Raw genomic sequence first — 144,179 nt, forward strand, 5'->3', positions numbered from 1 at the left:
AGGAACATCAAGACAACATGAAAACTAACAACATTCACTTCATAGGAATATCAGGAGGAGAAGAAAAGGAATGGGTATAGAAAACATCTTTGGAAAAATAATGACAGAAAACTTCCCTAACTTGGTGAGGGTAAAACCATTTAAGTTCAGGAAGCACAGAGGGTCCTAATCAACATGCATCCAAGGAGGACTACTCCAAGACAATATAATTAAAATGCCAAATTTTAAAGACAAAAAGAGAATCTTAAAAGTAGGAATGCAGAAACAGGTAGTAATATACAAAGGAGCTCTGATAAGGCTAGCAGCTGATTTTTCAACAGAAACACTACAAGTCAGAAGGGAATGGAAAGAAATATTCCAAGTAATGAAAAGCAAAGGCCTGCAACTAAGACCACTCCACCCAGCAAAGTTGTCATTTAAAGTAGAAAGTGAGCCCAGGATGGTGTGGCTCAGTGGATAGAGTGCCTGTCTGCAAGCAAAAGGGTTTCCAGTTTGATTCCTAGTCAGGGCACATTACTGGGTTGTGGGTCAGTTCCCCAGCAGGATGCATGTGAGAGGAAACCACATATTGATGCTTATCTCCCTCTCTTTCTCTCTCATTTCCCCTATAAAAATAAATAAATAAAATCTTTAAAAAATAATAACCTTAAATGAAAATGGATTAAACACCCCAGGCAAAAGACATAGGTTAGCTGAATGTATAAGAAAACATGACCCACACATATGCTGCTTACAAGAGACCCACCTCAGAACAAAAGACTTACACACACTAAAAGTGAATGGTTGCAGAAAAATATTCCAAGCAAATGGACAGGAAAAGAAAGCCAGAATAGCAATACTCATATCAGACAAAACATATTTCAAATCATAGGCCACAAAAAGAGACAAAGAAGTTCATTTCATAAGTTTAAAAAGAAAAACACTCCAGGAAGGTACAAACACTGTAAACATTTATGCATCCAACATAAGAGCACCAAAGTATATAAGGAAAATCCTGTAGGACTTAAGAGCACCAAAGTATATAAGGAAAATCCTGTAGGACTTAAAGAAAGATATAGACAACAACACACTTATAGTAGGGAATTTTAACAACCCTCTTTCAAAACTGGACAGATCTTCTAAGCAAAGAATCATCAAGGACATTGTGGCACTGAACAACATACTAGATCAAATGGGCTAAACTGATATATACAGAACATTTCACCCTAAAGAAGCAAAATATACATTCTTTTGAAATGCCATGGAATATTTTAAAAGATAGACCACACAATAGGACATAAAACAAGCCTCAACAAATTCAAGAAAATTAATACCACATCAAAAATTTTCTTAGGCTACAATGGCTTGAAACTGGAAAACAGCATCAAGGAAAAAACTCAAAAACATTCAAATACATAGGGACTGAATAACATTTTATTAAACTATGAATGAGTAAACAATGAGATCAAGGAAGAATTTGAAAAGTTTCTGGAAAAAAATTAAAATGAATGCACAACAACCCCAAATCTATAGGATACTGTGAAGGCAGTCCTGAGAGGGATGTTCATAACAATATAGGCCTACCTATAAAAGATTGAAAAATTTCAAATATAGAGCATAACCTTACATCTTCAAAAGCTAGAGGAACAACAACAAAACCCCCCAGAATGAGTAGAATAATTAATATCAGAGCAGAATTAAATGACATAGAGCCTAAAAGAACAATCTAAAGGATCAATAAATCCAGGAGCTGATTCCCTGAAAATATAAAAAAAAAAAATATCAACAAGCCTTTACCATGACTCATGAAGAAAAAAGTGAGAAGACCCAAATAAATAAAAACAGAAATGAAACAGGAGAAATTACTATGAACTAATATGTACCATGAAATTTGAAAACCCAGGTGAAGTGAACAAATTTCTAGAAATCCTCAAAAATTGAGCCAAGAAGTAGAAAGCCTGAATAGACTGATATCAGCTAATAAAATTAAAGCACTAATAAAAAAACTCCAGGCACCAGAAAGTCCTGGGATGGATGGATTGAAAGAAGAATTTTACCAAATATTTAGTGAAGAGCTTACTCTGACTCTTTTCAAACTATTCCACAAAATTCCTCATGAAGACCCCCATATACTTTTTGTGAGGTCATTATTATACTAAATCCAAAACCAGATAAATATATCACAAAGAAAGAAAACCAAATGCCAATATCACTAATGAAAATAGATACTAAAATCCTCAACACAATATTGGCAAACCACATCCAGAAATACATTAAAAACATCATACAGCATGATCAAGTGGCATTCATCCCAAGGATGCAAGCAAAGTACAATATTTGTACATCAATAACTGTAATACATAAACAAAAGGAAAGACAAAAATCACATGATCATAGCAATAGATGCAGAAAATGCATTTGATAAGGTACAGTACCCATTTAGGATAAAAACACTCTGCAAAGTGGGAGTAGAGGGAGCATACCTCAACATAATAAAGGCCATATATGAAAAACCTAGAGCCAACATCTGAATCAACAGACAATAACTAAAAACTTTACTATTAAGATCAGGAAGGAACAAGTCAAGGATGTCTACTTTAACCACTTCTATTCAATATAGTATTGAAAGTCCTAGACACAGCGATCAAAGAGAATATTGATAGAATTATCTAAGTAGAGAATACCTTTACCAAGAATTAGAAGTATTATTGAAGGAAATGACAGCCAATCAGTACTAAGATTTTAAATAAGGGGGAATAATGTGGGGGGTTTATACATTACTGCAACAAGGATGGGCAGTGGGTAAAATAGTTTGGTAGCAAGAGAGTCAAATGTGAGGATTAACAAAGAGAAAGGAGAGACAATAATCTAAAAGAGACAGGTCTTTGGAAGCTGCAACATGGCATAAAGGAAAGGATGAGAGTACAGGGGAAGGGAATGTAGAGAAGGTAATGAGAGATGGTTATAAATTTCTGGACTTCATCGTAGCAATAACAGTGTCTTGTTTTCAAAATGTTCATTTCTTTGATAACATTTAATTAGTATTTTTTAATATGTAAGTAACAGGCTTACTAATTGTGGTCTTAATTTGCTCTCACTGAATTTCTTCTCAAGTTATAGAGTGTTCATTTCCTTGAACTTCCTGCACAAGAAATGAATGTTAAAAAGCTATGCAGGAAAGAAAATATCACAAATCATGGAGAAGACCACAGTGGATTTCATTTTGGTAGCCTCTAGTATTTACCACTGTTTTTTTGTTTTCTTTCTGGATCTGCCTCTGGTGATGTCAGATGTTTACCCTATCCAGCCTTAGGCAGCCTGCCCCAAGGCTTCCAGGGATCTACTATCTGTGGCTGTCTCCTTCAAATGTTAATCTAATCACTCAGAACTCAACAATGAAGCTTAATCTCCATAGGGCAGGTTAGAATCCCTCCTGGTGTTGGGACTGTTGTTTCACCTCAGGCTGCTGCTGCTCATAAGGGAGTGGTCTGCCTGAGCAGGACACATGCCACAGTATGGGGGTTGACTCAGCACCAGGATCCCAGAAGCTACTCTCACAGTTCTTTCTCCAAAAATTCCATCCCCAGTGACTCCTCAGGTGTCTCCAGCCCACTCTGTCCCCAGCATTTGGCAGAGCCCCTGGTACGTGGCTACAAATGAAAATGTGTGTGTTGGTTTTTCATTTATTTATTTGTATTTATTTTTTAATTATTTAAATGTTGTTCAATTAGAATTGTCCTCATTTACCCCCACAACTCCCTCCAAACCCTGCCAACCCTCCCAACCCCTCCCTTGCTTCCCACCCTTGGTTTTCTCCATGTGTCCTTTGTACTTGCTCCAGAAAACCCTTCCTCCACAGTATCCCCTCCCACCTCTCCTCTGGACAAGTTCAGATTGTTCTTAATTTCAATGTCTCTGGTTATATTTTCCTTGCTTTTTTCTTTTGTTGATTAGGTTACACTTAAAGGTGAGACCACATGGTATTTGTCCCTCACGGCTTGGCTTATTTCACTTAGCATAATGCTCTCCAGTTCCATGCATGCTCTCACAAAGGGTAGGGTCTCCTTTCTCTCTTCTGAGTAGTATTCCATTGTGTTAATGTACCATATTTTTGATCCACTCATTCGCTGATGGGAACTTAGGTTGCTTCCAGCACTTGGCTATTGTAAATTGTGCTGCTATGAACATTGGGGTGCTCAGGTTCTTTTGGTTTGGTGTTTTAGGATTATTAGGATATAATCTCAGCAGTAGAATTGCTGGGTCAAAATGCAGTTCCATTTTTAGTCTTCTGAGGACATTCCATACTGTTTTCCACAGTGGTTGCACCAGTCTGCATTCCCACCAACAGTGCCCTAGGGTTCCCTTTTCTCCACATCCCTTCCAACACTTGTTATTTGTTGCTTTGTTTATGATAGCCATTCTGACCTGTGTGAAGTGGTATCTCATTGTAGTTTTAATTTGCATCTCTCTGATGGCTAGTGATGCTGAGCATCTTTTCACGTGTCTTTGGGCCCTCTGTACGTCTTCCTTAGAAAAGTGTCTGTTCAAGACTTTTGTCCATTTTTTATTTGGGTTTTTGTCTTCCTGGAGGGGAGTCATGTGAGTTCTTTATATATTTTGGAAATCAAACTCTTCTTCAAGGTATCATTTGCAAATATGATCTCCCATATTGTTGTTATCTTTTATCTTCTATCATGTCATCTGCAAACAATGACTTTTTCTTCCTCCTTTCAAACTTGGATGCCTTTTATTTCTTTTTCTTTTCTTATCTCTGTGGCTAGGACTTCCAATACTATGTTGAATATGAAGGTGAAAGTGGGTGTCCTTGTCTTGTTCATGATCTTAGTGGGAAAACCCTAAGTTTTTGTTCATTGAGTATGATGTTGGCTGTAGGTCTCTCATATATGGTCTTTATTATATTGAGGAATGCTCCCCCTATTCCCACTTTGCTGAGTGTTTTTATTATAAATGGGTGCTGTACATTTTCAAATGGTTTTTCCATATCTATTAATATGATCCTGCGATTTTTCCCTTTCTTTTTTGTGTGTGTGATGCATTACATTTACTGATTTTTGAATATTGTACCATCTTTTCATCCCTGTGATGATTCCCACTTGATTATGGAGTTTGATCTTTTTAACATATTGCTGGATGTGGTTTGCCAATATTGTTGAAGATTTTAGCATCTTTGCTCATCAGAGATATTGCTCTGATGTTTTCTTTATTTATTATGTTTTTGTGTGGTTTGGGGATTAGTATTATGCTGGCTTCATAAAATGTTTTGGGATTAATCCACCTTCTGGGATTTTTTGGAATAATCTGTGAAGGATAGAGGTTAGCTCAGCCTTAAATATTTTGTAAAATTCTCCCTTAACACTGTCTGATCCAGGGCTTTTGTGTGTCAGGAGTTTTTTTATTACTGTTTCAATTAGATCAGGTGTTATTCATCTGTTCATTCTTTCTGCTTCTGCTTCATTCAGTTTTGGAAGATTATATTTTTTCTAGGAATTTGTCCATTTCACTTAGGTTTTAAAATTTATTGGCATATAGTTCTTCATGGTAATTTCATACAATCATTTGTATTTCTATGGTATCAGTTGTAATGTCTTCTCTTTTTATCTCTGATTGTGTACATTTGGTCCTCTCTTTTTCTTGATGAGTCTGCTTACAGGCTGTGGATTATGTTAATCTTTTCAAAGAACCAGCTCCTGGGTTATTTATCCTTGGAATTGTGCTTTTAGTCTGTATGTTATTTAATTATGCTCTGATCTTCTTTATTTCTATCTTCCTACTTGCTCTGGGCTGTCTTTGTTGTTGTTCCTTGAGTTCTTGTAGGTGTAAGACTAGGTCGTTTATTTGAAATGTTTCTGTCTTTTTTAGATAGGCCTATATTGTTATGAACTTTCCTCTCAGGTCTACCTTCTCTGTGTCCTGTAAAGTTTGGATAGTTGTAATTTTATTTTCATTTCCAGAAAGGTTTTGATTTCTTCCTTAATCTCATTCTTCAGCCATTCATTGTTTAATAGCATGGTATTCAATCTCCATGCATTTCAGTGTTTGTGGTTTTCTTCTTGAGGTTTGTTTCTAGTTTCACTCTCGTGCAGTCAGAGAAAGAGCTTGATATGATTTCAATTTTGTTGAGGCTTGTTTTGTGTCCTATTGTGTGGTCTATCTTTGAAAATGTTCCATGTGCATTTGAAAAGAATGTGTATGTAGCTCCTTTGGGATGAAGGGCTCCATATATATCAGTCAAGTCCATTTCATCTAGGGCATTGTTCAATGCCACAATATCTTTGTTGATATTTTGATTGGAAGATCTATCCATTTTTGACAGCAGGGTGTTGAAATCCCCTACTATAATTGTGCTGCTGTTAATAGCTTTCTTGAAGTCCTCCAAAATTTTCTCTATGTATTTGAGTGCTCCTATGTTGGGTGCCTATATATTTATAATGTTTATGTATTCTTGATGGATTCTTACCTTGAGTATTATGAAGTGACCTTCTAGGTCTCTTTATTGTGCCTATTTTTTGAAATCTATTTTGTCTGACATGAGTATTGCTACTCCAGCCTTTTTTCCTGTCCATTTGCTTGGAATATTTGTTTCCAGCCCTCCACTTTCAATCTGTGTAGGTCTTTTGTTCTGAGACAGATCTCTTGTAGGAAGCATATGTGTGGGTTATGATTTCTTATTCATTCAGTTATTCTATGTCTTTTGATTGGAACATTTAAGCCATATATGTTTGAGGTTATTATTGATAGGTACTCATTCATTGCCATTTTTTTCATACCTGTGTTTCTATCTCTGTGTTTTTCTTCCTATTCTTAAAGCAGACCCTTTAGCATCTCGGGCCAGGCTAGTTTGTAGGAAGTGTATTCTTTGAGGCTTCTTTAGTCTGGGAAACTCCTTACTTCATCTTCCATTGTAATTAAGAGACTTGCTGGATAGAGTAGTCTTGGTTGCAGGCCTTTGGTTTTCGTTCCTTGGAATATTTTTTTGTCATTCTCTTCTGGCTTGGAGCGTTTCCTTTGAGCAGTCAGCTGCTAGACTTATTTGTGCTTCCTTCTGGGTTACTTCCTGTTTTTCCCTTGCTGCCTTCAAGAATTCCCTCTTTATCTTCGAATTTTGCAATTTTAATTTTGAAGTGCCTTAAAGTGGGTCTCTTTCAGTTCCTCTTGATTGGGACTCCCTGTGTTTCCTGGATTTGTGACTTTTTCTTTCATCAAATTAGGGAAGTTTTCCATCATTACTTTTTCAAACAGGTTTTCTATTCATTGCTTTTCTTCTTCTTCTTCTTCTGGTATCCCTGTTATACAGATATCATTATGTTTCATGTTGTCCTCCAGTTTCCTTACCATTTCTGCCTTCTCTTTCAGTCTCTTTTCCTTTTCTTGCTATTTCTGAGTGTTTTTTTCTACCTTGTCCTCCAGCTCACTGAATCAATCCTCTGCTTCATCTAGCATGTTTTTGACTTCTTCTACTCTGTTCTTCAATTCAGAAATTGTACTCTTCATTTCTTCTTGGCCCTTGTTGATAGTTCCCATTCCCTTTTTCATGTTGGTATAGTTAACAGTGAGTCCATTGTAGTTTCCCTGAAGTTTTTGGTAATTCTCTGTGAGCTCAATGAGCTTCCTTATATCCATTGCTTTGAACTCAGTATCTGATAGTTGAGTTGCCTCTATTTCATTCAGCGTTCTTCCCGAGGCTTCTTCCTTTCATTTCTTTTGGGGATTGTTTCTTTGTTGTTGCATTGTTTGTGAGACTCTTTTTGTTAACCTTTGCTTCTTAAATTGATCTTTTCTGACTCCTTGTATTTATATTGTGAATTCTTGTGGTAGAAGACCTGTGAGATTAAGTAGTGCTGTCTCCTTGATCTCCTCAGCTCACTGGTCTTCAGCCGTCATTTATGCTTGCTCTCTGTATGTCTTTGGGTTTTGATTGTTATTGGATCTTTCTTTGATGGTTCCTTTCCTCCAGCTGGTTAACTGAGGGTCACTCTATCCACCATGTCTTATATTGTGTTGTGCCGGTGTGTACAGGTTTTGTTGAAGCTGGTTCTTCTGTCTATATGATATTTTGAGGCTTCTTTCTCACTCTTGTTCAGTTGTTTGCATTGGGTAATTTCTCCACCATTTAGTTGTATTTCCAGTTTGGTCCTGGGTGGAGGTTAGTATGGCTTCCAGTAACTCCTTCACCTTCTTCTGTATTATTTGTTGGTAGTTCCTTTTTTGGTGGGTTCTCTCTTCCAGCAGTTATGCTGGTGTTCACAGCTCTTACCTACTCTTTTATGTGATCAGTTGGAGGGGGAAAGCAAAATGTTTTAAAACTGTGGGAGTGTATTCTATGTTATTTAAGGACCAACCTGTAGAGAACATAGGAGATTCTTGAGATATGTATTGTGTTAACTGTGATATTTCATCCAACTAGCCATGTTTAGAAAGGGTTAAAAAAGGTAAAACTTTTGTAAAGGGGGGCAGATTGTCAGTTGAATCTAGAAAGCAGTGACCTTGCAGGAGGTCAAATTATGAGATGATGTGAGTGTAAAGGATAGAAAATAGGTGTAGTTTGCAAGAGAGTGGAGATGATCACATTAGTAATAAAGTTCAGGAAACAGTGAAGTGATCTAAGATTCTGGAGGCGTGCCGTACAGAATTTACAATTGTATGGAATAGCAATTATTTACAATAGTAGTGGAGCAACAATCATATGACAGACTCTATGTGATAAGAATAACAAGAACAGGAAGTACACGATCTAGAGTAGTGTGATGTTGGAACACAAGGGAAGTGAAAGAAGGAAAATTAGAAATACACTATGAAAGAGAGAACAAGGCAAACCAGTCAAACAATGAAATTTAACAAACCAAGCAAAGAAGACTAAATAGAAAAAAACAGAAATAAAGAACTATTAATAGAATAAAAGAAGTAATAATAATAATAATAATAATGCACAATGACTTGCAATTTCTCTGGAATAGCAAAGTGAAATTTGTCTCATTGTCTCCTTTGTTGGGATGTCCCTTCTTTAGGTCTAACTCTGGTCCTTTCACAGCTCCAGGTTTTATTGTCTCACTTGTGGAAGTTTAAAAAAAAAGGAAGGAAGAAGGAGAAAAAAAGCCTCTTGGTGGCTTTAAACTGGCTAAATCAGTTCTGCTGGTCTCCTTGGCTGCAGCAGACTTAGGGGAGATTGGTTTAGCTTTTTCCCTTTTCTGTGGTTTTGCAGGGATGGGGGCCAGGTCTGAGCAGCACTCTTTGCAGTTGCTCAGCTTTCAGCCCAGTTTCTCAGTTCACTGCCAGGCCCCCAGTGCCCTTCTGCACCTGGCCTATGTGTTCAGTCCACCAGTTGTGCTGTCCTTGAGGTGCACCAATTAAGGGCAACTCACACACCATCTTCTCGCTCTTTGCTGTCCTAGATGCTAGGGACTGTCAGAATCTCTTCAAGGTAGTTTGGCTCCCCCACTGAGTTCAGTCTTTCTGGGGATTGCTGACTCCCTGAGCTCTGCTGCTCTCCTCTGTGGGGAGGAGGCATCTCCACCTTCCTCTTAGTGAGGCACTTGGCCCCACAGGTGGGTGTGAGCTTCCTCTGCTGCTGTGGCCAGTGTGGTGTAGTTGGCGCTAGGTGCCTCTGGGGCTCAGAGTCAGGCACATGCTCACCCCTGAGCTTCCAGAGTGAGCAAGAGAACTCTGCTGCTCTGAAGGGATCACTGCTGTGGGGCTGAGGGTTCAGGCATGCCCTGTCCCCTAGGCTTTTTGACCTCTACCACTGCTGCCAGGGCCCTGGGATCAGGTGTGTGGTGCCTCTGGGTGGTGGGGTAAGGAGCAATTTTCCCTTGGGGATGTGGGCATGAGCACTCAACCTCCACTGCTGCAGTGGGGGCACAATTACCAGTCAGGGGTGTTGGCACACCAGCCTCCGCTGCTGCAGTGTCTACCACGGGGAGTGGTGGGGGAAGCTGGGTTGGTGGTGCACCGCTAGGATCATGGGCATGTTTGGGTGCCCCCTGCCACTGAGGCCAGGGGTCAGTTAAGGACACAGGCATGGTCTTGGCTGTAGAGTTGGGCCCACAGCCGAAGCTGCAGAGGCTGTGGTGGCTACATGGGTGCAACTGGGGGAGGCACAGCATCTGCTACTGGAGAATTCCCTAAACAGCCACTGAGTGCCTCTTTTTCTTCTTTTTGAAAAATTCCTCCTGTTCAAGCCTGCTGCTCCTAACAAGCGCGTGGCCTCTCACACAGCCCAAATCTCCATCCAGACCAGGGACTATCCAGGTCAGGGTTTGTCACGGCCCAATTCTTCCCAGCTAGCATCCACAGTCTCTGCTGGTGCACACCTGTCCTGTGAGTTTGCCACTTCATCCTTATTCCCCCCCAGCAACTGCAAGAATACAGGTCCATCTTGGTGCTGCTTGAACCTCCCTGTTTGGCAGGGGAGAGACCCATTGCCCTGGCTCTCTCCCAAGAATCCTGCGGCAGACCAGGTGTGTGCCAGGCCTGGGGCTGCAGCTGCCCTGGTCCCTGTGCTGTTCCCAGGGACCTTATTGTCCCAAAGCAATCTCCTTACCATCTGATTTTTCAATGTCCTCTACAGTTTTGGCCTCCAACCTTGTATATCCTGGAATACTGTTTGCTGTTCCCTCTGTTCCTCAGAAGATTGGCTAGGTGTTCCACCTGTGTGGAGAGGGAAGTGGACTCAGTTCCCACCTATGTTGCCACCATCTTTGAATTGTGCATTGGTCTTTTAAAAGGCTCTTTGCATCTCTAGCCATCTGTCTCTGGCAGAGAGCAGTCCTGCTGCTTTTCCCCACTGGTTGTTATTTGTGTACTTTTTGGGCTTTGATGCTCTGTTGAGGATTGCAGCTTAGGGTTTAGACCCCACACTTCTCAGTGGGATCCAATCAGTTGCTTAATCATCTGTCCAACAGTGTCACCTGTGAGCTCCCAGCCAGCCTCTAGAGTCTCCACTGCACTGCTTACCAGTCAGTTAGTGCTGAAGCTGATTCTTCTGTCTGTTCAAGGTTGTAAGGCTTCTCTCTCGCTATTGTTCAGTTGTTTGTTCTGGGTGATTTCTCCAAAACTTAGTTGTAATTCCAGATTTGTCCTAGGAGGAGCTTAGTGTGGCTTCCACTCACCCCTCCACCATCTTGCTTCCTCCACATTCAGGTTTATTGAGTAAAATTTATAAATGCTTTTTGCACTGTCAAGTAAAGAATCTGTTTCTCCAGCCTGACATATAATATTAATTTTACTTGTAGGGAGAAGATATTAATTTTTATGTAGTCCATTTTGTTCTGAACTTCATTATATTCATTTGACTCTCTCAACTTGTGAGATGCAAGTTAATGGTGTTGCATGCATGCTTTTACAGTTTTGGAAAGGTGGTCTCATTTGGCAAGCATTTTAATGGCTACCTATTCACCTGGAAGACAGAAACACTTTTTCATCTGCTACAAAGTACCTACAGGGAATACCTAGAACTAAATATATCTATTTATGGGAACATAATTTAAATTTTGGGATCAAAAAGTACATCTTCCTGGCTGGCGTAGCTCAGTGGATGGAGTGCGGGCTGGGAACCAAAGTGTCCCAGGTTCGATTCCCAGCCAGGGTACATTCCTAGGTTGCAGGCCATAACCCCCAGCAACCACACATTGATGTTTCTCTCTCTCTCTCTCTCTCCCTCTCTCCCTCTCTCTCTCTCTCTCTGTCTTTCTTTCTCTCCCTCCCTTCCCTCTCTAAAAAAAATAAATAAAATAAATAAATAAATTAAAAAGTACATCTTGATAATCTTTGATGACCATTAAATATGTTTCAGGATGTTATAAAATAGTCAATCTTGTGAAAAAGATCACATTTGAACCCAATGTTTGTACAAAACATCCAGTACACTGGCTTTTGTGCTGTCTTCAACTTATTAACAATGTTTGTCATTATTTATGATCTTTGAGTAATTTTTAAAGAGGTACAGTGGTCCTTTATGTGCTGTGGTTAAAGGTAAGAAAAAGCTTTAAAGTACATTATTTTAATTTTATTTTGACTTATCTTTATTTTTTTTCACATTTTTATTGTTATTCAAGTACAGTTGTCTCCATTCCCCCCCAAAATGTGTTAAAGGAATATTTTGACTTATCTTTAATTTCATATCTGTAGTATAAAATCATTTGAAATTACCCTAAGTAGGTCATTACCTTTTAGTCATCGGAACACACATGGTACCTTGATGGCTCTAATGGATTTTTGAATTTTAATTTCTAAGCTTCTGTTAATAAAATAGCAATGAGGATAATCAAAGTGAAAAAGACCTAATTCTCCCTTTCAACTCATGTATTTCTTGAGTCTTTGTTGTATATTAAGCAAGAAATGAGGCACTTCAACATACTGGGTAGCAAAGCTATAAAAACAAGTTAACCCTGAACCAGAACTTTTACTCATCTACAGGGTAGGCAATGGAATAGCTTCTGAAAAATATAAATCCATATAAAATCAATTTTACTCCCTCAGCAACTATTCTTATTTAATTAATTGTCATGATTGTGATCAATGTAAGACATGACAGAGAGCCTTGTTTACTGAAACATCTTTGGTCTTTAATTCATTAGCTGCCTCCATTCAATTTTTGTAATTAAAGAGCAGCTATGCTCAATAACTTTATTATCTACAGGAACCTGATAATCCTTAAGTAAGGGCTAAAGGTCCAATATTTTTTTTAAAAGGGCTATTATATTGTTAATCACAGTGTAGGAAAAAGATTCAGTAATAGGCTTGCAGTATTAGCATTTGTAAACCCACTAGTCCCTTTGAGAGTGATGAAGTTACTAATAGAGACTTTTATTAATGACCTACCCCATTCCCAAGTTTTGGTAAAGGATCCCTAGGATAATGTCCTCTCTCAACCTTGGAGCATCAACCTACCTATTCTAATATAAATCTGGGATGATATTTTTGCTCCTTGACTCATAACATTGTCCTTTAAAATAGTTAAAAGCCTGTGGACCTTATATATTAAGCAGATGAGTCCATTTGATTGTAATAAAGCACACTGAATTTATTCTCTCATTGCACTGACAATCCTGTCATGTCTGAGTAACCAAACTCCTGAATGCCTGGCCACACTTGAGAAACTGAGACCATACCCTGGTGGACCTGCCAGCAAAGCTTGATGAACACCTCTCCAGAATGTTCCAGGATAATAGATATTAGTGCTACAGTGCCTTGAATGTTTCTGTGACCTTGTAAGAGTAGTACTATTCTTCTCTGGTCCTAGTTTAAGGGCTCAACATCTTGGACAAACTGCCAGGATTTCTCCACTTCCTATTTCCCACCATCAGCCTTCATTAAACCCTTTCTTAAATGCTAAGAAACTATAAATCTATACTGCTCTCATCAGACAAGTCTTCCCTTTAGAGAAGGTCCCTCTTCACTGGAATTCAGAACACTGCAGTGGGATGGAAAGGGAGTCAGCACTAAAACATGCTTGGGTTTTACCCACACAGCAGGAGTGTGTGTGTTTGTGTATAGTTCCATGCATTTAGAGGAAAATTAACCAGTTTCTTTTTCTAATTTTTTAATTTTTTATTTTTAGAGAGGGAAGGGAGGGAGAAAGAGTGAGAGGGAGAGAAACATCAATGTGGGGTTGCTGGGGGTCATGGCCTGCAACCCAGGCATGTACCCTGACTGGGAATTGAACCTGCAACACTGGTTCGCAGCCCGTGCTCAATCCACTGAGCTATGCCAGCCAGGGCAAAATTAACCAGTTTCTAATTCCACCACTATACCCAGAAAGATTTTAGCAAGATAAATATCCCACTACTTGACCAAAATTTTTAATGGAACAATGGGCAGAACCCCTAAGATCTTCCACTCAGTGCATTATTATGCACTTTAAAAATATGATTATTCTTTGAATGAGTTTTAACTCTGAAGCATTAGATAAGTATATTTCAATAATGACATTAATCATGATTTAATATTTTTATTTTTAGAGGTTGAACAATGGTTCATTGAAGACTTTAATATGGAACTTATTCTCAAAGATGATTTCAATACATTTTAAAGTTAGAGTATAGATTGAATACAAATCAATTTAAATAAGCACATTTCTAAAAGAACTAAGGAATATCTATAAGATCCCATTGAATGCATATGGCATTATTCCTAGTTTTATGGATACTGTCTTAATTAAATAAGTCCTGGGAGAAAATAATTAGTGATTAATTTAACTATAAATTGGTACCATTGAAAATATTAAGATTTATGTATTCTAATGGTGTGTGTGTATGGTATGTGTGCGTGTGGGTGTGTGCATATGTGTGATTATTGGTACCATTGAAAATATTAAGATTTATGTATTCTAATGGTTTGTGTGTATGGTATTTGTGAGTGTGGGTGTGTGCATATGTATGATTACTGCTTTGTCTATTTTACTATCTAAATCATTATCCTTCTTATTGCTTCCTTTGAGAATCTTACCTTACTTCAACATACCTAATCACTCATAACTTCACTTTTCTAGTTTTCAAATATTTCCAATGCCTTTTATTTTGGTAAGGGTTTTGATAAAAAAACAAAAACTAAAGTACACTAAAAACAGTACTCTCTCCCAATACTGCTCAACCTACCACAACTTTTGTTCTTCAAATAATAGGGCTAGGGAACTGGCTTGCCAGGAATCCACTTCTGTGATGAGCCAGAGTTCACAAGTGTTTTTTCTATTACTGTCCACTGACTATGACATTTAATTGTCCTTGCACTTTCTTGTTTTAGCAGGCAAAGGATACAAAAAGTCCAAATAGATTAACATGTAAATTGAAAGTATTTATTACCTATTAACCTCTTTAAGTATTTTTAGTTCTATTTGGCTACCCAACATTTCAATGTTTCTTCTTAATATATGCCTGCCTTGCTTTCTTCACTAACACCTTATCTTTAAAGCTACATTACACATTATACAATCTCCCTGGCTTGTTTATTTTGGGACATCTCTGTATATGCAGCTCACCATTGCCTATGTTTATTAGAATAACAACCACAGAGCACAATGGGAGTTGACTTTCTAAAATAGTTTACTCTCTTACTGCCTTAAAATATGATTTTAAAATAAAAATTATTTTTGAAAATTAACTTTGAGTAAATATTATGAAGAAAAATGAATTCTTAAGACACCTTGTTCTACATGCAACTTAAATGAGAAAATTTTCTGAAATTCAAACATACCAAGCTCCTTTTGCTCAGTGATGAAGTACTTGCACAAAGTTTCTCATGGCTATTTTGGTGTACAAATGTATAATAATGAAGGGAATAAATTGACATTAAATTATTTTCTCTTTAAACTACTGCATTAAAAAGTCATAGACACTGATGAATAAGCCAGCTTTAGGATCACATTGTTGTATCACAGTAATAGAAATTTGAATCACATTTAATTTTTTAAAAATTTATGGATTCAGGTTCTCCTAAATTTTCATTATTGAGATACTGAACTTTTGATATAAGTTGTTTGGAAAATCCAAATCATCATTCCTGGCAATAAAGTGCCAACAAAATAATGTGCTATCATGAAATCACAAATAGTCAGCAGTTTATATATTTTGGTAAACAAGGTAATTTGAAAATTATGATCCCACTAGCACTGTCTTCAGACATTAGAAGTAGACTAGAGGAATTATACTGAGGTATACTTTGTGGTAGTTCTGTTGCCTCTCTATTGTCCCAGAGAACTAACTATGCTTTGAGGATTGGTATGCAGAAATTATGCTTTTCACCAAGTAGCAGCTACCATAGGTGACCAAAAACCACCTATGTATGGAGTGTATAACATATAGTGATGATAAACTAGCACGATTTTCAGTATTTTATATTTGTGGACTTAGGTATTTGATCAAAGTTGTATTTTTCTTTATTTTCATTTTTTACCTATAACATTAAATTTCTACATGTGGACTTATCACTATTAGATTAATTTTCAATTTTACAAAAATAGAAATATAAAAAAAAACAAAATTTAGTACTTAAAAATTTTGTTATTACACTTTTAATAACTGAAGGGAAAATTTTTATAGTTTAATCTGGGGTTGGGAAATTATTCAATGTTGTCTGATGGTCACACTGTTGGCCAGATAAGAATTTTGATAAATCAACCAACCTGTTCTTGGGGGTAGAATTTGGTGTCTACATTAAACTATTCAAACAACATCAGCAACAACAAACTAATTCTACAGTACATGTGCATAGGAATTCAGTCCTGTATTCAGGCTTGGAAGTGTATGATTTGGTGGATTTACAAGTGATTTCCCATCTTTAGGAGTCCTGGGGGAAATAAAGCATCTGAGGTTTTCTTCTCTTTTTTTTAAAGATTTTATTTATTTATTTTTAGAGAGGGACGGGAGGGAGAAAGAGAGAGAGAGAAACTATGTGCGGTTGCTGGGGGTCATGGCCTGCAACCCTGGCATGTACCCTGACTGGGAATCGAACCTGTGACACTTTGGTTCACAGCCTGTGCTCAATCCACTGAGCTATGCCAGCCAGGGCGGTTTTCTTTCTTCTTATAGGGAGAAAACCAGCTTAGCTTGTGGTGAAAAGAATCCATTCGGTTTCTAACTGTGGGCTTAACTGTCATGGAGCAATGAGAAAATTGGTGGCTTTTCCCCCTTTACCACTGTAGTTTTCTCCAGTCATGTAGCCTTTAGTCTGGTTTATATCATAGTCCTTATTATTTACATCTCATAATATAATCTTTAGTCCTTTATATGACTTTGAAAATTACTGTATGGCTTGTTGTTACATTTTTTTTTTTGAAAAACCTCATTCAGGGGCAATTCTTTTCAAAGTTGCCTGAAATCTAACTCAATACAGATTTTTTTACTCTGTGTTATAAAAATCTGAACACAGATACTGTCTAAACCATCCAAAGAAAAATGTTTGAACTCACAGTAACAAAAATTACAAAGTTTGTGCAAAAGACATTGTACACCACTGGAGTACATAGAGCTTGCTGTAGTTCATTTTATACATTAAGCTCCATTTCTCATTAGAACTATTCTGTGGTACATTAAAGGTGTCTATCTGATTTAATTTTCCCTAATAATACAATTGCATGCTCATTTAACCTCATAAATTTTAAGATGCAAATTGCATATTTATGATATTTGTAAATGTTGTAATAAATAATTGGAACCTTTTAAATACCATAATTGCTTTGTAGCTCTTCAAATTTTCCAAGGGTCATAAAGTAAACCCGGCTGTGGCAATTATGCAGGATAGAAGTAAAGAACAGCTTTAAAAAGAAAGAAAGATGCCATCAGTAAATGTTTAGTATATTGTAAACTGATAGTTTATATATACAACTGTAATTTAAATTTATCTGCATCAAACAATTAAAATATTTAGCCATACTGTTTTTCAGAGTAGGATTTTCTCAAATTAAAAATAAATTTTAAAATAATATATATTTAAATTATATATTAAAACAACCTTTTACCAAATTCTATATAATGACATTTCACATGATTTAAATAAAATTAGGTTATCATAGGTGGCATTTATCTGCTAAAGTTTTTGGTTAGTTTGGGTTAACAATTGTTCTTTGCTTAAAAAAAATCTACTTTTACTCAACTTAGTTTTCCTTTTTATAATATAAGGAAATAATTAAGTTGTTTTGATGTTGTCCACCATTGTTCTTGGTGTTTATGACATTTTCTACTTGGTGTAATTTTAATTTTCTCTATCAGTGCAACACAGTGACATAGTATATTGATATTATGAGCTAAACTGATTCATTTAGAGAGAAACATGTTGTGCAAATATGTTCTGTGCCATAAAGATAATTAGAACAGGACCTGAGGCTTTTTGTTAGTATTAAGTCCTTGACTATCCACAATGGATAATCTTAGAAGATTTTGTGACAACAATGATGTCAATGATCATAACACCAGCTAACTTTGACTTAACACATCTAATGTGCTAGGCAATCTATGAGATGCTCAATATGTATATATTATATATTATCACTAATTTTCAAAATTGTTCCAATACTAATTATTAATTTATCATTCTGAAGATGAACAAACTAAGGCTCCCCCAAATTAATCAAAATTCCAGATTCTTACATGTAGTCAGGAGGCAGAGCCAGGACTGTATCTTAGGTCTATTTGACTTCAAACACCGGTTCTTGCCATTATATCCCTTTATATTGCAAACTAGTACCTTTTCTTGATGCATAGTACTTTATCATTGTTTTTTTGCTATAAAGTAGAATCCTTTGCAATCTCTTCTAAATGTGATCATTCCCTAGTCTTATTGAGATTATTTTTTCTCATTATTTCTGATAATATGTAGGACAGTAATGATTTTATTCAATGCATTTTTCCATCTAAACTATTTTGAATTGGCTGTTGAAATCGATCACATTATACAAATAATTGCTGTATCTCGATTTTATTTTTCTTCCTGTAAAATGGACATAATTATATCCATGTGTAAAGATTAAATGTAGCTGTAAAAGTAGTTAGTACAAACTCTAGTACATAACTAGGTGTTCAGCAAACATAAGTACTTTTCCTTCTATTACTGGATTATGTTGAAAAATGTAAAAGGCAGATTTAATCAAGCATTCTGTTTCAAAATATGTTAATATGCACAAGAAAAGAATTATGTGTTAAAGACAATAAAGGATTTTGCACCAAACAAAATAATGACAAAACTTTACTTAGGACATACTTAGAATTTTTAACTTTTTTTGAAAATTGTTTCTTTTGGAAATCAAATCTCATCATTTACCAAGTCAGTGTTTCTAGTGCCAAATGCAAAATAGTTTTTTTTAATCAATAGTATGCCAATTTGGGAAATGTAGCATAAATATATTTACGGTCAGAAGGAAAAGGATATACATTTCTTCACTTAATTTTCATTGTTTGCTTTATTTTTTCTAACTGGAGGATGTGAGTTATACCTTGTCACCTCGAGTACATAGAAATCTCAGCTTCTTAATTGACCTGTGCTTCAATTCATTTTCCAGGAGCCTTGATTGCAAAGAGTGGACTTCAATGGCCTTTTGACCCCATCCTGTGGTTCTCTGTGTACATGCATAAGCTAAGTTAAAAAAATAAAAATCAGAAAAACACAACATATTTCTATCAGTGATAGAGAATTGTAACCACAGTCATCATTTTATTAGGAAGCTGACTTTTACAGTTCAAGAAAACACATATCTTTCCTTTTTCTATATTCAGTCATTTGGCCATTTTGCTGGTCAGCAGTGCTGTTAAAACCAGCTATTTGTTCTCAGCACTGTGATTAACACTAAATAACCAGATATCAATTAATTTTGGCATTCATATTCTCCAATACTACAGAAAAAGCTAAGGGTTAATTCTACCTTGTTGGTAGAAAGTCAAATTTACCCACAGTCATCCTTTATTTTACAGTCTAGTTGAGTTATAGCATTCCAAAAGGGTTTGTAATTGTGTTCAAGTAACATACATGGAAAACAGACTAACTTTTAAAAATTAAAACTGTTAAAAATGACTTGCTCAAATAATGACTTTAGCAACTCTAATGCAATTCAGTGAATTATTATGTTATAAAGGAATCTAGAGCTGATTTTTTGGTGTTAACACTTTCTCTTGCTCAGGAAATTTTTATAATTCTTCAATTTTCATACCCTGTTTTATATTACTTGGTGGCAGTAAAAATTATGACAATTGCTTTAAAGCAGAAAACCTCATTATATAAATATCCATATAGTTAGCTGGTTTTGTAAGGTATTTTTGACACAGGAGGCAGTATTATTGTTAAATGTTTAACTTCCAAATTGATATTCTTTATGTACTTTATAAGGAAGCAAACTTCCATAAATAAATACAATCCTGTACTTAAAATAACATCAAAATTTTGAGTCAAGTTAAAGTAGTCTAAAAATCACTAAAACAAGGCACCTTCATCCCCATGACATGACTAAAATTAGAATTCAATTCATTACTTTTTTTCTATTATGAAGGCAATAAACTCAGCATTGATATGATTACAATATCATTTAAACTTTTTTCTTGTCTTTCTCAAAGGTTCTAGGATATATGCATTTAAACCAAAATGTATCTGGCCTATATATGTGTACATTAAATATTCATTGAAAGACTCATGAAAAATTATTACACTTTTATGAAAGTTAATTTTCATAGGCAGTGTGAGCCATTTTGAATCCCTCAACTAAAGCTTGACAAGAATTTATTTATTGCTCCCTTCTATATTACAATTCAAAATATTCCTGCAAATGAAATCAATGTAAAATTATAATTCAATTACCATCATTTTATTGAGACAATTATCTCTTAAAAGAAGATTTTATAAGTCTAATTTAGGATTAGAATTAAAATCACTCCAATTATAAGGGAAATAAAATGAATCCATAGTCTGTGTGATGGGTACAATTATTAGATTTAGTCTCTCTGGATTTGAATTTTTCATCTATGTGAATATGTCATTAAAATCGAATTTTTGTCAAGAACCACAAAGAGCAAACATTTCTAAACTTAATGCACAGGTTACTTGTTGAGTCAAATACACAGTTCATATGGCATTACATAATTTCCAACTTAATTTTGAAACACACTAACCTGTAATTTAACCTAGCTACTGAGCTAGCCTTTTTATGAGGTGGAATCAAATGATTTGGGTGGGAATGCTTTGTGGTATTTGCTGTGATTGTTAAGCTTCTATATTTATTTTGAATATGTAGATAAATGATCTTTTTATTGAACACATTAATATATTTAAAGAAAATGTAAAAGATTGGGGAACTCTGGATCTAGGTTAGTTTTAATAACAAACAAGTTTTTTTTAGACAGGAAAAAAAGAGTAATAGATTTCCCTAATATCATTGTTATACTGTAGTCTTTAGTATACTCTCGAAACACCCTTAATACACAAAGCAAAATATCAAGTTCTCATAGTGCTATAATTTATTTTATATATAAAAAGATGGTTTTCAGATTCTAACAACTAAAGTATCTTTTCTGTGTTAAGTCAGAAGTTGTGCAGAGGCCTAAAGTCTGGAATGTCAGTTTGATTCCCAGTCAGGGCACATGCCTGGGTTGCAGGCCAGGTCCCCAGTTGGGGGCATGCGAGAGGCAGCCTATTGATGTTTCTGTCACACATCGATGTTTCTCTCCCTCTCTTTCTCCTTCCTCCCCTCTATAAAATAAATAAATAAATAGATGATAGATAGATAGATGATAGATAGATAGATAGATAGATAGATAGATAGATAGATAAGATGCACTGTCCAAAAGACAAGAGATATACCAGATGCCATTTTAAGATCTCTTGGATTCCTATGATAGTCTAGTGGCTTTGTTTTTCTAGGGGTGTGTTCAGTTTTGCATTTAAACTGAATTTTCTTATGATAATTTCTGATTAATAAATTGAGCTAAAGGTACCACTACAATGGTTAGATCTAGATTCATTATTTTCCATTTTTTTTGTCCCAGATCTATTACTTATATTGTAAGCATTTACCTTCAGTCACTTAAAATGGTTTCAAATCCTCTGTGAGCTCTTACTTGTTTGAGGTAAATTAGAGTAGGTTTTCAGTTCAATCCTTAACACTATGTATGTAAAATTAAAGGATTCTACAGTTGCAATGAAAAGTCCCATAATGAAAAAAAAAATGTCCACTTAAAAGCAGTTCTTTTAAACTTGTCCTTATATCCCCATGAGGATCATATTTAAGCCTTTAATAGAGGTTTCAGAAGCTTCTGGTTTCTCTATTGAAAAACTATCTTACTCTCCCTTTCTCTTTTCATTCTTTCTTTATTTGCTTTAATAAACCCCTTCTCCTTCCAGGAATATTTATCCTCCATAAAACCATTCTACTCTCTCTAATTTTTTACTGTTCGTATGCATTCTGTTCTTGATCTAGAATCACCTCTATAGTCACCAAACCTCAGAGATATATACAAGAATCTCAAGTTATTCAAATTTCCCAGATCTTCAGTCCTTCATTAGTAAGGAAGATGAGGATGAAAAGGCAATGTTCTTTATTTTGCTATGTGGGTGGTACCTAATAGGCATTGTAGTCAGTCATATTTATCACTTTTGTAAATGAAGGATGATAAAATCTTAGTGACAACCAAATATGTCATATATTAAGCTTGTAATTAATTTTTCACAAGACTACTACTCACTAAACAGAACTCTAATGGCTGTATGAAATAGAAACCTTTTTCTCTTATTTTATGACTGTCATTCTTCTAAGAAGAAGTTAAACTTCAAAATCAATGTGATGGAATGAAGCATTTTTAATATCTGTGTAAAATCTTCAAGCAAAGGGAGTTAAAATAAAATTATACAGTATTACAAAAAGGAATTCATTTCCTATTTTAATTATGAGATGATTGTAAATGAACAAGTAAGCCAAAATCAGTCTCTCTGTGGTGGCCACAAGGATTCATTAAGTATACAATAAACACATACCCCATAACTAGGCAAACAACTTTGCAGTATCACAAATTAACCCTATATGCTTTGAGAACATGTTATGTTTCAGGAAATGGAAGTTTTTATGGGATCATGTGAAAAAGGAAAATTTTTATACATACCTGATGAAGATGGTATGTCTTTCCACACTTCAAGGATGTTCTTGAAGAGGTGTTCATTTGCTTTCATAGAAAGGGCTTCAACATTGAAGGTGAGCATCATGCCAACTCCCAAGGAATGAGGTAAAATGATGATATTCTGTGGTATAATGATTTCCATAGGCTGGAATTATGTTTCATAAGGATTTATATGTTCAAAATTTAATCACTACTACTTTAATTGATGCAGATTGGTTGATCAATAAAAACCAAAAGGGGATTCAAAGTGCAGGGAATAACAAAACTTTTATCTCAATATTAAACAACATGCTATCCAACCGTTAAAAAGGAGGTTTCCTATGTCACAAAGTCAACACTACTTAATATTCTTTATATTTTGGAGAAATCTTTGAAAAGAGTAGAGATATATCTCCAACACACAGAAATTCACAAAAATTTCACAAACTATTATGTATAATGAGAGGAATCATTACTTGTTACAGAGTTGGATTTCAACATAATAATAAATACTTCAGTAATGAATATGTGAGTCAAGTAACAAATGTACAATCACTGATTATTTGCCAATTCATTCAATTCAGAAATAGAAAATTAACTTAAAAATAACTTGAGCTTAATATGTTTACAAGAGGAAACTGTAATATTCTTCAGTGCTTGAAATATAATCTTCCCTTCACAAAATGTAAGATTTTTAATCCAATTTATAAAATATTAAAATACCTTCACTATACAAATTCAGAGATATATTAGGAGTCATAATATCAAATACTAAGAAATATCTAAGAATTTCTAAATTGCATGATGCATGAAACTATGCAACAGAATTTGCTTAAACTACAGATATTGTCATGTTGCAGTATTTCCCTGAGAAATGAACAATTGCAATCTTCTATCATATCTCCAAATTAGCAAGTTACAGGGTGAAAGAGTAGAAACTATACTTGCCAAATCCAGCATACTCAGGCCAAGTGCTTGAGGCCATGTATCAACAACAACAATCCTTAAAACTAAAATGGGAATCCAGAGGCGAAAAGCAATTTTTATGCGTTCTCTGGGCACTTGCATGAGCAATTTAATCAGAAAAAAAAAAAAGATGAAGAGAGAAAAAGGAATTGCAGGAAAGAAGGTTGCCTCAAAAAATCTTTTAAAGATAAAGATGGACTACTATAAATCCAGACAGCCTGAGAGGTTAGCTCTCTTGCTTCTCATGTAGTTCCTGAAGTAACCAGATATTCTTTAGTACACATGATTCCTTGTAGCATTACAGCTTTTGTAATCTACCACTCTTGAAAAAGATATTTTTAGTACATGCTACTTCAGAAGAGACTGTCCCTTATATTAGATTCTTTTCTCACTTTGTAGGTCAAGACACTAGGGTATTTAACTGAAAATACTATTTTTGAACATACTTCAGGTCTGTTAACTAGGTTAGAAATTTTTAAAAATTCATCTTCTCTCCTTGCTTCCACAATAATTACTTTATTGCTGAAAAATTAAATGATTCTCCTTGCCTAATACTTCATTCAAAATGGGTTTTAATCTCCTTGAACACCTATTTCTTTTTCAAAGTTAGGTAATTTATTATGTTGTTTCATCAAAACAGAAAATGGAAAATGGAATGTGAAAAATATACTATTTAGCTTCATTACCATAATCATACTTCTGTTTTAAAACAAATGGTAGAAATTATAGTCAAGAAGGATTTGTTAAGCCCTGGCTGGCATAGCTCAGTGGATTGAGTGCAGGCTGCAAACCAAAGTGTTGCAGGTTCGATTCCCAGTCAGGGTACATGCCTGGGTTGCAGGCCATGACCCCCAGCAACTGCACATTGATGTTTCTCTCTCTCTCTCTATCTCCCTCCCTTCCCTCTCTAAAAATAAATAAATAAAATCTTTTAAAAAAGAAGGATTTGTTGCATGCATAAAGAATCACAAATCATAAAGAAATATGCATTACTGCAAGATTTTGAAAATTGAAATTAAAGATTTACAACTCTTGAGGCTTTCCTAGTAATACTGTATTGCAAACCTACTTTTAGCTAAATTAAGAGTTTCACAATAAATGGTAGGATTTTCTTTCTTTTTTATTGTTGCTGTTCAAGTACAGTTGTCTCCATTTTCCCCTCACATCTGCCTGAGCCCCACCCATCCCTACTTCCCACTCGATCCTACCCACTTTAACTTTGTCTGTGCGTCTTTTATACATGTTCCTTGACCACCCGTTCCCTGCTTTCTCCTGTTATACCCATCCCCTCTGGTTACTGTCACTTTGTTCTTTATTTAAAATTATTTTGTTGTTGTTCAATTACAGTTGATTGCACTTATCCCACACCACTCCTCCCACACCAGCCACCCCCACCTCCTTCCCTTGCTTCCACCTGCCATGGTTTTGCCCATGTGTCCTTTATTGTTGTTTCTAGAAACCTTTTCCCCGTTCCCCCATTATCCCCTCCCACCTACCCTCTGGTTACTGTCAGATTGTTCTAAATTTCAATGTCTCTGGTTATATTTTGCTTGCTTGTTTGTTTTGTTGATTAGGTTAAACTTAAAGGCGAGATCACATGCTTGGCTCACTGCTTGGCTTATTTCACTTAGCATAATGCTCTCCAGTTCCATCCATGCTGTCAGAAAGGGCAGGAGCTCATTCTTTCTTTCTGCTGCACAGTACTCCATTGTGTAAATGTACCATATTTTTTTATCCATTCATTTACTGATGGGCACCTAGGTTGCTTCCAACACTTGGCTATTGTAAACTGAGATGCTATGAACATTGGGGTGCACAGGTTATTTTGGATTGGTGTTTCAGGGTTTTTAGGATATAATCCCAGCAGTGGAATTGCCCAGTCAAAAGGCAGATCCACTTTTAGTTTTCTGAGGAAATTCCATAGTATTTTCCACAGTGGCTGTACCAGTATGCATTCCAACCAACAGTGCACTAGGGTTCCCTTTTCTCCACATCCTCTCCAACACTTGTTGATTTATGAAGGGCATTATGACCTGTGTGAAATAGTATATCAATGTGGTTTTAATGTGCATCTCAGATGGCAAGTGATGCTGAGCATATTTTCATGTCTCTTGGCCCTTTGCATGTCCTCCTTGGAGAAGGGTCTGTTCAAGTCTTTTGTCCATTTTTTAATTGGGTTGTTTGTCTTCCTGGAGAGGAGTCATATGATTTCTTTATATATTGTGGAGATAAAACCCCTTTCTAAGATATCATTGGAAAATTTGTTTTCCCATATAGTTGGTTCCATTTTCATTTTAGTGCTGTTTTCTTTAGCCATGCAGAAGCTTTTTAATTTGATGAGGTTCCATTTGTTTATTCTTTATATCACTTGCTCTAAGGACATATTGGTGAAAATATTGCTGAGTGGAATGTCTGATATTTTCTTGTCAATATTCTCCTCTAGGACTTTTATGTTGTCATGGTTTATATTTAAGTCTTTTATCCACCTTGAATTTATTATTGTGTATGGTGTAAGTTGGTAATTGAGTTTCATTTTTTTTTTTTTGTATGGAACCGTCCAGATCTCCCAACACCATTTATTGAAGAGGCTATTTTTACTCCATTTTATGTTGCTGCCTCCTTTGCCAAATATTAATTGAATGTAGAGACTGGGGTGTATCTCTGGGCTCTCTGTTCTGTTCCATTGGTCCATGTGCCTGTTTTTATGCCAGTACCAGGCTGTTGTGATTACAGTAACCTTGTAATAAAGTTGGTATCAGGTATTGTTATCCCTCCTACTTTACTCTCCTTTCTCAAAATTGCTGGAGCTATTTGGGTTCATTTATGGTTTCATATAAATTTCTGAAGTGTTTGTTCTATGTCTGTGAAATATGGCATTGGTACATTAATAGGGATTGTGTTATATCTATAAATTGCTCTGAGTAGTATGGGCATTTTGATGAAGTTAATTCTTCCAATCCATGAGCATGGTACCTGCTTCCATTGGTTTGTGTCTTCTTTAATTTCTTTCTTCAGTGATGTGTAGTTTTCTGAGTACAGGTCTTTACCTCCTTGATAAGTTTATTCCTAGGTACCTTATTTTTCTTGTTGCTATACCAAATGAGATTTTTTTTCTGATTTCTGTTTCTGATATTTCATTGTTGGTGTACAAAAATGTCTTTGATTTCTGAATATTGACTTTGGATCTCACTGTTTTGCCAAATTCACCTATTAGGTTTAGTAGTTTTTTGGTGCATTCCAGAGGATTTTCTATGTACACTGTCATGTCATCTGCAAAAAATGATAGTTTTGCTTCCTCCTTTCCAATTTGGATGTCTTTTATTTTTTTCTTGTCTGATTGGTGTGGCTAAGTCTTCCAATATTATGTTGAATAGCGGTGTTAAAAGCAGACATCCTTGTCTTGTTCCTGATCTTAGTGGGAAAGCTCTAAGTTTTTGCCTATTGAGTATGATGTTGGCTGTGGGTGTCTCGTACATGATCCTTATTATGTTGAAGAATGCTCCCTCTATTCCTACTTTGCTGAGTGTTTTCATCATAAATGGGTGCTGTACTATATCAAATAATTATTCTGCATCTATTGATATGATCATGTGATTTTTGTCTTTCTTTTTGTTTATGTGATCTATTATGTTTATTGATGTGTGAATATTGCACCATCCTTATATCCATGGGATGAATCCCACTGATCATGGTGTATGATTTTTTAATGTATTGCTGGGCATGATTTGTCAATATTTTATTGAGCATTTTAGCATCTTGGTTCATCAGTGATACTGGCCTGAAGTTTTCCTTCTTTGTTATGTTTTTTTCTGGTTTTGGAATTAGGATGATGCTGGACTCATACAAAGAATTTAGGAGTCTTCCCTCTTCTTGAATTTTTTTGAATAATCTCTGAAGGATGGGGGTTAGCTCTTCCTTAACTGCTTTGTAAAATTATCTTGTGAAACTGTCTGAACCAGGGCTTTGGTGTGTTGGAAGCTTTTTGGGTACTGCTTCAATTTCATCATCTGTTATGGTCTGTTTAGGCTTTCTCCTTCTGCTTCATTCAGTTTTGGAAGATTATATTTTTCTGGAAATTTGTCCATTTCACCTAGCTTTTAAAATTTCTTGTCATACAGTTCTTCATAGTAATTTCTTGCAATCCTTTGTATTTCTGTGGTATCAGTTGTAATCTCTCCTCTTTCATTTCTGATTATGTTTATTCAGGTCCTCCCCCTTTTTTTCTTTATGAGTCTGACAAGCTTAAAGCCTTATCAGTTTTGTTTGTCTCTTCAAAGAAACAGCTCCTGTATTTATTGATCCTTAGAATTGTACTTCTAATCTCTATGTCATTTAATTCTGCTCTGATCTTTGTTATTTCCTTGTTTCTACTTGCTCTGGGCTGTCTTTGTTGTTGTTCCTCAAGTTCTTGTGGGTGTAGGGTTAAATTGTTCATTTAAAATGTTTCTATCTTTTTCAGGTAGGCCTGTATCACTATGAATCTCAGGACTGCCTTCACTATTCCCCGTAAGCTTTGGAATATTGTGAGTTCATTTTCATTTGTTTCCAGAAACACTCTGATTCCTTCCTTGATCTCATTACTAACAAATTTATTGTTTAATAGCTTGCTATTCAATCTCCATTAATTTGAATATTTTTGAATTTTTTCCTTGATGTTAGTTTCTAGTTTCAAGCCCTTGTGCTCTGACAAAGTGCTTGACATGATTTAAATTTTCTTGAATTTATTGAGGCATGTCTTGTGGTCTATCTTTGAAAATATTCCATGTGCACTTGAAAAGAATGTGTAGTTTGCTTCTTTGGTATGAAAGGTTTTGCATATACCACTTAAGTCCATTTGATCTAGTGTGTTGTCCATTGCCACTATACCCTCATTGATATTTTGTTTGGAAGTTTCATCCATGTTTTACAGTGAGGTGTTAAAATCCCCTAGTATCAGTGTGTTGTTTCTATATCTTTATTGAAGTCCTGCAAGATTTTCCTTTTATATCTGGGTGCTCCTATATTGGGTGCCTATATGTTTACAATTTTTATGTCTTCTTGATTTTTATGAAGTGTCTGTGTCTCTTTTTATAACCTTTGATTTGAAGTCTATTTTGTCTTATATAAATATTGCTACCCGGGTCTTTTTTTTTTCTTTTGTCAATTTGCTTTTAATATTTTTTCCAGCCCTTTGCTTTCAGTCTGTGTAGGTCTTTTGTTCTGAGGTGGGTCTCTTGTAGGCAGCATATGTGCATGTCATATTTTCTTATCCATTCAACTACCCTATGTCTTTAGATTGGAGGTTTTAATCCATTTACAGCTAAGGTCATTATTGGTAGATAGTTATTTATTGCCATATTTTCTCCTTTGTGCCTCTGTTCTTCTCTCTCTCTCTCATTCTTTTTCTTGATCTTCATAAAGCAGTCCCTTTAGCACATGTTGCAATGCTGGTTTGGTGAAAGTGTATTCTTCTAGCTTTCTTTGGGAAACTCCTTATTTTGCCTTCATTTTTCAATGAGAGCTTTTCTGAATAGGGTAGTCTTGGCTGCAGGCCTTTGTTTTTCATTACTTGGACTATTTCTTGTCATTCCCTTCTTGCTTGTTGTGTTTCTATTTAGAAGTCAGTTGCTAGCCTTATCAGAGCTCCCTTTTATGTTACCTCCTGGTTCTGCCTTGCTGTCTTTAAGATTTTCTCTTTGTCTTTGAATTTGTGTGACTTTTTCTTTTGTAAAATCAGGGCAGTTTTCTATCATTTTTTTCACACACGTTTTCCATCTCTTGCTCCTCTTCTTCTCCTTCTGGTATACTTATTATGCAGATATTATTTAATTTCATGTTGTCTTGCATTACCCTTAACCACTTTCTGTTCTTTTTGAGTCTGTTTTCCTTTTCTATATATTACTGATAATTTCTGTCTTCCTTACCCTTCTTCAGCTCACTGACTTAATCCTGTTTCATGTAGCTTGCTTTTGATTCCTTCTGCTGTTCTTCATTCATAAATTGTATTCTTCATTTCCTCTTACTCTTTTTTATAGTTTCTATGTCATTTTCCATGCTGATGTAGTTCTCATTATGTTCCTTATAGCTTCATTGTACTTTTTGGTAATTCTCGCTGAGCTCATTGAGCTTCCTTATTATCATTGTTTTAAACTGAATATGTAAGACTTTACTTGCCTCTATTTTATTTAGCACAGCCCTTCCTTTTAAATATAATTTTCATTAGAACAAATATCATTGCCACCAACAATGTTGAGACACAGCAGAATTATATTTTGTATGTTGTGTGTGGGAGGGATATTATATTGTGTTCCAGAAATTTATAAAAAGAATGTGTACAGTATTTTTACAACTACCCATTTCTTACATGTTATATTTTCTTTATAATTATTTAAGTGTTGAGGTGAATTAACTTTTTAAATGCTAAATCTTTGATCTGCATATCTCACTATAATTGATACTATTATAGAACATTTTATGGTAATATTCTATATATCACATTTAAAGTACTACAATATGGGTAAAGAAGGGATATATATGTATGTGTGTGTTTGTGTGTATATATATACATATATGTATATATATGTATATATATATAATGCTGCAATACTGGTGCTGTATTTTTAAAGAATTTATTGATACATTAGGAGGTATAGAAAGACTAAAATAAAGGATGCAAACTCATATGCTTACAGTGCCAGTTTTTGTAAATATATGAAGATGAATGGATGAAGACTATATAGCACATACCACATCTAAAATGAAGCAGGCACAAATCAGTTCCAGTTGATAGTGGTTAGATAGTAATGTGGGCCTGATGCTGTCAGATCTTTTGTTTTATCAACATAAGTCATGATTTTTAAGTATAAAGTCTATTCATTTAAAAACAAACAAACAAACAAACAAAACATTGTACCAGATAAACACTATTTGTCTGCAGAATAGACTCAGTTGTCTGGAGTATGAAACCATCAGTAACTTTTGTTTTTCCATTAGTACTTTCTGGCACTCCACACTTACCTTTTAGGTCTCAGTTCCAAGATAGATATTGAAAAATATTTATTTTTAAAATACTTTATTTATTTATTTTTAGAGAAAGGAGAAGGGAGGGAGAAAGGGAGGGAAACATCAATGTGTGGTTGCCTGTTGTGTATCCCCAGCCAGGAACCTGGTTTGCAACACAGGTATGTGTCCTTGACTGGGAGTCAAACTGTTGACCCTTTGGTTCACAGGCTGGCACTCAATGCACTGAGCCACACTAGCCAGGGCAATAAATATATATTTTCAATGAACACTTTTGACTGTTGTGAAAACTCAAATTGTGATAAACAATAATTTCCAGGGATCTTACATTATTTGGCAGGATCATATCAGACATAACCTCAGCTTATGCATCAATGATGTGATATCCATCTGTTGAGCTGAAGAAAACCTTTAGTCTTTCTTCAGAACCAATAGCCAAGTCAACTGTCATTGGTTTATGATCAAGTGTTGGACATACTTGTAGGTATAAAACCAAATATGGCCAAAAGGCCAACAATGAAATTCTAAGGCAAAAATTTCCCTGCCCTTTGCTTAACAAGTTTATAAAACCCAGGTGATTGTCACAAATTACATAATGTATTTGGCAACCTATGTATTGCAACTTTTATTAGCTCTGGTACTACAATAAGAACATAATTATATTTAGGTCTTAAATATTGAGTTTCCCTTTAAAGGGCAAATATCTAATAATCATAAGAGCCTTATATGACTCTGCAGTCTGTTTGCTGTCTTTCAATTCCTTGCCTTGAGCTTCAGCAAGTGAAGGAGCTCATGTGGTCTCTTAAAATGGTTCTTTGGATCAGTTGCCTATATTTTTGCCAGTACTCATATATAGGCTTCATAGGACATGTAGTCTCCTCTGGAGTCTGCTGAGTGACCAATGCATAGTATGTATGGAATGAAAAAGTCCATACATGTTAACCTACCACAGACTGGATGCACTCTAGGTTCCTATGGCTTCTAGTTCAAGGAAACAAAGAGCCAAGCCTGTTCATTACCAAGTTCAGGTGACAGTGGAGGACTGGGCATCACAGGATTCACTATACTGTAGTCATAAGGTGGGATTCAAGAACTGGAGTGAAGGCTTGGACCAGGAATTGTGTATCAGACTACACAGACTGATGGTATTTACCTTCTTTGCTTTTCAGCTCCATATCAAGAAGCTCTGACCAATCAGCAGAAACTCAAAAACAAATCCACATCGAAATACTAACAGCTAACATAAGCTCCAGTTTAAGGAGATCAGATCAAAGATATGATTTTTGTTAGGGAAGGCCTGAATTGTTTCTATAGTATTCTATGTTATTGATAAAAGAATATATTTATTGTTCAAATAGACATTGAAGGCCAGTTTTAAAAATTAGCTTATCTTTATTGTGTATATGTGATGTTTTGGTCTACAAAAGATACCATGCAAAGAGATACTGACCTAAGATACAAAAGCATTTCATACATATCTTGCTGAAGTCTGTCATGATATGATTTTATCAGCATTATAAAAAAAATTGTAAATGGACCATCTTGTTCAAAATTACCTAGAACATTTGTTAAGTATACAGATTCCTTGGACACACTCTACACATAATAATTGTCATGGAATTGGGTCTGAGACCTAAAGATTTAACAAATGCTCCAGATGATTCTAATGTACACCCTAGATTAAGAATCTGTATAATGCTGTTAGTTCATTAATAAGTTCTCATTACTAAGGAATACATATAAAATAATCTGATTTATGTAGAATTCTAGAGCATTGGAAAAAGACAATACAGGTAAAAAGAGTCTCAAGTTTTAATGTAGATAAAAACTCATCAGCAACTTAACTGTTTGGGTCACCAAATACTTACCTTAAGATGCTAATCCACAGAAATTCAGTTAAACAATATGAAGATAGAAATAATACTGGTAATCCAAATGAGCCTAATCACCATTCCTTGAAATAGTTCTAGAGAGAAATGTACTTAGCATTTCAGCTTGGAAGGAATACAGACCCATCTACACACCCCCATCTATTGTAGCCCTGATAATTAAAGCCTTTCTGTTCCTTCATCCCTCTGCCATTGGATTCCATTCTATACCATTGCTCCACCTTTCTTTACCTTCTCTTTGCTCTACACCCCCCACTAAGATTGAACAGGGACTTTCTCAGCTTCAAATCACTGGGGTGGCACTCAAAGCCTATGTTAGGGCCCTAGAGAAAAAAATCTTCATGTGGACTACAGGAATTGGAAGTGAGGAGCTAGTGGGGAGGACCTCTATAAAAGGGTCAGGGATTTCCCTCACACTTTCCCTTGTTGTAGTGCTTGTTAATTGTCTAAAAATCATTAGATGATAATGATCGACATTGTATATTCAAATTAACTGTAGAAAATGGTATATATTTCTGCTACTATAATTTAAAACATTTTTCTACATACAATTTTTCAAAAAAATATTAAAAGGAAAAGTAGACCACTCACTTTAATAGCAATACTTTCACCAAAGGTCTTTGGTGCCCATGCATAAAGGTGAATTGATGATTTCAAAACAATCGTGATATATGTTGTTTCTGCATGTTGGGCTACAATGATAAAATATAAAGAAGTAACAATGCCACAGAGTTTACAAGAACACTCAAGTATTTGTATTTATTATTATTATTATTATTATTATTATTTTAACAATTTATTTATTTTTAGACAGAGGGGAAGGGAGGGAGGAGACAGGGAGAGAAACATCAATCTGTGGTTGCCTTTTGCTCACCCCTTACTGGGGACCTGGCCCACAACCCAGGCATGTGCCCTGATTTGGAATCAAACCAGTGACCCTTTGGTTCACAGGCTGGTGTTCAATCCACTGAGCCACACCAGCCAGGGCTTTATTTATTACTGAAAATGTCAAAACGACAATGTAAGAGCACAGATTATATGTTTTTAGAAAAGTTATTTTGATACTATTTGATGCATCCCCAAAAGTCAACAAAATTATTGTGTAATTTAATGGAGTGTAACAATTATCCTTCAAGAGCACTCTAAATTATACACTTCAAAGAACAGAATATTGGTCATGGATGGGTAGACTTAGCATTGTTAAAAGGGCAATGATATCCAAAGTGATCTACAGATTTAATGCAATCTCTCTTGAAATACCAATGACCTTTTATGCAGAAATGAGACACTAGTTCTAAAATTCAGAGAAAATTAGAAGAGGCCCCACATAACCAAAACAATGTTGTAAAAGAAAAACAAAGTTTGAGAACTCATCCTTCACAATTTCAAAACTTACTACAAACTACACTAATCAAAACAGTGTAGTACTGACATAAAAAATAGGTATATAGATTAATGGACCGTTATTGGGAATCTACAAATAAACCCAGACATCCAGGGTTAATAATGTCAAGACCATTCAATAAGAAAGGTATAGTCTTTTCAATAAATGGTACTGGGAAAACTGAATATTCACATACAAAATAATAAAGTTAGATCCTTTATCTTACACCATAGAAGGTGGGGAAAAAGTAGGTTTAGAGTTGTTTGTATGAAAAATAGTGCAATAACTAAGAAATAATAATAGAACAAAAAATTCTGTGTTTCACATACTCACAACTGTAAACCTACTTTTGCCCCATCCTGTATATAAAAATGAACTAATAAATCAATCAAAGACCTAACTGTAAGAGGTAAAATCATAAAGCTCTTAGAAGTAAATATAAGAAAAAAATCTTCATGGCAATGGGTTTGACACCCATGACATAAGCAACAAAAGAAAAAAAAATAAGTAAGTTGAATTTCATCAAAATTGAAACTTTTGTGCATTAAAGGACACCATCAAGAAAGTCAAGAAAAAGACAACCTATTCAATGGGAAGAAATCTTTGCAAGTCATATACCTGATAAAGGTCTAGTATACAGAATATAAAAAGATTGCTTACAACTCAACAACAAAAAGACAATCAACCCTAGGAAGATATAAAAATGACAAGAAAACTCTTAAAACACTTCAAATGATGCTCAATAAAATTGGTTATCAGGGAAACACAAATCGAAACTACAATGATGCAACATTATACACACATGAATAACAGAATCAAAAGACAGACTGCAAGTGTTTGCAACGATGAAAAGAAAATGCAACCTTCATACTTAATGGCAATATAAAATGGTACAGCCATTTTGAAAAACTGTCTGGAAGTATTATCCAAGAGAAAAGGAAAACATGCATTCCTATGTATAAAAACAAGTATAAAAATGTTTATACCAGAATTATTTGAAATAGCCAAAAAGTGGAAAGTGCAAATGTATAAACAATGGCTATATAAAAAATAGAAAAAAAGATGGCTATATGTCTATAATGTGCAATACTGTTTAAAAATATAAAAGGAAGTACTGATAGATGTTGCATAGGCTACAGAATAGATGAACTTTGAAAATATAAGTGATGGAAGTCTTTCACAAAAAGACCATGTAATATATGATTTCATTTAAATAAATTGTCCAGAAGAGACAAATTTGTAGGAAAAGAAAGTAGATCGGTGGTTAATGTATACCTGATAAATAGAGATACCTACCAAGAAAGGTTCCTGATGGCTAACTGGGTTCAAATTGAAAAGCAGAGCCTAGCAGCTATTTCTAAACAAAAGCCTCTCACACAAACTCACTTCACGGACAAGCCTACACTGAACTGCCTGCCTACCCTGTGTTCCTGACATCTGAACTAGTCCTTATAAAGGAGTCCCTGGAATTGTATTTCAACCAATAAGACTGAAGCTTTTCCTATCTACTTGGGGCCATGTAGCTATTTCCCTATCAGCATTTCCACTAATCAAATAGAATGGCTCCATTTGAGCACTCAGGAGAGTGTCTTTTGGACCACTCAAACTGCTAGGATTTTGAGTCTTAATTTGCATGAGTATGGACAAATCAGGAACAAGGTGTGGGAACTTCTGTCTATGTAAGTTAGCTTCCCTTTCCCTTGAAGAGTACACTTTCCCTTCTCATTAAAGACTAAAGACTGCATTTCCCCAGGTGGATCTAAAATACAAAAGACCAGACCAGAACAATTGGAGCAGACCACAGCAGAGCACATCTGTCTAGCTTGAAAGGAACCTAGCCCAAGGGCTACATTGACCCAGGGCTGCCTTGCCCCAGGGGTCTCCTTATAGCCATGTTGTTTCACAGCTGCATTGCTTCATAATCGAACTGTATCATTATTGATCTATACCAAAACTGTGCTAACCATGCTGTACCACAATTGAGCTGTTTGCATTGAATAAAGTTTCCTTCTTAACTGCATCCCAAGTTGGGGATTTCTGCTGGCATTGAATTGGTGCCAAAGGCCAGTAGTTGACATTATCCAGGACTGTGAGGAAAACAATGTAAATGCAAGAGGGATTGCATGTGGAATGATGATTAATGGCTATGAGATTTTTTTGGGGGGAGGTGATTAAAATGAAATCATCGTGATGGTTACATAACTCTATAAACATACTAAAAACAATGTAATATATACTTTTTAAAAAAGATTTTAATACCCAAAGGTATATTTGATTTTTTTAGAAAGAGGAAGGCAGTGAGGAAGGAAGGGACACACACACACACACACACACACACACACACACACATAGAAAGAGAGATGAGAGAGAAAGAGAGAGAGAGAGAGAGAGAGAGAGACATCAATATGAGAGAAAAACATTAATCAGTTTCCTCCTGCATGTGCCCCAACTGGAGACCAAACCTAAGTATGTGGTCTGAACTGGGATTGAACCTGCAACCTGTGGATGTATGGGATGATGGTCCAAACAACTGAGCCATCAAGCCAGGATGAACTGTAATCCTGAAAGTGGGTGCATTTTATGGTGTGTCAATTATTTCAATAGAGCTGTTTTTTTAAGTGACAGATAAAGAAAAATATATGCTTATCCTCAGCTAGACCTTTTGGCTCTTATGGGATATGTTGTCCTACCTGCTAGATTTATACTTTGGGCTAAAATTCCTCTTACTTGGCACTGACATTACTTTTGTCCTCTCTAGTCAGACACCATCTGAAACCAACATATAAAGTCAGTCTCTCTCTCCCCCTCCCCCAGCTTACCCATTCTTTTTCATTTGCACTGTGCCCAAGATGGTCAAAGAAGCATGATTAATAATCCATGAACAAGCAGAAGAATTCAACTGTTCCATCTCTCAGTAGGACAAATGTTTTAGTTTATTATGAGAGCAGGGGTGGGTTGCAATGGGTAAAACAACACTTACCTAGCCCTTCTACTTACCAAGAGCACAGATTTGCAAGATGGTTGGTTAACTTTTAAACTCTCTGTCACTAAACTAAAATATTTATAGGTTGGGAGGAAGCACTTCTGCTATATAAACTCTTGGGTTAACATCTGGAGATATCATTCACCTCCGGCTGCCAAATTTACATAATATGATTTGAATGAAAGTAGAGATACATAAAACTAGAAAAAAGCAATGTGTTTATTTTATACTTAATTTAGGTACTCATTTCTCTCTTCATGGTTGTATGTATACATATATACCCACATATGAAAATCTCTCCTGGGAGAACCTCTTTACATGCAGAACAGAAATGGTCAGTCAAGATAGAAATACCCTGATTCAACTCATACATTATGTGATTACAGCTATCTCTTAACTATGCCACTAATTCTGCCCGAAGGGTCAATTAGTGAAGAGGAAAAAGGAAAATCAAGGCTGAGAGTAGAGATTTGTTTCAGAAACAGGACAGAATGGGATAACATTGCTTCCAAATTAATGACAGATGAGAGCAGAATTCTAAGCACCTGGAGTTGTTACTCCATTTCACAGTGAATGGTTGTGAGGAGGCAGGGAATATGAAAACACTCTAATCAGACAGGAAATACTTGGCAATTATATTAACGAATTTCAACAGTGGGAGCAAGAGCCAGCAGACATAGGATAATTTTCATTTTGGTTCATTGTGAGGTTAACTGATCAGTATTAAGGGATATTTGCTAATTAAAAATAAAAGGAAGTATTATGGGATTTTATTTTATTGCTGTTTCAAGAAAAGTACATGTCATATAAATCCCCTTCCATGTTATTATATAGTTGAAGTTATATAGAGACAGGAAAATGATATCAGTTTATGTAAACTAATTAAAGTAACTGTGAATGGAAGAAAGATGAGAAAGAAAACCAAATTTAATTTCAATAGTTATTTCAGTCATTCAATATTTTCTCACTAACAGCAATAATTATGGCATAAAAGACCTGGAATGTGTCATGGTGAAATTCACTCAGTTTTTTATATGAAGTTGCAACATTTTTCCTTTCTCTGTATTTCATAACAATGTATTTTACCAAGTAAAGGGAAGCAAAGTTTGTATACCTATAGTAAATATGAAATGGAACTTAAAATCACTGAAGTGTTCACAGCCTGCTAACTTATCAATGGCTTTTCAGGCTCCCTCTGTCTTTAGTTTTTCCTCTTTTCTTTTACTTTCTGGATCATCATTCAAAATCTTATTCCTCAGCCAGGTCAAATGATATATCTGAAATGTGTTTTTATGGCCTGATAAATAGAAAAAAAGATACAGTGTTTCAATTCATTTTTTTTTTACATATTAGAAAAACAAAAAAATAAAGGCATCTTGATTTTGTAACTAAATGGTTTCATTAAAGAAAAAGCACTTTTAAAAAAACTACACTGCAGCCCTGGCTGGTGTAGCTCAGCGGATTGAGCGTGGGCTGTGGACCAAAGTGTTGCAGGTTCGATTCCCAGTCAGGGTACGTGCCTGGGTTGCAGGCCATGACCCCTAGCAACCGCACATTGATGTTTCTCTCTCTCTTTTTCTCCCTCCGGTCCCTCTCTAAAAATAAATAAATAAAATCTTTAAAAAGAGAGAACATTAAAAAAAAAAACTACACTGCAGCAGTCTTCCCTTCAGAGTTTGGAAATATTATAACAAAGTTTCTAATTTCCAAAAGATAGCCGAAGTGTCCATCAGCTACCTATGTTCCTATCTAAATTGAATATAAAATATTTCTTTGGGACAGGTTAAGACTTTCACTGTGTAGGCAAAAGAATTAACATCCATTCATTTGTACCTCGGCTCTTGTCTAATTCATGACCCTTCTAGGATTCAGAAACCAGAAGCTGTCCTTGGTATTGTATATATATGAGAGGGATTTCTAATGTATTTCCTGTAAGTCATTTAGGGACAGTGGGATGGATGTCTTTGTGTTCTTTCATTTCAGCATACTTATGAAATAGTTGAATGGTTTTATTATTTTTTTCTCAATCTAATTTACTTTCAATGTTAATTTTCTGATTGCAAATTCCATCAAATTTTTACACTTCCTTCAGGAAAATTCAGTCATTAAAATTACACATTTATTTTTATATATAGTGACTTTATTTTTATTTTAGGATTTATGAGTATAATATTTCTAGGCCCAATAACATGATTCTTACTTTTACAATAAACTTTAAATATATTTTTACATTATACTTTTAAAAGCAGTGCTAGAATTCAGACATCTATGCTTATTGCTATTCCATTCTTAAATGGTAAAATAAATGTGTGTTAAATTCACTTAAGCATTTTTGTACACTGATGTTCTCAGTACTGTTTGATAAAAAAATCATCCACATGTGAGAGAAACACGAGCATCAAAAATGGCACAATTGGGCTAGAAGATACTGCATAAAAAGTAAAGAATTCTGTTATCTAGCCACCCAGATATTTTCAAAACTAAACATTCTTTCTATGTACCTCAAGCAACTATAAATGGATGGCTGTAAAACATGATAAAAATTGTGAAGCTTTAGCATATCTATAGATTTACTTCTCTTACAAAAACTTAAGGTAAAGCCAGCCAATCATATTTAGGGATAGATATAATCACTAATTAATGTGCAATATGGTTATTACATATAGATGAGAGATATGTAAATATATATATATATATATATATATATATATATATATGTAGCTGTGATTAGCATCATAACATTCTACACCAAAACAATGTTAATTTTTTTTCTAACCTTTTGTCTGCTATCTTTGGCCTATAGTTAGCTTTAATGCTAGTACTTTCCTTAGTATTTAATAATCACAATCATTACTAATATCCATTTACTTACTCTCTCATATTCAAAGTTTCAGGCTCAGACTGACTAAAGCTAAGAAATTCAACTACTACATGGGAAGAGTGGAGAGGGCTTAGGAGATCCATTCTTGTTACTAACCCTATCCATAGGGCCTTATGATAACACAGTCTCATTTTTATCTATTTACTTAATTCTTTGTTGCTTTGAACACATCACTAGAAAGGTATACAGTGGATGTTAATGTGGTCATGTGTGCATGGGTGGATAAAATTGTGAGTTGTGAAGTAATAGGTGGTTACTCAGAAAAGACCTGAAAGATTGGTGAAAGACAAATATAATATGATCTCATCTATAAGAAGAATCTAATTAACAAATAAACCAATGAACAAAATAGAACCAGAGGCATGGAAACAGGGAACAGACTGACAGTGGACAGAGGGGAGGGGAGAGGGAGGATAATGGTTCAAAGGAAGGGGAGGGACTTAACAAAGAACATGTATCAATAGCCCACAGGCATGGACAACAGTGTGGAAATTGACTGAGAGAGCCAGGGGTGGAATCGGCAGAGGAGGGCAAGGAGGGTAAACTTGGGAGAACTGTAATAGAATAGCAATAAAAATAATTTAATAAAAAAGTGCAGATGACAGTTTTTTTCTTATCACTAACCTAAGTTAGATGTGTTACAATCAAATATCTAGATACCAAAGGAAAGTCAGAAATTAGTTTAAATTGTAAGTAGGTAAGAAAATACTAGTGTTGAGTCTGGTGTTCCAATTAAGTATGATATTTAAAGTGTTTTCTTATGACCACTTTCTCCTGAGAAAGTCTTTAGCCCAGTTTGCAACCTAATTAATCTCTATAATTACTCTGCTAATTTTAGTTATTAAACAAACCAGAGATGGTAATCAACAAATTGAGTGGTTCTACAACTTGAATCTGGTGGAATGGTCTTTGCTTTATAAGTTTTGTAATATCTGCCTTTCCCTTTCTGTCCATTAGATACAGATTAGATTGGGTTCCCAACAGCAAATTCACTCCTATTTGTATATATAAAAAAAAGTTCTATATTAGCTCAGACTGCATTTTAATATATTTATTTATTTATTTTTGGAGAGAGGAGAAAGGAGGTAGAAAGAGTGGGAGAGAAACATTGATGTGCAAGAGATACATCAGTTGGTTGCCTTTCTACACGCCCCCTACTGGGGACCTGGCCCACAACCTAGCCATGTTCCCTGACTGGGAATCAAACAGGCAACCTTTTGGTTTCTTAGTGACACCCAACCCACTAAGCTACACCATTCAGGTCCAGATTACATTTTTATAATCAACTTTATATTAGTATTTTTGTTCTGCCAGTGTTCTCATTTATGTAAAGGTGATTTTAGGTTCTTAGACTCATCCTGTGTAACAATAGCATCTCTAGCAAAAAAATAAATTGCATTGAAATACATAGAAATATAGAAGATAATACCTTCTGGCAACATTCTACTGGCTGGTATCTAGTGTGCCATCTTACATATTCAAATATATATATATATATATATATATATATATATATATATATATATAATATCACCCTTTAGTTGTATATCAAACTTTATAAAAATTTTTATAAAAATTAATCAACCCTTTTGAAAGTTACCATTAAACACTGAGGACATCTAGTACTTACAAATACTTCAATTTAGTTGATTTTTCATTCCTAACTGTAACTAAGGGTTTTAAAGTTTTTAAAATAGTTACATGTAAAGTGATTTAAAGTTGAATGATTCTGTATTCATGCATATATTTAAAAAACTTACATTTCTAAATGCCTTTGAAATTAATTCCTACCTTTATGTATTTATTTTCCTATACTCTGTTATTTGTCTGCTGGCTGTAGTCACTCATATAGATTATCTGATTTAAAAGACCAGAATGACAGGAATAAAACAGAAGATTGAACTAAAGTCAGAATATATTTCAAACCACTGTAGGAGTTTTCCCCCATATCTTAAGACACAGGAGAACATCAGCAAAATAATGTAAGAGAGAGATAGTACTTATGTCTTCCTTCTACTTGGAGAATATTTGTGCTCCAAAGGTATAAGAGTAAAGGCAAGGGCCTTTGCCTTAAAGTTTACACTCTGCCCTTTACCACTTTTCTAAGTAATGCCAAGGCCAGTGGCAGATTTAGAAACTGCATTTTCCTCCCACAAAGGAATCTGAGAGAGAGAAAGAAGTGTAGTCAATTTTGACTGTTCTCTTTTATTTTTCAAAATATTTTTTCACAAATTATAAAAATGAGTCACTAGACATAAATGGGGTGTTTCCCTGACTGAAATGATAATGAAGTAAACTTCGCTTTCTTGTAATCTGACACATTGCATTAGCAAAACTTCGAGGATGACATGTCTTTCCCTAAATTGTTCAGTCCATATAAATATAGTGTCTAGTATACTGCTTATACTGTCCTTTGTTCAATCAAATATTCTGTAAAATCTATGAAATTGCAAATTGGAGATTGACATTTACTTTGCATTTCTCCCCCTTTGTGCTCATTTATTCTGTTTCATTTATGATACAGACTGGCTTGATATAAAATATTGTCTCAGCACTACCAGTATGGTTATAATTCATTCTCCTGGAACAAAGGACTGAAAAAAAGTCTATCAAAGGCACAGAAGGAAATTTTTCAACAAATCCTCAAGGTTATTTTAAAACAAGAACCCACATAAATCTTTCTTATAATATCTTTAGATATGATATACTCCACAGCTCCTTAAATTAAAAAAAAAAAAAACTAAGCTCAAATTAAAAAGAAAAAACTCATAACCTAGTTCAGTTTTAGATTTTAGGCCAGTTAATTCAGGTTCAAAAGAAAATAGAATAAAGAGTGGAGTGGCACCAATTCAAATATGAAAGTACACTCAGTAAAAACATATTAGGGAAAAGCAAATTAACTACTATAAACATATTTTATGTGCTTGTTAATAATTTGGTAATAGCAAACAAAGATTTTATACCTATGACTTTTTATAGCTTTGTTGTATAAATAAAATATAATAGCCAAAGGAAGAACAGCTCAGTTTCAAGAAACCAAACTCACCCCACAAAGAATCACAGAATATCTCAGAAGTGAATTCCTTTTCATACATGTGGATTAGTGATTTTTTTACATGCAGGAGAGACGTATAGTGGCTTAACATGGACTTCAGATGGTTTCTTAGGTGATTTCTCAGATACTTCCACTAACCCAGCATATACTGTGAAGTAAAAGGAAGATATTGAGAGAAATTACGTGTGTATACACCATATGTGCTTGAGTGTTTCCACAAATGAGTCCTAGGAAAGTTCCTTTATCTTTATTGAATTTTATAACTTAATGGAGGTATCATTGCTGTGACTCCTAAACAATGAGATAACACAAATCATGACAGTTAAAATATATCTCTGAGTGAGACGGAAGATGGTGGAGGAGTAAATGGAAGCCACACTAACTTCCTCCCAGGACCAATCTGGAATTATCACTAAATTGTAGAGAAATCAACCAGAACAAATAACTGAACAAAAGTGAGAGAGAAGCCTTATAACCTTGGAAGACAGGAGAATCAGCTTTAGCACTAACTGTCTGGTAAGCAGTGCACTGGAGACTCAAGAGGGCTGGCTGAATGTCCACAGGAAGCAGCACCAGAAGGATAATTAAGGGGCCAATTGGATTCGCCTGAGAAGTGTGGGGTCTAAACCCTTAGCTTTGATCCCCAACCTAGAGCACCAGCACCCAAAAAGTACACAGACACCAACCAATAGTGAAAAGCAACAGGATTGCTCTCTGCCAGAGATGGATGGCTGGAGATGCAAGAGCCTTTTAAAAGGCCAATGCACAAATTTTCATTTGCAGCCACTTATCCAGGACTCTGGCAAAGGTAGGCACAGAGTGGGCTGGAGATGCCTGAGGAGAGACTGGGGATGGAAGCTTTTGGGAGAGAACTGAGGCAGTAGCTGCTGAAATCCTGTTACTGAGTCATCCTCCATACTTCAGCAGGCATCCTGTTCAGGCATACCATTCACCTACTAGTGGCAGCTGCCTGAGGAAAAACAATAGTCCCCACCCCAGGAAAGACTCTTTCCTGGTTCTGTGGTGCTAAGGCTGACTGTTGAGTGAAGAGTGACTAGATTAACAACTGAAGGAGACAGCCAGAGACAGTAGATCCTTGGCAAAGCAGGGCAGAGTGGACTACAGACACTTGAGGAGAGACTGGGGACTGAGGCTTTGGGTGAGAACTGAGAGAGTAGCCCCCAGGTCTTGGTGCCGAGTCATCACCCATATGGTAGCAGTCATCCTGATCAAGCAGACCACTCCCTTCTGAGCAGCAGCAACTTGAGGAAAAACAACATCCCCAACACCAGGAGGGATCTGCCCTGCCCTGTGGGGCTTAAGCCTCATTGCATGGGTGACTAGATTAACAACTGAACGAGACAACCAAAGACAATAGATCCATGGCAGTCTCAGAGTAGGCTGCTTAAGGTCAGATGGGGCCAACATCTGACATCACCAGATGTGGATCCAGAAAAAGAAAACAGTGGTAAATACTAGAGGCTACTGAGATGAAATTCACTACAGTCTGCTACATAAGTGATATTTTCTTTCTTGCATAGCTTTTTAACATTCATTTCTTGCCCATCAAGTTTGTGCATATTAAGACACTAGGTTTCTCTCTTTTCTTATAATAGTCTTAATCTCTTTGCACCTTTATTACTTGAGGTATATTTGCTGTTGTTAATGGGATTACAAGGGGAGTATGTTTGTGGATGTGGATTTGTTCCCTGGGCTTTGTGGTTTTCTTCTGGTAGAACCTGAAAGAAAGCATAAAGAGGTGGTAGGCAGAGTAACTCACAGTCAACCAGCTAAAGGAAGGACCCACAAAAGAATGACCTAATAACAATCAAACAACAATTACATCTAGAGAGCCAACATAATAGGCATAAAGGCAATCACAAGAGCATCAAGTTCATGAGGTCAAGGAGACTGCAGCACTGAATCTCACAGATTTCCTACTATAGAAGTTCATACCACAAAATCAGGGTGTTAAGACAGATCAATTCAGGAAGCAGAGGCAAATGAGAAGAGTCTCACAAATAATGGGAAGACAAAGAAACAACCCCCAAACAAAAGGAAAAGAGTAATCCTCAGAAAGAATGCTAAATGAAAAAGAGGCAAGTCAACTATCTGATATTGAGTTGAAAGCCATGATTATAAGGAAGCTCAATGACCTCAGTGAGAATTACCAAAAAATACAGTGAAGCTGCAAGGAACTTACTGCAAATTATACCAGCATTAAAAAGGACATAGAAACTATCAACAAGAGCCATGAGGAAATGAAGAATACAATTTCTAAATTGAAGAACACAGTAGAAGGAATCAAATGCAGGCTAGATGAAGCAGAGGATCATATCAGCAAGCTTAAGGACAAGGTAGAAAAAAACTCTCAGAAAGAGCAGGAAAAGGAAAAATGACTCAAAATGAATGATCAGGGGTTAAGGTAAATGCAGGAAACATGAAACTTAACAATATCCATATACTACTATACCAGAGGAGAGTAGAGGACCAAGGGATAGAAAACCTGTTTGGTCTAGCTAGGAAGATGGCAGCGAGGTAGGTGGGAGTGGAGCCCAGTTCTCCCTGCACCCTGCTGTAACACCTAGATGATCTGAGGAACAGAGTGAACAGCCAACAGAATACCAGCTTATTTTAAGTTTGGAGGCAAAAAATTGCAGAGGACATTGAAAAACAGACAGTAAGGGGATTGTGCTGGGACTAAGGTGGCTGTGGCCCCTACTCTGGTGCCTGCCACAGGATACAGGGAGGTGAGTTAGATCACCAGCTACTTCCCCTACCAGAAGAGGTAGGGCAGCACGGCATGGCACAAGGTGGGACCTGGATGCTGGAAGTCGCTGAGTGAGGCGGGGGGATAGAGACAAAGTGGGAGACACACAAAGGCAGAACAAATCCACTGTGACTGTGAATGCCAGCACCAGAGAAATTGAGGTGCCAGGAGACACTGGGAGAAGGGAAGAGCTGGGCCATGTTGGACCCTGACTCGGGTAGTCTCTGGAGTGGCTGAAAATTTGGGCTGTGTGAAAAGCCATACACTTGTTATAAACTGCAGGCAACTGTTTTGTAAGGAACTCTCAGCAGTGGCTGGTGCACCCTGAAGGAGATTCAGCTGCGTGTGCCCAGAGACTTTGTAGCTGAGCAGAAACCCACACGCCCGGCTTGTCACGGGCTCCGCACCTGAGATTGACACATGATGGACTCCAAGGGAGACTCAGTGGCTGATTTAAGCCTGGCAGCTCATGCACGACTTGGGCTGGTGGAAGCCAGGAAATTGCAAACCATATCTGGTCCCCAAACTCTCAAAACCACAGGAAGGGAGAAAAGCAAAGCCCAGCTCCCCATTTTCTATGGCATCTAAGAAGATGAGCAGAACTTGCTGAATAAGTCTAAAGTCAGCAGGGGGGTTATTATTATTTTTTTCTTTTTGGATACTCTCTCTTTTTGTTTTTGTTTCCTTTTTTTTTCTTCCACAAAGTGAGACAATATTGAGACAATGGAAACGTTGCAAGCCAAAAGAGAATGGCAAGAAATATTTGAAGTAATGAGAACCAAGGGCTTGCTACCAAAGCTACTTTACCCAGAAAGGCTCCCAATCAAGATAGAAGGTCAGAGCTTTCCAGACAAAAGAAGTTTAAAAGAATGAACATCCACTAAACCAGCTATACAAGAGATACTAAAGGGACTATTTTAAGAAGAGGATGAGAAAAATTGAGAGAAAGAGGAACACAGGTATGAAAAATGGTGATGAATGAGTACTTATCAAAAATAACCTAAAATGTAAACAGATGAAATGCTCCAATCAAAGACATAGAACAGCTGAATGGATAAGAAAGCATGAAGCACACATATGGTGCTTACAAGAGATCCACCTCAGGACAAAAGACCTACATAGCCAGAAAGTGAAGGGCTACAAACAAAATTTCCAAGCAAACGGGCAGGAAAAAAAAAAGCTGGGGTAGCAATACTCATATCAGACAAAATAGATTTCAAAAAAAAAAATGACCATAAAAAGAGACCCAGAAGGTCACTTCATAATACTCAAGGGAATAATCCATCAAGAATATAAAAACATTGTAAATATATGTGCACTCAACATAGGAGCATCCAAATATATAAAGGGAATCTTGGAGGGCTTCAAGAAAAATATTGACAGCAACATAATTGTAGTAGGGGATTTCAAAACCCCACTGTCAAAAATGGATAGATCTTCCAGAAAAAATCAACAAAGATATTGTGGCATTGAACATTGTCCTAGATGAAATGAACTTAACTGATATATATAGCACCTTTCATCCCAAAGAAACAAAAATACACATTCTTTTCTAATGCACATGGAATATTTTCAAAGATACACCACATCATAGGACATAAAACAAAGCCCCAACAAGTTCAAGAAAATTGAAATCATATCAAGCAGTTTCTCTGACTACAAGGGACTGAAATTAGAAACTAATCTCAAGGAAAAAAACTCAAAAACAGTCAAAATCATGGAGATTGAATAGCATGCTATTAAACAATGAATAGGACAAGAATGAAATTAGGGATGAAATCAAAAGGTTTCTGGAAACAAATGAAAACAAACTCACAACAACCCAAAACTTATGGGACACAGCAAAGGCAGTCCTGAGAGGGAAGTTCATAGTGATGCAGGCCTACCTAAAAAACAAACAAAAAAAATTGTCAAACAACCTAAACTGACACCTATAAGAACTCAAAGAAAACAACAAAGACAGCCCAGATGAAGTAGAAAGAAGGAAATAACAAATATCAGAGCAGAATTAAGTGACATATAGACTAAAAGCACAATTCCAAAGATCAATAGATCTAGGAGGTGTTTCTGTGAAAAGATAAACAAAATCAACAAGCTTTTAAGGAGAGTCATCAAGAAAAAAAAAGAGAGGACCCAAATAAACACAAACAAAAATGAAATAAGAGAGATTACAACTCCTCTGCTCCACAGAAATACAAAAATCCTAAGACATTACTACAAAGTATTATATGCCGAGAAATTTTAAAACCTGAGTAAAATGGACAAATTTCTAGAAAAACATAATCTTCCAAAACTCAATGAAGAATTAGCAGAATGCCTGAACAGACCCATAATTGAAGCAATAATCAAAAAGAAAAAAAATACACACACACCATAGCCCTGGAGCAGACAGTTTCACAAGAGAATTCTACAAAGCATTAAAGGAAGAGCTAACCCCTATCCTTCACAGATTATTCCGAAAAATCCAAGGCAGAAGACTCCCAAACTCTTTTTATGAATCCAGCATCACCCTAATACCAAAAGCAGATAAAAACATAACAAAGAAAGAAAATATAAAGACAATATTGCTCATGAACATAGGTGTCAAAATCCTCAACAAAATATTGGCACACCACATCAAGCAATAGATTAAAAAGATCATACACCATGATTCACTGGGACTCATCCCATCAATGCAAGGACAGTACAATATTCACAAATCAATAAATGTAATACATCACATAAACAAAACCAAAAACAAAAAGCGCATGACCATATCAATAAATGTGGCAAAAGAATTTGATAAGGTACAGACCCATTTATGATAAAAACACTAAGCAAAGAGGGAGTAGAATGACTGTAACTCAACACAATAAAAGCCATATATGAAAAACCTATAGCCAACATCATACCCAATGGGCAAAAACTAAAATCTTTCCCATTAATATGAGGAGCAAGATAAGGATGTGTGCTGTCACCACTGCTATTCAACATAGTATTGGGAGTCCTAGCCACAGCAATCAGACAAGAAAAAGAAATAAAAGGCATCCAAAGTAGAAAAGAGGAAACAAAACAGTTACTGTTTGTAGATGACATGGTAAGTGTACATAGAAAATCCAATAGACTCTACCAAAAAACTTCTCAACCTAATAAATGAATTTGGCAACACAGCAGGATACAAAATCAATACTCTGGAATTGAAAGCAATTTTGTAAACTGATAATGAAATGTCAGAAACAGAAATCAGGGAAAAAAATTTGATATAGCAACATGAAAAATAAAGTACCTAAGAATAAACCTACCCAAGGAGGTAAAAGATTTGTACTCAGAAAACTACACAGCACTGAAGAAAGAAATTAAGGAAGACACCAGCAAATGAAAGCATATACCTTGTTCATGGATTGGAAGAATTAACACCATCAAAATGTCCATACTACTGAAAGTAATTTATAGATTCCATGCAACACCTATTAAAGTACCAAGGGCATATTTCAAAGACATATAACAAACACTTCAAAAATTCACATGGAACCATAAACAACCATGAATATCTGCAGCAATTTTGAGAAAAAAAGAACAAAGTAGGAGGGATGACAATACATGATATCAAACTGTATTACAAGACCAGTGTAATCTTAAAGCCTGGTACTGGCATTAGAATAGACACATAGAGCAATGGAACAGAACAGAGAGCCCAGAAATAAACCCAAGTCTCTATGATCAATTAATATTTGGCAAAGGGGGAAGCAGCATAGAGTAAAAATAGCCCCTTCAATGAATGGTTTTGGGAGAGCTGGACAGCTACATGCAAAAAAGTGAAGCTTGATCACAAGGTTACACCATACACAAAAAATAAATTCAAGGTGGATAAAAGACTTAAATATAAGTCTTGACACCATAAAAGTCCTTCAGGAGAGCATAAGCAGGGAAATCTCAGACATTCAACCTAGCAATATTTTCACTGATATGTCCCCTAGAGCAAGGGACATAAAGAAAAGAAAAACAAAACAAAACAAATGAGACTTCATCAAAATAAAAAGCTTCTGTATGAATAAAGAAAACATGAGCAAAATGTAAAGGGAACCATCCATATGGGAAAATGTATTTGGAAATGTTACCTCATTCAAGAGTTTGATATTATATATCACACAACTCCACTCCAGAAAGACAAACAACCAAATTAAGAAAAGGACAAAGGAATTAAATAGATACTTCTCCAAGGAGGACATACAGAGGGCCCAGAGACGTTTTAAAGAATGTTCAGCATCATTAGCCATCAGAGATGCAAATTAAAATGACAATGGAATAGTGCTTCATACCACTCAGAATTGGCATCATAACCAAATCAACAAATAACAAGTGCTGGGGAGGTTGTGGAGAAAAGGAAACACTTGTACACTGTTGATGGGAATACAGACAAGGGTATCCACTGTGGGAAACAGTATGGGATTTCCTCCAAAAACTAAAAATGGAACTGCCTTTTGACCCAGCAATTCCAATTCTAGGATTATATCCTAAGGACACTGAAATGTCAATTCAGAAGAACCTATGCACCCCAATGTTCAAGCAGCACAATTTACAATAGTCCAGAGTGGAAGCAATCTAAGTGCCCATCAGGAAATGAGTGGATCAAAAACTATGGTACATTTACACAGTGGAATACTATACAGCAGAAAGAAAGAAGGAGCTCCTACCCGTTGCTACAGCATGGATGGTACTGGAAAGAATTATGCTAAGTGAAATAAGACACGTGGTGAAGGACTAATATATGATCTCACCTGTAAGTGGAACATAAGCACCAAAACAAAGAAGCAAGCAAAATATAACCAGTGACATTAAATAAAAAAGAAACTGATAGTAACCAGAGGGCAGGTGGGAGTGGATAACTGGGGTAATTGAGGGAATGGTCATCAAGGAACATATGTAAAGGACACATGGACAAAGTCAAAGGAGGTTAGGATTGAGAATGGGATGTGGGGATGCCTGGGGTAGGGGAGAGTGGTGGTGGGAAATGGAGACAAGTGTACTTGAATCACAATAAATAAAAAATACATTTCTGCATATATATGTATTTCCAGTTATGATTAGATTTGGGGAAAATCCACATAAGGGACTCAATTTCTTAATTTTAGTTGAAATTTATGTGCCATGAAGACTCAGTGAATAGTAGACATTTAAAGTTTTCACCCATCTGCGTTTGTATCAAGTGAATATCAGACTGATTTGATTATTTTCAGATCATGAATCAGTGGTCAAAGACTTTATTTAATATGTGAACAGACTGAAGCATTTGGAAAGTATATTAAACACACTTACAGATGGCACTAGCAAACTCAGCATTTGCAGCCCTCCCAGAAAGGTTGGAAGATGATGACTGGCTGGCAGAAAAACATGATTCTGTTGATGCTCTCAATATGTCCGTATTGTCATTTTCATCATCAGGTGCTGTGGGTGCAGCATCTGAGGAAATGGCGCTTGAGGCCTCACTGCTACCAACTGACTCCTAAAAGATGAAAAAGTAATTTTGACTTTATTAAGGAGCTCAACAGAGTGAGATATTAATATGCCTCGGTCATTTGAAAAATATAATGCAATATTTGTTAACATCTATAATTATGCCCCTTATAAAGTCCACATTTACCAGATAAACACAATGCTGTGAAAAGAGATACATAATCTATGCTGAGATAATTGATGTCAGAAGAGAAATTCAAGGAGCTTGAAGTCCCTAGCTATAAAAGTTGGGGACCTTATATTTGTGGAATTTTTACTATGTACCAAGTACTCTGACAGATATCTTATTTACATATCATTGTGGGTCCTTACAACAACTCAAAAAGAAAGTCTCCAACCCAAAAAATTATCTCCATTTTACTTATAAAGGAACTAAAGCTTAGCAAAAAGTTAAGGAATATATTCAAGATCATAGAGATGAGTAAGGAGACCAGGGTTTGAAGTCAAATTTCATTTGATTCCAAAGCTTACACATTCAGCTATGCTATGTCCAACAACAACTTGAAAAAAATTAAAAGCACTGTGTGGGGATATCAGTTACACTTTGTGAAATTGCAAAGCTAATGGTGGAAAAGCAACCAACACAAACTCAGAAGTGTGATCATGCATCACTGAAAATGTAGCTGGATTCCATTAACTTACAGAGAAGAAACTCCGGGATAAAAGACACAAGATGTGACAAATTTTATGTGGGATGCTATATCTTGTGGAAAAACCTACCAACTCTTTTTGGTAAGACTGTCTGTTGATAAGCATTTCTTGATGCCCAAACAGGGATTCTTGGCCTTCAGAGAGTTATGCTATCTTTTCAAAGACTAATTTTTATGACCTTTCCAACCACAAAAGTGTTTTAGGGCAAAATGTCCTTTTTTAATTAAAATGAAAGTAAGACCCATTAACTCCGTAAATTGAAAAAAAAATTCTTTGAGATAACTGGAGATACCCAGAGGTACTACAAAAACCATGTTGGGGCATCCTGTTTAAATGTCTTTAATTAAGATAGGTAGGTAGGTAGACAGACAGGGAGACAAATATAGCTACATTCACACTGATAATGTTTTTTTCATTAGAATCCATCAACAGAATTTTCTTCCTGCCTTTTATCTTTGTTTTCCTCCTTCATTGTTTCTTCCATAATTGTTGTATGTCTATCATAGACCAAGCCCTAGGATGGGCTATGGGATTGGGTGAGTGGGTAAAGAAAAGTAATCAAGCATGGATTAAACATAGTTCCTGCACTTTCAAAGTTCACAGTCTAGTGTGACTGAAGAGCAAGTAAACAAATAACCAAACTACAATGTCATAAGCACTAAAATAAAACAATGGGCAAAACTCTTGCAAGCACAAAGGAAGGAGTGTGTAATTCTGTCTTGGGAAGTCAAAGATGTTATGTGAGTTGGATTATGAAGGATGACTAGAAAAGAGATAAGGGGTAACCTGAGAGGCAAAGTTAACTCCTTGCACTAGGGGACTAATTCATGAATGACCATTGTATCTTCTAAGCCAATTTGTGTGATAGGACAGTATGCTAGGAAATTAAATTGGCATGATAATTCCTCTCTCTGGAATCTCACCTGTGTTTGTAGATATCCAATTACTTTCCATTTATTAAGAATTAGTTCAGCCCTGGTTGGTGTGGTTCAGTGGGCTGAATGATGGCCTGAGAACCAAAGGGTCACTGGTTCAATTCCCAGTCAGGGCACATGCCTGGGTTGCGGGCCAGGTCCCCAGTAGGGGGTGCGTGAGAGGCAACCACACATTGATATTTCTCTTCTTCTCTTTCTCTATCCCTCACACTCTCTCTAAAAATAGATAAATAAAATCTTTTTAAAAAGAATTAGTTAAAATATTACATGTTGTAGCATCTGTGAAGCTATCTGAATATTTTAAAACTTATTTATAAAGTCAGTAAACATTCTGTAAATGGCAAACCATTATGTAAACACAGTTTGTTACTTAGGTTATAATTGCAATTGCTAACATTTCCTCACAAAAAGATAAAATAGAATGTAGCAATTATACTCTAATTGTTATGCATCTAGCAATTCTATTCTAGGTATACAATCCAAAGAATTGAAAACAGGGACTACAACAACAGATAGATATATACTAATTTTTACAACAGTATTATTCATGATTTCAAAAAGCCTAAAACAAGTGTCCATGTACAAATGAATGAATGAGCAAAATGTGAACTGTTCATACTGTGAGATATTATTTAGCCTTAACATGTAAAGAAATTCTGAATCAAGCTAAAGCATGAATGAACCTTGAAAATATTATGCTAAGTGAAATAAGCCAGACAGAAAAAGAAAAAATATTATATGATTCCACTTGTATAAGGTACCTAGACAAAAACTAAAGGTTACATGAGATTAAGGGGAAGGACAATAGAGACTTGTTTACCTTTTTAGGATGATAAAAGAGTTTTAAAAATTATTAGTAGTAATGGTTGTGCAACATTGTGAATGTACTTAATTCCACTCAATCCTATAGTTAAAATGGTTAAAATGGAAAAAAAAATTGTTATATATTTTTTACCAAAGCAAGAACCTCCTAGAAAAAAATTAATGTTAAAAGGCATTATTCTATACATGTAATATGAGTAACAAAGGCAAATAAAGATGATATTTTTGTCCCCAGAAGTAAATAGGAAACATCTAAATTAGAAGAATCAAAGATCCACCTACAGTAGCTATAATGAAAAATGCTTAAGGCTTTGGCATAGAGGTTTAAAATATATGTGGAATGGCTGAAAATATGACATATCACTTGAAGAAACACATTCACAAGGAGAAGAATTCTTTTTCCTTGTCAAATGGTATATTACCTCCCATTGATCTTCAAAGTCTTATAATGCTATTCTCTCCAATCCTGGAAAACCTTTCTTTGAGCAATTTTCTCCTTTATTGAGTTCAAGAGCTTCACTCTCTTCACTGGTTCCATTGACCCCTTTACCTCTATTACCCTCCATGCCCCTTCCCCTGCTTCCTATACTGGCTATATCTCCTTTATGATCTCAAAAAGCTGCATTGTTCTCACTTGCTGCAAATTCTACATGGTTTCTACTAGTTCTCTGGCATCCATAGGTGCTGCAAGTTTCTTCTTTTCAATCACCTCCATCTCTACCACTGTTCTTCCAGTTTCCATTGCTACCATAGCTTGACATGATGAAAAAATCCAGTTAATGATTGGGTGAAAAATGGCCTAACACATCTGAAATCAAACTAAACATAATTAGCTTATATCTTATACATATGTGCTATCTCTAGGCACATTTTTCCTCTATGTGAATATTACTGGTATTATAAAGGAAAATTCCTCTATGTCATTTAAATCTTAAATACTAAATTAACACCACACCCACCATCCATGGCTGCATTTAGATGGCAGATGGAAGAGAACCTTAATTCTTTATTAGGGACATGTATTAGGTTGGTCACATGAATATGTATTTTTAAAATTTTATTTATTGATTTATAAATTTTTAGAAAAAGGAAGGGGGAAAAAGAGAGAAAATGCTGATTGATTGTTCCACTTATTTATGCATTCATTGGTTGATTCTTGGATGTGCTGTGATTGGGGATCAAATGTGCAACCTTGGCACATCAGGGCAATGCTCTAACTGACCTACCTGGCCAGGACTAGAAGAATTTGTATTTTTTCTTGAATAATAGACTATTTCATGCATTAGCAACTTCAAGCCCATATTCTTGGCTCAACCACAACACATTTAAATGATTTTTCTGGCAATATATCCAATTTATGCTGATGTTAATATATGCCTTGATAATGTCAATATATGCTAATATGTGTACTGACTGCTTTGATACAGAATCCCATTGATCATTCTACTACCACCAGGAAGTTAAGTAGTATAGATCTCATTTCTTAAGATAGTGGTTTAATTAGTTACTAAGAATATCAAGCTTAACAAAGTATCTCATTTAGTGATCTTTTGCATTTGACATCAGAAACATGTAGCTACTATAATTCTAAAAGCAAATTTATTTGGCAGTGGAATTCCTGGTAGAATTTTTGAGTTGGCAAAAAAGAAAAAAAAATGTCTGTTCTGTCATATACAGAGTCCAGCAGAAGTAATGCCTGCCTGAATGTGGTTTGTAGGGTAATAATATGGGTGTAATAATTTTTAGCTTTAATTTGAATATTTCACCTAAATGCTATATGATGTGCTTGAGTGTGACATTGTTGTTACAGAATCACATGTTTATGATTTTGTAATAAAAGATTTTGTAATAAAATCAAAGTGTTATTTGTGCCAGACCCTGTATATCCCCCAATAACATTTAAATTGTAACAAAACAATATATGATTTCAATATTTTAAAAAACAATTCTCTCACTGTTAATTATTTTTGCAAAAGTGTAAAAATATGTTATAGTAACTAATCTCTGAGAGCAGTTTCAATACAAATGATGAGCATATGTAAATTAGGACACACTAGCTGTTTAGATCAGGAACAAGAACTATATATACACAGTAAACAACTGGTGGCATGCCAAAAATATTAATTTACTAAATATTATTACTTTGGGGGGCTATTTTATAAAAATATAAAATTGAATATGCACTGAATTTAGTTACAGCAGTCATCAGAATTCGAAGAACAATGCCATGTAAGTTGCAGCCTAAAAATATCAAGTGAAAGCCAAGTTTTAAATAATTATAAAAAGTTATATATTTTGCTTGCAAATACTAGAGCTTCATCTTATAGCTATTAAGTAGTATAATACTAAATTTGTCACCCCATTTTTCAGTTTTATAGGGTAGCATGATTCAATAGCATAATGTTCAGAGAAACATTCAAACAATTCCAGTTCTAAAGAACCTAATCAAAAAAAGAGAAATGCAAACAAAATATAACCAGACACATTGAAATTAATAATAATCTAACAATAACCAGAGGGGAGGGGGCAATGGGGGTAAAGGTTTTCAGGAACTACTATAAAGGATACAGGGACAAAACCAAGGGGGAGGATGGAAGCAAGGGAAGGAGATGGGTTTGGCCCGGGTGGGAGGGAGGGGTGGAAGGAAAATGCAGACAACTGTAATTGAACAACAATAAAATAATTTACAAAAAAAAAACATAAGTATTTGAATACTAAGAAACATGTAACATATAAAATACAAAATTAAGATTTTTCATTAAAGTAATTAAAAATATGTCATTGAAAATCAGCCCTGGCTGGTGTAGCTCAGTGGATTGAGTGCGGGCTGGGAACCAAAGCATCACAGGTTCAATTCCCAGTCAGGGCACATGCCTGGGTTGCAGGCCACGGCCCCCAGCAACCACACAGTGATGTTTCTCTCTCTCTCTCTTTCTCCCTCCCTTCCCTCTCTAAAAATAAATAAATAAAATCTTAAAGAAAAGAAAATCAACCATTTACCAATATGCAAGTACAATTCCTTCCTCCTCTTAGTAATAAATTTTGAAAGTATACCAAAGTTGCAAATAATTTTAAAATTACAAAACATAGTGCAAATAATCCAGAAAAGTCTACCTTTGCCAATTAAAAGTACGATCATGATTATTATCTTTGTCATCAACAACCTCATCATTATTACCATCACCATGGTTTTCACTAACATCGTTAGTCTGCCCAACCCTGTTATCTACAGCATCACTGCCATTGCCATGGTCATAGGTATCTTCAAATATATCATTTGAATCATAATCATCACCATCAGTATCAGTACCAGCATCACAGAGTTCAACACACTCATCATCTTCTTCAGGTGGCTGAATGAAAGGTGCAGGAGTCAACCAATCATTCCAGAAGATTTCAGAGAGTGCATTATAGCCTATCCATACATTTGCCATGTAAATGGGGGATATTTTTCCTACTTTAAAGCCATCTGGAATCTTTGTGCACAAGAAAGATTAATGTAGTCTCTAGTTCCTTTTCATTTTATTCTAGATTGGAATGTTTCCAAACTGACAGTGTTTTAAAATATATTTTCATTTGATATGAAGGTATTTACTCAATACATAAAGACAACATTTTTTGTGACCATGACATGCTAAAACCCAAACCTCAGGCTTTGATCATTAATGACCTTCCTGGATCACATAGGGAAATTTTTACTCACTTTTTTTTATTACCCCCACTTGTCTTCTCAGTAATAGATATTTTGTTTCAGTGTTGGAGAATAGAACAGATGAACTGATGCTCTGTAGAAGAAAGAGTCCCCTTTCTCTTTTGTTTTATCCTCTGGCATTGGAATTAATACATATCTCTTAAAATTTATGTTAATTTCCCAGCTCTAGTTTTATACAACATAGGTTGTCTTAAAGCAACTCAAATACATTTAAGCATATTAATTCAAATTCATCTTTAAATATGTTATGTGTCATATAAACAACCTCTGAACAAACCTGAAAAGAATGTGTGTGTGTGTGTGTGTGTGTGTGTGTGGTAGTGTAGGAATAATAACAAAAGTGAAATGTAATGATCAAAAAGTGTACTACACAAAGAATTGTAGGACTTTTTATTTATGCAATCAAAGGTAATTTTATTTTCAATATTTTTTTATTTTTGCAAATTGCCTAATCATCCAAGAAATGATATGAGACAAAAATTGAGCATCTAGCCACTATTCCTTAGTTTGAAATTAGCTTCTAAAAATAGTTTTTATAATTATCTATTGAATATGTTCTGATACGAGAATGTGAAAATAAAATATTTTATGACCAATTAAATGTTTTTCCATTACAAATTTAATTCTTAGATTTCATCTTGTGCATAATCACATAGCAATGGAAATCTGTCTCTGAAAAGCTAACTTAAAAACTAAGCACTTTAACCTTTCCCTCAAGTAAAGATAAAAATATGCAATTTAAAAAAATTGAAAGTGAAAAAGATATATAAATGTATTAAGAGTTAAGATGGAAACCTACATGGACATCAACCAGCAACTTCTGATCAATTGTAGAATTAGGAGGCGATGATTAGTATCTTGTCCCAATTACTGGACTTTCTTCCTTGGAAGATTCTGTGGAATGTAAAAAAGACATAAGTAATAGTTGTGTTCCTAGCCATTGTCTTCATATTTATAGTGTACCATTGCTATCTCTTGATTTTTTTTTTTAATTTAGACTCTTTCCATTCAGGAAATATCACATGATTAATTCTCATGGAGCCAAGATTCTAAGTTCTGTTTTCAGTGACAGTGACAGGCTCAAGGTTTGTACTGTCTGTAGAATTACATGCCTATTCAGTTTTCAATATTAAGAGAACACTTGTTAAATACTTCTATCTGTAAGAAGTACTTCTTCTATGAGAAGATACACAGTAAGACTGGTAGACAGATAGTTAAATGTATTAAGAATAGGAGGTGCTAGGAGGTACCACTGTCCTCCCATACTAACCAGTAGACAAAGAAACCAAGTGCTAGCCAGGTGGCTCAATTTGTTGGAGTGTAGTCCCATATATCAAAACTTTACATGTTTGATTGCTAGTCAGGATACATACCTAGCTTGAGCTTGCAGAGTTTGATCCCTGATCAAAGGAGCATATTGGAGGCAACTTCTCTCTCATCTCTCTCTCTCTCTCTCTCTCTCTCTCTCTCTCTCTCTCTCCACCTTCCTCTGATAAAATATGTGCAGGAAATAATTTTCTTTCAAGTCTCTTGCTGTGTTATTAAGCTAAACAGGAAGTTTGGGTAAGAGTTTGAGATTTTGAGGCAAATTTATAGTAAGGTGCTCTTCTTTCCAGAATGATGAACTATACAGTCTCATGGGAACTTGAAATGGCCTATGTAGCCCACACAATAAAATAATTTCAGAGCTGAATAGAAGTTAAGCTATAATCCATACAGATGTGATCCATCCATTTCTTTCTAAAGCCACTGTTCAGACTGCTTTGAGATTCATCCAGAATTACCTTATTTAAAAAGAAGTGATACAAATAAACCTTAAAATTTTAGTTGTTTTCCCAGTATTACTGAAATTGCCCTAAGTAAAACATAAAGATTCTGTAGAAAAAAATCCTAAAGTTACTCCTCACACAGTTTTATCTTATTTCTCACAAGATAATATTTCTGCACAAGGGGACAATACTATTTAAAATAATTCTGTCATTGTCTGAGCCACCTAAAAAGAATCTGGGTTTTAAGTTCAGGTGTGAAATCTGATTTTATACCTATATGTCCATTTAATTAACAATTTATTAAAACATGTATGCTGAGATTAAGAAAGAAGTCAGAAAGTGAACATCAAGAGCTCAGAGAAATTTATCTTGAACAGCATACAAGACAATGTTGAACTTGTGAATACCAGCATACCTGCTGTGGGGGGAGAACACACCAATAATGGAGCCACAAACAGGCAAAGCCCAAGTGCAATGACAGATCCAACACAAATGGAAGAAAGGACAACCATACAGAATCTAGACAAGGAGAGCAAAAGTCCCACAGAACTCCTACCACACAAGTTCATCCTATAAAGGCAGCTGGCAAAGCAGAGCATTGGGAATCACAGAAACAAACAAAATGAGTCACCTAAAATGGGGAGACAAAGAAAAAAACAGATGGTCTAAAGGAATTCCAGAAAAAGAGCTAAATGAAATGGAGCCAAGCAAACTATCAGATAAAGAATTCAAAAGAATGGTTATAAAGGTGCTCTTGGAACTCACCGATAACAATAAGGAATTGGGGGAGAAATACAACAGTCTGAAAAAGGACATAGAAATTATAAACAAGAACTAGGAAGAAACAAAGAAATACAATATCTGAAGTAAAAAATATGCTAGAAGGAATTACCAACAGGCTGAATGAAACAGAGGGCTGGATTAGTGAGCTGAAATACAAGGTAGAAAGAAAATACCCAGGCAGACCAGCTGCACAAAAATATAATAAAACATATGAAGACAGCTTAAGGGAACTGAAAGACAACATTAAATGCAACAACATTTGAACCACAGAACCACAAGGAGAAGAAAAGGAGCAAAAGAGAGAAACCCTGTTTGAAAACATAATGACAGAAAACATCCAGAATCGGGAGAAAGGAAAAGCCACACAAGTTTAGGAAGCAAAGAGGGTCCCAATCAAGAAGAACACAAAGAAGCCTACTCCAAGACATACTATAATTGAAATTCCATATATATATATATATATATATATATATATAGAGAGAGAGAGAGAGAGAGAGAGAGAGAGAGAGAGAGAGAGAGAGGGAGGGAGAGAGGGAGAGGGCCTTAAATCCCAAAGCAGCAAAGTACATAGACTGTACACATGCACAAGGAACATTTACAAAGATAGACCATATGATAAGACACTAAACAAGGCATGACAAATTCAAGAAAATTGAAATCATACCAAGCAGTTTCTCTGACAACAAGGTACTGAATCTACAAACCAACCTCAAGGAAAAAAACTCAAAAACACTCAAATTCATGAAGATTAAATAGCATGCTATTAAACAATGAATGGAAGCAAATCAAAGAGCAAATCCAAAGGTTTATAGAAATGAATGAAAATGAACTCACAACTACCCAAAACTTATGGGACACAGCAAAGTCAGTCCTGACAGGGAAGGTCATAGAGATATAGGCCTACCTAAAAAAGATAGAAACATTAGGAATAAACAACCTAACCCTACATGTACAAGAACTGGAGGAACAACAACAAAGACAGCCCAGAGAAAGTAGAAAGATGGAAATAAAGAAGATCAGAGCAGAATTAAACAACATATAGACTAAAAGCAGAATTCTAAGATCAATAGATCCAGGAGCTGTTTCTGTGAAAAGATAAACAAAATCAACAAGCCTTTAAGCAGACTCATCAAGAAAAAAAGAGAAAGGACCCAAATAAACACAATCAGAAATGAATAAGGTGAGATTACAACTGATACCACAGAAATACGAAGGACTGTAAGAAAATACATGAAAAACTATATGCCAAGAAATTTGAAAACCCAGGTGAAATGGACAAATTAATAGAAAACTATAATCTAAAACTGAATGAAGAAGGAGCAGAATGCCTGAACAGAAAAATAACAGCTGAAGAAATTGAAGTAGTAATTAAAAACTCCCAACATACAAAAACACTGGACTGGATAGTTTCACAGGAAAATTCTATAAAGCATTTAAGAAAGAAATAACCTTATCCTTCACAGGCTATTCCAAAAAAATCCAAGACAGAAGACTCCCAAACTCTTTTTATGAATCCAGCATCATCCTAATCCCAAAACCAGATAAAGACATAACAAAGAAAGAAAATATATGGCCAATATTGCTAATAAACATAGGTACCAAAATCCTCAACAAAATATTGGCATACCACATTGAGCAATACATTAAAAAGATCATACAACATGATTCATTGGGATTCATCCCACAGATGCAAGTACAGTACAATAACTGCAAATCAATAGACGTAATACATCACAAAAACAAAAGCAAAGAGAAAAATCACATGATCGTATCAATAAATGTGGAAAAATCATTTAATAAGGTACAGACCCATTTATGATAAAAAAAACACTCAGCAAATTAGGAATAGAAGGAGCATTCCTCAAACTAATAGAGGCCATATATGAGAGACCTACAGCCAACATGATACTCAATGGGCAAAAACTAAAATCTTTTCCACTAAGATCAGGAAAAAGACAAGGTTGTCCACTTTCACCATTTCTATTCAACATAGTATTGGAAGTCCTAGCCACAGCAATCAGACAAGAAAAAGAAATAAAAGGCATCCAAAATGGAAAAGAGGAAACAAAACAGTTACTGTTTGTAGATGACATGATAGTGTACATAGAAAATCCAATAGACTCCACCAAAAAACTTCTCAACCTAATAAATGAATTTGGCAACACAGCAGGATGCAAAATCAATACTCTGAAATTGAAGGTATGTTTGTATACCAACAATGAAATATCAGAAACAGAAATCAGGAAAAAAAAAACATTTGATATAGCAACATAAAAATAAAGTACCTAAAATAAACCTAACCAAGGAGGTAAAAGATTTGTACTCAGAAAACTACACAGCACTGAAGAAAGAAATTAAGGAAGACACCAGCAAATGAAAGCATATACCTTGTTCATGGATTGGAAGAATTAACACCATCAAAATGTCCATACTACTGAAAGTAATTTATAGATTCCATGCAACACCTATTAAAGTACCAAGGGCATATTTCAAAGACATATAACAAACACTTCAAAAATTCACATGGGACCATAAACAACCGTGAATATCTGCAGCAATTTTGAGAAAAAAAGAACAAAGTAGGAGGGATGACAATACATGATATCAAACTGTATTACAAGACCAGTGTAATCTTAAAGCCTGGTACTGGCATTAGAATAGACACATAGAGCAATGGAACAGAACAGAGAGCCCAGAAATAAACCCAAGTCTCTATGATCAATTAATATTTGGCAAAGGGGGAAGCAGCATAAAGTAGAGTAAAAATAGCCCCTTCAATGAATGGTTTTGGGAGAGCTGGACAGCTACATGCAAAAAAGTGAAGCTTGATCACAAGGTTACACCATACACAAAAAATAAATTCAAGGTGGATAAAAGACTTAAATATAAGTCTTGACACCATAAAAGTCCTTCAGGAGAGCATAGGCAGGGAAATCTCAGACATTCAACCTAGCAATATTTTCACTGATATGTCCCCTAGAGCAAGGGACATAAAGGAAAGAATAAACAAATGGGATCTCATCAAAACAGAAAGCTTCTGCATGGCTAAAGAAAAGAGCATAAAAATGAAATGAGAACCAACTCATTTGGGAAAACATATTTGCCAACGATACCTCACACATGGGCTTGATCTCCAAAAAAATATATGGAACTCCAGTCTGGGAAGACAAACAAACAAACAAACAAACAAAGAACCCTAATTTAAAAAAATAGGCAAATGACCTGAACAAACACTTAACAAAATAGAAGGACATACAAGGGGTACAGAGACATATGAAAAGATGCTCAGCCTCATTAGCCATCAGAGTGATGCAAATTAAATCTGCAATAACATACCACTTCACACCAGTCACAATGGTCATCATAAACAAAACAACAAACAACAAGTGTTGGAGAGAATGTGGAGAAAAGGGAACCCTAGTGCACTCTTGGTGGGATTGCAGACTGGAGCAGCCACTATCAAAAACAGTATAGAATTTCCTCAAAAAACTAAAAGTGAAACTGCTTTTTGACCCAACAGTTACATTGCTAGGATTATATCCTAATAATCCCGAAACACCAATCCAAAGTAATTTATGCACCCTAATGTTCATAGCAGCACGACGTACAAGAGCCAAGTGCTAGAAGCATCCTAAGTGCCCATCAGTAAATGAACGGATCAAAAAACTGTCTTACAGTTACACAATGGAATACTATGCAGCAGAAAGAAAGAAGGAGCTCCTACCCTTTGGGAGAGCATGGATGGAACTCGAGAGCATTATGTCAAGTGAAATAAGCAAGGCGGAAAAAGAGAAATACCATATGTTCTCACCTTTAAATGGAACCTAATCGGAAAAACAAACAAGGAAGCAAATACAACCAGAGACATTGAAATTAAGAGTAAACAGACCATAAACAGAGAGGAGATGGGAGTGGATAATGGGTGGAAAAGGATGAAGTGTTTTCAGCAACAAATATAAAGGACACATGGACTAAACCAAGCATTGTGCAATCAGGGGAGGTCAGAAGAGATGGCTGGGGTGCAGGAAGGGAGGGGGGAAAGGCAGACAACTGTTCTTGAACAATGTAAAATAAAAGAATGTAAAAAAAATTAAACAGTAAAAACAATGTGTATGCTACATTTTTACAGGTGATTTGGGGACTCAGATATGCTGTCCTTGCTTAAATTACTTGGAATGCTTCAAAGTTGATAGTGCCAGATTTTATGACCCAAGGCAAAACTCTTGCCTGTATTTCCCCATATTTCAAAGATCTGTAATAAATTTAGCCTCCCAAAAGCACATCATAAAATAAAACACTGGTTTGAAAGTCATATCCCAATTTTTGATGTTATTTTCAATGATTTTATTGATTAATTTATGTATTTTGAGTAAACACATCAATTTGTAAATTTAGAAATGTTAATGAGGTACTGAATATCTTTTCCTTCAGGAGTTGAAATAACAAACTAATAAATAAAACACATGCTCACAACTATTTTCTCTAGTATTTCCATATACTAAATATACCATATTTTTGGACTGTAAGACATATTTTTACCACAATCTTTGCTTCAAAAATTTCCCCCTATTTTCCTCCATTAAAACCTACGTGTGTCTTATGGTGTGGACCCAAGATGCACCTAGGTTTTAGAGGAGGAAAATAGGGGAAATTTTTTGAAGCAAAAAATGTGGGGAAAAAAGTGCGTCTTACAGTCTGAAACTAAGGTAGCTCATAAATATAAGCCTATTGGAGAGGACTCTCCTAAGTTCCTTTACTATATTTTTCACACATATTATATAATTAAAATTGGCACACCTCACCTTCCTAGACATTCCCAGCTACTCCTCAACTGAAAGAACAAACTTTAGAAAAATTAATTTCCATTTTCAGAGGATACCAGTGACTACCCAATTGCCAAATCCAATGGCCTCCTGGTCTTAATCCTACTTGGCCTCCCTGATACTTTTAGTTAATTTTTATTGAAATTCTTTCTTGACTTATGCATATAAATTGGCACTAATCAACTCTGTTGTTTTGACTGTGTTTTGAATCACCTGATGCTGCTGGGCAATTTTGAGGATTTTGCAAACTCCTTTTGTCTGGTGTCAAGGGGCTTCTCATCTTGTTCCAAAAAAGACCACTGAAGAACACTAATGAAAAGGCAGAAAAGTATATGCCATGTCCTAACATTCATAAAGGGAATGTGCAACTCAGAATGCTTCAACCCTTTTCCCTGAAATATCTTGACTTGCATTAATGCTTTATGTTCCTACATTTATATTAAAAATTTCATACACAAATGAAAATGGAAAAACTGCCAATACCTGGTTTATGTCCCCTATTTTACACTTGAAATCACATACTCAGGTACCTTTTTACCCTATGGAAAAACATATGTAACGTTAAGAATGACCAAAAACAGAAAGAAGAGAGTTTTTTTAAAAGAATGAAATGTTTCCCATCATAGTGGATTTTTAAGCACATTCTGCACATATATGGCTTGCTAGCTGGGTGTCTTTTGGCATAATTGTTACACATTTGGCATGGATAGCACACAGGTTGGTGCCTTCAAAAAGGCCAACCAGATAGGCTTCACTTGCCTTCTGCAAAGCACCAATAGCTACATTCTGGAAGTGCAGAACTATTTTGAAGTCCTGGGCAATTTCTTGCACCAGACATTGGAAGGGAAGTTTGTGGATCAGGAGTTCAGTGAACTTCTTTTTCTTCTTGGATTTTTTTTAATTGTTGTTCAAGTACAGTTTTCTACCTTTTCCCCCACCCCTAGCCCTCCCCACCTCCCTCCCCCACTTCCACCCCCCCCTTGTTTTTGTCCATATGTCCTTTATAATTGTTCCTGTAAACCCTTCACCCTTTCCCCCCATTATTACTTCCCCTCTCCCTTCTGATCACTCACAGCCTGTTCTCAATTTCAATGCCTTTGGCTGTAATTTGCTGGATTGTCCATTTTGTTGATTGGGTTCCTGTTAATGGTGAGATCATATGGTATTTGTCTTTCACCGCCTGGGCAATTTCACTTAGCATAATGCTCTCCATTTCTATCCATGCTGTCGCAAAGAGTAGGAGCTCCTTCTTTCTTTCTGCTGTGAAGAATTCCATTGTGTAGATGTACCATAGTTTTTTTTTTTATCCATTCAAGTAAACTTCTGATAATGTCTAATTTCACAAAGTGCCACAGTACCAGGCTTGTAACAATGAGGTTTCCTCACGCGCCCAGTAGAGGGCGCACTCTTGGTAGCCAGTTGCTTCCTTGGTTTTTTACCACTGGTAAAAGACCAATTTGTGGGTAGTCTGCTTTGTACCAATCATGGTATAGAGACCTCTTTACTTAAAATCCTTCTCCTTCAGCTGGAGCTCAGCAAGCTGGAGGAGGTGCTGGCATTAGAGAGCTACAAAGGTTGTGAACACCAGTTTTAGTCTTTTAAATGAATTAAATATTCCATTTTTTTGTTTCAATTTCTAGTACATTAAATATTAGATGTCACACAAATCAAGTGAATAAAAGTCTTTAGGGGTTCTTCAATGTTTAAGAGTATAAAGAGATCCTGAGACCAAAAAGTTTAATAACCACTGTTACAAGCACTTATTAATGTCACCAAAACTAATTTTGAGAAACTTACCTCATTTCCTTTAGGATTTGGGAGATATGGTTGGACAAATGGTTCTATTTGGATTTCAGCCTGAATCAAATTAAATACTTCATCATTTTCTGATGATTCATCTTCTTTGTCCTTTTGAAACAAAATGAGAATAAATATTTTAATTGTTGTTAAAATGCAAATGATAGGACCAACCCCATCATGCTGATGCATGATATAAATGAATAATTTTTAAGTATTAAAATTTATTTAAAGCCGTACTTTTCAATAGTTTTTACTCTGGATCTCTTTCAGGATCTGAGGAGTGCTACAGATTTTCCATTAAACTGTATATAGACATATATGTCTGCACATATTTTCAGAAGAATCATTGACCACTTACAGCTCAACTATTACAGCCAGATTAAGAATCTCTGGATTTGCAAAGATATATGCACCACTATGTTCCCTGCAGCATTATTCACAATGGCCAAGATATGGGGACAACCGAAGTGTCATATGACAGAAGACTGGATAAGGAAGATGTAGTACATATGTACTATGGAATACTACTCAATCATAAGAAAAGAGAAAATACTGCCATTTGTGACAACATGGATGGTTCTCGAGAATATTATGCTAAATTAAATAAGTTGGTCAGGAAAAGTTAAGAATCATATGATTTCACTCATATGTGGGATATAAACCAGAAACTCACAGACACAAACAGAAGCATGATTGTTACCAGAGGGGAAGGCATAGGGGTAATAAGGGGTAAAGAGGGTCAAACATATGGTGACAAAAGATGAGTTGACTATAGGTGGTGGGCACACGATGCAGAATACAGATCTTGTATCATAGAAATGTAAACATGACTGTCAGATTGTTCTTTATTTTCATGTCTCTGGTTCTATTTGTTTGTTTTATTAATTAGGTTAACTTATAGTTGAGATCGTATGGTATTTATCTTTCACCTCCTGCCTTATTTCACTTAGTATAATGCTCTCCAGTTCCATCCATGCTCTCACAAAGGGTAGGAGCTCCTACTTTCTTTCTGCTGCATAGTATTCCATTGTGTAAATGTACCATAGTTTTTTGATCCACCATTTACTGATGACCAGAGGGGAGGTGGGTGGGGGATAGTGGAGGAAAGAAGGGGAAGGGTCAAGTCAAGGAACATGTATAAAGGATCCATGGACAAGGACAACAGGTGGAAGATTGAATGTGGGAGAGAGGGATGGGCAGGGCAGGGGAGAGCAATGGGAGAAATGGGAACAACTGTAACTGAACAACAAAAAATTAAATAAAAAGAAATGTACACATAAAGCCTGTATCTTATTAACCAATGTCAACCCCAAAAATGTAAAAATAGAATATCTCATCTAAACCTTAACTTATAACACCAAACTGTCTTGTTAAGTATGCATTATAATAAAAGTTATAACTGCAGACAAAGCTTGTCCTCTTGTGCAATGGAAGACCTGTAACACAGCAGTGTAAAAATGTCTCCTTAATTGGTCCCTGGGAGAGATTTCAAAAATTTCATGAAAATTTCAGATATTCCACCCACCAATATTTTCACTGATATTTCACCTAGAGCAAGATATATAAAAGAAAGAATAAACAAATGGGACTACATCAAAGTAAAAGGCTTCTTCTGCATGGCTAAAGAAACATAAGCAAAATGAAAAGGGAATCAACCATATGAGAAAATATATCTGCAAATGCTACCTCAGACAAGGGTTTGATCTCCAAAATATATCAAGAAATCACATGACTCCACATCAGGAAGACAAACAACCCAATTAAGAAATGGGCAAAGGACCTGAACAGACATTTATCCAAGGAGGTCATGCAGAGGGCACAGAGAGATATGAAAAAATGATCAGCATTTACTAGCCATGAAAGTGATGGGAGTTAAAACCATAATGAGATACCACTTCACACAAGTCAGAATGGCCATTATAAACAAATCAACAAAAAACAAGTGCTGGAGATAGTAGAGAAAAGGGAACCTTAATACAATGTTGCTGGGAATGCCGACTGGTGCAGCCACTATGGAAAACAGTATGGAATTTCCTCAAAAAACTAAAATTGGAATTGCCTTTTGAACCAGCAATTCTATTGCTAGGATTAAATCCTAAGAACCCTGAAACACCAATCCAAAAGAAACTACACACCCTAATGTTCATATCACAATTTATAAGAGCCAAGTGTTGGAAACAACCTAAATGCCCATCAGTAAATGAATGAATCAAAAAACTGTGGTACAGTTACATAATGGAATGCTATGCAGCAGAAAGAAAGGAGCTCCTACCCTTTGCTACAGCATGGATAAGCATTATCCTAAGTGAAATAAACCAGGTGGTGAAAGATAAATACCATATGATCTCACCTAAAAGTGGAACCTAATCAACAAAACAGCAAGTGAGTATAATATAACCAGAGACATGGAAATAAAGTACAAACTGACAGTGATCAAATGGGAAGGGCAAGAGGTATAACAGGGAAAAGAAGGGGAAGGGTCAAGTCAAGGAACATATGTAAAGGACCCATAGACAAAGTCAATGGGGGAGGGGACTGGAAATGGAAATGGTGGGTGGGTAGGGCAGGGGAGAGTAATGTGGGGAAAATGAGGACAATTGTAATTGAACAATAAAAAATGTTTTTCCCCCAGTTTGTTTCCCATTTAAGCCAGTCAATATTATTTCTTCTACTTAAAGAAAGTAATAGAAGTGTGTTTTCTTTGCTTCTGGTGAGTTGAGGCACTCACATATATCTCTGTGGGCTAATAAATTTTCATGTATTTCAAAAGACTTATGACTTTGACTTTAGTATCAATAATTTACTTTTCCTTTACTTACTAACTTTTTATTTCATTTTAGAGTGGCTTTTCACATATATGTTTAAAATATCAAATGACCCCTGGCTGGCGTAGCTCAGTGGATTGAGCGCGGGCTGGGAACCAAAGCATCACAGGTTCGATTCCCAGTCAGGGCACATGTTTGGGTTGCAGGCCAAGGCCCCCAGCAATTGCACATTGATGTTTCTCTCTCTCTCTCTCTCTCTCTCTCTCTCTCTCTCTCTCTCTCTCTCTCTCCTTCCCTTACCTCTCTAAAAATAAATAAATAAAAATTTTTTAAAAGTTTTAAAAAAGATTTAAAAAATATCAAACGACAATAAATATGTGCATACTACTGAGAGTTCTGCAGGAATGCCCAAAAGTCTTTTCACAAAAGGAAAATCCATTAGATCCACTCGTTACTACAGCTCATTGAGAATAGTTATTACTTCAGGCTAATATCACCATTCTAGATCCATGCTTCCTTGTTTTTATCTGGTTTCATTTCCTCCCTATCTCACATCTTTGGAAAATCAGACACCCACTTCCTTTTTTGGGCTTTTCTTCTCTTGTTTTTAAATTTTTTCACATTAAATAATATCAGGGAAATAACATTTTTTTTTTATTGGCTCAGTGGACACAAACCAAAAGACTCCCATATCCAGACTTTCAGACAAGGTTCATTTTTGATTACTACATTAATTATTATTAGACAAATGGATGTTGATACCAGAGTTTAATTTAAGATCATCACAACAATTCCTTTTATGTAAATGAATACTTTACACTATTAGAAAACAAATGTTCTCCTAATTTTCTTGACTTCATTAATTGGCTTATGAAGCCCACAAACCCTTTGTTATCAGATCAAATTTGCCACATTGAATTCATCCACTCTGGCCAAATTATATCTTCTTATATTAGAGAATTTTGAAGGAACAAAGTTTTATTGACTATTCCAAAATAAGATAAAAAGATTAATATATTGCATCATATATTTTGAAAGAGTCCAAAGATAAATTTATAATGCGGCATGTTCTATGCAGCCACTTTAGTTATTAATTGTATAAAATGTTTGGAAAATCAGTGAGACAAGATATACACAAGATAACTATATACAAAATGTTTTGGAAACTGATTTTCCTTCTCATTTTAAGTTTGACTTATACGCCCTGAAGCACATAAATTAGTGCAGTTCACTTAAATGGTACAGTTCAGCATTCTATGGAAAGAAAGAGCAAATAAACTAACTTAGAGGAATAAAATTGAATTTGTTTTTGTAGTTATTTTTAATAAGTTGGAAAGTTTTTTAAAAATAATTGAATTTACTTGAGTGACATAGGTTGATAAAATTACATAGATATTGTAAAGTTTGACCTTTTAAGTAAATTTTAAAGATCCAACTAGTAATTTTAAATATGTGTATGAGATCCGTTTATTTGTTAAGGGAATAATAGGTAGAAAACTAATAATTATAGTTATGTCTCAAAAGAGATACTAAGTAATCAGCTGGATCATTCAACCACATTTTTCTTTCTTAAATAAAATCACAATTATCTGGAAATTTCAAGATTTATTTAGCTAATCTTCTCTGGGACACAAAGAACATTTTTTTTCATTTGATTTTTACAGAAGTAAAACATATTTTCTCTGCATATTTTACTCAGTAAAAATATCAACAACTCTTACACTTGCAACTTGTCTCAATTCTTCCTCATGTTGATTAAAGATATCCTCCCACTTGTGTTGGCACCTTTGCCTGTAGGCTTCTAAATATGAGAGCTCAAACTCTGCAGGTCTCTGTGATAATTTTGCCAAGAACCTCTTTGATGATAATCTTTTTGCCAATGCCTGCCTTAGACTAGAAACCTTTGATTTTTTATTTTGTGCCTGTTCTGGTTGAGAGGAAAACATGTTTGATGGCAGATTTTCCAACAGGGTTTGCAGTGGACCAAGTGGCTTGGGGTTATGTGAGTTTGGTGCTTGAAGTAAGTTTCTTGATAGTCCCTCTATCAGTACTTGAACTGAGCCAAATGCCTGTGGGGGTTCTAGTGCCCACACCTGTGCTGGAAGTGACTCTTTGGTTTGCCCCTTTAATGGAATGAGAACCCGAGTATCCAAATGTAATTGCAACAGCACGTGGTGGTTCTGTGACAGTAGAGGCAAGAGTAGCTGGGCATGTACTCGTAATGAGTCTGGTTCCTCTGCTGCAGTCTTTGCCTGTGTGGGCTCAGTGGCCTGTTCCTGTACTTCTGGATGTTTGGTCACCTGGTTCTGCCTCTGCTGTTGTTCATGAGTTTGGCCTTTCCTTTGTTGTTGTTCATGTAGCTGATCTTCCCTTTGAAATTCCTCTGGTACCTGGTCCAGATCCTGGGGTTCTTCTAGTGCTTGAGGATGGGCCTGACCTTGCTGTTCTTTGGGTACCTGGACCTGTAGTTGTAGAGGCCTAGATGCTTTAACCTGAGCATGTAGTGGCATGAGCATCCAGGCTGCCCTCTGTAGTCATGGAGGTGCTTTAATCTTCCTCTGTAGGGGCCTAGATGGTTTAGCCTTAACCTTAGCTTGTAGTGGCATGAACAATTGAGCTGCCCCTTGTAGTTGCTGGTTTTCCTGGGCTTGCCCCTCCAGGGACCTAAGTACATTGTCCTGACCCTGTAGTGGCTTGAACATTATGGTTGCTCCCTGTAGATGCTCTAATGCTTGGACCCATGGCTCTTCTTGATCAGGTAACCACATTGGCTGAGAGGGCTCTCCATGCAGTGCTCTAAGTGGTCTGCATCTATTGCTGGTTGGGAGTCTCAGAAGCTCATGAGTACAACTAGTTCCTCTAGAAAGAAATATACAAACGTTTGCTATACATTAGAATTCAGGGGAAATGCTTTTATTTTTAAAAATGAGTATTTTCTAGCCCTTGGCTGGCATAGCTCAGTGCATTGAGCGCGGGCTGTGAAACAAAGTGTCTCAGGTTCGATTCCCAGTCAGAGTACATGCCTGGTTGCAGGCCATGACCCCCAGCAACTGCACATTGATGTTTCTCTCTCTTTCTCCCTCCCTTCCCTCTCTAAAAATTAAATAAATAAAATCTTTTTAAAAAATGAGTATTTTTTGCACTAAAGATATTTTTAATAAATATTTCTTGAATCATTATTATAATGTCTAAAATATTATTTGTATTACTAATATACTCAATATTAATAGTCTGATAATCTAGTTGGTCATTCCATTGGAGAAATTAAGGAATCTTTTGATAGTAATCAAAATTTTTCTTCAACATTTCCTCTCAAATATCTCTTGAAAATAGAGATCTGTTATTGTTGTAGGAAAAAAGATTAAATTATTCTGATTCAAATGCAACAGAATAGAAATTAACTCTCTTACAGCAAATTGTTAACATAAAATTCTATATGTAATTTGCCTAACACACCTGAATCTTCTCATGGTGTACTGCTCCTTAATAGCTTCTCTTTCAAAGATCAGAGGTATTCCTTTTTATGAAAAAAAAAGCATAACAATTAGCAGAGATTGATGTAATCCAGTTTATCCAATTTTCACCCTTTATTGCCCAGGATGTTGAGGTAATTTAAAAGAACAAGGAGGTAACCCTTCAAATCACACCTGATTGGTGATATAGGCAATATTCAAGTTCTTAGGTCCACTGTTGCAGCACAGTTCAGCTATTCCATACAGACTAGTTACTCTGATCATAAGAAAGAAAACTTAATCTGATTGCTACAATTCTAAAGAGAAAGAATTGAGAAAGGCAGAAGGAGAACGGGACAAGAAAAACTCTAGATGGTTGGTAAGCATGCTATTAGTATGTACTTCAGATGTGAGATTTTATAGCTTGGAGTTACATATATCTTTGATCCTTTATTATTTTTTGTCAGCATTAAGGACTTTTTTTTATTGTTGTTCAAGTAAAGAGGAATTTTGAAAAATCAGGATAAGGATATTTGGTCCTTTCAATGAGAAGTTTAAAAATCTAAATTGTGTGTTTCACACTTAATGCACAGAAAAGTTCAGCTTTTTTCTCATCAGCTGAGCTCTACTGAAATATGGACACAAACAAAAATTTTTTAAAAATCTTATATCGAAGTGTTTAGGGCAACTATATTTGCATCTTCCATGTAATCTTCATATGAATATGACTTTTCCTGTAGGTAACAATCAAGAAAACTTAGAACTCTGGAAGTTAGCAAATAAGTATATATGAGGTCTTCCTATACCTGTTTGAGACTGTCTGGCTTTTGTGATGCCCATCCAGTGAATTCTCCATCATGACTAAATAAATTAATTCATGCTGGTTCTCATTAAAAAAAATGATATGTATAGTCATGCAGATGGAACACATTCCACTGTAGCCAATTCTGTAGCTGATTTGAGAATGTCTGCTATATTTGAGTTCTCCCTTTTCCACCCTATCCCCACTCTCAACTTTGTCTATGGTGTCCCAAATTAAATGTGGAATATACCATACACCCTATAAGGTAAAACTTACGAAATAGTTTCTTCTAGATTTGATGAAAATACATCCTGCCATTTTTGGCATTAATATATATGAGCTTACTTTTATTTGTATGAATTAGTTCCTTTAGTTACATCTTGCAGCTGGAGATTAGTACATAAAACAAACTTTGTATGGTGTACAGACTTCAAAATTAAAAGTCAATAAACTGTGAGAGTGGCCAGTGAGATGGGCAGAGGAGGGCAAAGGGTGAAAATTATGACAACTGTAATAGAATAGCAATAAAATGATTAAAAATAAATAAGTAGTTAATTGCAAAGCCATTTATCTCATTGGAGTTAATTCAAATGTCACAAAAAAAAAAAGAACAGTAAGATATAGATTTTATATTTCTGTTTATTTATTTAGTTAGGAGTTTTTTAAAATTGTTTCTGCTATTACAGTTGTGCCTGCTTTTTTCCCCTTCCCCACCTCCACCCAACCACACCCTCTCTTCTCCTTCAGTTAATCCCCATATCATTGCCTGTGTCCATGGGCCATGCATAAATTTGTTTGGTTAGTTCCTTTGCCATCTTTCAGCCAGTCCCCCACCCCAAATTTTTTAAAAATAAAATTAGTACATCATAACATTCTTCCTGAAGCTTTTGAGGTCTTTGTAATTGTGAACCTTTGCCAGCTGTAACTGGCCAAAGTTAATAAATTAAGTGCACATGGCACATTACTAGAAAAAGTAAGTACTAAGGGCCTCAGAATTTTTACTTTCAATCTAATTGTACTAAACAAAATATGTTTTCCTGAAAAACATGAGTGTTGGGAACCACTGTGCTTGGTTTCAGAAGCTGTAACCACTGCCCCCCCCCCATGGCTAAGGCTGAGTGAGAGTCCTTGGGACCATAAGCAACTAAGGAGACAAAGCTTATCTCCCTGGCAGGGGTGCCACTTCTGCCCCCTTTTACTTCACCCTGTTTGGCCCCGATCATCAGATGACTGGTTAGACAATGATGGGTAAGATTCCTCAAGGGAGGGATGACCTAAGACAGGCATGGTCACAAAGGGGCCCTCAGGGAAGGACTTGGGGGGCTACAAAAAAAGGGTGTGATGGACCCTCACCCCTTGGCTTTGACATAGCCAGAGTCCTCATTCTGTCTGTGACAAATCTCCTAATCTCTTGGCTGCCTTACTTCCCCTGACGGACTTAAGCCTAAAACAATGCTGGAGGGTGATTCAGCCCTGTGTTGGAAAGGGCGGGTTCTAAGAAAGAAAACAAAATTCTGTGAAATCTGCTTTGCTAAGAATGCCCTCAATTTTCTGATAAGGTTTCAAGCATGAAATGAGTTTGTTTTCCAAAGTTTTATAGCCCTTTAGCTAACTGACCCTGACTCAGAATAAGTCTTCATAGTTCTTTGTATGTTATCTGTTGTTTGATCCTTACTGCCTGACAATCATTGATGACCTTTACCTGTATTCCAGTTAAAATGAACCCAAAAAAAGTCCACTGAGGAAAAGGCTTTTGGCCCTTCTCCTTTGAGAGATCAGCCACCTTTCCTCTCCAATCAGATCATGTCTTGGTAGACTTATTCTCATCTGTGGTGGATGGGGTGCTCTGCGGGCAGAGCACTGCCCGCCACATGAGTAAGTTCCACTCTCATCTGGATATTCATTCTAGTTAAATGGAAGTTCACATATTCTACCTTTTTTCTGCCTTTTATTAATGATTCCAGTAAGACACTTCTTTAGTGACTCAACAACATGTCCCTCATTTTTTTATATTCTGAACAAATGGGTGATTAAGCATATTTGCAGAAGTTGGACAAAATAAGAAATTTTTTGTTATACACTTTTTCATGAAACTGTGAAACTTCCAGGACCTAAAAGACATGAGTCAAAAAGATAAAATAACATTCTCAGACCTGCTACACCCCACAACATGCCCACCCACACACCACTATGCAGGGTGTATTTGCAGACAAAATTGCCTCTGTCATTGTCTGAATTGAAAAATCACCAAATACCCTGCAGCTTGTATACATTATACAGTAATGTCATACAAACCTCAGAAGAGACCAGAACTATTGACATTTTCTACCCAAATAACAGTACAAACTTCAATGAGTTCAGTATTTTGTACATGGTAAAAAGTCAAGTGGTGGAATTATAATTAAGTGGTTAATGTGAAATTTGTAGACCATGAGATAAGACTGGTCAGCCCATGGCAGTTACACTTTGAAGCCTGAATGTTTCACTTGACTATGTGGACTTTGAACTATAGAGGTATAGATATAATGATCAAACAAATGGTGTTATTGAGAATAACTAATTTTATAAAATGGTCCATGAAAACAGATATGACCAGAAAGCCTTTATCTGTGGGAAAGTTAAAATAAATCACAAGCAAGAATGTTAGTAATCAAATTACAGTCACCATTTCTACCAGGGCAAGTAATAAATACTAAGCATAAGCAAGAGTATCAGCTATTGGATCAAAAAGTTTTATTGAAAGGGTTCCCAAGTTTAGATGGGCTATAAAACCTTGGGAGAACAAGACTTCTGTTCTAGGTCTGTGGATGTTTACTTTAATGGGCGAACAATTGGGCTGGGTATCATAATCACTGGCTGCCTATCTAGACACAGTGAGGAATGTTTCAAATGGTTTCCATCAGTCTGTCCCATTACTGGAGAAACAACTGAATATGTTATTAATGCAATGACTGAAATTTCACCATAATATACTCTGGAGGTATTCCTTATTTTCAGTTGAATAGTTAGTTCTCAAGAATAACTAGTCATTTAAACTCAAAACTTGAGGTATTGTATTTTGGGATGCATTGTCCAATAAGAATGTTGAAGCAGGACTGACCTCTGCTACATAAAAATATTAAGTTAATGTGTTTGGGAGACTAAGTCATTCAGCTTTACCATCCACTGGATTTGACTTTAGGAGCAGACTCCCACAAAATAATGAAGAGGGCTTCCAAGGGCCGAAGGTTACACAGTGCTGAAAAGAAAAATAGGTAAATTTAGAATGAATGAGAAGGGTAACTACAGAGCACACTCCTAATACTAGAAGGAATTCCAAGTATTCTTTCACATGTCATTGCCTGATAGACACTAAGTGACAAGTAGATAAAAAATATATAATTCAGGAAAACCTCATTTTAATGCAAACAGTCCTTTATATGCTTCACTATTGCCAGACATGACAAATCAATAATAAATTACACTAGATCAATTTTTAAGTGTGTGATTGATGATTTATATCTATAAAAGTAAGCCAAATTTTGAGACATAATACTCTTCTGTGGTTTTGTACTGCTGGTATCCATAGTTGTAAAACAAAATATGTAATTACAAAGTGAAAAAGTCAATAAGACTAGTACTAACTAAGCAAAATAATGCATAAAGATGATTGAGTAGTCTAAAATGATGAGAAGCATCTTTTTTAGAAGCTGAAAGTCCTAGGAGGAGGGAGATATAGCGTAACAAACTGCTAAGAACATACCATCTCGATCACCTGGGTTCAAATCATAGATCTGCCTTTGTGATCTTGGGAAAATTACTCTATCTGTGTTTTGTTTTCTTCATTGGAAGAACAAGAAATATACCAAATATTCCTTCAAAGAGTTTCTGTGAGGATTAAATGGTAACCTACAAGCAAAACTGTATGGCACAGAGTAAGCACTTAATACATATAAGCTATAGATATTATAATATATATTTTAACTATTTGGCACTTTAAGCTTTTGCAAAATCACTGGATTTTTATTGCTTTTTTTAAAGAAACACAGTACTACAAAGAAAAGCCTATTTTAATATGTGCTATTTATTAATTTATAGATTGATTGATTTAATCTTTATTTTTAAAAATATTTTATTTATTTATTTTTAGAGAGAGAGGAAGGGAAGGAAAAAGAGAGGTAGAGAAACATCAATGTGTGGTTGCTCTCATGTGCCTCCAACTGGGGACTAGCCCCACAACCCAGCCATACACCCTGACTGGGAATTGAACTGGAGACTTTTTGGTTTGCAGTCCTGCACTTAATCCACTGAGCCACACCAACCAGGTCAATATGTGCTATTTAAATTCATTGTCTCTTGGTTTGAGAATTCTGCACCTTTTAAATAACGTTTTATTTATTTATTTTTAGAGAGAGGGGAAGGGAGGGAGAAAGGGAGGGAGAGATACATTGTTGTAAGAGAGAAACATTGATCAGTTGCCTCTTGTAAACACCCTAACAGGGACCAAAACTGCAACCTACACATGTGCCCTGACCAAGAATTGAACCAGTGTCCTTTTGGTTTGGAGGATGACACCCATCCAATTTAGCCACACTACACAGGATGAGAATTCTGAACTTTTCCTTAAGTGTTCAAATATATGTCTAGCCTCATTTATTTTCCTCTTGTGTTTTGATTAAAGAAAAATATCAGCACAAAATATTCCCAAACGATAGCGATAGTGTCAATTTCACATAAAACTACAAGTGTGTCATTCATGTGAAGACAAGTCATCCTTCCTCTTCAAAAATACATTTCTATACAAACTGCAATGTTAAACTGTCCTGTCATAGCAGTAGAAAAATGCTCCACAGAGTAATAAATTAGACTGATATAAAGGCCACATGCTTTTGTTTCAATTACATAGATAAAAGTTAATACAGATCTTCAGGGGTGGGGAGGAAAGATGGCAGCTTTACTCTAAGCAGCGTGTTTCTTGGCTTCTGTGAAGAGGAGGGAAACTTGGGGATCGGTGGAGAAACAGAGCAAGTGGCCTAGGTTACCGAAACATTTTTGAAAACAGGACATCAGAAATTATTGCAATCATTAAAAAACCAGACAGTAAGGAAACTGCTTCAGGACAAAAGGGACCCAGGGATAAGCGTGGGAACCAGGGGGGTTGCAGTCCCCAGGCCCGGTGCTCCCGGGTCTGCCTCAGGGCTCCCAGGAGAGGGGAGTTGCTGCTCCCTCCCTGGAATACGGGGGTTGAGCAACACCAGGGGAGACCTTGTGGCTTGAAGGCACAGAGAGGCCAGTTGGACTGGAGAAAAAAATCACCCAGGGTCTGTGAACACCCACCCAGAGCCATGGGAGAAGTGAGTGCCTGAGCCGGCATGACATGAGGCAGCCTGGAAGTGTGCCCGCACCCCTAGCCTGGTGGGAGTGTGGATTGGTGGAAAACCCAGACCTCACAGCCCCGATCCAGGAAAGGGCACGGGTCTTCTCAGGTTTCTGGAGCCTGCGGTGCTGAACAGTGGAAATGTGACCCCATTGGGAATCCTGACTCGGGCACGGTGAACCCAGAAGGGACATGGCACTTAAGGCATTCCTAGAGCCCGAAACTCAAAAAATTGGTGGATGGGCGCGCCCTTTTACAATTCCCAGAGAGGGCACAATGAATCCCAAAACGTTGTGGGTGCTTCCTGAGATCATAGAGCTGGAATCCTGCGGGAAACTGGAGCCCGGAAGAACGCAGCAGTGAGCTCCAGAGAGCAACTGTGCTCGGAAGCACCCAGGGTCCTGTAGAGGAAAGTCAGCTTGGCCCTGGGGATAGTACCAGAGAGACTCACTGACATTTGGGTGGGAAGAGTGATAAGCATTTCAACAGTCCCTCACCTAGCTGAAGCCAGCAAGATCAGAAAAACTGGTCTGGCCAGTTAGAAACCAACAAAAGGTTTTTTTGTTTTATTTTGTTTTGTTTTGTTTTGTTTTTGTGGCTGTTCTTGGATGATTGATTTTATATTGTGTTTTAAGTGACATTTTATATTTCAATTCTTATTATTTTCATATCTCTCAATCCCTTATGTTTCTCTTCCATTCATCCTAGTATTATTCCTTCCACTACAAATTTATCTCTCCTGCACTCCACCCTCTGCTTTTTTCCCTTTTTTTTTTTTTATCTTGCAAGTTACTGGAAATTTCTATTATCTTTTTCTCACTTTTCCAACATTTTTTATTTTAACAGTATTTTTGTATTCTTTTTCTTTCTGTATAATCTTCTTTGCTTGGCTAGTTATACTGTCATTTGATAGGTTTCCCCTGGTATCTCAGTCCCCGTGTGTTGATACTTTACTATCCTTCATCTGTGTTCCATTAATACACCTCTCAAGGTTCTATACTCCTTATTCTTGTTATCTAGATCTCATCAATTCTGCCACATGATTGTTGCTTTAATATTACTGTAAGTAAGACCTAGCTCATACAATTATAAATACTACCCAACACCCCTATCTGATCTCAGCCCACTTTGCAATTTCCTAAACTATACTATTGTGGGGGTTGTCTCTATTCTTTTACACACTACTCCTATTTACTAATCTTTATTCCAACCCTACCTTAGAATCTGACCTCCCACACCCTCACAGCTTGCTGGACCCAACTAACAATCCTTTTGTCCCCAATAAGAGTCTTACCTTCTTTCCATCCTTTCTAAAACGTGGATAGTGGGTTGGAGGATCACAGTTAACACTATAAGAACCCAAATGATACCCCATCTCTTCTCTACTGGCTGCTAATGTAAATATCAGAGTATACTGTCTTGCTGTCTTAAACCATTTTGCCTTACTTCTCCAACTGATCACAAAAGACTAGGGGGAAGTTGTGAACACCAGGTTACACGAAGGAGACTGCACCACTGAATCTCACAGGTATTCTTCCACAGAAATTCACAACAAAATCACAGGGAACCAGAACAGATCAATTTAAGAAACAGAAGCTAACAAGAAGAAACCCACAAAAAATGAGAAAACAAAGAAACAATCCCCAATTGAAGGGAAAGGAGGAAGCCTCAGGAAAAATGCTAACTGAAATAGAGGCAACTCAGCTATCAGGTAGTGAGATCAAAACAGTAATTACCAGGAAGTAAAATGAACTCACAATGAGCTATCAGAAACTAGAGGGAAGCTATAATGATCTCACTGCAAATTATATAAACATGAAAAAGGAAATATAAACTATCAACAAAGGCCAAGAGGAAAAGAAGAATGCCATTTCTGAACTGAGGAACACAGTAGAAGAAATGAAAAGCAGGATTGATGAAGAAGAAGATCGGATTAGTGAACTAGAGGGCAAAGTAGAAAACATGCAGAAATACCAAGAAAAGGAAAAGAGGGTCAGAAAGAATGAAGAGGGATTAAGAGAAATGCAAGACAATATGAAACATAATAATATCAGTATAATAGGGATACCAGGAGGAGAAGAAGAAGAGCAAGGGATAGAAAACCTAGCTGAACAAGTAATGAAAGAAAACTTCCCTAATTTGATGAGAGAAAAAGTCACATAAACCCAGGAAACACAGAGAGTCCTAATCAAGAGAAACCCAAAGAGGCCCGCCTCAAGACACATCATAATTAAAATAGCAAAATTTCAAGACAAAGAGAGAATCTTAAAGGCAGCAAGGGAGAAACAGGAAGTAACATACAAGGGAGCCCCAATAAGGCTAACAGCTGACTTCTCAATGGAAACACTTCAAGACAAAAGAGAATGGCAAGAAATACTCCAAGTAATGAGAACCAGAGGTCTGCAACTAAGGCTACTTTACCCAGCAAGGTTCTCAATCAAGATAGAAGGCTAAATAAGAAGCTTCCCAGACAAAGGAAGTCTAAAAAATACATCTACACCAAACTGACTCTGCAAGAGATTCTAAAGGGACTGCTTTAAGGAAGGGAAGGAAAAGAGAGAGAGAGAGGAACACAAGTACATAAAAGAAAATGAATAAGTAAGTATCGATAACAACCTTAAATGTAAATGGATTAAATGTTCTAATCAAAAGACATAGAATAGCTGAATGCATAAGAAAAAATGACCCACACATATGCTGCCTACAAGAGACCCACCTCAGGATAAAAGACCCGCACAGGCTGAAAGTGAAGGGCTGGAAAAAATTCTTCTAAGCAAATGGACAGGAAAAAAAAGCCAGGGTAGCAATACTCATATCAGACTAAATAGACTTCCAAAACAGGTCCATAAAGAGAGACTCAGAAGGTCACTTCATAATACTCGAGGGAAGAATCCACCAAGAAGACATAAATATTGTAAATATATATATATATATATATATATATATATATACCCAACATAGGAGCACACAAATACACAAAGAAAATCTTAGGGGACTTCAAGGAAGATATGGACAGCAACACAATTATAGTGAGGGATTTTAACACCCCACTATCAAAAATGGACAGATCTTCCAAACAAAATATCAACAAAGATATTGTGGCATTGAACAATACCCTTGATGAAAAGGACTTTACTGATATATACAGAGCCCTCCACCCAAAAGAAGCTAAATACAAATTCTTTTCAAATGCACACGGAACATTTTCAAAGCTTGACCACATGATAGGACACAAAACAAGCATCAAGATTTGCAAGAAAATTGAAATCATACCAAGCAATTTCTGGGATCACAAGGGACTGAAACTAGAAACCAACCACAAGGAAAAAAACCCAAAACACTCAAATTCATGGAGATTAAACAGCATGCTATTAAACAATGCATGGGTCAAGAATGATATTAGGGAAGAAATCAAACGGTTTTTGGAAACAAATGAAAACAAACTCACAACAACCCAAAACTTATGGGACACAGCCAAGGCAGTCCTGAGAGGGAAATTCATAGCGATACAGGCCCACCTAAAAAAGTTAGAAACATTTCAAACAAACAACCTAACCCTACGTCTACAAGAACTCGAGGAACAACAACAAAGACAGCCCAGAGCAAGCAGAAGGAAGGAAATAACCAAGATCAGAGTAGAATTAAATGACATAGAGACTAAAAGCACAATTCTAAAGATCAATGAATCCAAGAGTTGTTTCTTTGAAAAGATAAAATCGACAAGCCTTTAAGCAGACTCATCAAGAAAAAAAGAGAGAAAACCCAAATAAACACAATCAGAAATGAAAGAGGAGAGATTACAACAGATACCACAGAAATACAAAGGATTGTAAGAAATTGCTACAAAGAGCTGTATGCCAAGAAATTTGAAAACCTAGATGAAATGGACAAATTTCTAGAAAAATATAACCTTCCAAAACTCAATAAAATGGAAGCAGAAAGCCTGAACAAACCAAAAACAGCAACAGAAATTGAAGCAGTAATCAAAAATCTCCCAACACACAAAAGCCCTGGACCACATGGTTTCATAGGAGAATTCTACAAAGCATTTAAGGAAGAACTAACACCTATCCTTCACAGACTATTTCAAAAAATCCAAAAAGATGGAAGACTCCCAAACTCTTTTTATGAGGCTGACATCATCTTAATTCCAAAACCAGATGAAGACACAACAAAGAAAGAAAACTACAGGTCAATATCGCTGATGAACATTAACGCTAAAATCCTCAACAAGATACTGGCAAACCGCATCCAACAGTACATTAAGAAGATCATACACCATGACCAAGTGGGATTCACTCCAGGTATGCAAGGATGGTACAGTATACGCAAATCAGTAAATGTAATACATCACATAAACAAAAGCAAAGACAAAAACCACATGATCATATCAATAGATGCAGAAAAAGCATTTGATAAGGTACAGCACCAATTTATGATAAAAACACTCAGTAAAGTGGGAATAGAGGGAGCATTCGTCAACATAATGAAGGCCATATATGAGAAACCTACAGCCAACATTATACTCAATGGGCAAAAATTAAAATCTTTTCCACTAAGAACAGGAACAAGACAAGAATGTCCACTTTCACCACTTCTATTCAGTATAGTACTGGAAGTTCTAGCCACAGCAATCAGACAAGAAAAAGAAATAAAAGGAATCCAAATTGGAAAGGAGGAAACAAAACTGTCACTGTTTGCAGACGACATGCTAGTGTACATAGAAAATCCTATAGACTCCACCAAAAAACTGCTTGACCTAATAAATGAATTTGGTAAAACAGCGGGATACAAAGTCAATATCCAGAAATCAAAGGCATTTCTGTACACCAACAATGAAACAGCAGAAGCAGAAATCAAGAAAAAAATCCCATTTGAAATAGCAAAAAGGAAAATAAAATACCTAGGAATAAACCTAACCAAAGAGGTAAAAGACCTGTATTCAGAAAACTACATAACACTGAGGAGAGAAATCAAGGAAGACACAAACAAATGGAAACATATACCGTGTTCATGGATTGGAAGAATTAATATCATCAAAATGTCCATACTACCAAAAGCAATTTACACATTCAATGCAATACCTATTAAAGTACCAATGGCATATTCCACAGACATAGAACAAACACTTCAACAATTCATATGGAACCATAAACGACCCGAAATAGCTGCTGCAATTTTGAGAAAGAAGAGTAAAGTAGGAGGGATCACAATACCTGACACTAAACTATACTACAAGGCCACTGTAATCAAAACTGCCTGGTACTGGCATAAAAACAGGCACATAGACCAATGGAACTGAACAGAGAGCCCAGAAATAAACCCAAGCCTCTACAGTCAATTAATATTTGACAAAGGAAGCAGCAATATAAAATGGAATAAAAATAGCCTCTTCAACAAATGGCGTTGGGAGAACTGGACAGCTACGTGCAAAAAAATGAAACTCGAGCACCAACTTACACCTTATACAAAAATAGATTCAAGGTGGGTAAAAGACTTAAATATAAAGCGTGACACCATTAAAGTACTAGAGGAGAACGTTGCTAGGAAAATCTCAGATATTTCACGCAGAAACTTCTTTACTGACTTGTCCCCTAGAGCAAGGGACATAAAGGAAAGAATAAACAAATGGGTCCTTATCAAAATTAAAAGCTTCTGCACAGCTAAAGAAAACAGTATCAAAATTAAAAGAGAACCAACCATAGGGAAAACATATTTGCTAATGATACCTCAGACAAGGGTTTAAGCTCCAAAATATATAAAGAACTTACACAACTACACTCTAAGAAGACAAAGAATCCAATTAAAAAATGGGCAAAGAACTTGAACAGACACTTCTCCAAGGAGGACATACAGGAAATCCAAAGACACATGAAACAATGTTCAACATCGCTAGCTATCAGAGAGATGCAAATTAAAACCGCAATGAGATACCACTTCACACCAGTCAGAATGGCCATCATAAACAAAGCAACAAGCAACAAGTGTTGGAGAGGTTGTGGAGAAAAGGGGACCCTAGTGCACTGTTGGTGGGACTGCAGACTGGTACAACCACTACGGAAAGCAGTATGGAACTTCCTCAGAAAACTAAATATGGATCTGCCTTTTGACCCAGCAATTCCACTGCTGGGACTTTATCCTAAGAACACTAAAACACCAATCCAAAAGAACCTATTCATCCCAATGTTCATAGCAGCACAATTTACAATAGGTAGATGCTGGAAGCAACCAAGATGCCCATCAGTAAATGAATGGATCAAAAGACTATGGTACATTTACACCATGGAATTCTATGCAGCACAAAGAAAGAAGGAGGTCCTATCCTTTGCAACAGCTTGGATGGAGCTGGAAAGCATTATGCTAAGCGAAACAAGCCACACATTGAAAGACAAATACCATATGACCTCACCTTTAACAGGAACCTAAACGACAAAACAAAGAAACAAGCAAAATATAACCAAAGACACTGAAATAGAGGACAGGCTGACAGTGACCACAGGGGATGAAGAGGGAATTTCAGGGGACAATGGGAAGGGTTCATGGTAACAAATTTAAGGGACACATGGACAAAAGCTAGGGGGAGCGTGGTAATGGGAGGGAAGTCGGGAGGGTTGGGAGGGTGGGCTGTATTGGGAGTAAAATGGAGAAAACTGCTTGAACAATGATTAAAATAAGATTTAAAAAAAGAAAAAAAATAAGTTGAAAACTTATTTGAGAAAATAATGAAAGAAAACTTCCCTAATTTGGTGAAGGAAATATATGTACACGTCCAGGAAGCAGAGTCCCAAACAATTTGGATCAAAAGAAGACCACCCCAAGACGCATCACAATTAGAATGCCAAAGGTTAAATATAGAGAGAATCTTAAAAACAGTGATAGAGAAACACAGAGTTACCTCCAAAGGAGTTTCCATAAGACAACTGACTTTTCAAAAGAAATTTTGCAGGCAAGATGTGACTGGTAAGAGGTACTCAAAGTGATGAAAAGCAAGGACCTACAGCCTAGATTACTCTATACAGCAAAGCTATCATTTAGAATGGAAGGACAGATAAAGTGCTTCCCACACAAGGTAAAGCTAAAAGTGTTCACCATCATGAAGTCATTACTATATGAAATGTTAAAGGGACTTATTTAAGAAAAGGATCAAAACTATGAACATTTAAAAAGCAACAAGTTCACAACTACCAACAACTAAATCTAAAATGAACAAACAAAAAAACAAACACCAACCAGAACAGGAAAGGAATCATAGGTATGGAGATCATTTGGAAGGTTATCAGCTGGGAAGGGGGACGGGGAGAATGGGAGAAAATGTGCAGGGATTAAAAAGCATAATTGGTAGGTACAAAATAGGGGGACATTAATAATAATATAGGGAATGGAAAAGCCAAAAAACTTATATGCATGACTTGTGGACATGAACTAAGGAGGAGGATTGCTGAAGTGAAAGAGGGGACCATGCAGGGGTTAGCAATGAGGGGAAAAAATAGGACAACTTTAATAACATAATCAATAAAATATACTTAAAATTCACTTTACATATTTTTTGGAATTCAGGTTTAGTGGTGGTAAACTACTTTAGCTTTATTTAGAAAACCATCTCTCCTTCAATTCTGAATAACTTTGTTGAGTAGAGCATTCTTGATTGTAGGTTTTTCTCTTTCATTTCTTTGAATATACTGTGCTACTACCTGATGGCCTGCAAACTTTCTGCTGAAAAATCAGCTTATAGATTTATGGGGTCCCCTTCTATGTTCCAAGTTGTTTTTATCTTTATTTTTTTTTACATTTTAATTATTAGGCTCCCTGTTGTCAATCTTTGTGTCGTCATCTTTTTTCTGACTCTGTGGTTCCTGGGCTTTGATGACTGTTCCTTTCACCAGGTTAAGAAAATTTTCAGCCATTATTTCTTCAAAGAAGCTTTTTGTCTCTTTCTCTCTCTTCTCTTTCTGGAAACCTTACAATGCAAATGTTAGTGTGCTGGATGTTTTATGAGATGTCCCTTAAACTGTCATCAATTTTAGAAATTCTTTTTGTCCCTTCCCCTCAACCAACCAACTTACAGCAGTGTGGCCACCACATATTCATGCACACCAACTTCTGCTCCAGCCACATGCAACCCTGCAGCCTCACTGTGACTTATACACATGCGAGACACTGATGTTGGCCTCTCCCCTGGTTTATTTTTTTAAGATTTTATCTATTTATTTTTAGAGAGGGGAGGGAGGGAGAAACAGAGAGAGAGAGAGACATCAATGTGCAGTTGCTGGGGGTCATGGCCTGCAACCTAGGCATGTGCCCTGACTGGGAATCAAACCTGTGACACTTTGGTTCGCAGCCCGTGCTCAATCCACTGAGCTAAGCCAGCCAGGGCTCTCCCCTGGTTTCTGATGAAGAAAAGGGAAAAGCCACCAAGGCCAGATGGGGTGCGTCCCCGGGGGCCTAAGAAAATCACATGATGGAGGTGTAGGTAAACATGGCTTGCCTCTTGGCTCTGTTAACTCAATTCCTATCAAGTTTCCCAATGACATATTTCACATAACTAGAACAAATATTTCAAAAATGTAACCACAAAGGGTGCTTCATGGCAAAAGCAGTCCTGAAAAAGAAAAACTTTGAGGAATCACGCTACCTATTTCCAAACTATACTCTATGGCCATAGTAGTCAAAAAGGCAAGTACTGGCATAAAAAGACACAAAGATCAATGGAACAGAGCAGAGAGCCAAGAAATACAGCCACACTTTTATAATAAATTAATATTCAACAGACACATACCCCTTTGCATGTAAGCACATACAAAGGGGTAAAAATAGTTCATTCAATAAATGATAATGAAAAAAAATGAAAAGATTCATGCAGAAAAATGAAACTAGACCACTTTCCTACACCACACACAAGAGTAAATTCAAAATGGATCAAAGACTTAAATGTTAGACCTAAAACCATAGAAATCCTATAAGGGAACATATGCAGTGAAATCCTGGACATTGTTGGTAGCAATATTTAATCAAATATATCTCCCCAGGCAAGGGAAACAAAAAACAGTTAAACCAATGGGACAACATCAAACTAAAACATTTTTCACAGTATAGGAAATCACCAACAAAATAATAAGACAATCCTCAGAATAAGAGAAAACATTTGCTGATGCATCTGATAAGGGGTTAAAATCCAAAATTTATAAAGTACTTACAAAGCTCAACACGAAAAAGCCAAACAACCCAATTACAAATGGGCAATGAACACGAATAGACGTTTCTCCAAAGGGGACATACAGATGGCCAACACATATGAAAAGATGCTCAATGTCAGTATTCATCAGAGAAATACAAATTACAACCACAATGAGATACCATCTCACACCTGTCAGAATGGCTATCATCAATAAATCAATAAACGACAAGTGCTGGCAGGGATGTGGAGAAAGGGGAACTCTCTTGCACTGTTGATAGCAATATAGACTGGTGCAGCCAGTGTGGACAACAATATGGAGATACTTCAAGAAATTAAATACAAATACGCCTTTTGACTCAGGGATCCCACTTCAGGGAATATATTCAAAGGGATTGAAAACACTAATTTGAAAGAACATTGGCACCCCATGTTCATCACAACATTATTTATAATCACCAACATGTGGATCAGCCCAAGTGTCCATCAGTAGACAAATGGATAAAACAACTATGGGACATTTACACAATGGAATACTACTTGGCCATAAAAAGGATAAAATTTTACCCTTTGCAACAGTATAGATGAACTTGGAGATCATTATGTTAAGTGAAATAATCTAGTCAGAGAAAGACAAATGCCATATGATTTCAAATGGTGGAATGATTCATATGTGGAATCTGATGAACAAATTGAACTAACAAGGAAAATATGGACAGACTTATAGATGGAGAGCTGAATGACAGCTAGTAGCGGGATACATTATGGGGTGGAGGAATAAGCCGAAGGAAAAAAAAAAGACTCATGTACATGAACAACTGTTGGGAACTGCCCTGCCTGGTTCCAGAAGCTGTAACCCCCATGGCTAAGGCTGAGTGAGTGACCTTGGAACCCTAAGTCACTAAGGAAACAAAGCTTTTCCCCCTGGCAGGAGCACTGCCTCTGCTCACTTCACTTCATCCTGCCTGGCCCCCAGTGCATGACCGCTTAGCCAATGACAGGTAAGATTCCTCAAGAGAGGGATGACCTAAGACAGACATGGTCACAAAGGGGCCCTCAGGGAAGGACTTGGGGGGCTATAGAGAAAAGGGGTGATGGACCCTTGCCCCTTCACTTTGACATAGCCTGAGTCCTCATTCTGTCTGCAAGAAGTCTCCTAATCTCTTGGCTGCCTTACTTCCCCTGCTCAATCTAAGCCTGAAACAATGCTGGAGGTGGGTGTGGCCCTGTCCTGGAAAGGGCGGGTTCCCCGGGGCAATCAGGCCTAAGAATGAATGCATAAAATCCTGTAAAACCTGCTTTGCTAATACCCTCAATTTAAATGATAAGGGTCCAAGCATAAAATGAGTTTGTTTCTCAAAGTTTTATGGCCCTTTAACTATTTGACCTTGACTCAAAATAGGCCCTCAGAGTTCTTTGAATGTTATCTATTTGATCATTACTGCCTGACAATGATTGATGAGCTTTCCATATATGCCCTGTATTCCTATGCAAATTAAAGCCAATAATAAAAGCTTGTCAAGGAAAAGGTCAATGCACTCAAGAGAGAGTGGCCATGCCATCCCTTTTCCTCCACAGGACTTGGTAGTCCACGTGAATTTGTCTTGTCTCAGCCATAATGCCGCAGACACTGTGGGCCAGAGTCCACGTCACCCAGCAGTGTGGTGATTACTGGAGGCAGGGAGTACAAGAAGACTAAAGAATAATAGAAAAAATACAATGAAGATTTTTGTAAAAGTTGAGGCTGATATGAAATGACTCAGGAAGTGATCCTGAACTTGACAAATGGATCGCCACCAGGGTCTTTTGAATCTTTATTATCTCTAACTTTCATTTGATTGTAGTTTTAAAAGTTTTCTTACTATTTGCATAAAATTTCAGTTTGTATAACATCTTCAGGAATCTGATTTTACTATGTAAAATGCATTAATGGTATGTAAAATAAAGAAAACTTTTAAATGAAAGATTCAGTTAACCTCCTGTTCTTAAATCCAGTGGCAAAAGATACAACTTTTTTGTTGCATCAATGAATTACAAAAGTGCAAATTTGCATGTAAAGCAATTAATGGGTAACCTGTATCTTTAGTTCTCCACAGAAGTTCCTTCAATTACATTGACTAGTGGGGTTAGAGGAAAATAACATTTTATCTTTTTTTTTTCTGAAATGAACAGGGGACTGAATATATTTAGTCAGTTATTTTTCTTCCTTAACTTATTCTCTAAGATGGGCAATGACTACTATTTGTAACAGTGTAGATGAACCCTTTGCAACCCTTTTTACAGTTAGTATAATTGTGGCTGGAGTTTTAAAAGTTATGAATAAATATAAGGCAAAAACTAGGTTTTTTAGTGTACCCAAGTATTCATAACACATTTTGTAATGAGAGAAAAGTTTGACATCTTGGAGAAACGGCTGGCAGCTACAGAACATTCTTTAGCATTTCCCTAGGATTTTCTAGTGGATTTACCAATAAACATTCAACTACTAGGGAATGAATGTAGACACCTATTTGTCTTTAGAGGGATGTGGTGGAACCAGATTTCTAGAGCTGGAAGCCCTAATGGCAGTTTTCTCTTTGCATTAATTGTATGACAAAGGTATGAATGAATAAAACAATCAACTTAGAGCATGAGAATCATAAAGAAATTCAGGTTTTAGTCTCATCCCATCCCCTAGTAAGTTATGTTCTAATTTCTTCTACCTGTTTTCTACGAAGCTAAAATTCAATCCTGTGGCTTTCATTCTTGCCATGTAAGACCCTCAAACTTCCTGCTTCCCTTATGTTGTAGCTCTCCTTTGAAATGGAAACAGCATCTGCTATCACATAAAAATAAACCACAGGAAGCAGCAATTCTCTATGTGCATGGGCACTCTCAGTTCCTAGTAAGGCAACAAGGTTGCCTTAATAGGAATGATATTATTGTGTGCAGATAAGTACACAAAGAACAGGTTAAGGAGAAACAAGGGCCAGACTGAGTCCTCTGATGTTTTGGTAGTTTTGTTACAGAGCAACAAGGGGGGGGTGCTCAAAGGCAATATACTATTACCCGAAAGGAACCCCCCAGATTCATTATGTCTCCCGCCAGAGGAAAGATGTCTCTTAATACCAGAGATCAGTGAAAAGGAAAGGAATTTATTATTTATTTGAAATAACACAAACTAAAGTTCCCCACAAATGCACAGTCCTCCCAGCACCCAACATGTGGCAAAAGGGAACACTTCCAAAGCCTCATGGTCCTGACTCTCACCCAAGCCTTATGGTCCCAACCAAGACACCAAAGCCACATAGTCCTAAACAGACATGTGGTCCCCAAAAGAGAAACCTGGTCCCCAAAAAGAGAGACGTGGTCCCAAAAGAGAGATGCCTGGTCCCAAAGAGAGACGCCAAATGGCTGCCTCGCTGGGTTTAAATCCCAGCACCAATCTTCTTTTGCAGCCCCATTTCTGGCTCCTCCCACAGTTGGCTACAGCTGCCAGCATTCTGGGCAGGTGTACCCTGTGGTGTGGAGCCAATTATCTCCAAGCTCTTCTGGATCCCATTACAAATCCCTATTTGGGGCTCCCCTCTTGGCTGTACCCTGTTACAGTTTGATATTAAGAAGCTTCCTTTCTTATCTCAGTTAGAAATCCCATAGGTATCTATGTAATTACATTCTCACTAATTTTTACAGGTAGTAAAACTGTGTATACAGGTAAGCCATAAACAAAGTCTGTCCAGAAAAAGTAATGCCATTGTTAATATAATAAGAATAGTTTACCTGATATGATGTAACCTGGCAGCCAAGGAGAGTGAATTGGAATGGACATGTGTGATGAATGACAACTTCACTGTACTACTCAGTGGGGTTGTAGACGCTGTTGAATGAGTGTGTGTACTGTGTGGCTGTCACACTCAAAATGACTGGCCAAGTAGAACAAATAATGTGCCTCAAATTTTGCCTTAAGCTTGAACATTCCTCCTCAGAATCTATTCAGATGATGCAGCTATGGTAAACTTGTGATTGGCAACCTCATCACAACAGTGTACCTGCTCATACTTCACATCTCATGCAGAGCTTTTTGGTTAAATATCAAATCACCCAGGTGACTCAGACCCCTACATTCAGCCCAGTTTGGTACCTTGTGACTTCTGGTGTTTCCCCAAACTAAAATCACCTTTGAGCCCTGGCTGGTGTGGCTCAGTGGCCTAGGTGCTGTCCTGCAAAACAAAGGGTAGCTGGTTTGATTCCCAGGCAGGGCACATGCCTGGGGTGTGAGCCAGGTCCCCAGTAGGGGTTGTGTGAGAGGCAACCACACATTGATGTTTCTCTCCCTCTTTCCTTCCCTTCCCCTCTCTCAAAATAAAAAGGTAAAATCTTTACAATCATCTTTAAAAGGAAGAGATTTCAGACCATTGGTGAGATTCAGGGAAATATGACAGGGAAGCTAATGGCAATTGAGAGAACTGTGTGAGGTCCCAAGGTGCCTACTTTGAAAGGGACTGAGGTTCCATTGCTTTACGTACAATGTTTCTTGTATCTTCAGTAAATATCTCTATCTTTCCTAGTACATGGCCGGATACCTTCTGGAAAAACCTTGTATTCTCACGTTATTTTATCTATGAGGAATCTGAGGCTTAGACAGGTACTACCATTTTTTCTCAAGTAGTTCTTGGTTATTTAATGGTAGACTTGATATTTAAACTTGTTTCTGAATTCTACATTATTGTTATTTCCATAATCCTCTGACTGGAGGAGATGGATGTGTGTACAACTCAAAAACTTCGTATCCCAAAGTATTAAAGATAACATAAAGAGGTTAACTGGCCGACCAGCTGGCAGTTATTTTTCTTTCTAAAATATGTAATCAGAGAATTTAAAGTTCCTAATAAGAAAAAAATTTAAGAGTGGGTTTTCCACATACATGTAAATTTCCTCAAAACTAATTAACCAAGATCAGATATGTTTGAAAAGTATTAGTGTGTTTGCCATTCTCAATTAACAAGAAGTTGAACTTTTGAGAAACACATAGAAACTGTATATCCATCAGGTCAAGTGGCTTATTTAAAACTCCTACATATCCCAGTAGGATGATGCTGTAGCATTTACTGGCTCAGGGACAGTTTATCCCAGAGTGGACAGAAAATCTTGGTTTCTGTCAAGAAAAGGTAGTTCAAGAATGTTAAATTTTCTTTGTAATTTCACCCAATTCTATAATCAAAATATTTCTCCCTGTGGAGAGAATACCGGAGAGGTTTGGGATAAGGTCTTTAAAGGTGTTAATTGACAAAACTGTTTGTTAGAACCAGAATTGTTCAAACAATTAGATTTTTCATACCTTACCTTTTGCCTCTTCTTAATCTACCAAAGCATTTAGTAATCAATACTACCTTTTTTGTTTGGATATGATTTGTGTTTTGAGATACATTATACATAAAGCAGGAACCTACTACTTACTAGATGAATCATGAAGTTATTTATCTACCTTCCTAATATAACCAGAAAGGTTTTGTTCATGTGTCTGTGTTAACAGGAAAGGTTATTTTAATGTGCTCAAGAGCATATTTATTAAGACACAAGGCTGAAAATATTTGAATACCAGATACTTGACTACAGGGGAAAAAGTAAGAAAAACATGTATAGATAAGAGGAAGGATTCTGATTTTGGCCCACAGAATTCTTTAATAGGTCACTAACATCTAAATCAACAATGTCTACTAAACAAGACTTCTTTGTCTGATCTTATTCTACAAGCAGTAAATTATTGGAGTCATAGAGACTGCTTTGTAAGGCAGTTAAAAAGATCCAGGTAGAAAGCATCTTCATAGCCCTTCATGTTTTTAAGTACTGTGCCAGATATCTGAAGATGTCTAATCTGGGTAGCCCGTTGGTTTTCTGTCCACTATTTTTCTTGTAATAAAAAAGCATAGTTCTTAATGGCTCACATACAATTGCAATGTTTCTTAGAATTGTAATGGGAGAAAGGCCAGTCAAAACATTTCATTGGTGGCCTTCTAAAGATAATAAAACACAAAAGGACTAGTTTAAAGCTAAAAACTTAAGGGAAGGTGTATTCTGTCTATTCAGATTATCTGATTCTTCCTGATTTTGTTTTGGAAGATTGTATGTTCCTTGGTATTTAACCCTTTTGTCCATGTTGTTCAGTTTGTTGCTGTATAGTTACTTTTTAAAAATATATTTTATTGAATGTGCTATTACAGTTATCCGATTCCCCCTTTATTCCCCTCCACCCTGCACACCCTCTCCCACCCACATTCCCCCCTTTACTTCATGTCTATGGATCATACAAATAAGGTTTTTGGTTTCTATACTTTTTATACTATTCTTAACCTCCACCTATTCTATACTTACCATTTATGATACTTATTCTCTGTACCTTTCCCTGCTCTCTCCACCTCCCACTCCCCTGTTGATAAACTTCCATGTGATCTCCATTTCTGTGATTCTGCTCCTGTTCTAGTTGTTTGCTTAGCTTATTTTTGTTTAGGTTTGGTTATTAATAACTGTGAGTTTGTTGTCATTTTACTGTTCATATTTTTATCTTCTTTTTCTTAGATAAGCCCCCTTACCATTTCATATACTAAGAGTTTGGTGATAATGAACTCCTTTAACTTGACCTTATCTGGGAAGCACTTTGTCTGCCCTTCCATTCTAAATGATAGCTTTGCTGGATAGATCTTGGATGTAGATCCTTGCCTTTCATGACTTCCAATGCTTCTTTCCAGCCCCTTCTTGCCTGCAAGGTTTCTTTTGAGAAATCAGCTGACAATCTTATGGGCACTCCTTTGTAGGTAACTGTCTCCTTTTCTCTCTCCTTTTCACTTTCAAGATATTCTCCTTATCTTTAATCTTGGGTAATGTAATTAATGATGTGCCTTGATGTGTTCCTCTTTGGGTTCAACTTCTTTGGGATGCTCTGAGCTTCCTGGACTTCCTGAAAGTCTATTTCCTTTGCCAGACTGGGGAAGGTTTTCTTCATTATTTGTTCAAATAAGTTTTCGATTTCTTGGTCTTCCCCTTCTCCTTCAGGGAGCCTTATGATTCAGATGTTGGAATGTTTAAAGATGTCCTGGAGGTTCATAAGCCTCTCCTCATGTTTTTCATTCTGTTCTAGTTGAGTGCTTCTTTCTTCCTTCTGGTCCACACCATTGATTTGAGTCCCGGTTTCCTTCCTGTCACTATTGGTTCCCTGTACATTTTGATTTATTTCAATTAGCATAGCCTTCATTTTCTCCTCTAATTTGCGACCATATTCAATCAATTCTGTGAGCATCCCGATTACCAGTGTTTTGAACTGTGCATCTGATAGGTTGGTTATCTCTTCATTGCTGAGTTGTATTTTTTTTTTTTTCTGGAGCTTTGATCTGTTCTTTCATTTGGGCCATTTTTTCTTTTTTGTCTCAGCATTCCTGTTATGTAGTAAGGGGTGGAGCTTCAACTGTTCATCAGGGTGGGGTAATCTACATTGCTGCTCTGTGATGCTGTATGTAAGGGAGGGGTCTGAGAGGGAACAATGCCCCTTGCTCCACTCTTTGCCTGTTTGCAGTCACTTCCCTGGCTACCCACAAGCAAATTGGGTCCTTCTGGTGATGATTCCTTGGAGGATGCTTTTGTGTATGTTCTAAGACCCTGTGGGTCTCTCCAATGAACTCTCTTGTAGGGCTTGGAGTTTCTCATGCTGCCACCTCACCCTCCACAGGTGTTTTCAGTCATAAGCTTTGAGGTTTTATCTCACTGTGCTTGAACCCTGGGTTGCGCACTCTGGCCTATCTTCCTTCCCAGTTGTTCTTCCCAGTTTACCTGTATGTGAATGTGGGACTGCCTGGCCAGCCAGCTACTGCCTCACTGGGTCTTCCAGCCACTGCCTTGCCATGAGTCCTCTCTATCCGGCTGCCAGCCTCTGCCCCTCCAACTGGTCTAGATGAATGTTTCTTCTTTAACTTCTTGGTTGTCTGACTTCCATACAATTCAATTTTCTGTCAGTTCTGGTTGTTGTTTGTTTTTAATTTGTCATTGTCCTTCTTTTGATTGTGTGAGGAGGCACATTGTGTCTACCTATTCCTCTATCTTGGAAGTCCTTGTTGGTAATGTTGGCGTATAGTTATTGGTGATATTTTCATAAAATCCTTTGTATTTATTTGGTGTCAAATGTTACTTCTGCTCTTTCATTTATGATTTTATTTACTTGGACCCTTTCTCTTCTTTTCTTGATGAGTCTGGTTAAAGGTTTTCCAATCTTGTTCATCTTTTCAAAGAACCAGTTCTTGGATTCATTGATTGTTTGTAATGTTTCTCTAGACTCTATTTTGCTTATTTGTGCCCTGATCTTTATTACTTCCTTATTCCACTCACTTTGGACTTTGTTTGTTTTCTTTTTCATGTTCGTTTAAGTTAAGTTTACATTATTTATTAGAGTTTTTCCTTCTTTCTTTTCTGAGAGGCTTCTAATGTTATGAATTTCCCTGTTAGGATTGCTTTCCCAGTGTCCCCCAGATTTTGGATTGTTGTGTCCTCATTTGTATTTGTTTCAAAGTATCTTTTGATTTCTTCCTTGAGCTTGCTGTTGATCCATTCATTCATTGTTCAATAACATGTTACTTAGCTTTCATGACTTTGCATGTGTTTTGGTGTTCTTCTTATGATTGATTTCTAGTTTCATAGCATTGTGGTCAGAGAAGATGCTTGGTATGATTTCAATCTTCTTAAATTTGTTGAGACTTGTTTCATGTCCTAACATGTACCTATCCTAGAAAACATTCCATGTGAACTTGAAAAGTATGTATATTTTGTTGCTTTGTGGTGCTTTGAAGAAATTAGTTAAATCTATTTGATCTAGTGTATCATTTAAGACCACTGTCTCCTTGTCGATTTTATGCCTGCAAGATCTATTCACTGAAGTCAGTGGGGTGTTAAAGTCCTTGACTATGACTGTATTTCTGTTGATCTCTCCCTTTATGTCAGCCAAGATTTGCTTCACATATTTAGGTGCTGCTATGTTGAGTATGTAAATGTTTACTACAGTTATATCCTCTTGTTTCATTGTTTATTTTATTTTTAAAAAAACAAACTCCCAACAAACAAAGCCCTGGACCAGATGGCTTCACAGGTGAATATTACCAAACTTTATGAGAAGAACTAACACCTCTTCTTCTCAAATTACTTCAAAAATTCAAGAGAAGGGAATGCTCCCAAACTTTGGCCTTTTACAACATCAGCATTATCCTAATTTAAAAAAATATGTAAAGATGCTGCAAAGAAATAAAATTATAGCCCTGTCTGGTGTAGCTCAGTGGATTTAGTGCGGGCCTGTGAACCAAAAGGTCACTGGTTCAACTCACAGTCAGGGCACATGCCTCTGTTGCAAGCCAGGTCCCCAATTGGGATAGTGCAAGGGGCAACCACACATTGATGTTTCTCTCCCTCTTTTTCTCCTTCCTTTCCCCTCTCTCTGAAAAATAAATGAATAAAATATTTTAAAAAATAAAATTATAGACCAATATCTCTAATGAACATAAACGCTAAAATCCTCAACAAAATATTAGCAAACAATACAGCAATGCATCAAAAAGATTATACAGCATGAACAAGTGTGATTTAATCTGGGAAGGCAAGGTTGATACATCATTTGCAAATCAATAAATGTGATTCACCATGTAAACAAAATGAAGGATAAAAAATACATGACCATTTAAATAGATGCAGAAAAATCATTTGATAATATACAGTACGAGAAATTATGAGAAAAACTCTCAGCAAAGTGGGATTAGAAGGAGTGTACATAAACATAATAAAAGCCATATATGACAAACCCACTGACAGCAATGTACCCAATGGACAAAAACTACAAATGTTCCCCTTAAGCTTGGAAATAGACAGCAATGTCCACTTCCACCTCTCTTATTCAAAATAGTACTGAAAATCCTAGCTATAGCAATCAGACAAGAAGAAGAAATAAAAGACATCCAAATTGACAAAGAAGTAGTAAAACTGTCTTTATTCACAGGTGACATGATACTATGCATAGAGAACCCCAAAGATTACATCAAGAAACTACTAGAACTAATAAATGAATTCAGCAAAGCAGCAGGATACAAAGCAGCATGGATCGGACTTGTGATCCAGAAATCAGTCACATTTCTATATGCCAATAATGAACTAACAGAAAGGGAAATGGAGAAATGGATGCCATTCACAATTGCTTCAGAAAGAATAAAGCACTTAGGAATAAACAAAACCAAGGATGTACAAGACCTGGACTCAGAAAATTATAAGACACTAAACACAGAAATTGAAGAAGATACAAATGGATGGAAGCACATACTGTGTTCATGGATAACAAGAATTCAATGCAATTCCTGTCAGGATTTCAATTATGTATTTCACAATACTAGAACAAATATTTCAAAATATTGTATATAGAACCACAAAAGACCCCACACACCAACAGTGAGAAAGTAGAATAAAGTTGGAGGAATCACACTACCTAATATCAAACTATACTATAAAGCCATAGTAATCAAAACTTCATGGTACAATTAATGGAACAGAATAGAGAGCCCAGAAATAAACCCACATCTTTATAATTAATTAATATTCAACAGAGGAAGCAAACACACACAATTGGCTAAAGAGAGTTTATTCAATAAATGCTGTTAGAAAACGCGGACAGATATGTGCACAAAAAATAAAACTAGACCACCTTCTTACACTTCACACAAGAGTAGATTCAAAATGGATCAAAGCCTTAAATATTAGAACTGAAAACATAAAAATACTAGAAGAAAACATAGGATATCTATAAAGGACACATGAAAAAAATGAAAGGGGCTTAGGATCAAGGGTGGGAGGTGGGGATGGCTGGGGTAGGGGTGATTGTTCGGGGGAAATGCAGACAACTGTACTTGAACAACAATTAAAAAACTTAAAGAAAAATGAAAACATAGGCAGCAAAATCTAGGACATGGCTAGAAGCAATATTTTATCAGATATATCTTCTTAGGCAACAGAAACAAAAAATAAAAAAAGAGATTACATAAAACTAAACAGATTTTCACAGGAAAGGAAAACATCAATAAAATATAAAAGACAACTCATAAAATGGGAGAACATATTTGCCAATACATTTGATAAGGAGTTAATATCCAAAAGTTATACAGAACTTACAAAACTCAACACCAAACAAACAAATAAACAAACAACCCAATTAAAAAATGGGCAAAGACTTGTATAGACACTTCTCCAAAAAGGACATACAAATGGCTAATAGACATATGAAAAGATGATCAGTGTCACTAATCATCAGAGAAATGCAAATTAAAATAAAAATGAAATATCATCTCACACTGGTCAGAATATATATGATCAATAAATTAACAAATAAGTGCTGATTAGGATGTGAAGAAAAATGAACCCTCTTACACTGTTGGTGGGAAAGCAGATTGGTGCAGCCACTGTGGAAAGCAATATGTAAATACCTCAAAGAGTTAAAAATGGACCTTCCTTGTGACCCAGTAATCCCACTTCTGGTGATATATCAAAAAGGTCCCAACACACTAATTCTAAAGAACATAAGCACCCCTATGTTCATTGCAACATTATTTACAATCACCAAGATATGGAAGTAGCCCAAGTATCCATCAGTAGAAGAGTAGATAAAACAACTATGGGACATTTACACAATGGAATACTACTCAGTGGTAAAAAAAAAAAGATGTATATTTTACCCTTTGTGACAGTATGGATGGACCTGGAGAACATTATGCTAAGTGAAAAAAAAACAGTCAGAGAAAGATAGATACCATGTCATTTCACTCATATGTGGAATATAATGAAAAAAAAAAAACCTGAACTAGCAAGCAAAATAGAGGTAGACTCATAGATAGAGAGCAGGATGACAGCTAAGGAGGTGAGGAGAGGTTAGGGGGTGGAGGGATTGAGTAGAAAGGAAAGAAGGTTCATTTACATGGACAACAGAGTAGTGATTGCTGGGGGAAGTGGAGTATAAGGGGACTAAATGGTAATGAAAAATACAATAAAATAAATTTAAAAATAAAACAAAACAGAAGCTTCTCGAAGAAAAAGAAGAAAAGGGAAGACTACTTGGAGGGTAATGAGGATTTTCATTACTCACACTGTATCTCCATCCAACAGACTTCTGATATTTATTTACTCTCACTTGTCTTCCTACTTCAGGTAAAGGGGTCTGCAAACCTAGAACAATATATAATTAGAGTCGCAAGTACATTCTGAAAATGATTTATTCTTTATTTTGTGCTGTCTTTTGTACTAAATGGAAAAATAACATAATATTATTCCTTTCTCAATCTTTGCTAGTAGTTTTCATTTAAAAACTATCTTCTTGCCCTGACTGGTGTGGGTCATTGTATTGAGCACCAGATTGTGAACCAAGGGGCCGCCAGTTTGATTCCTGGTTGGGGCACATGTCTGGGTTATGGGCCAGGTCCCCAATGTGGGGGGCACATGAGAGGCAACTACACATTGATTTCTCTCCCTCTCTTTTTCCACCCCTTGCCCTATCAAAAAATCAATAAACAAAATCTTTTTAAAAATTATATTCTTACATATGCAGAAACTTGGCACCAAATTCATAAAAACAGATTTAACTCTCACTTTAATGAGAAAATTACAATTTGATGTTAACAAAATGTTATTTTCTCTTATGAAACAAGGTAATTGACTTTATGGATTGAATATGATTTTTAAATATTTCAAAAGTTAGAGCATTTAAAAAGTAAACTAAAAGTGGGTCAAGTTTTCTCAAGTTCATATAAGGAAATGATTATTTTAGTGGGTCACACCCAAATAGTACTTGGCTGATTATTGGAAAGTCATAATTTGTAGGACAAAATAAATACACAAAATTTCAAAATCCCTTGAAACTCAGATTAGTTTGCAACTTTTGACATTTACTGGCAAAACAAGTCATGCAATTCTTTAAATAGTTTCAGCAATTCACTCTGTGCAGAAATTGTAAAACAACAGTTTATGGTATTGACAACCATTCAGTGAATATATTTATCTTTTCAAACATAATATTTGAGAATTTTCCTTTAAAGTATAATGAAGTGAAAAGTTTGTGACCTTTACTATGTTCATGCTAATATTATATTGAGAAAGTGAGGCACTCATGCTGAAGAATAGGATGGAAATCAGTGGTTACCAAATTCTATTATGGTATGTTATAAACCTTGACACAACTTTATAAATGTTAGCAGAAACAGTGCCAATTAAACTGTCTCTCTTGTCCGTCTGTCAGAAAATGCAAGAAAAATGCATATCTGTGACAAGTTTTTTCCTTTTACCTGTTATTGGAAATCTAATGACATCAACTCACAAAAGGAATAGTTGGAGAGGGAAAAGAATATGATGGAACACATGGAGATTCCTCTTTGCAATCCCTGGAAACAAATAATCAAATAGAAGTAGATATATATGCAGATGATTCCTTCATTCCTATAGAATACCAAAATAAAGTATTTTATCTGTAGACATAATAAATCAGTAATAAAGATAATATACTAGTGGGTAGAAAAATATTAAATGATAAATATATTAAGTCCAGAGAAACATAATAATTATACATACTAATGCTTAAAGAACAAGACAATATTTTCTGAGCTATTTGTCCTTAGACCATATTCCATTAAGGGAATAAAATGCAAACAGAATATAATATTACCTTACGAGCATTCATCACCTTAACAGCTGTAAATACACCAGTCTTTTCATGAAGTCCCTGAAACACATTATAGTAATAAACATCAAATTGTGGCTATATAATCAAGCAATCAAGCAGTGAAGTGAAAAATATTAAAATTAAATAAGGTCAAACACTATAGCCTATCATGAAATATAAAAGATTATATACAGAGTAAATGTAAGGTAGTTTATACAAAAAAATATTGAATTATGAACATTTGAAAGAAATACCAACCATTTCACAAAAAAATCATGCAAATTTGTGAAATAGGCTTGCTTTTTTTTTCCTTTTCATTACAGCATTTTTGACATTTAATATTATATCAATATTAGTTCAGGTGTACAACATAGCAAATTTTCATTTATATATTTTATGAAGTGATCACCATGATAAGTTTATTCACCATGTGATACCACATGAATTTATTATAATATTACTGATTACATTCTCTATATTGTACATTACATCTCACAAAAGGAATAGTTGGAGAGGGAAAAGAATATGATGGAACACATGAAGATTCCTCTTTGCAATCCCTGGAAACAAATAATCAACTAGAACTTATTTATTTTATAATTGGAATTTTTTATGTCTTAATCTCCTTCATCTTTTTCACCCAGTCTTCCAAACACCCTCTACACTGCCAACCATCAGTTTGTTCTCTGTATCTATCAGCCCGTTTCTCTTGTGTCCCCTGGTGTATTTTGTTCATTAGAGTCCACATATAAGTGAAATCATATAGTATTGTCTTTCTGTGTTGGACTTATTTTACTAGCATAATACCTTTTACAGAACAGATATCCATGTTGTTACAAATGGTCAGATTCCATTCTTTCTCATGGCTGAGTAATATTCTATATGTATATGTATATATATAGATGTACACTATATGTATATATATACATTTATTTATTTATCTATTTATTTATTTATGTTTGTGTGTGTGTGTAGGTATATACATACATACATACAAATATATATATATATAGGGTTGTCCAAAAAGTCCATATATATATATATATATATATATATATATATATATGGGGTTGGCCAAAAAGTCCATATATATGTATATGCCACATCTTTATCCATTCATCTATCGATGGAATATCAGGTTACTTCCATATCCATATCTTGGATATTATAAATAATGCTGCCATAAACATGGGGTATATGTATCTTTTCTACTTAGTTTGTTTGTTTTCTTCAGATAAATACCCAGAAGTTCAATGGAAGTTTACTTTGAAGAGTTTACTTAATTATTTCCTTTCTTCTACTTAATTTTGACTTTAGTTTTTGAGGAACCACCAAACTTATTTCTGTAGTGGCTGCACCAATTAACAATCCCATCAACAGTGTTCACAAATTCTCTTTTTCCACATTCTATCACTTCTTATTTGTTGTCTTGATAATAGCCATTTTGACAATGAAGTGATATCTCATTGCCATGTTGATTTGCATTTACCTAAAGATTAGTGATGTTGAGCATCTTTTCATGTGTCCATTGGCCAGCTGTATGTCTCCTTTGAAAAAAAAATCTCTATTCAGATACACTGCACATTTTTTCCCATCATGTTATTTGGGTTTTTTTAAATGCCATTTTTAAAAATATTCTTTATATATTTTGAATATCAACCTCTGATTGGATATACAATTTGCAACTATATTCTCTCATTCAATAGACTGCAACTTCATATTGTTGATGTTTTTCTTTGCTGTGCAAAATACTTTTAGTTACATGTAGTCTTATTTGATAATTTTGGCTTTTGTTGTCCTTGCCTGAGGAGTCATATTCAAAAAATATTTCTAAGGCTGATGTTAAAGAGTTTAATACCTGTGTTTTCTTCTAGGAATGTTATGGTATCAGGTCTCACATTTAGGTCTTTAACCCATTTTGAGTTTATTTTTGTATATGGGGTAGGAAAGTAGTTTATTTAATTGTTCTTGCATATAGCTGCCCAGTTTTCCCAACACCGTTTCTTGAACAGACTGTTTTTTCTCCATTGTGTTTTCTTGCCTATTTTATTGTAGATTAATTGGTCATTTCAGCTCTGTTTTTTTTCTTGTGTTTGCTTTGGCTATTTGGGGTGTTTTGTGCTACATACAAATTTTATGATTAATTATTTTAGTTCTGTGAAAAGTATCACTGCTATTTTGATAAGCACTACATTCAATCTGTATATTGCTTTGAGTCATATTAACATTTTAATTACGTTAATCCTTCTGATCCATGAGCATAGTATATCATTCCATTTATTTGTGTAATCTTCAATTTCTTTCATCAAAGTGTTAGAGTTACCAGAATATATCTTTTACCTCTTTGGTTAAATTGAATTCTATGTACTTTATTATTTTTTAAAAGATAGTATTGATTTATTTTAGACAGAGGGTAAAAGAGGGAGAAAGAGAGGGAGAGAAACATCAATTTGTGGTTGCCTGTCATGTGCCCCCACACTGGGGACCTGGCCCACAACTGAGGCATGTGCCCTGGCTGGAAATCAAACCAGCAACACTTTGGTTCACATGCTAGTGCTCAATCCACTGAGCCACACCAGACAAGGCTATGTACTTTATTATTTTAATGTAATTGTAAATAAAACTGTTTTCTTAATTTATCTTTCTGAGAGTTTGGTATCAATTTAAAGAGACACAAGTGATTTCTGTATATTCACTTTGCATCCTGCAACTTTACTAAGTTTGTTTACTGGTTGTTAATAGTTTTCCAAGGAGTCTTTAAGGTTTTCTATATATTTTATCATGTCATCTGAAAATAGCAACAGTTTTACTTTTCCCTTTCCAGTTTGGATGTTTTTTATTTCTGTTTCTTTTCTAATTGCTGAGGCTAAGATTTCTAATATGATGTTGAATAAAAGTCATGAGAATGGGAGTCCTGGTCTTCTTCCTTATCTCAGAGGAAAAGTTTTCAGTTTCTCACCATTGAGTGTAATGTTAGCTGTGGGTTTGTCATATATGACCTTTGTTATGTTGTGGGGTGTTCCCTGTATACCCACTTCATTGAGAGTTTTCATCATATATGGAAGTTATATGATGTCAGATGCTGTTTTCTGCATTGATTTATTCAAAAATTATATACTTTTTATTATTTGTTTGTTAATGTGGTGAATCATGATGACCAATTTGTGGATAATGAACCATCCCGATATCCATGAATTAAATCCTGCTTGATACAGTTGATGATCATTTTCATGTATGCTTCTTGAATTCAGTTTGCTAATATTTTGTTGTGAATTATTGCATCTATGTTCACCAGAGATATTGGACTGTAATTTTTTTTTGTAGTATCTTTGTCTGGTTTTGGTATCAGGCTATTAGAGGCAATATAGGATATTTTTGAAAACATTCCCTCCTCTTTAATTTCTTGGAAGAGTTTAGAAGGATAAGTATTTATTCTTCATTAAATGTTTGGAAGAACTTACCAGTTAACATGTATGGTCCTGAGCTTTTGTCTGTTGGAGGTTTTTGATTAGTGATTCAATTTCTTTACTGATAATTAGTCTGTTTATATTTTCTGTTTCTTCCTAGTTCAGTCTTGTGAGGTTGTATATGTCTAGAGGTCTATCACATTGTTTATCTTTTCAATGGACCAGCTCATAGTTTCACAGATCTGTTTTACTATGTTTTAGTCTCTGTTTAATTTGTGTTCACTCTAGCACTTAATATTTACTTCCTTCTACTTCCTTTATACATTGTTCTTTTTTCCTAGTACTTTAGATATAAGGTTATGGGGTGTTTTGGAGCTTTTCTTGTTTCTTAGGGTAGGCTTGTATTGATGTAACTTCCCCCTTAGAAGTGCCTTTATGGTGTGCTATGACTTTTGGAATATTGTGTGTGTGTGTGTGTGTGTGTGTTTCATTTAATTGTTGTTCAATTACAGTTGTCTCCATTTTACCACCAACATTCCCCTCACCCCATACATCCCCATTCCACACGCTTGATCCTACTGCTCTTTGGTTTTGTCAAAGTACCTTCCTACACCTTCCTGAAAACACTTCCCCCTTTTCCTGCCATTATCCTCTGACATCTCCTTTGGCTACTGTATGTATTTTCTTAATTTCAAAGGTTGTATTTTGCTTGCTTGTTTGTTTTGTTAATTAGGTTCCACTTATATGTGACATCATATGGTATTTGTCAATCACCACCTGGCTTATTTCACTTAGCATAATGCTATGCAGTCCCATCCATGCTGTTGCAAAGGGTACAAGCTCTTTCAATCTTTACACTGTGTAGTATTCCACCATGTAAATGTACCATAGTTTTTTGATTCATTCATTTACTGATGGGCACTTACATTACTTCTGACACTTGGCTATTGTAAATTGTGTTACTATGAACATTGGGGTGCATAGGTTATTTTGAATTGATATTTTAGGGTTCTTAGTGTGTAATCCAGTTAGTGGAATTGCTGAGTCTAAAGGCAGTTCCATTTTTAGTTTTTTGAGAAAATTCCATACTGTTTTCCATAGTAGCTGTACCAAGTCTGCATCCCCACCAACAGTGCACTAAAGTTCCATTTTCTCCACATCCTCTCTAACACTTGTTGTTTGTTGACTTGCTTATGATGGCCATTCTAACTGGTGTGAAGTGGTAACTCATTGTGGTTTAAATTTGCATTTCTCTGATGGCTAGTAACAATGAGTATCCTTTCATAAGTCTCTGGACCTTGTGTATGTCCTCCTTGGAGAAGCATCTGTTCAAGTCCATTGTCCATTTTTAATTGGGTTTCTTGTCTTCCTAGAGTGGAGTCATGTGAGTTCTTTATATATTTTGGAGATCAAACCCTTGTCTGAAGTATCATTGGCAAATACGTTTTACCATACAGTTGGTTTCTTTTCATTTTAATGCTGTTTTCTTTAGCCATGCAGGAGCCTTTTATTTTTATGAGATCCCTTTTTTTCTTTATGCTCCTTTCTCTAGGGAACATATCAGTGAAAATATTACTGCATAGAATATCTGAGATTTTCCTGCCTATATTCTCCTCTAGGACTTTTATAATGTCACAACTTATATTAGAGCATTTTATACCATTGAATTTGTTTTTGTGTATAAGTTGGTGATCTCATTTTGTTTCTTTGGATGTAGATGTCTAGATCTCCCAACACCATTTATTGAAGATACTATTTTTACTCCATTTTATGCTTCTTCCCCTTTTCTCAAATATCAATTGACCATAGATACTTTTGTTTATTTCTGGGCTCTCTAATCTCTTCCATTTGCATGTGTGTCTATTCTTATGCCAGTACCATACTTTTTTTTTATTACAGTGGACTTGTAATGCAGTTTGATATCACTTATTGTAATCCCTTGTAGTTTGTTCTTCTTTCCGAAAATTGCTTCAGATATTCAAGGTCACTTATGGTTCCCTATAAAGGTTTGAAGTGTGTATTCTATATCTGTGAAATATGTCATTGGTACTTTGATAGGGATTGTGTTGAATCTATAAGTTTCTTTGGGTAGTATGGACATTTTAATGATGTTAATTCTTCCCATCCATGAACTTGGTTTGTTTTCATTTGTTTGTGTCTTCCTTAATTTCTTTCTTCAATGTTGTGTAGTTTACTTATTATAGGTCTTTTACCTCCTTGGTTAGGTTTATTCTTAGGTACTTTATTTTCCTTGTTGCTATATCAAATGGGATTTGTTCCCTGATTTCTGTTTCTGGTATTTCATTGTTGGTATACAAAAAAATGCCTTTGATTTTCGGATTTTGACTTTGTATCCTGCTGTTTCTCCAAATTCACTTATTAGGTTGAGTAGTTCTTTGGTGGAGTCTAAAGGATTTTCTATGCATACTATTATGTCATCTGTAACAATGATAGTTTTGCTTCCTCCTTTGCAATTTGGACATCTTTTTTTTTTCTTGTCTGGTTGCTGTGGCTAGGACTTCCAATACTATGTTAAATAGAAGTAGTGAAAGTGGACATCCTTGTGTTGTTCATGATCTTATTGGGGAAGTTTTTAGTTATTGCCTATTGAGTATAATGTTGGCTGTACCTCTGTAGTATGGGCCTGTATTATATTGAGGAATGTTACCTTTATGCCCACTTTCCGGAGTGTTTTTATCATAAATGGGTGCTGTACCTTAACAAATGCATTTTCCACATCTATTGATATGATTATGAGATTTTTGTCTTTCCTTTTGTTTATGTGCTGTATTATGTTTATTGATTTGCGAATATTGTACCACCCTTGCACACCTGGGATGAATCGCACTTGATCATGGTGTATGATCTTTTTAATACATTGCTAGATGTGGTTTACCAGTATTTTGTTGAGGATTTTAGTGTACATGTTCATCAATGATATTGGTGTGTAGTTTTCTTTCTTTGTTGTGTCTTTTTCTGGTTTTGGGATAAGGATGTTGCTGGCTTCATAAAAAGAGCTTGGGAGACTTCTTTCTTCTTGGATTTATTGGAATAGTCTGTGAGGGATAAGGGCTAGCTCTTCCCTAAATATATTTAAAAGTGTCCTGTGAAACTGTCCAGTCCAGGGTGTTGGGTGCCAGGCATTTTTTGTTTACTGCTTTGATTTCATCAGCTGTTACAGGTCTGTTCAGTTTTTCTGCTTCTTCATTCAGTTTTGGAAGATTACATTTTTGTAGAAATTTGTACACTTCACACAGGTTTTCAAATTTCATGGTATATAGTCCTTCATAGCAATTACTTACAATTCTTTGTATTTCTGTGGTACCAGTTGTAATCTCACCTTTGTCATTTGTGGTTATGTTTATTTTGGTCCTCTCTTTCTTTCTTGGCGAATCTGCAAAAAAGCTTTTCAACTTTGTTTATCCTTTCAGAGAACCAGCTCCTGATTTATTAATCCTTAGAATTGTTCTTTTAGTCTTTTTGTCATTTAATTTTACTCTGATCTTGATTAAATCCTTCCTTCTACTTGCCCTGGGCCAGCTTTGTTGTTGTTCCTCCAGTTCTTGTGCGTGTAGGGTTAGGTTGTTTATTTGAATTGGTCCTATCTTTTTTAGGTAGGCCTTTATCTCTATGAACTTCCCTCTCAGGACTGCCTTTGCTGTGTCTCTTAAGTTTTAAACTGCTGTGACTTAATTTTCATTGGTTTCCTGAAACTTTCTGATATCTTCCTTAATCTCATTCTTGACCCATTCGATGTTTAATAGCATGCTACTCAATCTCCATGAGTTCGAGTGTTTTTTTTTTTGTTTGTTTGTTTGTTTGTTTCCTTGAGGTTTGTTTCTAGTTTCAGTCCCTTGTGGTCAGAGAAAAAGCTTGATAAGATTTCAAATTTGTTGAATTTTTTGAGGTTTGTTTTGTGTCCTTCATGTGGTCTATCTTTGAAAATATTCCATGTGCACTTGAAAAGAATGTGTATTTTGATTCTTTGGGATGAAAGGTTCTATATATATCAGCTAAGTCCATTTGATTTAATGTGCTATTCCATGCTGCAATATCCTTGTTCATATTTTGTTTGGAAAATCTATCCATTTTTGACAATATGTGTTGAAATTCTCTACTATAATTGTGTTGCTGTTAATATCTTTCTTGAAGTCCTCCAAGATTTTCCTTATGTATCTGGGTACTCCTATGATTGGTGCATATATATTTACAATGCTTATGTATTCTTCATGGATTCTTCCCTTGAGTATTATTAAGTGTTCATCTGCATCTCTTTTTATGGCCATTGTTTTGAGGTCTATTTAGTCTGATATGAGCTTTGCTACCTGGGTTTTCTTTCCTGTCCATATGCATGGAATATTTTTTCTATCTCTATACTTTCAGTCTGTGATGGTATGTTGTTCTGAGGTGGACCTCTTGTAGGCAGCGTGTGTGTGGGTCATTTTTCTTACCCCTTCAGCTACTTTGTGTCTTTTGATTGAAACATTTAATCCATTAACATTTAAGGTTATTATTTATAGGTATTTATCAATTTTCCCTCTTTGTACCTCTGTTCCTCTCTCTTTAACTCTTTTCCTTTCTCTTCTAATGATAGTACCTTTAGCATATCTTGTAGGCGCGTTTGGTGGATATGTTTACATCCAGCCTCTATGTGCCTGGGAAAATCCTTATTTCACCTTCCATTTCAATTGAGAGCCTCACTGGGTAGCGTAATCTTTGTTTCAGGACTTTGTGTTTCTTTACTTGTAATTTCGCTTGCCATTCTCTCCTGGATTGGAGTGCTTCTATTGAGAAATCAGCTGCTGGCTTTATCGGAGCTCCTTTGAATGTTACTTCTTCTTTCTCCCTTGGTGCTTTTAAAATTCTCTCTTTTCTTTAAAACTTGGCATTATAATCATTATATGTCTTGGGTATGGCCTCTTTGGGTTGATCTTGATTGGAAGTCTCTCTGCTAACCAAACTTGCATGGTTTTTCTCTCTCCAGTCTCACAAAGTTTTCTGTCATTATTTTTTTCAAAAAGTGGTTGTGTCCCAGCCAAGGCAGTCCAGAGAGGAAGTTCATACTGATACAGACCCACCTAAAAAAGTTAGAAACATTCCAAACAAGCAACCTAACCCTACGTCTACAATAACTCGAGGAACAAAAACAGAGACAGCCCAGAAAGAAGCAGAAAGAAGGAAATAACCAAGATCAGAGCACAATTAAATCACATAGAGACTAAAAGCACAATTCTAAGGATCAATGAATCCAAGAGCTGGTTCTTTGAAGAGATAAACAAAATCGACAAGCCTTTAAGCAGACTCATCAAGAAAAAAAGAGAGAAGACCCAAATAAACACAATCAGAAATGAAAGAAGAGAGATTACAACAGATACTACAGAAATACAAAGGATTGTAAGAAATTACTACAAAGAACTGTATGCCAAGAAATTTGAAAACCTAGATGAAATGGACAAATTTCTATAAAAATATAATCTTCCAAAACTCAATGAAAAAGAAGCAGAAAGCCTGAACAGACCAATAACAACAAAAGAAATTGAAGCAGTAATCAAAAAACTCCCAACACACAAAAGCCCTGGACCAGATGGTTTCACAGGAGAATTTTACAAAGCATTTAAGGAAGAACTAACCTCTATCCTTCACAGACTATTCCAAAAAAAATCCAAAAAGATGGAAGACTCCCAAACTCTTTTTATGAGGCCAACATTATCCTAATTCCAAAACCAGATAAAGACACAACAAAGAAAGAAAACTTCAGGCCAATATCGCTGACGAACATTGACGCTAAAATCCTCAACAAAATATCGGCAAACCACATCCAACAGTACATTAAAAAGATCATACACCATGACCAAGTGGGATTCATTCCAGGGATGCAAGGATGGTACAATATTCACAAATCAGTAAATGTAATACATCACGTAAACAAAAGCAAAGACAAAAACCCCATGATCATATCAATAGATGCTGAAAAAGCATTTGATAAGGTACAGCACCCATTTATGATAAAAACACTCAGCAAAGTGGAAATAGAGGGAGCATCCCTCAACATAATAAAGGCCATATATGAGAGACCTACAGCCAACATCATTCTCAATGGGCAAAAATTAAAATCTTTTCCACTAAGATTAGGAACAAGACAAATCCTTGTTCCACTTTCACCACTTCTATTCAATATAGTACTGGAGGTTTTAGCCACAGCGATCAGACAAGAAAAAGAAATAAAAGGCATCCAAATCAGAAAGGAGGAAACAAAACTGTCACTGTTTGCAGATGACATGATAGTGTACATAGAAAATCCTATAGACTCCACAAAAAAACTGCCTGACCTAATAAATGAATTTGGCAAAACAGTGGGATACAAAGTCAATATCCAGAAATCAAAGGCATTTCTGTACACCAACAATGAAACAGCAGAAGCAGAAATCAAGAAAAAAAATCCCATTTGAAATTGCAAAAAGAAAAATAAAATACCTAGGAATAAACCTTACCAAAGAGGTAAAAGACCTGTATTCAGAAAACTACATAACACTGCGGAGAGAAATCAAGGAAGACACAAACAAATGGAAACATATACCGTGTTCATGGATTGGAAGAATTAATATCATCAAAATGTTCATACTACCAAAAGCAATTTACACATTCAATGCAATACCTATTAAAGTACCAATGGCTTACTTCACAGACATAGAACAAACACTTCAAAACTTTATATGGAACCATAAACTACCCTGAATAGCTGCTGCAATTTTGAGAAAGAAGAGTAAAGTAGGAGGGATCACAATACCTGACACTAAACTATACTACAAGGCTACTGTAATCAAAACTGCCTGGTACTGGCATAAAAACAGGCATATGGACCAATGGAAGAGAATAGACAGCCCAGAAATAAACCCAAGTCTCTACGGTCAATTAATATTTGACAAAGGAAGCAGCAACATAAAATGGAATAAAAATAGCCTCTTCAACAAATGGTGTTGGGAGAACTGGACAGCTACGTGCAAAAAAAATGAAACTTGAGCACCAACTTACACCTTATACAAAAATAAATTCAAGGTGGATAAAAGACTTGAATATAAAACGTGACACCATTAAAGTCCTAGAAGAGAACATAGGCAGGAAAATCTCAGATATTCACGCAGAAACTTTTTTACTGACATGTCTCCAAGAGCAAGGGACATAAAGGAAAGAATAAACAAATGGGACCTCATCAAAATAAAAAGCTTTTGCACAGCTAAAGAAAACAGTATCAAAATTAAAGGAGAACCAACTGTATGGGAAAACATATTTGCCAACGATACCTCAGACAAGGGTTTCATCTCCAAAATATATAAAGAACTTACACGACTCCACTCTAAGAAGACAAGGAATCCAATTAAAAAGTGGGCAAAGGAGTTGAACAGACACTTCTCCAAGGAGGACATACAGAAAATCCAAAGACACATGAAACAATGTTCAATATCGCTAGCTATCAGAGAGATGCCAATTAAAACCACAATGAGATACCACTTCACACCAGTCAGAATGGCCATCATAAACAAAGCAACAAGCAACAAGTTTTGGAGAGGTTGTGGAGAAAAGGGGACCCTAGTGAACTGTTGGTGGGACTGCAGACTGCTACAACCACTATGGAAAGCAGTATGGAACTTCCTCAGAAAACTAAAAATGGATCTGCCTTTTGACCCTGCAATTCCACTGCTGGGACTATATCCTAACACTAAAGCACCAATACAAAAGAACCTATGCACCCCGATGTTCATAGCAGCACAATTTACAATAGGTAGATGCTGGAAGCAACCAAGATGCCCATTAGTAAATGAATGGATCAAAAAACTATGATACATTTACACAATGGAATTCTATGCAGCAGAAAGAAAGAAGGAGCTCCTACCCTTTGCAACAGCATGGATGGAGCTGGAAAGCATTATGCTAAGCGAATCAAACCAGGCAATGAAAGACAAATACCATATGATCTCACCTTTAACGGGAATCTAAACGACAAAACAAAGAAACAAGCAAAATATAACCAAAGACACAGAAATAGGGGACAGACTGACAGTGACCAGAGGGGAGAGAAGAGGGAATTTCAGGGGAAAATGGGAATGGTTTACAGGAACATGTTTAAAGGACACATGGACAAAAGCTAGCGGGAGGGTGGTAATGGGAGGGAAGTGAGGAGGGTTGGGTGGGTGGGATGGAATGGGAGTAAAAGGGAGAAAACTGTAGTTGAACAATGATTAAAATAAAATTAAAAAATGCAAAAAAATGCAAAAAAAAATTAAAAAAAGAAAGTGGTTTTGTCCCTTCCTCTTTTTCTTCTTCCTCTGGTATTCTTATGATTCAAATGTTTTTCCTCTTCATGCTGTTTTGCAGTTCCCTTAAGCTATTTTAATATATTTTGAGACATTTTTCTTGTGTGTGTGTGTGTGTGTGTGTGTGTGTAGCTGCTGTATTAGTGTTTTTCTATCTACTTTGTCTTCCAGCTCACCAGTTCAGTCCTCTGATTCATCCAGCCTGCATATGACTCCTTGTAGAGTGCTTTTTTTCTGAGATTTTATTTTCCTTTCATTCATTTTTTATTATAGTTTCTATTTCTCTTTTCATGCTGTTGTTGTTCAAACTTAGTTCCTTGTAGTTGTATGTGACTTGCTAAGCATCCTTATAACCATTCTTTTGAATATTATATCTGATAGTTTGCTTACCTCCACTTCATTTAGCTCTTTGATTGGAGAGTCTTCCATTCTTTTTGATTGCAGGTTCTTTTTTGACTCCTCATTTTAGGGGACTCTGTTTGTTCCTGTACTTCCTGTTGTTCTATTTTGCTAGCTGTCTTTGTAGGGTGAACTTCTATGGTAAGAATTATATGGGATTCAGTGGTGTGGTCTCTTTAATCTCCTTGTCTGGATGCTCTAGGTTTACTATTTCTTCTGTTTGTGTGGGCTCTCTTGTTGTACTTGGGTTTTTACCTTGGTGGTTCCTTTGTTGGTGGGTTCTCTCTTCTAACAGGTATACTGATGTTCATAGCTCCCACCTTATCTTGTATGTGATCAGTGGCAGGTGGTAGGTAAAATGGATTAAGGCAGTTGGAGAGTAATCTATGGGATTTAAAATACCAACAAGTAGAGAAAAGATAGGAGATTATTTGGATAAGTATAGCATTAAATGCGGTAGTTCACCGAACTAGCCACTTTTTATAACAGGGAAAAGAGAGATAAGGCTCTTGTTAGAGGGGAGGAGGATTGTGAGCTGAATCCAGAAAACAGAGCACTTGTGCAAGGTTAGATGAACAGATATAGTGAGTGTAAAGAATAGAAACTAGGTGTAGTGTACAAGAGAACAGAGTGAACCATTACAGTAATAAAGCTCAAGAAGATAGTGAAATGGGATAAGACCAGGGAGGTGTTTCTGTGTAGTATTTACAATAATATGAAACAACAATTATTTGTAATAATATCGGAACAACAGTAGTATGACAAGAAATGTATGATCTGAATAAAAGGAGTAGAAAGTAAAAGGCCAAAAGTAGTGTTTTTATGGATTATGAGTAAAGTGAAAGAAGAAAAATTAAAATGCAATATGAAAGAGAAAACAAGGAAAGCCAATCAAACAGTGGAATCAATCAAATAAAATGAATAGAGTAAATAGAAAGAAAATAAATAAAATATAATATTCAAATAAAAGAAATAAAATATCAAAAAAGTAATAATAAAAATAAACAATAAAATGCAAGTTCTATGGGTAGCAAAGGGAAATTTGTCTCAGTTTCTCAGTTGTTGGTGTTAACCTTGTGATCTCTCTGGGATCTGTATTTGGTCCTTTCACAGCTCCAGGTCTTATTGTTTCACACTTGGGAAAGGAAAAAGGAAAAAAATTCCTCCTAGTTACTTTAAACCCACTGAGCAAGTTCTGCAGGTCCTCATGGATGCTACAGGCAGAGGAGTCCTGGAATTCCATTTTTTTCTTTCCTGTAACTTTGTGAGGATGGGGGGGCTAGATCTTACTGCAATACTCACAGGTTCCCAGCCTCCAGCCCAGGCCTTCACAATGCTGCTTGGCCTCCACTGTCCTTCACATGGCCTCCACATGGTCAGCTCCTTTAATCCACCATGGTGTTCCTGATGTGAGTTGCCCCGATTTGGAGCAAGTTGCACCCTTCCTCCTCCTTCTTCACTGGCCCAGCTGCTATGAGAACTCCTTAAACAGTAGTTGAGAGCCTTTTTTATTTTGAGTAAATTCCCCTTGTTTGAACCCACTGTTCTTAACAAGCACCTGGCTTTTCACATAGCACAACTCTAACCAGTCCAGAGACTGTCTTGGTCAGGGTCCATCATGGCCCAAATCTTCTCCCTTCTCCAGGTGCCACTCACCTCCCTAATTTCTCTGGTAATGTCCTAGCTGGTGACCACAGTCCCAGTGGAGGAACAAGGCCACTTTGCATCTCCCTCTGCATCTTTCTTCCACCCATTCAAGTATCCAGGTCTCTCCTGCCACGGGATTGCCTTCCCTGCTCTGTAGGGGAGGAAGCTCTGGAGTTACAATTGCTGATCTGGTTCTCTGCCAAAGCTCCTGTGGCAACCACGAACCCCAATGCCAAGTGCCAGACTGGGAACTACAGCAGTTTTGCTCTCCACACGGGTCCCAGGGACCTTACTGTCCCAATGCAATCTCCTTACTATCTGTTTTTCAATGTCCTCTACACTTTTTGGCCTCCAAACTTCATGAAAGGTTGGAATGCATTGTCTGTTTATTCTTTAGAAGATTAGCTAGGTGCCCCCATTGGGTACACGAGGTATATTATTTCTTTGAATATTATGTATCTTCTTTCTATTTATTCATTTTGTTTGTTTGTTTCATTGCACTGTTTGATTAGTTTCCCTTGTTTTCCCTTTCATATTGCACTTTAATATTCCTTCTTTCACTTTACTCATAACCCATAAACACACTACTCTTGGCCTTTTACTTTCTATTCCTTTTATTCAGATCATACATTTCTTGCCATACTACTGTTGTTCCGGTATTATTACAAATAATTGTTGTTTCATATTATTGTAAATACTACACAGAAACACCTCCCTGGTCTTAGCCCATTTCACTATCTTCCTGACCTTTATTACTGTGGTGGTTAACTCTATTCTCTTGTACACCACATCTGGTTTCTATCCTTTACACTCATTATATCTCTTCATCTAACCTTGCACAAGTGCTCTGTTTTCTGGATTCAGCTCTCAGTCCTTCTCCCCTATAGCAACAGTTTTATCTCTTTTTCACCTTATATAAAAAGTGGCTAGTTGGGTCAAATATCATGGTTAACACTATACTTATGAAAAGGATCTCCTATCTCTTCTCTACTTTTTGGTACTTTAAATCCCATAGACTACTGTCCCACTGTCTTAATCCATTTTACCTACCACCTGCCACTGATGACATACAAGATTAGGTGGGAGCTATGAACATCTAACAGTATAACTGTTAGAGGAGAAAACCCACCAAAGGAACCACCAAGGTAAAAACCCAAGTACAACAAGAGAGCCCACACAAACAGAAGAAAGGGCAAACCTAGAGCATCCAGACAAGGAGATCACAGAGACCACACCAGTGAATCCTATAGAATTCTTACCATAGAAATTCACCCTACAAACACAGTTGGCAAAACAGAGCATCGAGAATCACAAAAACAAACAAAAAGAGTCACCTAAAATGGAGAGACAAAGAAGAAACTGAAACCAAAAGGAATGGAAGACTCCCCACTAAAAGAGCTAAATAAAATTGAAGCAAGCAAACTATCAGATATAGAATACAAAAGAATGGTTATAAGGTTTCTCCCAACACCATTTGTTGAAGAGACTATTTTTATTCCATTTTGGGCTGCTCCCCCTTTTGTCGAAAATTAATTGACCATAGAGTCTTGGGTTTATTTGGGGGCTCTCTGTTTGTTCCATTGCTCTATCTGTCTGTTTTTATGTCAGTACCAGGATGATTTGATTCCAGTGGCCTTGTAATGCAGTTTGGTATCAGGTACTGTGATCCCTCCTCCTTTGCTCTTCTTTCTCAACATTGTAGCAGCTATTTGGGGTTGCTTCTGGTTCCATATAATTTTTGAAGTGTTTTTTCTCTGTCTGTGAAATATACCATTGGTACTTTAAAAGATATTGCATTGAATCTGTAAATTGTTTTGGGTACTATGGACATTGAGAACAAGCTGACAGTATTCAGAGGGGAGAGGGGAGGGAATTTCAGGGCAAAAGGGTGAAGGGTTTGCAGGAACAAGTATAAAGGATACATGGACAATAACAAGGGGTGTGGAAATGGGAGGGAGGTGGGAAGGGGTTGGGTGGTGGAGAGGGATGGGGAGAGAAGGCAGAAAACTGTACATTAACAATAATTAAAAAATAAAAAATGGTTATAAGGATGCTCAAGGAACTCACAAATAAGTGCAAGGAAATGAGTGAGAACTACAGAAGTATGAAAAAAGAAGAAGAAATTATAAATGAGTATGAGTAAGAAATGAAGAATACAATTTATGCAATTAAAAAAACACCATAGAAGGAATTGCAAGCAGGCTGGATGGAACAGAGGAGTGAATCAGTGAGCTAGAAGACAAGGTAGAAAGAAACACCCAAGGAGCACCTGCAGAAAAAAAGACTCAAGAAATAAGAAGATAGTTTAAGGGAACTGCAAAACAATATGAACAGCAAGAGCATTCAGATTGTAAAAACACCACAAGGAAAAGGAAAGGAGTAAGGGATATAAACCCTATTTGAAAAAAAAAATAATGACAGAAAATATCCTGAATCAGGAGGGAGAAAAGCTAAGCAAATTCAGGAAGTACAGAGGGTCCCGATCAAGAAGAATCCAAAGAGGCATACCCAAAGATATACAAGTTAAAATGCCAAGTTTTAACAAAAACAAGAGACTCTTAAAAGCAGCAAGAGAGAGACAAGAAGTAACATACAAGGGAGCTCCAATACAACTAGCAGATGACTTATCAACAGGAACAACTACAAGCCAGAGGAACCTGCGAGAAATAGTCCAAGTAATGAAATGCAAAAGCCTGCAACCAAGACTACTTTACCCAGCAAGGTTTTCAACTAAAGTGAGATTGGTGGAAAGTGAAATAAGGAGTTTCCCAGACAAAGGAAGGCTGAAAGAATATACCTCCACCAAACCAGTACTGCATGATATGCTATAGGGACTGCTATAAGAAAAGGAAGGAAAATAGTGAGAGAGGAACACAGGTGCAAAGGAGAAACATGGCAATGAATAAATACCTCTCAATAATAACCTTAAACATTAAAGGATTAAATGCTCCAAGCAAAAGACACAAAGTAGCTGAATGTCTAAGAAAACATGATGTACACATATGCTGCCTGCAAGAGACCCACCTCAGAACAAAAGACCTACACAGGCTCCAAGTGAAGATCTACACAGACCAACACAAGCAAACAGACATGGAAAAAAAGCTGGAGTAGCAATACTTATATCAGGCAAAATAGACTTCAAAATAAAGGCCATAAAAAGAGACACTGAAGGACACTTCATAATACTCAAGGGAAGAATCCATCAAGAGGACATACTATTGTAAACATATGTATTCATCCAACACAGGAGCACCCAAGTATAGAAGGGTGATCTTGGAGGACTTCAAGAAGCATATACACAGCAATACACTTATAGTAGAGGATTTTAATACTCCACTGTTAAAAATGGATAGATTTTTCAAACAAAATATCAACAAGGATATTGTGCCATTGAATGACACATTGGATCAAATGGACTTACCTGATATATATAGAACCTTTTCTCCTGAAGAAGCAAAATGCACATTCTTTTCAAATGCACATGGACCATTTTCAAAGAGAGACCACATAATAGGACATAAAACAAGCCTAAACAAAGTCAAGAAAATTGAAAGTATATCATGCATTTCCTCAGACCACAAGGGACTGAAACTAGAAACCAACCTCAAAGAAAAAACTCAAACACACTCAAACTCATTGAGATTGAATAGCATGCTGTTAAGCAATGAATGGGTTAGTAATGACATTAAGGAATACATTTAAAAAAATTCTGGAGATAAATGAAAATATAAACAACAACCCAAAACCTATGGGACACAGAGAAGGCATTCCTGAGAGGGAAGGTCATAGTTGTACAGGCCAACCTAAAAAAGATAGGAATATTTAAAACAAACAAGCTAACACTACATATATGGAAACTGTAGGAACAACAACAAAGTCCAGAGAGAGGAGAAGTAAGGAAACAACCAAGATCAGAGTAGAATGAAATGACATAGAGACTAAAACAATCCAAAGGATCAATAAATCCAGGAGCTTGTTCTTTGAAAAGATAAACATGATCAACAAGCTTTTAAGTGGACCCATTAAGAAAAAAAGAGAGAGAACCAAGATGAATGAAATCAGAAATGGAGAGGGGAAATTACAACTGAAACCACAGAAATGAAAAAGATTGTAAGAAGTTACTATGAACAACTATGTGCCCAAATATTGAAAAACAGGGTAAAATGGACAAATTTCTAGAGAAATGTAATCTTGCACAACTGAAACAAGATGAAAAAAGCCAGAAGAGAACAATAATAGCTGTTGAAATCAAATCAGTAATTAAATAAAATCCTGTCCAACAAAAACCCTGGACCAAATGGTTTCACAGGAGAATTTTATAAATACTTCAAGGAAGAGTTAATCCCTACCATTCTCAGATTATTCCAAAAACTCCAAGAAGAGGGAAGACTCCCAAACCCTTTTTATGAAGCCAGCATCATTCTAATTCCCAAAAAAGATAAAGACACAGCAAAGAAAGAAAACTACACATCAATATTGTTGATGAGCATAGATGCTAAAATCCTCAGCTAAATGTTGGCAAACTGCATTCAGCAATACATTAAAAAATCATACACCATGATCAATTGGGGTTCATCTCTGGGACGCAAAGATGGTACAATGCTGGCAAATCAATAAAGGTAATAATCCCATAAACAAAAGAAAAACAAAAATCACATGATTATATCAACAGATGCATAAAAAGCATTTGATAAGGTACAGCACCCATTTATGATAAAAACACTCATCAAAGTGGGAGTAGAGGCAGCATTCTTCAACATGGTAAAGGCCATATAAGAGGAACCTGCAGCCAACATCATACGCAATGGGAAAACCCTCAAAGCTTTCCCAGTAAGAGAAGTAACAAGACAAGGATGTCCACTTTCACCACTTCTATTGAAGATGGTATTGGATATCCTAGTCACAGCAATCAGACAAGAAAGAGAAATAAAAGGCACCAAAATTGGAAATGAGGTAGTAAAATTGGCAGTTTCCTGAAGATATGATAGTGTATATAGAAAACCCTATAGACTCTATCAAAAAACTACTTGACCTAATAAATGAATTTGGCAAAACAACAGGATACACAGTGAATATTAAAAAAATCACAGGCATTTTTATACACAAACAGCAAAAGATCAGAATTAAAAATCAGGAACACTATCCCATTTGCTCTAGTAACAAGAAAAATAAAGTACCTAGGAATAAACCTTACCAAGAAGGTGAAAGACTCATACTCAGAAAACTACACAGCACTGAAGAAAGAAATTAAGGAAGACACAAATAAATGGAAGCATGTACTGTGTTCATGGATTGGAAGAATCAACATCATCAAAATGTTTATATTACCCACAGCAATTTAGAGATTCAACAGAATCCATAGTAAAATACCAATGACATATTTTACAGACATAGAATACACATTTCAAAAACTTATATGGGACCATAAATGACCCCAAATAACTGCAGCAATTTTCAGAAAGAAGAACAAAATAGGATGGATCACAATACCTGATATCAAACTGTATTACAAGGCCACTGGAATCAAGACAATTTGGTACTGGCATAAGAATAGACACAGAGATCAATGGATCAGATTAGAGAGCCCAGAAATAAACTCAAGTCTCTATGGTAAATTAATATTTGACAAATGTGGAAGAACCATAAAGTAGAGTAAAAATATCCTCTCCAACAAATGGTGTTGGGAGACCTGAACAGCCACATGCCAAAAAAATGAAAATGGATCACCAACTTACACTATACACCCCCCAAAATTCAAGGTGTATACAAAAACTTAGATATAAGTCATTACACTAAAAGTCCTAGAGGAGAACATATGCAGGAAAATCTCAGATACCCCATGCAGCAATATCTTCACCAATATGTCCCCTAGAGCAAGAGACATAAAAGAAAGAATAAACAAATGAGATTTCATCAAAGAAAAAACTTCTACATGGCTAAAGAAAACAGCAAAAAAAATGAATAGAACCAACTGTATGGGAAAATATATTTGCAAATGATACCTTGGACAAGGGTTTGATCTCCAAAATATATGAAGAACTCACATGACTCCATTTCAGGAAGTCAAATGACCTAATTAAAAAATAGGCAAAAGACTTGAACAGTTATCCATGCAGGACATACAATGGGCTCAGAGACATTTGAAAAGATGTTCAGCATCACTAGCCATTAGAGATATGCAAATAAAACCACAATGAGATACCATTTCACACCAGTCAGAATGGCCATCATAAACAAATCAACAAACAAGTTTTGGAGAGGTTGTGGAGAAAAGGGAATCCTAGTGCACTGTTGTTTGGGAATGCAGACTGGTACAGCCACTTTGGAAAACAGTGCGAAATTTCCTTAGAAAACTAAAAATGACACTGCTTTTTGACTCAGCAATACCACTATTAGGATTATACCCTAAGGATCATGAAATACCAACTCAAAAGAACCTATGTACCCCAATGTTCATAGCAACACAGTTTACAATAGCCAAGTGCTTTTTTACAAAAACATCCTAAGTACCCAATAGCAAATGAGTGGATCAAAAAACTATGGTACATTTACACAATGAAATGCTATGCAGTGTAAAGAAAGGAGCTCCTACCTTTTACAACAGCATGGGTGGAACTGGAAAGCAGTATGCTAAGTAAAATAAGTCAGGCTGTGAAAGAGAAATACCATATAATCTCATCTTTAAGTGGAACCAACTCAACAAAAAAAACAAGCAAGCAAAATGGAACTAAAGATATTGAAAGAAAGATCAAAGTGACTATAACCAGAGGGGAGGGGTAGAGGGATAATAAAGTACAATAGGGGAATGGCCCTCAAAGAACGTGTGTATAGAACACATGGACAAAGCCAAAGGGGGTAGGTTCAAAGTGGGGAGGCGGGGATGGGTGGGGCGCGATGGCATGGTGTGGTGAAAGTGGACACAACTGCACTTGAACAATAAAAAGTAAATAAATAAAGTAATTATTTTTAGGTATGTGTTTATTGTCATTTTGTTATTACTTGTTTTGTAGCTCTCTGTTCCTTTTTTCTCCTGCTATGTTTCCTTATGATTGGGATAAATATCTTTAGCACTATGTTTGGTATATTCCCTCTCTCTCTCTCTCTCTCTCTCTCTCTCTCTCTCTCTCTCTCTCCACCCTCCTTCTTTAGCTTGTAGATGTTCTCCATTTATTGTTGCCATGAAATTCATATATAACATTGTATGTATATAGAAGTATATCTTAAGTTCATGTGGATGCTTAACTTTAAGGATGTATGAAAAGCACTACCCTCTTACACCCTCTCCCACATTTCCTGGTTTTGACATCATATTTTACAACTTTTAAATATGGTTTTGTATACATTTATCAATTATTGAAGACATAAAGAGTTTTACCACCTTTTTAAAAAAACATTCATACTAGTATATAAGTGGTTGATCCACTAAGTTTACTCTTTGATGGCCTTTACCAATAAGATTTTTGTAATATTTTTATTTCTAGTTTATTGCCTTTTCTATTCTGTTTTTAAAATTTTCCCTTTGACTTCCAGTCAAGATGGAGGCATAGGTAGACAGGCTTTACCTCTTCATGCAACCACACACACAAAAAATTACTACTTCATGTCCAAACAAATGACACCCAGAACTGTCAAAAATTGAACTGAATGGTAGTCTGACAACAAAGGATTTAGCCCTTCCTAGTGTGGCTCAGTGGATTGAGTGCTGTCCTGAAAACCAAAGGGTCACTGGTTCAGTTCCAGTCAGGGCACATACCTGGGTTTTGAGCCAGGTCCAAGAGGCAACCACATGTTGATGTTTCTGTCCCTCTCTTTATCCATCCCTTCCTCTCTCTCTAGAAATAAGTAAATAAAATCTTTAAGAAAAACAAAGGATTCAAAGAGGCAACATTCGTCCAGAGGGGCAGTAGGGGCAGAGATGTAGAGAAAAGGCAGAGAGGTGAGCAGATACAGTGTGATGAGGAGAGGTTGTGGTGGCAGTGGTACTGGCACAGGAGGCCCCACATTCACATGTGGTGGATAAAAATTAGGAGGGATACCTTGGGAGAAGCAATCCCATCTCCAGGCCAGACCTCACAGCCCAGGGTTCCAGTGCTGGGAAGATAAATCCACATAACTTCTGGTTATAAAAACCAGTGGGAGTTGGGAGAGCAGAAGATACTGGCACATGTTTAGGAAACTCAGCTTAAAGTGACTTCACAGTGTTAAAATGTACACAAACCCACCCACTCTGGGATTCAACATGAGGGGAACAGCTGGAAGGGCTCCAGCTGCATAAGAGGTGCGGGTGAGGTGACTGGAAATAGGGCAAGTTCCAGGCAACTCTCCATAATCCTGGCAGCAGCACTGTCCCCTTTCCAATTCCTCCCCCTACACACAGCCACAAAAAGGTGAAGCAGATTGCCTCACCCTGGCAATTATGTAAGTCTCCCCCCACATAATTTACAGTCCTCTTATACAGGGAGTCAAAACAGCTCTACATAACACACTGAAACAAACTCAGGGAGGTGGCCATATTCAGGAAGCAAAGAAATATGGACCAAATGAAAGAACAGAACTAAACCCCAGAAAAAGAACTAAACAAAACAGAGATAGCCAACCTATCAGAGGCAGAGTTCAAAACACTGGTGACCAGGATGCTCAAAGAACTCATTGAGTACAGCAACAAATAGAGGAAGGAATAAAGGACACAATAAGTGAAATAAAGAAAACTCTACAGGGAACCAACAGTTAAGGACGACAAGCTGAAATTCAAATCAACAATTTGAAAGATAAGGAAGAAATAAACATTGAACCAGAACAGAAGCAAGAACAATCCAAAAAAAAAAAAAAAAGAGAGAGAGAGAGACAGAAGAGTATAAGAAGACTATGGGACATCTCCAAATGTGTCAACATCTGAATTATAGAGATGCAAGAAGGAGAAGAGGAAGAGCAAAAAACTGAAAATGTATTTGAAAAAATAATGAAAGAAAACTTCCCTAATTTGGTGAAGAAAATATACATAAAAGTCAAGGAAGCAGAGAGTCCCAAACAAGTTTGACCCAAAGAGGACTACACCAAGACACATCATAATCAAAATGCCAAAGGTTAAACATAAAGAATCTGAAAAGCAGTAGTGAAAAGGCAGAGGGTTTCCTACAAAGTAGTACCTATAGCACTATCAGTTGATTTCTCAAAAGAAACTTTGCAGGCAAGAAGAGACTGGCAGGAATCACTCTGAAAAGCAAGTGATGAAAAGCAAGGACCCACACCCTGGATTACTCTATCCAGCAAAGCTACCATTTAGAATGGAAGGACAGGTAAAGCGTTTCCCAGACAAGGTAAAGCTAAAGGAGTTCATCATCACCAAGCCATTATTATATGAAATGTTAAAATGACTTATTTAAGAAAAGGAAGAAGATCAAAACTATAAACATTAAAAAAGCAACAAATTCGTAACTATCAACAACTGAATCTAAAACAAACAAACAAACAAACACCAACCAGAACAGGAATGGAATCATAGGTATGGAGATCATTTAGAGGGTTATCATCTGGGAAGGGGAAGGAGAAAAATGGTGGAAAAGGTACAGGGAAAAAGAAGCATAATTGGTAGGTTCAAAATAGACAAGGGGATGTTAAGAATAGCATAATTGGAGAAGCCAAATAACTTATATGCATGACACATAGATATGAACTAAAGGGGAGGATTGCTGGAGTGAAAGGGGGGGGCAAGGGGGAGCATGGCTATGATGGACAAATTAGGACAACTGTAAAAACATAATCAATAAAATATACTTAAAAATTCACTTTACTTTCCCCTTCATCAACATTAAAAATATATTTAAAAAACAAATAAAATATTTAAAATTCACTGTATGTATTTTTTTAATTCAGGTTTAGTGGTGGTAAACTACTTTAGCTTTATTTGGGAAACTCTATCTCTCCTTTAATTATGAATAATAACTTTGTTGAGTAGAGTATTCTTGATTGTAGGTTTTTTCCCTTTCATTTCTTTGAATATACCGTTCCACTACCTGATGGCCTGCAAACTTTCTACTGAAAAAATCAGCTTATAGGTTTATGGGGTCCCCTTCTATGTTACAAATTGTTTTTATCTTTAATTTTTTTACATTTTAATTATTAGGTTCCTTGTTGTTGATCTCTGTCTCATTGACTCTGACTCTGTGATTCCTGGGCTTTGATAACAATTCCTTTTACCAGGTTAAGAAAATTTTCAGCCATTATTTCTTCAAATAAGCTTTCTGACTCTTTCTGTCTCTTCTCTTTCTGGAAACCTTACATTGCAAATGTTAGCATGCTTGATGTTTTATGAGATGTCTCTTAAAACTGTCATCATTTTTAGAAATTCTTTTTGTTCCTTTCCCTCAACCAACTAGCTTATAGCAGTCTGTCCACTATGTATCCATGCACATCAACTTCTACTCCAGCCACATGCAACCCTGCAATCTTTCAGTGACCTACATGCATGTGGGACACTGACATCAGCTTTACCCTTGGTTTCTGATGAAGAAAAGGGAAAAGCCACCAAGGCCAGATGGGGTGCACATCCAGGGGCCTAAGAAAATCACATGATGGAGGTGTAGGTAAACATGGTTCGCCTCCTGGTTCTACTACTCACACAACTGCAGCAAAACTAAAACTAATGTACAAAACAACTATCATCCAGAATCATCAGAAAATTGAGCTATATTGAAGTTCAACAACCAAGGAATTAAATAAATCACATCCATCCATATGAGTAGGAGAGGTGGACATGTAAAAACACAGAATGGGCAGTCCCACACCCATATGTGGTGGATAAAATTCTGGAGGAACATCTCAGGAGTGAGGGATCCCAACCACACACCACACCATTCACCCCAGTGTTACAGTGCCAGAAAGACAAGTCCCCATAGCTCTAGGCTGTAAAACATAGTGGGGATTAAGTGTCAAAAGAAACTGCAGGACTCTAAGGCACCTCCTCTTAAGGGCCTACAACAGACTCAGGACTTACACAGACTCACTCCCTCTGGGTTCCATCACTGGGTCAGCAGCTGGAAGGGCACCAGTGTCATATAGGGAGAAACTGAAGTGTCTAGCCTCAGAGAGAGTGCAAAGGTACAGTTTTCTCCCAGACAAAATTTCAGAGGCTAGGCAGATGCCATTGTCCCTTTCTGAGCCCTCCACCATAGTGTAACAGAAAGGCAACACCATATCTGAGATTCCATCAACCTGTGTCACATAGGTCGTCCCACCCTGGCAATTACCTAAGGTTCTGCCCCATCCAACTTATGAATGCACTTTTCTACAATAAGCTACTAAAACAGGGAGTCAAAGAAGCCATACCTAATAAATAGTAACAAACACAGGGTGACTGCCAAAATGAGGAGACAAAGATATGGCTCAAATGAAAGAAGAGATCAAAACTCCAAAAAATGGAACTAAACAAACTGAATAGAAACAAGCTATGAGATGCAGAGTTAAAAACACTGGTTATTAGGATGCACAAGGAATTCATTGGATACTTCAACAGCATCCATAAGAACTAGGCATAAATGAAAGTTATAGTAAGTGAAATAAAGAAAAATTTATAGGAAATCAACAGTGGAATGGATGAAGATGAAAAACAAATCAATGATTTGGAACATGAGGAAGAAAAACTGCATTCAATCCAAATAGTAAGAAGCAAAAAGAATCCAAAAAATGAAGATATAGTAGAAAACCTCTGGGACAACTTCAAACATATCAACATTTGAATAATATGTGTTCCAGAAGGAGAAGAGGAAGAGCAAGAAATTGAAAACTCATTTGAAAAAAAATAGTGAAAAAGACTTCCCTAATTTGGTGAAGGAAATAGACATACAAGTCCAGGAAGCACAGAGAGTCACAAACAAGATGGACCCAAAGAGGACCACATCAAGACACATCATAATTAAAATGCCAAAGGTTAAAGATAAAGAGAGAATCTTAAATGCAGTATGATAAAATCAGATAGTCAGATGCTTTCTAAAATAATAAACAAAAACTTCTCAGACTAAAGGCACTGACATGCATTCTAAGTGATGAAAAGCAAGGATGTACAATCTAGTTTACACTATCCAGCAAAGCTATAATTCAAAATGAAAGGGCAGATAAAGGGCTTCCTAGACAAGGTAAAGCTAAAGGAGTTCATCATCACCAAGCCATTATTATATGAAATGTTAAAGGGACTTATTTAAGAAATATAAAATGAAGAAAACTATGAACATTATAATCTCAACAAATTCACAACTATTATCAATTGAATCTCAAAAACAAACTAAGCAAACAAACAGAACAGAAACAAAACCATAGATATGGAGATCATTTGGAAGGTTATCAATTTGGAGGGGGAAGGGATAATTGAGGAACAGTACAGGGATTAAGCAATACAAATTGGTAGATAGAGAATAGACAGGGAACTGTTAAGAACAGTATAAGAAATGGAGTATCCAAGGAACTTACATGCATTTCCTATGAGCATGGAATAAGGGGGACTGATTACTGGAGGGCATGAGGTGTACCGGGTAGAAGGGAGAGAATGGGGAAAATTGGGACAACTGTAATAGCATAGTCAATAAAATATATTTTAAAAAGGAAAAAAGAAACACTATAAACAAGAAATTATTTTTGTTTTTTTCCTGTTTCAATTATGGTAGGTGATTTCTGCTACTCTGTATTCCAGATCTCATATCTACTCTCAAGAATCATTTAATCTGGTATTGATTCTTTCTAGTGTGTGTTTTTTCACTTCAGTTATTATAATCTTCATTTTTGAGTCTTAAAAGTATTCTGTAAATCTTTGTTGAAGTTGTTACCATGTTCAGCCTTTCTTCTCCCACATTTGGTGAGCATCTTTATACCATTACATTGAAATCTCTCTCATAGGCTGTTTATCACCATTTCATTTAGGGTTATTTTTTGTTTTTGTTTGTTTGCTTTTGTCTTGTACTTTCATTAGAAGCATATTTATTTGTCTTCTTATTTTATCAAATTCTCTCTGTGTGTTTCTATATTTCAGTTATACCAGCTACAGCTCCCAGTCTTAAAATAGTGGCACAGTTCCTTCAGGTCATTAAAGCCAAGTAATCTAGGATGACCCTTTGTGTTCAACTTCTTGTTGTGCTTGGGCTATAGTTGCCTCATGTTTGGTCTTGTGGGTGGTGTTAAATTCCAAGCTGAGTAACTGTGAGGCCTAACCAAGACTACTGCATCTACATTGTTGGACAGGGTTGGTCTCCTGCCCACCTATCTGGAGGGTCAAGCTATGATTGTTGTTGGCATACTAGTGTGTTGGGCTATCCTTGGCTCTGATGTCTGTGAGGCTTTGTCTTGACTCCTGCAGGCATACTGGTTGTGGGAGCTGGACTAGCAGAGCAAAGGATGCTTGAAAGGGTGCCAGTGTTGGCTGAGGCAATCCAGTGGACATAGTGGAGTCGGGGCTGCTATGGAGGGGTGCCAGTGAAGGCTGAGCCCTGTTTCCAGGTGTGGTGGTGCAGGATCAGCATCAGTTAGGGAGGGTTTTTAGGTGGGATTGGTCCTCAGGGGAACGTTAATGTTGGACAAAGATAAATAGAAAGTATAACAGAAAGCCTCAAAAATGGTGCCTGCCAATACTGAATGAGCTAGGGAAGAACAGTTAAAAAAAGAAAATGGCATATGCTAGCACTTTTGTCCTTGGAGATAGTTCCATCAGATTCATGCCCCTCTAAACTTAGTCAGTGTATCTCCCAAACTTAATCAATGAATTTCCTTCATGAGTGATTCAGATACTTTTCAAATGCTGCTTCATCACTGGAACTGAGACAGAACAATTTTGTGTGCTACTTTAAGACTGGAGTCTTGTTTTCCTACAGACTTTTGGCTCTTGTACATAAGCCCTACTAGATTTCAAATTAGATGTTATGGGGATTCTCTTCCCAATGCAGATCCCCCAGGCTGGGGCTCCTGATGTGTGGTTCAGACCTTTCACTCTTCAGGAATTGTGATAACCCTCCCACTTATGGGTTGCTGCTGTAGGGGTTTGGTCTTGACTAGACCACATCTCTGTCCCTCCTACCCTTCTCAATGTGGCTTTTCTTTCTATCCTTAGTTGTAGAAAATCTTTTCTGCTAGTCTTCAGGTCATTCTCAGAAATAGTTGTGTACATAACTATAGTTTTGATTGGTCTGTGAGAGGAGGTAAGTTCAGGATCTTCCTACTCTTATATACTGACCCCAGTCTGAGTTTTGGTTTTTATGTTTATATTAAATACTGGACATAATTGGCCATTTGAAGGCACTGCTGTTTTTGTATATTAAATCTAGATTTTATGGTACCAAATTATCTAGATAAAATAAAATTTCAGATTGGAGATGGGGAGAAGGAGATATTCTACTGAACCTTTTTTCATCTGAGTATGTGAAGACACATCCTTTAACTGTATCTCTTGTCATACACTAAATAAGTTTCTCCATAATGATCACAGCTTGAGTATAACATAGTTAATTTAATGGTCTCTAATCCATTTAGTATCCCCTCAGTCATAATGAAACACATATTTATGAAAGGACAAAGTCCTGAAAGATTGTTTCTCATTAAAAACATCATAAGTTTTAAGAAGTTAATCTCACTTAAATGCAACTATAAGTTACAGATTTATAATTTTCAAAATCAAATATAGAGTTTTGGAATCATAGTTCTTATTTTGTGATGGAAACTTTTAAAATATTTCAAGCTGTAGTTATAGAAAAAATAATTTTGGTGTTGATGTAAGTAAGGTTTCCTGTTAAACAATGCCTAATCTGTTAGTTCTCTAGCAGAATATTTCATTCTTGGGCTCTACTGGTTTAAGCAATGTCTCTTCAAAATTCAGTTCCTCCCATAATCTTACAAGGTGAGCTTGAAAACAGAGCCTTTGCAGAGAGGTAATCAAGTTAAAAGAGGTCATGCTGGATTACAATGGCCAATTACTGATATATTTATAAGATAAAAAGTTTGGAGATTTGGACACAGAGACATAGACATTCACACAAAAGGAAGATGGCCATGTGAAGACTGGAAGAAATTAGAGGAGTGGACCTATAAGCCAAAGAATGCCAAGGATTGTTGTCAAGCACTAGAAACTAGGCAGAAGGAAGGAAGGAGTCTTTCTTAGAACATTATAAGGAGAATGGCTCTGCAAACTTGTAACCTGAAGAAATATGAGGAAATAAGTTTCTATTATTATAAGCCATCGAATTTGTGGATTTGTTACCACAGATGTAGGAAAGTAATATAAGGGCATTCAAAGCAAAGAACTGTCACTACTCACAGCTCTCATGTGAAAGATAACAACATTTTTTAAACTTATAGAATGATCAGATAAGGGTTGGTGTGTCTGAATAGTACTGTTAACAGCTTGGTTAAACTATCAAATGAGTAAATATCCACATTACAAAGATTCCTTGATTTCTGGAAAGTATTCCCTAACTATATTACTTGTTTGTTGTCAAATCTTTTTTTATAAAGCATATGCTTTGAAGTATATGAGTACGGTTTTTAGATGATACCTACAAGTATTCTCGTCAAAATAAAGCTAACTGATCAGTAATAGCAAAAGTTCAAAAAGAAAGAAAACACTACCATTATGACCAATGTTACATACTACATAAGAGTGGCAACAGTTCTCAATTTTTCCTCACTGATTTAACTGACAGCATTTAATCCCACACATTTAAGGTTACTTAAATTCTATTGAGCAAGCCATTGTTGGTAAATGGGGCCGTGTGTTAGAAATGGACACACATTAGTGAGATAACTGAATGTCTTTAAATGGTGTCACCAATCGCCATGGAACACAAAAAATCACCTCAGTACTACCCTCATTGTCTGTTATTTATTTGCTCACTTGAAATGTTTACAACATTATTTTGTCAAATAAGGAATCCTAATGTGGGGTTTAAAAAACATGCTCTTTTATTTACAGAGGAAATAAACCTCAAATCTTGGAATCATGTACTGGGTTAATATATGTAATCATTATATAAGCTGTCATAGAAATCTAGTATATCCAGATAATAGATAATTGGAAAATTGCTGTTTGTTAACCTACTATTTCAGAGAGCTCTCTATGAATCTTTATTTTTTTATTTTGAAATAATTTTAGGCTTAGAGAATTGTTTCGAAGCTAGTACAGAGTATATTATCATGGCACCATTACCAAAACTAAGAAATTAACATGGATCCAGTACTGTTACTATACACGAAATCAACGGAAAACTGAGAATTGGAAAAGTAGCAAGTAAAACATTAGGAAAAATTACTAAGAGTAAAGATGTACCATTAGAGACCAAAGCTAAGATAATTAACCTTTTGTATTCCCTATAACATTAATAATAGGGGTGCAAAAGTTAAAAGTGAAGAAGGCTAGGAAGGGAAACATGATTCATTTGAAACATGGTGTTGGAGGAGAGCTCTATGGATACCCTAAACCCCCAGACAGAAGTATAAGTGGGTCCTAGAGCAAATTAAGCCTGAAATATCACTGAATGTAAAAATGACAAAACTGATGTTGTCCTACTTGAGACACATCATGACAAGGCTGAGTTCTTTGGAAAAGAAAATAATGCTTGGAAAAGTGCTGCAGGAAAAGAATAAGAGCAAATTTGATATTAATTGACTCCATAAAAGAAGTCATATTCATGAGTTTACATGATCTCAACAAGGCTGTTGAGGATAGGATATTATGGAAATCCCTCATTCATAGATTCATGAGGAGTCAGAAACTATTCAGTGGCAAGTAACATACACGATACTCTTAACTACATTTTTTACTTTATTTGGATTTCCAATTTTTCCACTAATTTCTTTTTTGTAGGACCCAAACTGGGTTCCCACAGTCCACTTAACTCTCATACCTCCTGAGGCATTTCCAGTCTGTGATAGTTCCTCAATCTTCTTTCCCGATTTTCCATGACCTTGACACTTTTCAAAAGTACTAATCACGAAAGGGATATTTTTTATCCCTATCCTTATCACAACTATCAAAAAGGATATTTTGTACAAGATCCCTTAGTTTGGGTTTGTCTGATATTTTCTCATGATTAGAGTTTATAACTCATTAGACTGAGTTTATAGGTTTGGGGAAAGAACACCATAGAGTTGAAGTGCTCTTCTCATCATATAATGTCAGGGATACATAGAATGATAATGACTGATCACTGGTGATATTAAACTTGATTACTTGATTTAAGTGATGTCTGTCAGGTTTCTTCGCTGTAAATTTACTATTTTTCCTTTCATAGTCTATTCATTAGAATGGATTTTTATTGCCTTTGAAAAGGGGTAACACAACTTTTGACCATTTATCTAGCAAACTTAGAAGTCATCTTGAGATAAACTAATTGTTCAATGGTGCCATCTTGTGGTTCACTGACTACATAGAAGCTGTTTTATGATCTTAGCTGGTCATGAAAGACAAGGGCCTACATCAGAGATTACTCTATCCAGCAAAGCTATCATTTAGAATGGAGGGACAAATAAAGTGCTTCTCAGATAAGGTCAAGTTAAAGGAGTTCATCATCATCAAGCCCTTATTATATGAAATGTTAAAGGGAATTATATAATAAAATGAAGTTCAAAACTATGAACAGTAAAATGACAACAAACTCACAACTACCAACAACTGAACATAAAAAACAAAAAACAAAAACAAACTAAGCAAAGAACTAGACAGGAACATAATCACAGAAATAGAGACCACATGGAGGGTTATCAGTGGGGAGGGTGCAGGGGAGAATAGGGGGAATGTACAGGAAATAAGAAGCATAATTGATAAGCATAAAATAGAGAGGGGGAAGTTAAGGAGAATAGTATAGGAAATGGAGAAGCCAAAGAAGTTATATGTATGACCCATGGACATGAACTAAGTTGCGGGAATGCTAGAGGGAGGGGTGTGCAGGGCAAAGGGAGAGAAAGGGGAGAAAATAATGGGACAACTATAATAGCATTATCAATAAAATATACTTAAAGAAAACAGCCAAACCAAAAATAAAAATAAAAAAGCATTGTCTTGCTAATGAGATCTTGAGCCAGGAGCAGCAAATTCAATTTCTAGAATGTGCCTTTTTAAAATTACAATGTATGCTTTATAACAAACTAATTTAAAATTCCATTTGTTGGAAACACACATAGAGAAAGCTACTAAGAACAGACTTTGGTTTTGTATTCTATAGTGAATGTTAAATAATTTCACAATTCCCATTGGCCTTTCATGTGAATATTATACATGAAAATCACAATAAAATCCTTAAAATATAAATGTGGGGGACTTTGTATGATTTTTCTTCCATAAATAATACCACTAACAAACAGAAGCCAATAGCTGCACTAGATTTAACAACATTCCCTTAAATAGACTGTGTACAAAGAATGACCTTTTAATTCTAAGCATCACAGAGCAAGGAGAATAAAATTCTCCTAGCTCTCATTCCTATCATAAGACAAGAAACTTCTGCTTAAATATTTTGCAGAAATTCATAGGGCCTTTCATATTTGAGTACCAGAAGGTGATCTGTAGTAACAATACTTTGTAGCTATTCTTGATTCTAAGCTCAAGCCTATTGACATTCAGAATCAAATAACCCAATCTTCACCTCAGGCAATTCTTTGTCATAATACCAAGCTAATTCAACTTATTTAAGATTAATTATTACTAGATGCAGCACATATGCTATGATTTTAAGGGTAACAGAAGGTCAACTACTCCAAAAATTCCTCCCTCTACCTCACAAACTGCTACAAAATATAAAAATCATTCACTATAACCTCAATTTTATAGTCATTCAAGTCCCTGATTATTGAAATGTTACCAGAGAGAAAGACATATTAGTTATTATTTATCATTAAAACTTTAGCATGAGTTAGATGATCAGTTACATAACTGCAAGAATAGCAACAGATAGTTAAGTGTTGATGGAAACCAAGGTGAGGAAGTGTTGGGAACTGCCCTGCCTGGTATCAGAAGCTGTAACCCTCGCCTAGGCTAAGGCTGAGGGAGTGGCCTTGGACCATAAACCAGAAAGGAGATAAAGCTTATCTCCCTGGCAGGAGCACTGCTTCTGCTGCTTCATTCATAGCTGAACCCCAAAGCTTGGTCAGTTAGCCAATGACGGGTAAGATTCCCCCACGGGGGGAACGACCTAAAATAGGCACGATCACATGGGAGGCCCCCAAGAAAGGACCTTGGGGGCTACAGCAAAACGGGGTGATGGACCCTCGCTCCTTGGCTGTGATATAGCCTGAGTCCTCATCATCTGAGAGAAAATCTCCTCATCCCTTGGTTGCCTTACTTCCCTTACTCCACCTAAGCCTGAAACAATGACAGGGTGGTGTATCTCTGTGCTGAAAAGGGCGGGTTCCCTGGGTGATGGGGCCTAAGAAAGAATATGTGAAATCCTGTGAAACCTGCTTTGCTTAGAATGCTCTCAGTTGAATGATAAAGGTCCAAGGAAGAAGTAAGTTTGTTCTTTAAAGTTTTACAGCTCTTTGATCCGGACTCAAAATAGGCCCTCAGACTTCCTTAGTATCTATTGTTTGATCCTTACTTCCCGGCAATGTTTAATGAGCTTTTACCTGAATTCTTATGCAAATGAAACCAATGAAAAGCCTCTCTGGAGGGGGAACAGGGCACTCTCCCCACCAGGGAGGGTGGCCTAGGCACTCCCCACGTGAGGAGTGGCCCTTATGTTCTTATTCCCCCACAGGACCTGGTTGTCTCTGTGTATGTTTTTAGCATGTTTCGACGAACATCCGCAACCGAGATGGATACTGCAGGATGGTATCTACCACAAGGAAGGAAAGGGCTCAAGTTTGGGGAGTTCCAAGAGAGGTTGTTCCTCAGCCATAATGAAGGTAGCAGGTGCCTAGAATGCAAATCAAGGTAAATGTGAATGGGAGAAGGGCTTCTCAAAATTTGAAGGAAATAAACAAAAATGGAAGGGAGCAGAGAGGTGAAAAAACAAAATGTACCAAATCAAAAATTTTGGGAGAAATGTATAGGTCTATAAGATGGATATGTCCTAAACAATTAGAAAACAGAACCAAATGCAAATGCCAGTTAATGACATGAATTCTTGGGTCCCAAATATAGTCTAAATATACTTTAAAGGGTTGAAGAGAATGACTATATAATACCATGTGAGAGTCATAAATTCCTAAAAAACTTATGTGGCTAATTTATGGTCTCAAAACTATTTTCCTTGATTATAATCTAAAATATAGTAATTGGGACAAATGTGTATTTTTTTCCAGGACCATTTGAAATTACCCAGGAAAGAAAATAAATTCCTGGTGTTCATTTCAATTTGGCAAGCATTTATCTTCTTAAAGAATTAATTTAGATAATAAATAAGTGGCATTATTTATTCTGCTTCCCCTAGGGTAAAAAAACAAAACAAAACAAAACAGAGCTTATTACTGTGCAGTTGCTGTTCAATGGCTCCAAACTGAATATTAGCATTCAAAATCTATATTATAAACAGAAAATGTGACATGTTCCTTAATTTAGGATACGTGTCATATATTTTTTTAAAACATTATTGAAAACTGCATGTGCCTGCTTTAAATAAAAATCAATGCAGGAAAACCTTGATATAAATGTACACAAAAAATTGAAGAGCCAGCCATAAAATAAGTCTCTAGTTTACAAATGACCTTGTATTAGTTTTCATTAAATACCAAATTCCTCAAATACTTTGGAAAGTTAAAACCACGTTAAAGGTTACTTTGAATTTGGGGAAGTATCTCATATATAGGGAAGCAAAGTCAATTTGTACATTGGAAATCCAGAATCTAACTATCTAGTAACTGTATAAGAAAATCACAAATTGTCAGTATCTGGGTCACTTGGGACTTAAACTTGCCAACTTCTAAATGACCAACCAGTCCACCATACTTCCTTTTAGCACACAGCATCTCACTATTACCATTTTAATGTATAAGTCTCTTATCGGCCTTTGAGCTTGCTCAAAGGGAGATAAGTGGCTATACCAGTTATTAATTACAATGTTTGTTAGCAAATCTAGGAGACAGAGACAGATGTGGAAAGGAGAGTAATGACAGGACTGATGTTAGAGCAGGGAACAGATGAAAGCTAAGTGGATTTAGTAACCTCAAATCCTTTATAATAACCACATTGACAATGATAAGCAATGTACACTGGGTAAATTAATTACCTACAGAAAATTATGCTGGAAAATATATTAAGGCAATAAAGTTTAGTTTTCAAACACATAGTTATATCAAGGATTTAACCACCCCATCAATAAAATCAAGTGAAACATGAAAATTCCTTGGTAATATGTTTGTTTCATTTGGTATAACTATTGCCTAGCACAATAGCTGATACATAAGACCCTTAATGGACACTAGTTGAGTGAATGATGAAAAAAAATAACTAGGAAGGTTTCCTAGAAGAGGTAGATTGTCAATTGGACCATGAAGATAGGATAGAATTTGAACAGATTCTGAAGGGCTAGGTGGATCCAGTATAAACTATGGGCAAAGGCTATGAAATAATGCCAAATGTGAAGACATAGCTACTAAAGAAAAAAAAAGCATTGGGAGTGGCCATAAAGAGAAATGAGAATGAAAAGGAAGAATGCAAGAGTAAACCTGTTTGAGGTATCATTGGCAAATGTTTTTTTCCATACAGTTGGTTCCCTTTTAATTTTAATGCTGTTTTCTTTAGCGATGCAGAAGCTTTTTATTTTGGTAAGATCCCATTTGTTTATTTTTTTTCCTTTATGTCCCTTGCTCTAAGGAACATATCAGTGAAAATATTGCTGTGTGGAATATCTAAGATTTTCCTGCCTATGTTTTATGATGTCATGACTTGTATTACAGTCTTCTATCCACCTTAAATGTATTTTTGTGTATGGTATAATTTAGTGATCAAAAGAACAGACACTTCTCCAAGGAGGACATACAAACGATCCAGAGACATTTGAAAAGATGCTCAGCATTGCTAATCATCAGAGAGATGCAAATTAAAACCACAGTGAGATACCACTCCACACCAGTCAGAATGGCCATCATAAACAAAGCAAGAAACAACAAGTGTTGGAGAGGTTGTGGAGAAAAGTGAATCCTAGTGCACTGTTGGTGGGATTGCAGACTGGTGCAAGCACTATGGAAAACAATATGGAATTTTCTCAGAAAACTAAAAATGGATCTTCCTTTTGACCCAGCAATTCCACTGCTAGGATTATATCCTAAGAACCCTGAAACACCAATCCAAAGGAACCTATGCACCCCAATGTTCATAGCATCTCAGTTTACAATAGCCAAGTGTTGGAAGCAACCTAGGTGCCCATCAGTAGATGAATGGATCGAAAAACTATGGTACATTTACACAACGGAATACTATGCAGCAGAAAGAAAGGAGGAGCTCCTACCATTTGAGACAGCATGGATAGAACTGCAGAGCACTATGCTAAGTGAAATAAGCCAGGTGATGAGAGACAAATACCATATGATCTCACCTTTAAGTGGAACCTAATCAACAAAACAAACAAGCAAGCAAAATACAAGAGACATTGAAATTAAGAACAAACAGACAGTAGCCAGAGGGGATAATGCAGGGGATAAGGGTAAAGGGTTTTCAGGAACAACTAAAAAGGACCCATGGACAAAAGCAAGGTGGGGTGGAATCAGGGGAGGGAGATGGGGATAGGTGGGGAAGGAGGAGAAGTTGGGGGAAAGGCAGAAAACTGTACTTGAACAACAAAAATTTTTTAACCATGAAGAGAAAAATAGTACACCTATTTGAATCATGCTAGAAATTTCAGGGTAAAAATGTTTTATTTATTTATTTTTATTTTAATTGTGTTCAAGTACAGTTTTCTGCTCTTTACCCTCATCCAGCCCACTCCCAGCCCCTCCCTTCCTTCCTCCAGTTTCCACCTTCCCCTTGTTATTGTCCATGTGTCCTTTATACTTGTTCCTATAAACCCTTCCCCTTTTGCCCTGAAATTCCCTCCCCTCCCACCTCTGGTCACTGTCAGCCTGTTCTCTATTTCAGTGTCCTTGGTTATATTTTGCTTGTTTGTTTGTTTTGTTGCTTAGGTTCCTGTTAAAGGTGAGACCATATGGTATTTGTCTTTGCCGCCTGGCTTATTTCACATAATAAGCCATTTTAGCATATTTAGCATAATTATTTAGCATAATGCTTTCCAGTTCCATCCATGCTGTCACAAAGGGTAGGAGCTCCTTCTTTCTTTCTGCTGCATAGAAATTCATTGCATAAATATACCATAGTTTTTTGGTCCATTCATTTACTGATGGGCACCGAGGTTGCTTCCAGCACTTGGCTATTGTAAATTGTGCTGCTGTGAACATTGGGGTGCATAGATTCTTTTGGATTGGTATCTCAGGATTCTTAGGATATAATCCTAGCAGTGGAATTGCTGGTCAAAATGTAGATCCATTTTTAGTTTTCTGAAAAAATTCCATACTGTTTTCCATAGTGGTTATACCAGCCAATGATACCTTAGATAAGGGTTTAATCTCCAAAATATATAAAGAACTCACATGACTCCACTCTAAGAAGACAAGCAACCCAATTAAAAAACAGGCAAAGGACTTGAAGAGACACCTCTCCAAGGAGGACATACAGAGGAACCAGAGACACATGAAAAGATGCTCAGTATCACTAGCTATCAGAGCGATGAATATTAAAACCTCAATGAGATGCCACCTCACACCAGTCAGAATGGCCATCATAAACAAAGCAAGAAACAACAAGTGTTGGAGAGGTTGTGGAGAAAAGGAAATCCTAGTGCACTGTTGATAAAAATGTTTTAAATCAAGTCTTGCTTAAATGATGACAGAGTGATCATTGAGAAAGTAGCCATCAAGTGTTTAATTCTTTATGACTGGCCTTTGTTCAGTCATGGTCTGAAGCAAAGCACAGGTTGATGAAGGCACTAAAACACTAGCACTGAATTGCAGTGATGATCAATTTCTGGGGGATTACACATTTTAAACCATACCAAATGATTTAAAATAGCAGTTGTGACTGCTGTGTTGGAAAAAAGCCATCATTCTATGGCAGTTAATTGCAATGTTTTTCCCTGGAAAGAATACAAGACAGTCCTTGATGGCCTTGTAATTTTGATTAGGTTAAAATGTTATTTTTAATCCTGCATTTAAGAAAACTGCTATGGCCTTAAGTGGTTTGGCTCAGTGAACTAGGTGCCAGCTTGAGAGCCAAGGGGTCATTGGTTTGAGTCCCAGTCCGGGCACATGCCTGGGTTGCAGACCAGATCTCCAGTGGTGGGAGCATGAGAGGCAACCACACGTTGACATTTATCTCCCTCGCTTTCTCCCTGCCTTCCTCTCTGCGTGGGAATAAATACAAAATATTTTTAAAAGAAAACTGTTTTGGAAAGACTGCTAACTATTCAGTAGTTTCTACTTAGTCCTTCTATTTGTTTGCTTTGCCTTTTGTTGGCAAAGCTGAGCCACACAATACCCAGGGCATTCTTTCTTCCTTTTCATTTTTTTTTTTTTTTTTTGGTGGAGGAGGCCACAAGGCACAGACTGCACACATCTCCATGTGGTAACACTGCTTTCCATTCACAGTGTTGTTCTTCTCATTCATTTAAGTTCCAGCTTTCTCCTAGAAAAGAATTCACGAGATGCTTCAAGGCTACCAAGACTGTAGTCATAAAAATCTTCCATGTGTACTTTATACTGAGATGTGGGAGGATGAGACAATATGGCTAACAGAATAGTTCTTGTCAGCATCCTGTCTATGCAGAAAAACAACAATATTGTGTTTGAGATTTCAAAGGTTAGAAAGTCTATATCCCTGACTCCAAGCAGGTCCTTTCCTAAACTAGAGCTTGAGATGGAAAGTAATGGTTGTTTGTCTCTTATTCAGAAGTATTTCATTTTATTTTTTACTATCAGTTTTACTTTTTATTGCATTTACTGAAATTACACTGGTTAACAAAGTTATATGGGTTTCAGGTGCACAATTCCACAATACATCATCTGTACACTGTATTGTGTGTGTTCACCTCCCCAAGTCAGGAGAAGGGAATAAATGGTTATTTGGAAGTATTTTAATTGCTTCCTTTTTAGTCTTGATTGCCCAACAAGCTCAATAACAACAAACAGACAAATGGATTTGGAGCAGTAAGGATTTGGAGGTATGGCAGAGATTGGAGAGAACTTAGCACAGACTGGTAGTAGTGGTGGGTGGCTAGCATTGGAGGAATATAAGGGAACATGTTAATCAACATCCACCTCACACTTTATCTGTCAGGAAGAATTACTTATTTGTAAAGACTGCCAAAGTAAAAGATGTAGCCTGTTTGGGGAACTCCCTTAAGGAATTGTACAGACTTCAACTAAAGATTTGCTTCAAAATTTTTTTGGGGGGAGGGAGGGTTTTCAGGAACTACTTTAAAGGACACATGGACAAAACCAAGGGGGAGGGTGGAAGCAAGGCAGGAGGGTGGGTTTGGCTGGAGTAGGGGGTAGTGGTGGTGGGGAAATGCAGACAACTGTAATTGAACAGCAATGAAATAATTTAAGAAATAATATAAAACCATAAAAATGTATTTTATTGATTATGCCATTAAAGTTGTCTCATTTCCCCCTTTTAGTCTCTTCTTCTCTCCACACCCCCTCCCACCACATTACCCCCATTTAGTTCATGCCCATGGGTCATACATATAAGTATTTTCACTTTTATATTTTCCATACTATTCTTAACCTCCCCATCTATTTTCTATCTGCCATTTATGCTACTGTTTCCCTGTACATTTTCCCCCTCTGTCCCCCTCCCACTCCCCTGATAATAACCCTTTATGTGATCACCATTTCTGTGATTCTGATCCTGTTCTAGTTTGCTTAGTTTGGTTTTGTTTTTAGGTTTGGTTGTTAACAGTTGTGAGTTTCTTGTCATTTTACTGTTCATATATTTTTTCTTTTTCTTAGATAAGTCCCTTCAACATTTCATATTATAAGGTCTTGATAATGATGAATTCCTTTAGCTTGACCTTATCTGGGAACCACTTTATCTACCATTTCATGCTAAATGGTAGCTTTGCTGGACAGAGTAATCTTGGATATAGGTTCTTGCCTTTCATGACCTTAAATGCATTTTTCCAGACCCTTGCCTGTAAGATTTCCTTTAAGAAATCAGTTCATAGTCTAATGGGAACTCATTTGCAGCTAACTCTCTCCTTTTGCAGTTTTTAAGAGTCTCCCCTTATCTTTAATCTTGGGAAACATAATTATAATGTTCTTTGGTGTGTGCTTCCTTGGAGCCAACTTCTTTGGGACTCTCTCAGCTTCTTCAACTTCCTGGAAGTGTATTACCTTTGCCAGATTGGGGAAATTCTCCTTCATTATTTATTCAAATAAGTTTTCAATTTTTTGCTCTTCTTCTCCTCTGGCACTCCTATGATTCAGATGTTGGAACATCTAAAGTTGCCCTGCAGATTCCTAAGCCTCCCCTATCTTTTTATTATTTATTTTATTTTATTTTATTTATTTATTTTATGTTATTTTTTTATATTTTATTTTATTGTTCAAGTACACTTTTCTGTCTTTTACTCCCATCTCAGCCCAACCCCCAAGCCCTCTCCACCTCCCTCCCATTTCCACACCCCCATAGTTTTTCTCTATGTGTCCTTTATACTTGTTCCTGTAAACCCTTCCCCTTTTGCCCTGGAAAACCCTCCCCTCATCCCTCTGGTCACTGTCAGCCTGTTCTCTATTTTGGTGTCTTTGGTTATATTTTGCTTGTTTGTTTATTTTGTTGATTAGGTACCTGTTAAAGGTGAGATCATATAGGATTTGTCTTTTGCCACTTGACTTATTTCACATAACAATCTATTTTAGCATATTTAGCATAATTATTTAGCATAATGATTTCCAGTTCCATCCATGCTGTCACAAAGGGTAGGAGCTCCTTCTTTCTTCTTGCTGCATAGAATTCCATTATGTAAACATACCGTAGTTTTTCGATCCATTCACTTACTGAAGGGCACCTAGGTTGCTTCCAACACTTGGCTATTGTAAACTGAGATGCTATGAACATTGGGGTGCATAGGTTCCTTTGGATTGGTGTTTCAGGGTTCTTAGGATATAATCCTAGCAGTGGAATTGCTGGGTCAAAAGGAAGATCCATTTTTAGTTTTCTGAGAAAATTCCATATTGTTTTCCATAGTGCTTGCACCAGTCTGCAATCCCACCAACAGTGCACTAGGATTCACTTTTCTCCACAACCTCTCCAACACTTGTTGTTTCTTGCTTTGTTTATGATGGCCATTCTGACTGGTGTGAAGTGGTATCACATTGTGGTTTTAATTTGTATCTCTCTGATAGCTAGTGATACTGAGCATGTTTTCATGTGGATCCTTTGTATGTCCTCCTTGGAGAAGTGAACTCACAACAACCAAAAACTTTTAGGACACAGCAAAAGCAGTCTTGAGAGGGAAGTTCATAGTGATACAAGCCTACCAAAAACAGACAGAAACATTTCAAGCAAACAATCTAACCCTGCGCCTACAAGAACTCAAGAAACAACAACAAAGACAGCCCAGAACAAGTAGAAGGAAGGAAATAACGAAGATCAGAGCAGAATTAAATGACAGAGATTAAAAGCACAATTCTAAGGATCAATGAATCCAGGAGCTGGTTCTTTGAAAAGGTAAGCAAAATTGACTAGCCTTGAAGCAGGCTCATCAAGAAAAAAAGAGACAGGACCCAAATAAACACAATCAGTAATTAAAGAGGAGAGATTATAACTGATACCACAGAAATACAAAGGATTATGAGAAATTAATACGGAGAACTGTATGCCAAGAAATTTGAAAATCTCATTTTTTTGACTTCTTGTTTTCTCACTCTGTTCTGGTTGAATGTTTCTTTTTTCCTTCTGCTCCAAATCATTGATTTGAGTCCTGGTTTCCTTCCCTTCAGTGTTGGTTCCTTGTATGCTTTCCTTTATTTCACTTTTCATAGCCTTCATGTTTTCCTATATTATGCTACCATACTCAACCAGTTCTGATTACCAGTGTTTTGAACTGTGTGTCTGATAGGTTACTATCTGTTCATTGCTTAGTTGTATTTTTTCTGGAGCTTTGATTTGTTCTTTCATTTGGTTCATTTTATTTCTCTCCATGGGCCTGTTATGTAGTAAGAAGTAGAGCCCTAGGTGTTCACCAGGGTGACACAACTCAAGTCACTGTGTTATGATGCTGTATGTGCAGGAGGGGTCCAAGAGGGATCAATACTACTTGCTCTGCTCTCTGCTGGATTTCATTCACATCCCCCACTACCCACAAACAAATTGGGCCCTTCTGGTGCTGATTCCTAGGTGAGTGGGTTTGTACACATTCTAGGGCCCCGTTGGTCTCTTCAGTGAACTCCCCTGTGAGGCTGGGAGTTTCTCCCACTGCCTCAACCCTTGCAGGTTTTTCCACTCAGAGGTTATGAGGCTTTACTTTCCCATGCTGGAACCCTGGGTTGTGTGGTCTATCTCACTCCCCAGTTGTTCCTCCTGGTCTATCTGCATGCAAATGTGGGCCCAACTGCCTGCCAGCCACTACCTTGCTACCAATCCTTTCCACTCTAGCTGCCTGTCTTCACCCTGCCTACCTGTCTGGATGAGTGTTTCTTCTTTAACTCCTTGGATGTCAGATTCCACACAGTTTGATTTTCTGGCAGCTCTGGTTAATTTTTTGTTTTTAAATTTGTTGTTGTCCTTCTTTTGGTTGTGTGAGGAGGCACAGTGTATCTATGTAAGACTCCATCTTGGCCAGAAGTCTTCTTTTAAAAGTTTTAAGAAACTCGCAGATGTATAAGTGTTTGTTAAGTGCTATTTGATAATCGACACGATTATTAAAACACATTTTTGCAA

General features: G+C 36.3%; 1 protein-coding gene across 1 annotated transcript; it reads right to left on the reverse strand.

Annotated features, from left to right (window-relative positions):
- Positions 1 to 16,506: 16,506 nt before the first annotated feature.
- Positions 16,507 to 113,665, reverse strand: NRK (Nik related kinase). The gene is given in 25 exon segments (XM_036016352.1): positions 16,507 to 17,245; positions 18,920 to 19,059; positions 22,566 to 22,701; positions 30,853 to 31,001; positions 33,001 to 33,105; positions 37,928 to 38,077; positions 40,513 to 40,656; positions 42,708 to 42,774; positions 42,776 to 42,864; positions 50,782 to 50,968; positions 53,810 to 54,140; positions 56,502 to 56,863; positions 57,899 to 57,993; positions 64,688 to 64,727; positions 64,729 to 64,783; positions 64,997 to 65,013; positions 66,272 to 66,382; positions 70,761 to 71,898; positions 72,496 to 72,556; positions 75,228 to 75,300; positions 75,302 to 75,404; positions 76,453 to 76,531; positions 99,921 to 100,023; positions 101,521 to 101,577; positions 113,627 to 113,665. Coding segments are annotated over 25 exon segments (3,927 nt in total). The 3' UTR covers positions 16,507 to 17,149.
- Between the last annotated feature and the right edge of the window lie 30,514 nt (positions 113,666 to 144,179).

This window comes from Phyllostomus discolor, chromosome X (genome assembly GCF_004126475.2).
Source record: "Phyllostomus discolor isolate MPI-MPIP mPhyDis1 chromosome X, mPhyDis1.pri.v3, whole genome shotgun sequence".
NCBI lineage: Eukaryota > Metazoa > Chordata > Mammalia > Chiroptera > Phyllostomidae > Phyllostomus > Phyllostomus discolor.